Source organism: Taudactylus pleione, unplaced genomic scaffold, assembly GCF_031769625.1.
Source record: "Taudactylus pleione unplaced genomic scaffold, aTauple2 ptg001636l, whole genome shotgun sequence".
In the NCBI taxonomy this organism is placed as follows: Eukaryota; Metazoa; Chordata; class Amphibia; order Anura; family Myobatrachidae; genus Taudactylus; species Taudactylus pleione.
In genome coordinates, this window is record NW_028286033.1 from 86,162 (window position 1) to 212,500 (window position 126,339).

The following is a 126,339-nucleotide window of genomic DNA, read 5'->3' on the forward strand; positions in this document are numbered from 1 at the left end:
CACACAGACAGGACAGGTACACACAGACAGGACAGGTACACAGAGGAATAACAGCACATTGACAGGAGAGGTACACACAGACAGGACAGGTTCACAGAGGAATAACAGCACACAGACAGGACAGGTACACACAGACAGGACAGGTGCACACAGATAGGACAGGTACACAAAGGAATAACAGCACACAGACAGGACAGGTACACACAGGGATAACAGCACACAGACATGACAGGTACACACAGACAGGACAGGTACACAGAGGAATAACAGCACACAGACAGGACAGGTACACACAGACAGGACAGGTACACAGAGGAATAACAGCACACAGATAGGACAGGTACACACAGGAATAACATCACACAGACATGACAGGTACACACAGACAGGACAGGTACACACAGGAATAACAGCACACAGACAGGACAGGTACACACAGACAGGACAGGTACACACAGGAATAACAGGTACACACAGGAATAACAGCACACAGACAGGAGAGGTACACACAGACAGGACAGGTGCACACAGACAGGACAGGTACCTAGAGGAATAACAGCACACAGACAGGACAGGTACACACAGACAGGACAGGTACACAAAGACCGGACAGGTACACAAAGGAATAAACACACAGACAGGACAGGTACACAGAGGAATAACAGCACACAGACAGGAGAGGTACACACAGACAGGACAGATACACACAGGAATAACAGCACACAGACAGGACAGGTACACACAGGAATAACATCACACAAACATGACAGGTACATACAGACAGGACAGGTACACAGAGGAATAACCGCAAACAGACAGGACAGGTACACACAGGAATAACAGCACACCGACAGGACAGGTACACACAGAAATAACAGCACACAGACAGGAGAGGTACACACAGGAATAACAGCAAACAGACAGGACAGGTAAACACAAGAATAACAGCACACAGACAGGAGAGGTAAACACAGACAGGACATGTACACAGGAATAACATTACACAGTCATGACAGGTACACACAGACAGGACAGGTACACACAGACAGGACAGGTACACACAGAAATAACAGCACACAGACAGGACAGGTACACACAGGAATAACAGCACACATACTGGAGAGGTACACACAGGAATAAAAGCACACAGAGGACAGGTACACAGAGGAATAACAGCACACAGACAGGACAGGTACACACAGGAATAACATCACACAGACAGGACAGGTACACACGGGAATAACAGCACACAGACAGGACAGGTACACACAGGAATAACAGCACACAGACAGGACAGGTACACACAGGAATAACATCACACAGACAGGACAGGCACACAGAGGAATAACAGCACACAGACAGGACAGGTACACACAGACAGGACAGGTGCACACAGACAGGACAGGTACACAGAGGAATAACAGCACACAGACAGGACAGGTACACACAGACAGGACAGGTACACAGAGGAATAAAAGCACACAGACAGGAGAGGTACACACAGACAGGACAGGTACACAGAGGAATAACAGCACACAGACAGGAGAGGTACACACAGACAGGACAGGTGCACAGAGACAGGAAAGGTACTCAAAGGAATAACAGCACACAGACAGGACAGGTACACAGAGGAATAACATCACACAGACATAACAGGTACACACAGACAGGACAGGTACACAGAGGAATAACTGCACACAGATAGGACAGGTACACACAGGAATAACATCACACAGACAGGACAGGTACACACAGACAGGACAGGTACACACAGACAGGACAGGTACACACAGGAATAACAGCACACAGACAGGACAGGTACACAGAGGAATAACAGCACACAGACAGGACAGGTACACAGAGGAATAACAGCACACAGACAGGACAGGTACACACAGGAATAACAGCACACAGACATAACAGGTACACACAGCCAGGACAGGTACACACAGACAGGACAAGTACACACAGACAGGACAGGTACACACAGACAGGACAGGTACACACAGGAATAATAGCAAACAGACAGGACAGGTAAACACAGGAATAGCAGCACACAGACAGGAGAGGTACACACAGACAGGACAGGTACACAGAGGAAAAACAGCACACAGATAGGAAAGGTACAAACAGGAATAACAGCACACAGACAGGACAGGTACACACAGGAATAACAGCACACAGACATGACAGGTACAAACAGGAATAACAGCACACAGACAGGACAGGTACACAGAGGAATAACATCACACAGACAGGTCAGGTACACAGAGGATTAACAACACACAGACAGGACAGGTACACACAGGAATAACAACACACAGACATGACAGGTACACACAGGAATAACAGCACACAGACAGGAGGGGTACACACAGGAATAACAGCACACAGACAGGACAGGTACACACAGGAATAACATCACCAGACAGGACAGGTACGCACAGGAATAACAGCACACAGACAGGACAGGTACACACAGGAATAACAGCACACAGACAGGACAGGTATACACAGGACTAACATCACAGAGACATGACAGGTACACACAGGAATAACATCACACAGACATAACAGGTACAAACAGGAATAACAGCACACAGACATGACAACTACACACAGGAATAACATCACACAGACAGGACAGGTACACACAGGAATAATGTCACACAGACAGGACAGGTACACACAGGAATAATATCACACAGACAGGACAGGTACACACAGGAATAACAGCACAGACAGGACAGGTGCACACAGGAATAACATCACACAGACAGGACAGGTACACACAGGGTAACATCACACAGACATGACAGGTACAAACAGGAATAACAACACACAGACAGGACAGGTTCACACAGGAATAACAGCACACAGACAGTACAGGTACACACAGGAATAACATCACACAGACAGGACAGGTGCACACAGACAGGACAGGTACACACAGGAATAACAACACACAGACATGAGAGGTACTCAAAGGAATAACAGCACACAGACAGGACAGGTACACACAGGGATAACAGCACACAGACAGGAGAGGTACACATAGGAATAACAGCACACAGACAGGACAGGTGCACACAGACAGGACAGGTACACAGAGCTATAACAACACACAGACATGACAGGTACACACAGCAATAACAGCACACAGACAGGACAGGTACACACAGGAATAACATCACACAGACATGACAGGTACGCACAGGAATAACCTCACACAGACAGGACAGGTACACACAGGATAACATCACACAGACATGACAGGTACACAAAGAAATAACAGCACACAGACATGACAGGTACAAACAGGAATAACAGCACACAGACATGACAGGTACACACAGGAATAACATCACAAAGACATGACAGGTACACACAGGAATAACATCACACATACAGGACAGGTACACACAGGAATATGATCACAAAGACATGACAACTACACAGGAATAACATCACACAGACAGGATAGGTACACACAGGAATAACATCACACAGACAGGACAGGTACACACAGGAATAACAGCACACAGACAGGACATTTACACAGAGGAATAACATCACACAGACAGGAGAGGTACACACAGGAATAACATCACACAGACAGGAAAGGTAGACCAAATGTCAGACTGGACAGGTACACACAGGAATAATAGCAAACAGACAGGGCAGGTAAACACAGGAATAACAGCACACAGACAGGAGAGGTACACACAGACAGGACAGGTACACAGAGGAAAAACAGCACTCAGATAGGAAAGGTACAAACAGGAATAACAGCACAGAGACAGGAGAGGTACACACAGGAATAACAGCACACAGACAGGACAGGTACACACAGGAATAACAGCACACAGACATGACAGGTACACACAGGAATAACAGCACACAGACAGGAGGGGTACACACAGGAATAACAGCACACAGACAGGACAGGTACACACAGGTATAACATCACACAGACAGGACAGGTACACACAGGAATAACAGCACAGACAGGACAGGTGCACACACAGGAATAACAGCACACAGACAGGACAGGTACACAGAGGAATAACATCACACAGACAGGACAGGTACACACAGGGTAACATCACACAGACATGACAGGTACAAACAGGAATAACAACACACAGACAGGACAGGTTCACACAGGAATAACAGCACACAGACAGTACAGGTACACACAGGAATAACATCACACAGACAGGACAGGTGCACACAGACAGGACAGGTACACACAGGAATAACAACACGCAGACATGACAGGTACTCAAAGGAATAACAGCACACAGACAGGACAGGTACACACAGGGATAACAGCACACAGACAGGATAGGTACACATAGGAATAACAGCACACAGACAGGACAGGTGCACACAGACAGGACAGGTACACAGAGCTATAACAACACACAGACATGACAGGTACACACAGCAATAACAGCACACAGACAGGACAGGTACACACAGGAATAACAGCACACAGACAGAACAGGTACCCACAGGAATAACATCACACAGACATGACAGGTACGCACAGGAATAACCTCACACAGACAGGACAGGTACACACAGGATAACATCACACAGACATGACAGGTACACAAAGAAATAACAGCACACAGACATGACAGGTACAAACAGGAATAACAACACACAGACATGACAGGTACACACAGGAATAACATCACAAAGGCATGACAGGTACACACAGGAAGAACATCACACATACAGGACAGGTACACACAGGAATATGATCACAAAGACATGACAACTACACAGGAATAACATCACACAGACAGGACAGGTACACACAGGAATAACATCACACAGACAGGACAGGTACACACAGGAATAACAGCACACAGACAGGACATTTACACAGAGGAATAACATCACACAGACAGGAGAGGTACACACAGGAATAACATCACACATACATGACAGGTACACACAGGAATAACATCACACAGACAGGAGAGGTACACACAGGAATAACATCACACAGACAGGAAAGGTAGACCAAATGTCAGACTCAGTTATATTCCAAGAGCTAACCCATGGGGCATCACATATTTTTCCGTAGTGATCAAATTAGCCTCCTCAAACCTTGCATAAAATTTGTTAAACTCATCCACCAAGGGAAGTAGTATGATTTACCGCCGGATCCCTGCCCGGCGGCTGGAATCCCGACTCCAGGAGGCCGACAGAGGAGGAAATCCCAATCGTCTAAGGTAAGTATAGACTAACCTATTTATAACCCCCTAACCCTCCTTTATTGTGCCTACCCCTAACCTTCCCCCCCAGTGCCTAACACTAATCCCCCCTCTAAGTGCCTAAACCTAACCCGCCCTTCCCCTCTGCCTAAACCTGTCCCCCAGGGGGGTGCCTAACCCTAACCCTCCCCCTGGCCAAACCCTAACCTCCCGGGGGGGTGCCTAACCCTAAGTCCCCCCCGGGAGCCCTAAACCTAAGCCTCCCCCCTGTGGCTATCCGCAGCGGTGCCCGGCATCCCTTTGATCAGGATACCGGGCGCCGGTCTCACGGCGCCGGTAAAAATTTAGATGCCTGTCATTTAACCCTTGCTGGGATTAAGCAGTTGGGAAGCCGGCTGTCGGGATTAGGTCCACCGGCTTCCTGACTGCATACCCCACCAAGGAACACCCTACCTTATGGTTACCAAAATCAGAGACCTTATAATCGGTAATATGCTTGATCCCCTGCCACAAAGACTGTAATGTGACAGTTAGGAGCTGATTGGTTGGTTCTTTATCTCTATTCAAGGCTTAGAACATAGATCCCATAGTATGGTATATTTTACTTTTGCAGGTCATTGATAATGTGTGCAGGGAAAACTGTTTAGGAAAGGTTGCTTTGTATGAGACACCCAGTGTAGAGTAGCCGAGATGTATTGCAGAATGGTCATAACTTCTAATTGTAAGTTGAAAAAGGCACAGATTGTAACTTTCTGTTCTTGACAGAATGAAGCACTCAGAAAGAGCGATATATGGGACAAGCCATCATCTCTATTGCAAATAAATATCACAGGCAGGCCTCCCCATACACTGATAGAACTGACAAAAACCACAGACATCTAACATTTGGATCAGCTCCCACTAGAAATTCTTTGTTTGCCCTTTGGCATCGGTGGAGCCTGGATAATGTACTGTACATGACCTCAGTTCAGTTGTACAGTATAGAAGAACATATGCTTTGCTGCAAAATGACTGAAGGGGATGACAGGGTAGTACTTTGCCTAATGCACAGAGGAATCTGGTACTTCTCTGCTTGTACCGCCACCCTATTGCCCCTACTCAAACTTTGCCAGGACAACCAGGTGAGTGCATCCATTGTTTAAAAGTTATTTTTACAATGATACATTTAAATACACATTTACAGTGGGCACAATAAAACGTGTGGTGGGTGGGCACAATGAAACGTGTAGTGGGTGGGCACAATAAAATGTGTGGTGGGTGAGCACAATGAAATGTGTGGTGAGTGGGCCCAGCCACATGACATCACAGAGACTATCTCCGTACCTGACTGTGAACACAGCACCTCGGCCTCCTCAGCTTCGCATATGGATCCTTTGGCCAAAACAGAGCCACACTGGGACAGATTTGCCTCATGGCCACCACAGTGCACACTGGGGAAATCTGTCTGGGGTTTTGGCTGCCTACGTAACGCCATCTCCTTCACCTGCGCCATTTCTATAGCTGGGCCACAGCCAAGTTGTTTGCAGAGCACGGCCTCTTCTGCCACACCCCAGTTGTCATTGCACACGGAGCTCTGCGTGGCATTGTGGTACAACGTCACTTTCCCAGAACATACGCTGCCCCTGGTCAACGCCACCTTGGAAATCACTGTATAGAGACACATAGACAGCAGAGAACGCCATTACCATCCAGCATCACTAAAGCTGCATAAATACATTACAGAGATCTGAGAATCTGTGATCCGGGTCCTGGGACAGCGATAGCAGGACAGGTATTGTGGCCATACAAGTACAGTCGTAATAATAATAGGTAATTATATGGCATTTTTATCCATAAGACTCAAAGGGGTATATTTATTAAAGGTCAATTTTAATCGATTTAAAATCAATCAAAATTGATTAACATCGATGTTATGTTTCTGGGGCTAAATCACACATTTACTAATACTTAAAAAACAAACAAAAAAATTGTCTGTTAGCAAATGTTTGATTTAGCCCCAGAAACACAACATTGATGTTAATCAATTTTGATTGATTTTAAATCGATTAAAATTGACCTTTAGTAAATATACCCAAAGTGTTTTACAGTTGCAGGCATTAAGCCATATGACGTAGCCGGCAGCCATCTTGGGCGCCATCCAGTGTTTACATAAATATGTAATACAAAGTACAAGATACCCACAGAGGGCCTGATTCACATACAGCGATCGGAAATTCATGTGAACACCCTCCCATAATCTGAGTCAGCTGCATCTAAGCGGTCGCCCCTACCCCAGCTCTGCGCAGGTGAGTGCAGCCGCCATTGCTGCTATCTGTATCTGCCCCATCCCTGTTCATTGTTCATTTAGCCCCTCAATATCAGGGGTTTTAACTATTGCAGCAATATATGCATATATAAACATTACTTAAGGACTAATACAATTGGAACCTTTTCCTGAGATAACCAGTGCAGTTTCCATTTTATTTATGTGTATTAATATACATTGATTTAGTTGTATTTTATCTCTGATTATGGATTTTGCAAGATCACATGTGTGATTTTTTTTTACTATATGATTAAATGTTATAGATTATTATCAATTTGTGGATTGACTTGTGTATATAATTTATAGCCATCAATCTTTTCGACTGCTTGTGTATATTTCTAATGTGACAAAGATGGGGTAGGCGGGGAGGAAGGAAGATGTAGCAGCAAGTTAGGATGAGAGCTGGAAGTCTATAATGAAGTAGTGGATCTTAAGAGCTCGTTTGAAAGATTGTAGAGAGGTGCAGAGTCTGATGGGGAGAGGGTGGGAGTTCCAAAGGTGGGGAGCAGCATGGCCAAAATCTTGGAGGCGGGAGTGGGAGGAAGTAATCAATTGGCATGACAGGTGGCGTGTACTAAGTGAACGAAGAGGGCGGACAGAAGAGTGAAGGGAGATGAGATCAGAGATGTAAATGGGAGAGGAATGGGTGAGGGCTTTGTAAGTGAGTGTGAGAACCTTGAATATACATCCATATATCCATCCATCTATCCATCCATCTATCTATACATCCATCTATTCATCTATCCATCCATCTAAACATCCATCTACAGTATACATCCATCTATACATCTGTCCATCCATCTATACATCCATCTATCCATCTATACATCCATCCATCTATACAACCATCTATACATCCATCTATACATCCAGCTATCTATCCATCCATCCATCTATACATCCATCTATCCATCCATCTAAACATCCATCTACAGTATACATCCATCTATACATCCATCTATACATCTGTCCATCCATCTATACATCAATCTATCCATCCATCCATCCATCCATCCATCTATACATCCATCCATCTATACAACCATCTATATATCCATCTATCCATTCATCCATCCATCCATCTATCCATCCATCTATAGTATATATCCATCTATCCATCCATCTATACATTCATCTATACATCCATCCATCCATCTATCCATCCATCTATACATCCATCCATCTATACAACCATCCATCTATCCATCCATCTATCCATCCATCTATACAACCATCTATACACCCATCTATACATCCATCTATCCATTTATCTATCCATCCATCTATCCGTCCATCCATCTATACATCCATCTATCCATCCATCCATCTATACATCCATCTATCCATCCATCTATACAGCCATCTATCCATTTATCTATCCATCCATCTATCCATCCATCCATCCATCCATCCATCTATACATCCATCTATCCATCCATCTATCCATCCATCTAGATAACACCAATGGTAAGTAAGCTGATAATTTACTTATCCATGCGTGGTCACTAAATTTACTTATCCATGCGTGGTCACTATAAACACTTGGACATTAAACACAGTCATTTAGAAGCATTGTTAGCGTAATTACACAATGGACCCTGAGCGCTGGCTACACACTAGGATGAGAGATTGGCCACCAAGCCAATCCGCTATCCTATGTGAAGATTAGTAAGTGCATACATACTTACCAATCATCGGTCCAATGCATTGTGGTAATTGGTTGTCTAGCTCAGCCGATGCGATGTCTGTGAATGTTGTTGTTCATAGACATATCACCTGTACATGCTGGCCGACACACACATGATATATTTGCTGTTCAATTGAACAGCCGATATGTCAGCCAGTGTGTAACCAGCATTACTTTGACACTATTACCCTATAACAATAACAGTCAATATTGCACAGTGTATCTTTACACGACATACCTGGGACTTAATATTAGCATGTGTATCAGTCTAGGTTAATAACAGCGTCTGCATTGGCCAGTTGGCTTCCTGGCCTGTGCTCTACTGAAAATGTAAAGTTTTGTAATGCAAAGAACCATCTCGTTATTCTTCCATTGCTCTCTTTGTTCTCCGACATCCATTTTAAAGGGGCATGATCAGTGAAAGTCTCTAATGCCCAGTGATGGACAAAGCTTCTTTTTCGACAGTAGCATAGTTTCTCTCATGTACATTCAACTTTCTGCTTAAATAAATAAGAGTATGCTCTTCACCCTCTTTGTTCTAGGACAGGACTGCTCCTATCCCTACATCAATGCATCAGTCTGTACCACAAATTCCCTGTTAAAGCCAGGTGTCATCAGAACTGGTTGGGTGCACAATGCAACCTTCTACTCCTGAAAAGCCTTTCCTGCTCCAGGATTCCATTTAACCATAACTTTCTGTTTGCCCTTCGTAAGGCCTGTCAGTGGGACTTTCCAAGGGCAAAATTGGGTATATTTCTTCTATAATACCCTGTGATTCTGTTACAAGTTGTGGTCACGACTTGTCTCCCATTAGCATTTTACCTCCTACTGATACTGTTGTTCCAATGCCATCGGTTGCTAGGCGATCTAGATGCCGAAGGAAGCCACGTGTTCATCCTTAACATGGTGTGATTGGTCCCTTCGCCTATTTGGGAACACTTGCCTTTTGCTGCCTCACCAACTACAGCGTTCCTGTAGGTTCTCTTGGCTCAGCTGTATGGTCAGCATTCTGTATCTCCTCGTGGTATCGTATTCTGGTTCTCCAGCTGAATTGCCTTGCCACTGGTTCCCATGCCTCTCCACCAGCTCCCCGGCCTCACCAGCAGCCTCCGTGCTGCCACCAGCTCACCAGCCACTACATCGGCTTTCCAGCTGCAACAGCAGCTTCCATGCTGCCATCGGATCACCAGCCAATGCATCGGCTTCCCAGCCACACCAGCAGCTTCTGTGCTACCATCGGCTCTCAAAACTGCATCACAAGTACACCAACTTGTGTACCGACTTTCAAGCCGCACCATCAGCTCTCAAAGCCGTATCTCAAGTACACCAACCTGTGTACCAGCTCTCAAGCTGCACCATCATCTCTCAGAGCCACATCTCAAGTACACCAACTTGTGTACCAGCTTACAAGCTGCACCATCAGCTCACAAAGGCATATCTCAAATACAGACACAGAAACAGACAAATCTCAGGTGCACAACTCCAAATTATTAATAATATATATAAATGCAATAAAATGTTGCAATCAATAGAGGTTCTTAGCATAATCATGGCCAAGGTTATGGGCCTACCCACCATATCCAGGTAACCTCTTTCAGGTAGGTCCCTAACATACTAGGGTTCAAATCCAGAGTGCAGGACCCCCCAAAACTGGACCAGCTAAGCTGCCCCAGGGCACCGCCATAGTAAGAAAAGTGCAGTATAAAAGAGATAGTTAGGAGCAGCTGCAGCTGCATATAAAGAATGAAAATCAAAAAGTGAAGTACATATATATTAGACACACAGTGAAGGGTTAAAATGTGTTATAATGCGGTGCTCTGAGACAGATCAACCAATACAATCCAGGGGGATTATATACTGTAGTGCAACTTTGGTTCATTTTTGGGGTGTGGGTCCCCCTGGATTGTATTGGTTGATCTGTCTCAGGGCAGCGCATTATAACACATTTTAACCCTTCACTGTGTGTCTAATATATATGTACTTCACTTTTTGATTTTCATTCTTTATATGCAGCTGCAGCTGCTCCTAACTATCTCTTTACACTGCACTTTTCTTACTATGGGGGTGCCCTGGGGCGGCTTAGCTGGTCCAGTTTTGGGGGGTCCTGCACTCTGGATTTGAACCCTAGTATGTTAGGGACCTACCCGAAAGAGGTTACCTGGATATGGTGGGTAGGCCCATAACCTTGGCCATGATTATTCTAAAAACCTCTATTGATTGCAACATTTTATTGCATTTATATATATTATTAATAATTTGGAGTTGTGCACCTGAGATTTGTCTTTCTGTGACAGCAATCAGTCTCATCAGGTAGCACATCCCATCATATATATAGTCAGGTTGTGCAGTCCAGAAATCTTTCCCATATCTCAAATACACCAACTCCTACTATCGGCTATCCTTCCCATCAACTCACTTATTTCTGCTATCGGCTTCCGCTGCACCATCGGTTCCAAAGCCACATCATCTGCTCTCAAAGCTGCACCGCTTGTACACAATTCCTGGTCCCGGCTATTGCCGCATCATCGGCTTCTAAGTCACATCATTGGCTCTCAAAGCCACACCATTTGTACACAAACTTCTGCTACCGGCTCTCACCCACACCATCAACTCCCAAGTCACTTCATTGGCTCATAAGCCACATCATCGCCTCCCAAGCCGAAACACTGACTGTACCTATTCCTGCTGTTCCTCTCACCATCGGATCCCATAGTACTGATGTGCCCAGCTATAACGTGGCATCACAGCGCTATCTCTCTCACCACGCATGGCGCGCCACACACCACGCCATGAGTCGCGCCACAAAGAAAGTTTAGTAGTGAAAAAAGTCATTACGTGTAATACAACATTTTGCCCACCAGGTGTCACTTTTCCTAAACTACATAGCGCATGTGTCTGATTTCATTACGTGTAATACAACATTTTGCCCACCAGGTGTCACTTTTCCTAAACTACATAGCGCATGCGTGTGATTTCATTACGTGTAATACAACATTTTGCCCACCAGGTGTCACTTTTCCTAAACTACAGTAAATAGCGCATGCGTGTGATTTCCCATGTACCATACGGTATGTTCTGTATCACCGGCCGATGATTGTTTGACAGAAGCGGTGATTCGGTACACTATACAGTATTACAGCGTTTTCCACATGCAATCAGGAATGTACGGTATAATAACGCGGTAGAAGAATGTCTAATCCAGTTTGAAATCATTAAGCTCTGTATTATCCACTGACTGTGCGGTTGAAATCATACTGTCTTTGCGCAAATGTAAATACTGTCGGCACTGTCCCAGACTTAGACATTAGACTTTACAAACTACAGACTCTAGTAATGGGTGAAGCGTGTGGCCTAGCGGTCTAATGCCTAGTCTCACTGCTTCTCCCCTCTTCTTGTTCCGTGGGTTCGAGACCTTGAAAATACAGTATGTTTTTTTAATTTATTTTTAAAATCTTCACTTAAAATATTCAGTATTCAATACAGTACATGTGGAGCGCATGTCTGCCCAGTGCTTCGGGAGTCAAACAGCGAAACTAGGATTTTTATTATTGTACATACAGTACCGTACCTTAGAATGCAAACTTGCGTCAATGCCGGCGCTGACATGAACGTGGACATTATAGTGATTTATTATGACCATCAAGTGGCAATGGGCCCTGTTAAAGAGACTGGTTTCTGTATATCAAACTGACTGCGCGTTTAAACCGCACAATTGCGTCAATGTCTGCGCGTGCCCAGTGGTCGGGTTTTAATCACAATGGAATGTGTGCCGCATGTCCAGTGGAGCCAAGCCATACATTAAGTAGCGCTATTTTATGGTGCATGCCCAGTTGTCTGTATTGCCAACAGTACTGTTGAATTTTCACACTAGTGCCATTCTGCACTGTCCGAGACTTACAGTACCGCACAGTATACACAATAGTAAATTCATGACTTCATAAGGTGCTACAGTAGTGGACTAACAGTAGTTTGTAGGGCAGATGCAGAGCGCAAACTTGCGTCAATGAAAATGCTGTCCTAGACTTGGAAACTTTAGTAATTTAATATGTTTAGTAACTGATAATTGACTGTGTACAAGAGAGGGGTCTCTATAGTACAAACTGACTCCGCATTTAAACCGCAAAATTGCGTCAATGTCAGCACAGTTTGCGTTGTGGTAACTTATAGCCAGTTCTGATGGGTTACGGTACAAATAGGATCTCTGGCGCGTGGCCAGTGGCAGGGTTGCAATGCATTGCCAGTGGTGCTGCGCCATAGCCATACCCTTGTAGCGCTATGGCTATGTACTGTACGCCATGGCGTACAGTATGGAATATCATACTGTACAGTAGCGGGTCATGATTCACACACAGTGAAAGTGTGTTATTATTATTACACTGACTGTGTAATAATAATATTAAAAATAAAAAGTGTAACCTTGACTGTCTAATAATAATGAAAAAAAAGTTTAAGCTTCCTGGTTTCGAACCCGGAACCGGGTTGTACAAACATCTGCAATGTAGAAGTTCGATTTCTTACTTCTACGCTACAGACGCCTGAGTACTGTACTTCATCGTATGGTACTGTAGATGTCACATAAAGTACTGTAGAGGACTAGGAGAGACTTGTGAGCAAGGGGTTAGGTGATCTGTCTTGCTTACACTTCTCTCCTTATGTTCGAGACCTTTATAATTTAATTAATTTTTTTAATGTTCTCTATAGTACTGTAGTTCAGTCTTGTTATCCAACCCTTACAAAAATCAATCTATTGTACTGTAGATGTGCCCAGCTACAGTACTGTAGTTTGTTGCTCCATATGGTATGCCATACAGTATACCACATTGCTAGTTGCGCGCTACACTGTGGCGTATTGAGTCTCATAGCACTGCGCATGCCCAGTTGTCTGTATTATAGTAAGTACAATACGGTAGACATTGTAGTGATTCCCTGACTCTAGGAACTACAGTACAGTAGATGCAGTAGTCTAGGGGGCTAATGCCTAGCCCTACTGCATCTACCATTTTCTTGTCCCGCTGGTTCGAGACCTTTAAAGTACATACTGTATACAGTAATTTTATTTTGATTTAAATCTTCACTAATACATTATCCAGAAATTCTGGTATTTCTATGCCACAGTACTTTATGACAAAAAAGTCTAATCTTGACTGTGTAATAATAAAAAATAAAAAGTGTAACCTTTCAAGCTTCGAACCCGCAAAAGGGTTGTACAGGCAGCGTAATGTATTGGTTTGATTATTTACCATTACACTACAGCCGCCTGCAATACCAAGGTTGCACCTGGCTTGAGTGTTTCCTACAATACTGTACATCATCGTATCTCAGGCGCATGCCCAGATCTACTGTATACCCATGTAGCGCTTTTTTTTTTTTTTTTAAAGTCTTCGCTGCTTTTGTTCAGTATTGTTATCCAACCCTTACTAAACTCAGTACATTTTATATATTAGGGGGTAAATGTACTAAGATGGGAGTGCTATTAAGAAGTGATGTTGCCCATAGCAACCAATCTGATTCCAGGTATTACTGTACAGTATCTTCTAGAAGGTGCTACTGTAGATAAATGCTAAGTACAGTAGAATCTGATAGGATGCTATGGGCAACATACAGTACAGTAACTTCTTAATTAGAACTCCCATCTTAGTAAATTTACCCCTACAAGTTTCACTTTTTCCCCCCAATTTTTTTTCTTCCGCCCCCAAAATGAAAGTGAATTTTTAGTGTGTTCTGACTTTTTTTTTTTAAAAAGTTACGCAGTTTACAGTACCTTTAGGGGACGTTGAAGGCTTCCCGCAACATTGCACCCCAATTCACCAAATTTTTCTGCCTGCTATTCATACAGTAGGCGAAACTTTTTCACATACTGTCTTACTGTACATTGCATTGACTTCCCACCTACGGTAGGCAGAAAAGCTTTCAAATTGAATACAGCGATAATTTTACGCCTGGCGAAATGACGTAATCTCCGAAACTTTTTTTAGCCAATCACGTGTTTTTGCTCCAATGGGTGAAAAAGTGCCAACCAATGTGCTCCCAACTGTCATCTCACAGGCGGTGTACGAAAAATGACAGTTGGGAGCTGATTGGCTGGTACCTTATCACTTTTTTATCACTTCTCACTGTCTCCTAACACTGCTTAGTACAGTAAATACACCCCTTGGTGTGAAAAGACGAGAGCGGCTAAAAAAGTAAATAGACCACCCCAAAATTGAAAACGGCCCTCAGTGTATACAGTACTGTATGTCTACTGTACTGTATTCTACTGTAAGTGCCGGGCAGCTGTGAAATCACTGTGATGGGCAACAGGGATACTGTACAGTATACAGTATATGACTGTGGGCGTCAACCCCCATCGGCCGGCGCGCCCCTGGTGAGTGAAATCCTGGCCAATAGGACGATACACCCCTGCATCTGTGTGTTATTGAGTTTTTGTACCTTTTTAATGACAGATGCACGTGTTGGGTCTCAGGCGCACTTAAAGACAGAATTACATACAGTACAAACACCAATTGTATAAATTAATGACAATTTTTATTTAACCTACAGTAACATGCTTTACAGAGGGGGGGGGAACTTCTTTAGCTTTCCACTCCTGTAGTCCTCTACTGTCCCATGCTTCTTTCTTCTGGCACTGGCATGTCCTGGAGTTCCAAGCTGGACACGGACATGACTACTGTACAGTACCTAGGAGGAAAGAGATGACGTGAGAACAGTCCTTCCTCAATGCCGACCGATACGCCCTACTGGACCGAGGACTACACAAAAAGATTAGGCTTTTAAGTTAAAATCATCACTGGCACTTTTGGCCTCAGATGCAGAGTTTCACCTATACCAGGTGCAGACTCTACCATGCATCAGAGTGCAAGGTCCACTGTACGCCCTGAAGAAAGGAGGATAGGCAGAGACAAACAGACAGTAAAAGACAGACACACAGGTTCTCACCGGAGATGCTCTTGTTCTTCATCCTGCTTGATCCCACACACCCTGTACTGTAGGAGAGAGAATCCACTGTGCAGGGCCCTTCCCTGCTCTAACAGTGTCACACTAATCCACTTCTCAACATTAATATACTGTATATGCCCTAACTAACCAGACTAACAATTTTATTAATAACTAATTTGTATTATAATTAAGCCTAGTGGTGAAATACTGTAAGCAGTGCCCCTAGGCCCACAGCCCATAATATAACGATAAAAAAAAAATACATGAAACAAGACAGTATTTGGGTGCCCCAGATGGAGGTGAACACCAGCTGTCTGAATACGATAACAGAGCACTAACATTATCAAAAATGCTTTTCTCACCTTATCCAGAGAGCTCTCTCTCATACAGATCCCACTACTACCGTACTTAGTGTGCAAGGTTGGAGCAGCATCACCAATGTCATAAGTTTGCGATGCAACACTATTTTGTGCTTCAAACGCACAGTCAGCTTTGAACACAGAGCGCTCTCTCACAGACGGAAACCACTCTCAGACACAGTCCAAGGGACATAGCCATAGTGCACAAGGCTGAGACCGTATATGCGTTGTCGCATGTTTGCGTTTTGCGTTTTGGGCGCACAGTTTGTGATGCAGAGCCCTGTCTCACATTCTAGACAGTAGATTCACTAGCAGTTTCTGCAGTTATGAAATCACTATTCTGTGGTGCTAAATTGTACGGCACCGTCAGTTTTGAATAATCAGTATAGGCACAATTATAGCAGCACACTAGTTGTCCTAGCAGACAGGGGATGATGTCCTTGGCAATGGTGACAATTCGTAGCATTTTTCAGGACACTAGGGCAGAGCTGACTGCTTACAGTAAATGGATTAACAAAGCTTCCTTTATTATGGTAATGTGAGGCTCTTGGCTTGCTTTGGGGGAAGGGACCTGATGTACTGTGTATGACTCTCGGCCCACTGGGCATGCGCCAGAAATCCCATCGCAATCCTCCTACTGGGCATGTGCCCGCCAGAGATGGAAATGCAACAGCATACAATACTGTACCGACTGCAGTAATACAGCCAACTGCGCATGCTCAGTGATAGCATAGCGCTACATGGCGTATGGCTTGGCGCCACAGATCCCATTGTACCCCCCTCCATTTCTAATCCATCGCAGATGGCTGACAGCCACCATAGCCACAGTATGAAATCACTATTCATTGAAATACAGAGCCCTCTCTGGGCACTACAGATCCCATTGTAAACCCTCCACTGGGCATGCGCATGAAATCCCATTGCAACCCCTCGAAGCAAACAGACACCACAGCGCAGACATTGACGAAAGTTTTGCACTATTGAAACACACAATCTGTTTGTAATGTCTTACTTTTAAGCAGCCTTTTAAATAACAACACTACAGTATTACAGTACAGTACAACACTACTAAAGTAGTTTCACTATAGTGTCCAGAACAGACAGTGACATAAAAAAAATATACAGTACGGTATATTCTTTTCCAGGGATCGAACCCGGGACCATAATTCTACCAAAGTGATCACCTAACCACTAGCCCACACGACAGCTACAGTGAACCACAGAGAGTGGCCTCATCCTTGTGCACTCCTCCCGCTGCTGTTTTTTAATTAAAAAAAAAAAAATTGTCATACTGTAATGCATCCCATATCAGTGAAAGCTGTGCGTGCATCTAATTATTCTACAGTATCGGTTATACCGTGACAACAACTCCGGCAACTTCTCTACTATTCAGTTACTGCACCGTACCGTATGTACAATACAGTATGTGCAGTGATTTGCATCCTGTTATAAGATGTTACGTATGGTACAGTACTATATACTGTATATGTATATTATGCGACATTAAAAATACAGTATGGGTTGTGCGTACATGAAAATGCTGTGAATGTGATATCCACCCAATTTACTGTAAGTTTAACAGTATGGCATTCTGTACAAGGCATTCAGTACAGTGGAGCACTTGCCACCCAGTGGTTAAGCACTATATTACATGCAATTACAAAAGTGGAGCACTCGCCACCCAGCGGTTAAGCACTGTATTACATGCCGTATCATATCCTTTGTTAAAGAATACCACGGTATTCCACAAGTCCATGGCGCGACTCAGAGGCCTGCACGCCATGCCACAAGTCCATGGCGCGACTCAGGCCATGCCATGAGCAACAAAATAGCTGGGCAGATCTGTACATTCATGTGAACTGCTACTACCCCAGCATACTGTCTGTGGGGCCTTAGAATTCTATCCTTCATCCACTGAAAGGTGGCTGGTAACCCATGTAACCCAAATGGCAACATCTTGTATTGGAACAACCCTTCTGGTGCAGTAAGCTGTCTTTGCTTTGGAATGATCTGTGAATGGCACTTGCCAATACCCTTTGGTTATGTCTAGAGTGGATAAGTACTTTGCTGCTCCCAGTCTTCCAATATGTTCATCCACCCGACGCATTTAGACACATTCATTCAACTTACTGAAATCATTGCAGAAGCGCAAACTCCCATCAGGTTTCTGGATGAGCACAATGGGACTTAACCAATCACTATGTGACTCTTCAATCACACCGTAAGGTGCATACACACGTAACGATTTTGTAACCAACAATTTTCTGTCAGATTTTCCCTTGAAAAAGTGAACGATTTCTGAAGTGTAATGAACGAAAAATGTTCCTTCCGTTAATGAAAATCGTTCTGTTGGACAGTCTGAAATGAACTACAAACTGCATTCTTATAACTGAACAATTTTTTGAACGATAACGACATCATTATAGTTGAAGCGTCAAAAAAATCGTTACGTGTGTACGCACCTTAACTCCAACATTTTTTTAATTCTTTAGACACAGATTCCCCTTGAACTTTTTCGTTTCTATAGAGCTTTAGGTTAACCTTAACGCCTGGGTCAGTGATTATATCATGTTAAATGACTTGTTTTACCCAGTATGTCAGAAAACAAAACTCTATTTCTTACAAGAAATTCTTTAGCCTCCTGCTATTGAATAGTGGAAAGGGTTTTAGCTATTGTTACTTGGGTATTGAACAATTTTATGCAGACCTTCAACAAGCAGTCGACCAAATTCTTGCTAAAGACATCATCTTTATTGCTGGAGATTTCAATGGAAAAGTAAGCGAAGAAGCGAAAAGTGAGCCACTGGTCACTGGAAAATTCGGATTAGGAGAACGGAATGAGGCCGGGGACCGACTGGTCCAGTTCTGTCAAGAAAATCGGCTACTGATCATGAACACGTGGTTTTAACAGCCTATATGCCGCTTAAACACATGGACATCTCCTAACAGTCAACATCGCAATCAGATTTGACTACTTTCTCTGCCAACAACAATGGAAGAGCTCAATACAAGCAGTTAAAGCACTCCCAGGTGTGGATTGAGGCTCTGACTATCAGATACTCATCGCTAAAGTGAAACTCCGGTTCAACACCATCAAAAGGATGCCTACAATGCGATGTTTTGATACCAACAATATTCCAGCACAATATGGAATAGAGGTAAAAAAAGGATTCGAACTGCTGAGTACAACTGGAAAAGACGCAGACAATCTGTGGGAAGAAATGAAAGCAATCATAATGGATGAATCGAAAAAATTTGTTCCGTACAAAGAACCAGCAAAGAAATGGCAATGGTTATCAGATGCGTCAATTGAAATTTCAAGAAAGAGACGAACAGTCAATGGCAATAGTATCGAATTCAAATTGCTAAATGCGGAATTTCAGAGAAAAGCGAGACGAGATAAGGAACGTTACTGGAATGAACAGTGCACAAAATTGGAAGAGTCAAATCAGCAAGGCCACATTCGTGAACTGTTCGCCTTTGTGAAGCAGGCACGTGCACCATTTACGTCATGCAAAGCAGCGACCATCAAAGACCGGAATGGTAAAATCCTACTGAATGAAGACCAAATCAAGCACAGGTGGAAGGAATACACAATGGAATTATATGCAGGCAATCGACCAAATCAGCCCATCGGCCAGGAAAGCCCAAGCGAGTATGAACCAGATGTTCAAGGGGAGGAGGTTTCCTGGGCTTTAAAACAACTACCAAACAGGAAAGCCCCAGGCGTCGATGGTTTACAAGCCAAATTACTCAAGCTGGTACCTGTCTCAACACTAACAGCACTTTGCCAGCAGATATGGAGAATGAACTCATGGCCCAAAGATTGGACTAGATCAGTCTTTGTCCTGGTTCCAAAAAAGGGCGATGCACAGGGATGTGGCAACTATCGGACTATTGCACTCATATCACATGCAAGCAAAATATTGCTGAAGATTATTCAAAGACGCATGGCCTACTTTGTAGAGAAGGAGGTCCCAGACATGCAGGCTGGATTTCGCAGGGGTCGGGGACCAGAGATCAAATTGCAAACCTGCGATGGATTATGGAAAAGACACGAGAGTATCAAAAGGATTTGTACATTTGCTTCATTGACTACAGCAAAGCATTCAATTGCGTTGATCATGACAAGCTATGGAAATATTTACGGCAGATGGGCATTCCGGAGCACCTGGAGAATCTGGTGCGATCACTCTACATGAGTCAAGAAGTCACAGTCAGGACAGCTTTTGGCAAAACGGATTGGTTCAAGATCGGAAAAGGCGTTCGACAAGGCTGTATTCTCTCACCAGCTTTATTCAATCTTTACGCCAAAATGATCATAAGACTATGCAGTTTGGACGAGTCTACAATTGGAGTAAAAATCGGAGGGAGGAACATAAACAATCTACGATATGCCAATGACACGACTCTGCTTGCTGAAAGTAGAAAAGACCTAGAATATCTAGTCAGAAGAGTCAAAGAAGAAAGCGAGAGCATGGGACTGTTCCGCAACATCAAGAAAACAAAGATAATGATTACAGCAAGTGATGATGCAGTCCATATTGCAATCGATAATGAGGAAGTCGAATTGGTACGAGACTTCCTGTTTCTGAGTTCTAAGATTGATCGCAGTGGAGAATCATCTACTGAAATAAAGCGATGAATTGCACTTGGCCGCAATGCTATGCTAGGAATGACGAAGATATGGAAGAGCAACGATATCAGCAGCGCAACAAAAGCACGGTTGGTTAATGCAATTGTTTTTCCAATCTTTATGTATGCATACGAAACCTGGACACTCAAGAAGGCAGATCGCAAGAGAATCAACGCTTTTGAATTGTGGTGCTGGAGGCGAATGCTGCGCATACCATGGACAGCAATGAATATGAACAAGGCAGTCCTAGAGCGGATCAAACCAAAAATCTAATTAGAAGGCAAGATCACCAAACAACGACTCTCGTATTGTGGACATGTCATGCGGGCTAATTCCCTAAAAACAGCGCTAATGCTTGTATTCGTCAGCAGGTCCAGAAGAAGAGGACGCCAAAGAACTTGTTGGCTGGACACAATAAAGGCTGACACGAACATGCCCATAAATGACCTGAAGGAAGCGGTCAGAGAAAGAGAAGTGCGGCGTGTCCGAAATGTCCGAAAGTCGATGTCGACTAAACGGATAATCGTCATCATCACTTGGGTAACAACAGATAGTGAGGGTACTGGAGAGACCTGGGTGGCTGACAGTGCTGCTCTATCCTTCCAAGGTTTTATAGGATTTACAGGGTAGATCTGTTCTAGCTTTCTCTTCCCGGGCTGGTACACTTAATAATTAACCTCCCCCACTTTTTCTAGGATTTCAAAGAGTCCACTTAGCCAAAAATGTGCTTTCTACTATGGTAACCAAAAAAGCACTCTGTCCCCAGGAGCAGAGATGCACAACTGGGCATTGTGATTGTATACCCGCTGCTGTGCCTGTTGGGCCTGTTCCAAGTGATCTCTTACTATCGGCACCACTGCAGCAATTCTTTCCTGCATTTGGGAAACATGCTCAATAACACTTCCATAAGGACTGGACTGCCCCTCCCATGTCTCTTTGGCAATGTGCAGTAATCCCCTTGGGTGTCTCCTGCACAACAAATCAAAAGGTGAAAACCCCATGGAGGATTAGGGAACTTTTCTAATGGGCAGTAATAAATTAGGTAATAAATAATCCCAATATCTTCCATCTTTATCCACCACTTTCTATAACATGTGTTTTAAAGTTTTATTGTACCTCTCCACTAACCCATCGGTCTGGGGGTGATACACATCGGTTCTTAGCTGAGTAATTTTAAACAGGCAGCACAACTCTCATTATTTTGGGGTACCCTGATCAGTCAGTAATTCCCCAGTCTTCTAAAGACATGTACTAGTGCTCTGGCAATGGTCTTTGTTGACATATTGCGCAATGGTATCGCTAACTGGTATCCATTATCATCAAAATATATTAATGGCCCCGGGCAGATTTTATTAGAGGTCCGACCAAATCCATAGCTATTCTCTCAAATTGAACCTCAATAATGGGTAACAGGAGAAGTGGACTCCAATAATGTGGCCTTAGAGCATAATACTGACATTCAGGGCAGGATGCACAATATTCAGATACCCCTATATGGACCCCGGACCAGAAAAATCTCTAAAATTCTCTCAGTGGTTTTATTTACACCTAGGTGACCTGCAGTTATGTGACCATGAGCCAGGTCTAACATCGTTCTTCTACATGCCTTGGGGGCTACCTATTGTTCCACAATATCTTCCTCTTTCTTGGTCACCTGACACAAAAAATCCTGACATACTGCCATGATAACCTATAGTCTGGATCTATGGGGTTTCAATCAATCAATTTTACATCTTCTCTAGCTTTTGGGTCATTTAACTGCTCTTAGGCAAAGATCTCTTTTCTGACCTCCAGATCAGGCAGATTATCAACTGGTTCAACAACATGTTCTATTTGGATATGAGGTACATCATCCGGAGCCCCACAACTGCTCTCATCATTCTCTAGCTCCCCAATTATGCTTGAAAAAGGTAAAAAAAAATTGAGTCGGAAGACACTCGCACTGAATCAGTACTATTTTCAAATGGATCTGGGTTATTTTCCTCTGTAACAAATCGGCTTTCCAGGAAGAAGAGGTTTTGGGATGTGCAGAGCAACCAGTGAGTCCAGGAAAAAGAAACTCAGGCATGTGCAGAGCAACCAGTGGGTCCCAGAAGAAGAGACTTGGGGATGTGCAGTGCAACCAGTGGGTCCAGGAAGAAAAGACTTGGGGATGTACAGAGCAACCAGTGAGTCCAGGAAGAAGAGGCTCATGGATGTGCAGAGCTACCAGTGGGTTCAGGAAGAAGAGGCTCAAGGATAAGCAGAGCGACCAGTGGGTCCAGGAAGAAGAGGCTTGGGTATGTGCGAGTGGCTAGTGGGTCCAGGAAGTAAGAGGCTCAGGGATGTGCAGAGCAACCAGTGGTCCAGGTGGAAGAGGATCAGGGATGTGCAGAGCCAACAGTAAGTCCTGGAAGAAGAGGCTCTGGGATGTGCAGAGTTACCAGTGGGTCCCAGAAGAAGAGGCTCAGGGATGTGCAGAGTGACCAGTGGTTCAGGAACAAGAGGCTCGGGGTTGTGCAGAGTCACCAGTGGTCCAGGAAGAAGAGGCTCAAGGATGTGCAGAGCAACCAGTGGTTCAGGAAGAAGAGGCTCGGGGATGTGCAGAGCGACCACTGGTCCAGGAAGAAGAGACTCAGGGTGTGCAAAGCTACCAGTTGGTCCAGGAAGAAGAGGCTCTGGGATGTGCAGCATTGCCAGTGGGTCCAGGAAGAAGAGGCTTAGGGATGTGCAGAGCAACCAGTGGTCCAGGAAGAAGAGGCTCGGGGATGTGCAGAGCCACCAGTGGGTCCCAGAAGAAGAGGCTCAGGGATGTGCAGAGCAAACAGTGGTTCAGGAAGAAGAGGCTTGGGGATGTGCAAAGTCACCAGTGGTCCAGGAAGAAGAGGCTCAAGGATGTGCAGAGCCACCAGTAGTTTCAGGAAGAAGAGGCTCTGAGATGTGCAGAGCGACCAGTGGTCCAGGAAGAAGAGGCTTAGGGATGTGCAGAGCAACCAGTGGTCCAGGAAGAAGAGGCTCGGGGATGTGCAGAGCCACCAGTGGGTCCCAGAAGAAGAGGCTCAGGGATGTGCAGAGCAAACAGTGGTTCAGGAAGAAGAGGCTCGGGGATGTGCAGAGTCACCAGTGGTCCAGGAAGAAGAGGCTCAAGGATGTGCAGAGCCACCAGTAGTTTCAGGAAGAAAAGGCTCTGGGATGTGCAGAGTGACCAGTGGTCCAGGAAGAAGAGGCTCAGGGATGTGCAGAGCAACCAGTGGTCCAGGAAGAAGAGGCTCAGGGATGTGCACAGCGACTAGTGGGTCCAGGAAGAGGAGGCTTGGGTTTGTGCGAGTGGCCAGTGGGTTCCAAGTAGAAGAGGCTTAAGGATGTGCAGAGCAACCAGTGGTCCAGGAAGAAGAGGCTCAGGGATGTTCAGAGCAACTAGTGGGTCCAGAAAGAAGAGGCTCAGGGATGTGCAAGTGAACAGTGGCTCCAGGAAGAAAAGGCTCGGGGATGTGCAGAGTGACCAGTGGGCCCCAGAAAAAGAGACTCAGGGATGTGCAGAGTTACCAGTGGGTCCTGGAAGAAGAGGCTCGAGGATGTGCAGAGCCACCAGTGGGTTCAGAAAAAAGAGGCTCAGGGATGTGCAGAGTTACCAGTGGTCCAGAAAAAAGAGGCTCAGGGATGTGCAGATCTACCAATATGTTCAGGAAGAAGAGGCTCAGGGATGAGCAGAGCCACCAGTGTGTTCAGGAAGAAGAGGCTCAGGGATGAGCAGAGCCACCAGTGGGTTCAGGAAGAAGAGGTTCAAGGATGAGCAGAGCCACCAGTGGGTTCAGGAAGAAGAGACTCAGGGATGTGCAGATCTACCAGTGGGTTCAGGAAGAAGAGGATCAGAGATGAGCGGAGTCACTGGTAGGTCCCAGAAGAAGAGGCTCAGGGATGTGCAGAGTGACCAGTGGGTCCCAGAGGAGAGGCTCGGGGATGACCAGAAACACCAGTGCATTCAGGAAGAAGAGGCTCAGGGATGTGCAGAGTCACCAGTGGCCCAAGAAGAAGAGACTCAGGGATGTGCAGAGTCACCAGTGGTCCAAGAAGAAGAGGCTCAGGGATGTGCAGAGCTACCAGTGGTTTCAGGAATAAGAGGCTCAGGGAAGTGCAGAGCTACCAGTGGGTTCTGGAAGAAGAGGCTCAGGGATGTGAAAAGCCACCAGTGGGTTCTGCAAGAAGAGGCTCAGGGATGTGAAAAGACACCAGTGGGTCCCAGAAGAAGAGGCTCAGGGATGAACAGAGCCACCGGTGGGTTCAGAAGAAAAGGCTAAGGGATGAGCAGAGCCACCAGTGTGTCCTGGAAGAAGAGGCTCAGAGATGTGCAGAGCTACCAGTGTGTCCTGGAAGAAAAGTCTCAGGGATGTGCAGAGCCACCAATATGTTCAGGAAGAAGAGGCTCGGTGATGAGCAGAGCCACCAGTTTGTTCAGCAGGAAGAGGCTCGGGGATGAGCATAGCCACCAGTGGGTTCAGGAAGAAGAGGCTCAGGGATGTGCAGAGCCACAAGTGGGTTTCATTAAGAAGAGGCTCAGGGATGTGAAAAGCCACCAGTGGGTCCCAGAAGAAGAGGCTCAGGGATGAACAGAGCCACCAGTGGGTTAAGAAGAAGAGGCTCAGGGATGAGCAGAGCCACCAGTGTGTCCTGGAAGAAGAGGCTCAGAGATGTGCAGCGCTACCAGTGGTCCAAGAAGAAGAGGCTCAGGGAAGTGCAGAGCTACCAGTGGGTTCAGGAAGAAGAGGCTCAATGATGTGAAGAGCCACCAGTGGGTCCCAGAAGAAGAGGCTCAGGGATGTGCAGAGTCACCAGTGGTCCAAGAAGAAGAGACTCAGGGATGTGCAGAGTCACCAGTTGTCCAAGAAGAAGAGGCTCAGGGATGTGCAGAGCTACCAGTGGGTTCAGGAAGAAGAGGTTCAAGGATGAGCAGAGCCACCAGTGGGTTCAGGAAGAAGAGACTCAGGGATGTGCAGATCTAACAGTGGGTTCAGGAAGAAGAGGATCAGGGATGAGCGGAGTCACTGGTAGGTCCCAGAAGAAGAGGCTCAGGGATGTGCAGAGTGACCAGTGGGTCCCAGAGGAGAGGCTCGGGGATGACCAGAAACACCAGTGCATTCAGGAAGAAGAGGCTCAGGGATGTGCAGAGTCACCAGTGGCCCAAGAAGAAGAGACTCAGGGATGTGCAGAGTCACCAGTGGTCCAAGAAGAAGAGGCTCAGGGATGTGCAGAGCTATCAGTGGTTTCAGGAATAAGAGGCTCAGAGAAGTGCAGAGCTACCAGTGGGTTCTGGAAGAAGAGGCTCAGGGATGTGAAAAGCCACCAGTGGGTTCTGCATGAAGAGGCTCAGGGATGTGAAAAGCCACCAGTGGGTCCCAGAAGAAGAGGCTCAGGGATGAACAGAGCCACCAGTGGGTTCAGAAGAAGAGGCTAAGGGATGAGCAGAGCCACCAGTGTGTCCTGGAAGAAGAGGCTCAGAGATGTGCAGAGCTACCAGTGTGTCCTGGAAGAAAAGGCTCAGGGATGTGCAGAGCCACCAATATGTTCAGGAAGAAGAGGCTCGGTGATGAGCAGAGCCACCAGTTTGTTCTGCAGGAAGAGGCTCGGGGATGAGCAGAGCCACCAGTGGGTTCAGGAAGAAGAGGCTCAGGGATGTGCAGAGCTACCAGTGGGTTCATGAAGAAGAGGCTCAGGGATGTGAAAAGCCACCAGTGGGTCCCAGAAGAAGAGGCTCAGGGATGAACAGAGCCACCAGTGGGTTAAGAAGAAGAGGCTCAGGGATGAGCAGAGCCACCAGTGTGTCCTGGAAGAAGAGGCTCAGAGATGTGCAGCGCTACCAGTGGTCCAAGAAGAAGAGGCTCAGGGAAGTGCAGAGCTACCAGTGGGTTCAGGAAGAAGAGGCTCAATGATGTGAAGAGCCACCAGTGGGTCCCAGAAGAAGAGGCTCAGGGATGTGCAGAGTCACCAGTGGTCCAAGAAGAAGAGACTCAGGTATGTGCAGAGCTACCAGTGGGTTCAGGAAGAAGAGGCTCAGGGAAGTGCAGAGCTACCAGTGGGTTCAGGAAGAAGACGTTCAAGGATGAGCAGAGCCACCAGTGGGTTCAGAAAGAAGAGTCTCAGGGATGTGCAGATCTACCAGTGGGTTCAGGAAAAAGAGGCTCAGGGATGAGCAGAGTCACTGGTAGGTACCAGAAGAAGAGGCTCAGGGATGTGCAGAGTGACCAGTGGGTCCCAGAAGAGAGGCTCAGGGATGAGCAGAAACACCAGTGCATTCAGGAAGAAGAGGCTCAGGGATGTGCAGAGTCACCAGTGGTCCAAGTAGAAGAGACTCAGGGATGTGCAGAGTCACCAGTGGTCCAAGAAGAAGAGACTCAGAGATGTGCAGAGCTACCAGTGGGTTCAGGAATAAGAGGTTCAGGGAAGTGCAGAGCTACTAGTGGGTTCAGGAAGAAGAGGCTCAGGGATGTGAAAAGCCACCAGTAGGTCCCAGAAGAAGAGGCTCAGGGATGTGCAGAGTCACCAGTGGTCCAAGAAGAAGAGACTCAGGGATGTGCAGGGTCACCAGTTGTCCAAGAAGAAGAGGCTCAGGGATGTGCAGAGCTACCAATGGGTTCAAGAAGAAGGGGCTCAGGGAAGTGCAGAGCTACCAGTGGGTTCAGGAAGAAGTGGTTCTAGGATGAGCAGAGCCACCAGTGGGTTCAGAAAGGAGAGTCTCAGGGATGTGCAGATCTACCAGTGGGTTCAGGAAAAAGAGGCTCAGCGATGACCAGAGTCACTGGTAGGTACCAGAAGAAGAGGCTCAGGGATGTGCAGAGTGACCAGTGGGTCCCAGAAGAGAGGCTCAGGGATGAGCAGAAACACCAGTGCATTCAGGAAGAAGAGGCTCAGGGATGTGCAGAGTCACCAGTGGTCCAAGTAGAAGAGACTCAGGGATGTGCAGAGTCACCAGTGGTCCAAGAAGAAGAGGCTCAGGGATGTGCAGAGCTACCAGTGGGTTCAGGAATAAGAGGTTCAGGGAAGTGCAGAGCTACTAGTGGGTTCAGGAAGAAGAGGCTCAGGGATGTGAAAAGCCACCAGTAGGTCCCAGAAGAAGAGGCTCAGGGATGAACAGAGCCACCAGTGGGTTCAGAAGAAGAGGCTCATGGAGGAGCAGAGCCACCAGTGTGTCCTGGAAGAAGAGGCTCAGAGATGTGCAGAGCTACCAGTGTGTCCTGGAAGAAGAGGCTCAGGGAGGAGCAGAGCCACCAGTGTGTCCTGGAAGAAGAGGCTCAGAGATGTGCAGAGCTACCAGTGTGTCCTGGAAGAAGAGGCTCAGGGATGTGCAGAGCCACCAATATGTTCAGGAAGAAGAGGCTCGGGGATGAGCAGAGCCACCAGTGTGTTCAGGAAGAAGAGGCTCGGGGATGAGCAGAGACACAAGTGGGTTCAGGAAGAAGAGGCTCAGGGATGAACAGAGCCATGAGTGGGTTCAGAAGAAGAGGCTCAGGGATGAGCAGAGCCACCAGTGTGTCCTGGAAGAAGAGGCTCAGAGATGTGCAGAGCTACCAGTGGTCCAAGAAGAAGAGGCTCAGGGATGTACAGACCTACCAGTGGGTTCAGGAAGAAGAGGCTCAGGGAAGTGCAGAGCTACCAGTGGCTTCAGGAAGAAGAGGCTCAGGGATGTGCAGACCTACCAGTGGGTTCAGGAAGAAGAGGCTCAGGGAAGTGCAGAGCTACCAGTGTGTCCTGGAAGAAGAGGCTCAGAGATGTGCAGAGCTACCAGTGTGTCCTGGAAGAAGATGCTCAGGGATGTGTAGAGCCACCAATATGTTCAGGAAGAAGAGGCTCGGGGATGAGCAGAGCCACCAGTGTGTTCAGGAAGAAGAGGCTCGGGGATGAGCAGAGCCACCAGTGGGTTCAGGAAGAAGAGGCTCAGGGATGTGCAGAGCTACCAGTGGGTTCAGGAAGAAGAGGCTCAGGGATGTGAAAAGCCACCAGTGGGTCCCAGAAGAAGAGGCTCAGGGATGAACAGAGCCACCAGTGGGTTCAGGAAGAAGAGGCTCAGGGAAGTGCAGAGCTGCCAGTGGGTTCAGGAAGAAGAGGCTCAATGATGTGAAGAGCCACCAGTGGGTCCCAGAAGAAGAGGCTCAGGGATGAACAGGGCCACCAGTGGGTTCAGGAAGAAGAGGCTCAGTTATGAGCAGAGCCACCAGTGTGTTCTGGAAGACGAGGCTCAGAGATGTGCAGAGCTTCCAGTGGGTCCCAGAAGAAGAGGCTCAGAGATTTGCAGAGCGACCAGTGCGTTCAGGAAAAAGAGGCTCGGGGATGTGCAGAGTCACCAGTGGGTTCAGGAAGAAGAGGCTCAGGGATGTGCAGAGCCACCAGTGGGTCCCAGAAGAAGAGGCTCAGGAATGTGCAGAGTCACCAGTGGTCCAGTAAGAAGAGGCTCAGGGATGTGCAGAGTCACCAGTGGTCCAGGAAGAAGAGGCTCAGGTAAGTGCAGAATCACCAGTGGTCCAGGAAGAAGAGGCTTAGGGATGTGCAGAGTCACCAATGGTCCAGGAAGAAGAGGCTCCGGGATGTGTATAGTCACCAGTGGTCCAGGAAGAAGAGGCTCAGGGATGTGCAGAGCTACCAGTGGGTTCAGGAAGAAGAGGCTCTGGGATGTGCAGAGCAACCATTGGGTGCTTATAGCTACAGGTACTACTCCTGGGATGTTACCATTACCTGTCCCTCTTTCCTACTGTCATGTAATGCCCACATCTCCGGATAGAGGGCCAGCTTGGATCGCAACTGCTAATATGCACACAGTCAGCCGGTTGTTGTGTTCTGAGCATGCGAATGTGCATCACAGTGCGCATGCACAAACCCGCCACTGCGATCAGGACTGTGATCACAGAGACTATACAGACCCATTGCAGAATGATCGACAGGAAGTACAATTTGTGGGCGATGACGGGGGGGTCGGCGTAATGCAGGCATTCAGATTTCATCAGTGAAACAAGCCAAACACACTATGCAGCGCCCCCACTAGTCAACAGGGAACTGCAAACTTGCAAACAAGAAAATTCTAGACACAGGGAACCCATGAGGGACAACTCTCCCCCACACCAGGTGTCTGAATCTGCAAACTACTACAATGAGGGCTACGGCTCACCAGAGATAATAGAGAGTGCACTATTCAAAAGAATTGATTATTTCCCTAGGTTACCTAACAAAGGCTAACAGAGACTGAGAGAATTAAGTGACCTACTAATGGAGCTTCAAGTAGCTAAGTGTGAGGGAGACTTACCAGGACTTGCCTTTCTCAACACAGCCAGAGGCATTAACCCTATAGTGCAAAAGCTACCTTACAATCTGCAGGAGCAACGGGTCATCCTTGGTTCCAAATATAAGCAGCGGCACAATGTGCCATTTCCACCATTCTCTGTGTTTGTGGACTTCGTGCACCAACAAGCTAAGACCAGGAATGATCCTAGTTTTGCCTTTACCCTGATGAGCTCAACCCCTATTCTACCTAACCCCCGCAAAATGTCAGTTGCAGTTCACAAGACTAATGTGCATTATACAGATTCTTCCCACAGGTCTACACATTCTACTCGCTAAGAGAACAGAGATAAAGATCCTGCCAAGCAGTGTCCTCTGCATGTCAAACCGCATCCTCTCCTGAAATGCAGAGCCTTTAGAGAAAAGTCCCTGGAGAACCGCAAATCATTCCTAAGAGAAAATGGCATCTGCTACAAGTGCTGCTCTTCTACAACCCACCTTGCCAAGGATTGTAAGGTTAGTGTTAACTGCATAGAATGTCACAGCACAGAACACAACACAGCTCTACACCCTGGACCTTCCCCATTGACTTTACAACACAGTTATGGTGACACAGAGCATGGCGGGGAGCTCAGTGTGGAGCAAAGAGACACTACTGCAGTCATACCAAAGTGAACTTCACAATGTACTGCAGTCTGCAAATAATCTATTAGTGGCAGATCTTGCTCTAAAATTTGTTTAGTCAGAGTCTACCCCAACGGCCAACCACAGAAGGCTGTCAAACTTTATACAATCCTAGATGACCAAAGCAACAAGTCTGTAGCCAGATCAACCTTCTTTGAGACCTTTAATATCAGAGGACCCAGCACTCTATACTCCTTAAGCACTTGTGCAGGGTGTTTCGAGACAATGGGGAGAAGAACAATCGGCTATCAAGTCGAGTCCATAGACGGAAAGACATGCCTTCCCTTACCCACTATCACTGAATGCAATGAGATCCCTGATAATAGGTCTGAAATCCCTACACCAGATGCAGCTATCCGTCATGCACATTTGAAACATATAGCACATCTGATACCAGAACTGGACCCACTAGCCCAGATAATTCTACTCATTGGGAGAGATATCTTACAAGTCCACAAAGTCAGAAGTCTGATTAATGGTCCACACAATGCTCCTTATGCTCAAAGATTAGACCTAGGATGGGTCATAATAGGAGAAGTATGTTTTGGAAATGTGCATAAACCAGTTACTGTCAACAGCATGCTTACCTGTACTTTAGAAAATGGACATCCTTCTCTATTTCAACCATGTCACAACCACTTCATCATAAAGGAACTACCACACTGCACTGTCATGGACTCTCCTAGTGACAACCACATCTGTGACAGCTACCAACAACATTTGGGGTGCACAGTCTTCCAAAGAACAAAAAGAGATGACCAAGTCGTAATGTCCATAGAGGACAATCTATTCCTGGAAATAATGAAAAAGGGACTAGTCAAAGATAATGCCAACAGTTGGGTTGCACCTCTACCCTTTAAAACACACAGACGGCACCTACCTAACAACACAGAACAAGTACTTAAACGCTTCTCTTCACTAAAACGCAACTTTCACAGGAAACCAGAAATGAAAGATCACTTTTCTTTCATGGACAAAATATTTGAGAATGGTCATGCTGAGATAGCTCCCATTCTTAAAAACACAGACGAATGCTGGTACTTACCAATGTTTGGAGTATGCCACCCAAAGAAACCAGGTCAGATCAGAGTCGTGTTTGATTCCAGTGCCAAGTTCGAAGGCATATCTTTAAATGTTGTTCTCCTGACAGGACCAGACCATAACCATAAACTCCTTGGAGTACTCATACATTTCCGTAAGGAGTCTATTTCCTTCACAGCTGACATTCAACAAATGTTTCATTGCTTCCTCGTGACAGGAAGATTCCTTTGGTTCAGATACAACAACCCCTCTAAAGATATTGCAGAGTACTGCAGGAGGGTACACATCTTTGGTATTAGCCCTTCCCCTGCAGTTGTCATCTATAGACTCAGACGTTCTGCTCAAGAGGGTGAGCTAGAGTATGGTTCTGATGTTAGACATCTTGTGGAAAAAGATTTCTATGTAGATGACTGTTTAAAATCTATGCCAACGGATGAGACAGCAATCAGCCTCCTCAAGAGAGCTCAGGAAATGCTTGCCTGCTCTAATCTCAGGCTTCACAAAATAGCTTCCAACAGCAAAAGAGTCATGGAAGCCTTCCCTTCTCAAGATCATACCAGTGACTTAAGGGATTTAAATTTAGGAACTGATTCTCCACCAGCTCAACGTAGCCTTGGACTCTTATGGGACTTAAAATCTGACTCCATTACCTTCCAAGTGAACAGTGAGGAAAGACCCTACACCCGCAGAGGTGTCTAGTATGTTATAAACAGCTTGTATGACCCCTTAGGATTTGCTGCTCCTGTCACTATCCAAGGTAAAGCCTTGCTCAGAGACCTAACCCACGAGTCATCTGACTGGGACATGCCACTGTCTCCTCAGAAAAGAGATTTGTGGGAGGAGTGGAAAAGTTCTCTGTCCACCTTAACCAACCTTTATATTACACGTTCATATGCTCCTGTGCCTTCTACAGAAGTACAAAACCAGAGACTATATATTTTCTAATCTTCTATCCAAGCAATTGCTGCTGTTGCATATCTTAAAACTGTGGATATTAGAGGACAGTGTCATATTGGGTTTGTCATGGGCAAAGCGAAGTTAGCACCACTTCCAGAGCATACCATACCTAGGCTAGAACTTTGTGCTGCAGTGCTAGCTGTAGAATTAGCTGAGCTCATTTCATCTGAGTTGCCAATTGAACTCTCGGGAACAGAATTCTACACAGACAGTAAAGTAGTGTTAGGATACATCTGCAATGAGACCAGATGATTCCATGTTTATGTCAGCAACTGCGTGCTATGGATCAGGAGGTCCACCAATCCAAAACAGTGGCACTATGTATCTACTGCTCACAATCCTGCAGATCATGCTACAAGAGCCATATCAGCCAGTCTCCTTAAGGACACTTCATGTCTCAGAGGACCCGAGTTCTTGCACAAAACAGATGGGAACAATCCTGTAGGTGACACATTTGAGCTAGTAGACACAGATACAGATGTGGAAATCCGTCCACAAGTGACTACGATCCATACCATGATCTCACATTGTTAACTTGAGCCACACAGATTCCAAAGATTCTCAACTTGGAAATCACTTCTTAGAGCAATTACCTGCCTAAGTCATATAGCCCGTTCATTTAAACGTGCCACATTTCTAAGAGCGACTGAATGTAAAGGTTGGCATCACTTTCAAAATATTTATGCAGCCAAAGAACTACAAATTTGTTCAAACATCAACACTAAAGGTGTGGAGAGATGCCTCAGTGAGCAAAGTTGTACATGGAATTTCAACCTGCCTCATTCATATGGGAGGTACATGGGAAAGGATGATTGGCATCATATGCACAATCCTTGATTCCATATTCCTACAAGTAGGTACTGCAAGACTTACGAGAGTTTAACAACTTTCATGGCTGAAGTCTCAGCTATCGTCAATGCCAGACCTTTGACTTCAATTTCTAATGACCCAGAAGATCCGCTTTTGCTTACTCCTGCTACTCTTCTTACTCAGAAGACCGGGACTATCTATGCTCCTTCCAGAGAGTTCACCAACAAAGACTTATACAAATGACAATGGAGGCAAGTTCAAAGTCTAGCAAACCCCTTTTGGGACAGGTGGAAAAGGCAATATATCTCTACCCTGCAGCCAAGGACCAAGTGGTAAGTTGCCAAACCCAACCTAAAACCTGGTGACATTGTGCTTGTCAGAGATTGCCAGTCACAATGTAATGAGTGGCCTTTAAGTCTCATCACCAAGACGTTCCCAAGCAAGCATGGGAATGTTTGGAGGGTCGAGGTCAAGATCTGTAAGCAAGGAGAGACTAGGGCCCTCATTCAGAGCCGTACGCTCTGAGCAGAGCGCACGCTCTGAATGAGGGCCGCCCTCCATAAAAATGGAGCGTCCTCCTGGATGCTCGTATAGCTGTGGGTCACCACCCACAGCCTATACGAGCATGCAGTTTGATGGCCGCGATGGTCGTGACCATCGCGACCATCGAAACTGCGAGCCGGAGCCTGCGGTTGAGGTTTTCAACCGCAAGCCCCGGAGTGATTTTGGCTCTATCAGAGCCAAAATCACTCCCACTGACATCACTAGTGATGTCAGTGGGCCGGCTTCTGACGGGAGGCGTTCCCGTGGGAACGCCCCCGTCAGGGAGGCACGCCCCCGGCACGCCCACCAAAGGGGGCGTGCTGTCAATCAACATCGACAGCACGCCCCCTTTGATCAGACACAACGAGCGAAGGACTTTCCTTCGCTCGTCGCGTCTGGCGCAGGCGCACGACGGAGCTCCCTCCATCGTGCGCATGCTCAGTGCAGAACATCGACCGCTCGCGAGTGGGTCTGAATCAGGGCCTAAGTTGTTTCTCAGACCAGTGTCTCAACTGTTTTTACTGTTACGTACTTAGAGTTTAAATTTGTGGTATCAGCGATATCAGATGGGGAGTGTCATGCCTTCAGCATAGGGTTTGTTATGTTACATTATTTCATATTAGCAGCCCCACCTAGTGGTCATAACAGTAGCAGTTTAAATCGGACCTATTTTGTCCCTCCTAACATGCCGCAGCAGTCTAGCAATGCATTCTGGGCTAAAGGAGCTGTAAGCAGCCATTTCCTCCACACACATGGTCCCAGTCATCACTTCATATGCTCAACCCGGTATAGCATCCGATGGTGAGTTTCTAAGCTTCAACTGTGCCATCATAGATCTGCTTAGCCAGTTATGTATATTAGCTGTACTATGTCACACTACAGCCTATACTTTGCATACTGTATATTTCATGCTGTTTGCATATTCCCTGTTATGTATATGTTTGCCTTGCATTTCCATGTACATATTGTAATTGCCTTTTTTTGTTTACATTTACAGTTTTACTGTGCACACTCGCTTATACGCACATATCTGTGTACATTCATACAAGTTCCTCTATTGAATAATAAATTCCGTTCTTCAGACCACATCTGACTGGATTATTGGAAGATAGAGTATTGGTTATGCATCTGCTCCAAATTTGTCAGGCACATAGTGAGGGGCAGAACACAGGGAGTATTATAGGGGAGAGATTATGACAGGGGAGTGTCACAGTGCGTCGGACCCCGGCTTCCACTTACCGGATCCGGCAGCACTGGAGTCTGTGGAAGGGCAGCGGGCGGGAAGTCCCCGGCGCCCGCTGCCATGATGTTTCCCCCGGGTCCCCCGCATGCCAGCTTGGATTGCAGGCGGCCATGGCTCTCCTATGAGCGTGCGTGCCACCCTGCAAAAAATATTTAAAGGCACAGGCGTGCCAAAAGTGGAGTGAGATTTGAACTTCCTCAATAGGAGGAAGCCTCTGGCACCAGACAGATGCCAGAGTATAGGCTCCATTCCATACTCCAGCATTCATTGTACTTACCTGTTATCCTGATCCTGACCTTGGCTTGTTGTGACTCCAATTTTGTCTGGCCCCTTGTACTGCTTCTGATATCTGGTTCTGACCTCGGCTGATTCCTGTGACCCATTTACGTCTGCTCCCTGTTACGTCTCATTCGTTTGGTTCTGACCCGGCCTGTCGACTACTTTTATTCTTCTGCACCTGATCTTGTGTCCACCAGTACCTGTATAGGGGAACCTAACCTGAGGGCCGCGACCAGTATGTGGGATGCAGCCAAGCCCATACCTTCTTGTGAGGGTCCCTGGTGAATACTGCCGACACATTAGACTTCATGCCTCAGGTATAGGTCTAGCCAATTCCCTAAATATGGGCCGCATCCACATTCCGTCCGAGAGTTGTGACAGAATACTCTGGCCGAAAACAACATGGATGCTACTGGTAATCCGTCACCACAAGACCTGCTTAAGAACCTACTTCCTAGAGTCGAGAAGCAAGAACAAGACCAGGCTCAGATTTTGCAGTGTTGGCAGACACTGATGCAGCAAGTCAGTGTCACTCAAGCACCTTCGGTACAACCAGGTCCAAATCAGGAGATCCAGTGCTTGATCCAGTTCAAAGTCCAGGCAGCAAGTTTCTCTTCAGACAGAACTAAAGTGGCTTACATAATCTCGCTATTGTCAGTTCAAGTATTGGCTTGGGCCTCTCCATTGTGGGAAAGAGATGATCCGCTTGTCAACAACAGTGCCAAGTTCCTGAGAGCCTTTTGGAAGGTCTTTGACGAACCTGCATGGTTGGCCATCTTGCAACTGAAGCAGGGGAATCAATCTGCGGGACAGTATGCCGTACAGTTCCGAACCCTTGGCAAATCAGGCCACCTCTTCTCTGGCTGTCCAAGTGTCCGGGAAGCAAGAAGGCCTAAATGATCGAGGGGTGGTCAGTTTAGGTGCGTTGAAATACACCCCAAAAAATCAAGTTACTTCCCAGTTTTCCATCAATGTAACCCTGGTCCTGGGAGATTCATGTGAAGAAGTCAAAGCCTTTTTGGATTCAGGTGCCACCGGCAATTTCATCACAGATGACAGAAATCACCATGCAAATAGGGGCTCTTCATCGGGAATCATAACATTCTATATCCTCCCGTCAGCCGAAAGTCCTGTTATCCTGGGTCTTCCTTGGCTTCACAAGCATGCCCCTGTCCTGGACTGGATAGAGCCGCAAATCCTGTCATAGGGTTCTCAGTGCTGAGGGTCTTGTTTATTGTCTGTCAAACCACCTCATCGCATCATTCGGACATCCATTGTCTCATTGGGAGAACAGCTTCCGGCACCATACCAGTCCTTCAGAGATGTGTTCAGCAAAAAGGCTGCTGAGACACTTCCTGCCCATCGTGAGTGGGATTGTGCTATAGATTTATTGCCTGGAAAGGTCTCACCTCGTGGAAGAATTTTTCCCTTCTCACGTCCCGAATCCCAGGCAGCTACTTAATACATTACAGAGAACCTGGAACGTGAATTTATCAGAGAGTCTAAATCTCCTGCTGGAACAGGTATCTTCTTTGTTAAAAAAAAAAAAAAGGATGGGGGTTTGAGACCATGCATCGATTACCGGGGCCTGAATGCAATTACCATCAAGGATCGGTTCCCGCTACCCCTGATTTCTGAACTTTTTGATCGAATTAAGGGGGCAAATATTTTTCACTAAGCTAGATCTTCACGGGGCCTACAATTTAATCAGAGTCCAATCTGGAGAGGAGTGGAAAATGGCCTTTAACACTCGAGATGGCCACTACGAATACTTAGTTATGCCTTTCGGATTAAGCAACGCCCCAGCTGTATTTCAAAAATATATGAATCATATTTTCCGGGATCTGTTGTATAAAATGATAGTGGTGTATTTGGACGAAATCCTAATATTCTCTGAAGATATAGCAAGTCATCATCAACATGTTTGTGAGGTACTTTCTCGTCTCCGAGCTAATCAGCTTTTCTGCAAACTTGAGAAATGCTCTTTTGAACAAAATGAACTGACATTTCTGGGGTACATAATTTCGGGTTCCTGCCTTCGAATGGACCCAGATAAGCTTGCAGCTATTGTCAACTGGTCCTGCCCAGTTGGCAATACAACGCTTCCTGGGCTTTTGCAACTTCTACTGCCAATTCATCAGAAACTACTCTTCCATCGCTGCTCCCATTACTGCTCTTACCAGAAAGGGTCAGGACAATCGCGAATGGTCAACTGAGGTAGAGGAAACCTTTGTCCATTTAAAGCAGCACTTCCTTTCAGCACCCATCCTGAGACAACCTGATTGTGACCAACCATTTTTTCTGGAGGTAGATGCATGGTTGGGGTTGGGGCAGTCCTGTCACAGAGAGACAAAGGAAATAAGTGGTACTCCTGTGGGTTCTTCTCCCGAAAGTTCTCTACATCGGAGAGGAATTATGCTGTCGGTGACAAGGAACTACTTGCCATCAAACTGGCTTTACAAGAATGGCGATACTTGTTAGAAGTAGCCAAATTCCCTGTAACAGTCTACACTGATCATAAGAATTTGACGTACCTCAGGACAGCTCGCTATTTAAATTATCATCAGTCCAGATGGTTGATGTTCTTCGATCGATTTAATCTAGTGATTACTTACTGGCTGGGTAATAAGAACATCAAGGCTGATGCCATGTCTCGAGCATTTAGTTCTGCTGAAATGGAAGGAGGATAAGGCCATCCTAAACACTGCCTGTTTCTTAGCAGCCACCAAGAGAGTCAAGATACCACTAGGGAAAACATTTATAGCCTCAGAACTTCGGGTAAAACTACTTCAGTGGGCGCATTCATCACGTTTCAGCGGGCATGCAGGCATCAAAAAGACCTTGAAACTGATCCTCAGGTGGTACTGGTGGCCGACGATCCATCAGGCTGTAAAGGACTTTGTGGCAGCCTGTCATATTTGTGCTCAGCATAAGATTCCACCACACTCTCCAACGGGTTCCTTGTTGCCACTACCAGTGCCTGATTGCCCTTGGACTCACATTTCCATGGACTTTGTGACTGATCTGCCTTCATGCCAAGGGTTCAACACAAATCTGATGGTGGTGGATAGGTTCTCCAAGGCCGCTCATGTTATTCCTTTGAAAGGTCTACCCTTAGCACCGAAGTTGGCAGAGATTTTTGTAAAAGAAATCTTTAGGTTACACGGGTTTCCTAAGGACATTGTTTCCGACAGAGGGGTACAGTTCCCCTCTAAGTTCTGGAGAGCATTATGCAGGTGCTTTGGCATCAAACTGAGCTTGATTCTTTAGGGTCTGGAAGATGGCAAAAAGGAATTTGTGTAGAGCCTCTTCAAGGTACAAGTGGTTTGCAGATAGGAGAAGGAGGAGGGGTCCAGTGCTAGCTCCTGGTGAGAAAGTCTGGATGTCAACCAAACATTTGAGATTAAGGGTTCCAACAATGAAATTCACTCCCAGATTTATTTTTCCTTTTCAGATCTTACAGGTGATCAATCTAGTGACATATCGTTTGAAACTTCCAAACACGCTAAGAATACCCAATGTGTTTCACGTTTCTCTTCTCGAACCCCTGGTGCTCAATCATTTCTCAACTCATTGCAGCCCTCCTCCTGCGATTCCAGTAGACCATCAAGAAGAATATGAAGAGAAACAGATTATGGGTTCTAGGGTTTCTAGAGGAGCTGTTCAGTTTCTAGTAGATTGGAGGGGCTATGGTCCTGAGGAACATTGCACCTCAGCTTCTTCAGAAATTCCACCAAAAGTTTCCCAACAAACCATTTGTGGGGTGTTCGGTGCCCACCCCTAGAAGGGGGGATAATGTCACAGAGCGCCGAACCCTGGCTTCCACTTACCAGGTCCGGCAGCACTGGACTCTGCGGCGGGCATTGCAGGCAGCTGTGGCTCTCCTAGGAGTGCACGCTGCCCTGCAAATATATTCAAAGGCACAGGCGCGCCAAACATGAAGTCACGTTTGGCATGAGATTTGAACTTCCTCTATAAGAGGAAGCCTCTGGCACCAGCGTATAGGCTCCAATCCATACTCAGCGGAGGGAGCTCCGTCGTGCGCATGCGCCAGACGCGACGAGCGAAGGAAAGTCCTTCGCTCGTTGTGTCTGATCAAAGGGGGTGTGCTGTCGATGTTGATTGACAGCACGCCCCCTTTGGTGGGCATGCCGGGGGCGTGTCTCCCTGACGGGGGCGTTCCCACGGGAACGCCTCCCGTCAGAAGCCAGTCCACTGACATCACTAGTGATGTCAGTGAGAGTGATTTTGGCTCTGATAGAGCCAAAATCACTCCGGAGCTTGCGGTTGAAAACCTCAACCGCAGGCTCCGGCTCGCAGTTTCGATGGTCGCGATGGTCACGACCATCAAAATGCACGCTCGTATAGGCTGTGGGTGGTGACCCACAGCTATACAAGCGTCCAGGAGGACGCTCCATTTTCATGGAGGGCGGCCCTCATTCAGAGCGTGCGCTCTGCTCAGAGCGTACGGCTCTGAATGAGGGCCCTAGTCGGTATTGTTGCTGATGTTGGGGGGGTACAGTATTTACATGGTTGGTATTGTTGCTGATGTTGTGGGGGTACAGTAGTTACATGGTCGGTATTGTTGCTGATGTTGGGGGGGTACAGCAGTTACATGGTCGGTATTGTTGCTGATGTTAGGGGGTAGTTACATAGGCCCTCATTCAGAGCCGCTCGCTAGCGGCAGTACGCTCGTTCCGAGCGATGTTCGCACATCTGCGCATGCGTACGGTTTTTAGTACGCATGCGCGAACCAGTCAGTACGGCCGAAAATCGTTTGTACGCTATATAGCGAGTGCCTGCTATTATGAGTGACAGAATGAGGCGTATGTGGGTGGTAACAGGGGAAGGTGCTTGAAAACGGGGAGTGGAATTCGAACGCAGGCGTGCTTAAAGGTCAAAACGGGCGTTTTAAGGGAGTGCATAATTAATACAGCAGTGTCATCGACCACGTCACTTGGTTTTTTTTAACTCAGAACTGCTCGCAAAATAGCGGTTGAAAAAACCAACCAACCACAAGAATAGCGAGCAGTTCATACGCTGTACGATGTACTCGATTAATCTAATAAATAGCGGACATGACGTATGGTGCGAGCGGCCAGGGGGCGTTTTTATCAAATAAACGAGCGTATGTTTTGCTCGCTCGTTCAGACTTAGAGGTGTGAACAGACTGCAATGTGCGAACAGATCATTTGAATAGCCACCCCTTGTTTTTGAACGAACGACCGCAAATAGCGAACGGCTCTGAATGAGGGCCATAGTCGGTATTGTTGCTGGTGTTGTGGGGTAGTTACATAGTCAGTATTATTGCTGATGTTGGGGCGGTACAGTAGTTACATAGTCGGTATTGTTGCTGGTGTTGGGGGGTAGTTACATAGTCGGTATTGTTGCTGGTGTTGGGGGGTAGTTACATAGTCGGTATTGTTGCTGATGTAGGGGCGGTACAGTAGTTACATAGTTGGTATTGTTGCTGATGTTGGGGGGTACAGTAGTTACATAGTTGGTATTGTTGCTGATGTTGGGGGGTACAGTAGTTACATGGTTGGTATTGTTGCTGATGTTGGGGGAATACAGTAGTTACATAGTTGGTATTGTTGCTGATGTTGGGGGGATACAGTAGTTTCATGGTCGATATTGTTGCTGATGTTGGGGGAGGTACAGTAGTTACATAGTCGGTATTGTTGCTGATGTTGGGGGGATACAGTAATTACATGGTCGGTATTGTTGCTGATGTTGGGGGGGTACAGTAATTACATGGTCGGTATTGTTGCTGATGTTGGGGGGGTACAGTAGTTACATGGTCGGTATTGTTGCTGATGTTGGGGGGGTACAGTAATTACATGGTCGGTATTGTTGCTGATGTTGGGGGGTAGAATTGTTACCTTGTCGGTATTGTTGCTGTGGACATGGTAATGCTGAGGGGTGAATGCCGAGTAGATGAGGGAGGTGCTGGAGAACAATAATGGTTATTATCATTATCTTTCGTATCTACAGCACCATAAACAATACAACTAAGTATTAATATATAGTAACTATAAGAAAATGGTTGGTGTAATAAATGTTGGAAGTGAGGGGAGTGTAGAGAAAGCTGATTCCTGTGACCTACTGATAAGAGTTGGACGCCCTGTAATCCGTCAGGGCTCTTCCTACACTACCTCCCTGCAGTCAGAGGGCCCCAGGAAAGAGGATCTGCAGCAGCTGTGCCAACACTGGCCAGCGGGTCCAGGTGCCAGTGGTGGTACTTGGTCCTTGAAATCAGTGAGTATCTGGTGGCCATTAGCACTAGTAGGATGAGTCAGTAATATGGAACCACAAGATGTGGCTGCGTTAGACCATCCTGTCTCACATGTAACAATAATAAACCTCTCTCCTAACCTCTGTGACTTTCTTACCTGATGAGGAGCAGACAATTCCAGCATGAACACTGTGCAAACATGGCTCCTTACTCCACAGACTGACGCTGCACTCAGACACCTGGGACTCTGCTCCAGAGCAGTGAGCTCTCTCCACTGTCTGCTCCTTAGAATCAGGTCCCATGACATGCTCCTGGATCTTCACCACAGGTCCACAGCCCAACTGTCTGCACACCACTGTAGCTGCCCGAAGGTCAAACTTCCAAAGGCAGACTCTATTCCATGTCTTATTGAGAGACACTTCAACTATCCCATCACAGCCTCCAGAGCCATTCACCAGTCTAACACCGCTGAGTCCTGAGAGACATACAACAAGGAGGCCGTGGTGTTAGACAGATACACTATGAGAGTCACACAACAAGGAGACCATGATGTTAGATGCATTATGAGAGACACACAACAAGGAGACCATGATGTTAGATGCATTATGAGAGATACACAACAAGGAGACCATGATGTTAGATGCATTATGAGAGACACACAACAAGGAGACCAAGATGTTAGATGCATTATGAAAGACACACAACAAGGAGACCATGATGTTAGATGCATTATGAGAGACACACAACAAGGAGACCATGATGTTAGATGCATTATGAGAGACACACAACAAGGAGACCATGATGTTAGATGCATTATGAGAGACACATAACAAGGAGACCATGATGTTAGATGCATTATGAGAGACACACAACAAGGAGACCATGATGTTAGACAGATGCATTTGAGAGATACACAACAAGGAGACCATGATGTTAGATGCATTATGAGAGACACACAACAAGGAGACCATGATGTTAGATGCATTATGAGAGACACACAACAAGGAGACCATGATGTTAGATGCATTATGAGAGACACATAACAAGGAGACCATGATGTTAGATGCATTATGAGAGACACACAACAAGGAGACCATGATGTTAGACAGATGCATTTGAGAGATACACAACAAGGAGACAATGATGTTAAATGCATTATGAGACACATAACAAGGAGACCATGATGTTAGATGCATTATGAGAGATACACAACAAGGAGACCATGATGTTAGATGCATTATGAAACACATAACAAGGAGACCATGATGTTAAATGCATTATGAGACACATAACAAGGAGACCATGATGTTAGATGCATTATGAGAGATACACAACAAGGAGACCATGATGTTAGATGCATTATGAGACACATAACAAGGAGACCATGATGTTAAATGCATTATGAGACACACAACAAGGAGACCATGATGTTAGATGCATTATGAGACACACAACAAGGAGACCATGATGTTAGATGCATTATGAGACACACAACAAGGAGACCATGATGTTAGATGCATTATGAGAGATACACAACAAGGAGACCATGATGTTAAATGCATTATGAGAGACACACAACAAGGAGACCATGATGTTAGATGCATTATGAGAGACACACAACAAGGAGACCATGATGTTAGACATATGCATTATGAGAGATACACAACAAGGCGACCATGATGTTAGATGCATTATGAGAGATACACAACAAGGCGACCATGATGTTAGATGCATTATGAGAGATACACAACAAGGAGACCATGATGTTAGATGCATTATGAGAGATACACAACAAGGAGACCATGATGTTAAATGTATTATGAGAGACACACAACAAGGAGACCATGATGTTAGATGCATTATGAGAGACACACAACAAGGAGACCATGATGTTAGACATATGCATTATGAGAGATACACAACAAGGCGACCATGATGTTAGATGCATTATGAAAGATACACAACAAGGCGACCATGATGTTAGATGCATTATGAGAGATACACAACAAGGAGACCATGGGCCTGATTCAGAGCCGGTCGCTATTTGCGGTCGTTCGTTCAAAAACAAGGGGTGGCTATTCAAATGATCCCTTCGCAAATTGCAGTCTGTTCACACCTCTAAGTCTGAACGAGCGAGCAAAACATACGCTCGTTTATTTGTTAAAAACGCCCCCTGGCCGCTCGCACCATACGTCATGTCCGCTATTTATTAGATTAATCGAGTACATCGACCAGCGTATGAACTGCTCGCTATTCTTGTGGTTGGTTTTTGCTACCACAATCTTGCGAGCAGTTCTGGCTATAAAACAACCCAGTGACGTGGTCAATGACGCTGCTGTATTAATTATGCACACCCATAAAACGCCCGTTTTGACCTTTAAGCACGCCTGCGTTCGGATCTCCACTCCCCATTTTCACGCACCTTCCCCTGTTACCACCCACATACGCCTCATTCTGTCACTCAAAATAGCAGGCATTCGCTATATTGCGAGCACATGAATTTCGGCCACACTGACTGGTTCGCGCATGCGTATAACGATCCCGTACGCATGCGCAGATGTGCGAACATCGCTCGGAACGAGCGTACTGCCGCTAGCGAGTGGCTCTGAATGAGGGCCCATGATGTTAGATGCATTATGAGACACACAACAAGGAGACCATGATGTTAGATGCATTATGAGAGACACACAACAAGGAGACCATGATGTTAGACATATGCATTATGAGAGACATACAACAAGGAGACCATGATGTTAGATACATTATGAGCAACAAGCAACAAGCAACAAGGATACCATGATGATCGATGCATTATGAGAGACACACAACAAGGAGACCATGATGATAGATGCATTATGAGAGACACAACAAGGAGACCATGATGATAGATGCATTATGAAAGTCACGCAACAAGGGGACCATTATGTGAGATGCATTATGAGAGACACATAACAAGGAGACCATGATGTTAGATGCATTATGAGACACACAACAAGGAGACCATGATGTTAGATGCATTATGAGAGACACACAACAAGGAGACGATGATGTTAGATGCATTATGAGAGATACACAACAAGGAGACCATGATGTTAGATGCTTTATGAGAGACACACAACAAGGAGACCATGATGTTAGATGCTTTATGTTATGTTCTGGGTTGTTTGTGGACCCGGGGTGGTAGCAGGAGCAATCACAGAAGCGGGTTTGAATAAAAAACTAGGTTTTTTAATATGTGCTTGAGTAGACATAAACTATGGCAGTAAATAAAAGTCCAGGAATATATAAATGTGCACAAAAGTTCTGTGGTGGGAGCAATGGGTTAATGTCCAGGCCGAAACAATTAGAGCTGTCCAGGTGTGCAGGTAGTGAGACTGAAAATGATCAAGCAGGTATACAGGTAGTGATGCAGGAAATAGAGCCAGGTATGCAGGTAGTGAACTAAGGCAAATGAGCAGGATGTCAGCAGGCTCAGGCACTCAGGTATGGGCAAGGGTGATGGAGGAAGTGGGGTAGTCCAGCGGAAGCTAGGAGCTGACAGGTAGACTGGCAGACAGCGAATTCACAGGAACAGGATAAGCACAGAGAACCCCCTCTCAGCTAGGCTGAGATACACGTTGCACTGGCAATGCAAGGGAGCTCTGAACTCCCTTAAATCCCCAGTCCTCAGCCATGACTGGTCAGAGAGGAGCATGTGACACAACAGGATAGGGCAACTAGGTCACCTGACCAGGGACAAGATGGCGGCGCCCATGCCAGAATGGAATGGAAGCACCCCCAGGCCTAACCAGACCAGAGTGACAGTATGCCCCCACAGAACCACGCATAGCCAATGCTCTTCGCCAGGCACCACCGCCACTGCCAGACACCCCTCGCCATAGCGTCCTCACAGGCATTACCCGTTGACTACCATGCCAAGAGACCCTGGTCGTGACAGTACCCCCCCTTTAAGGGTGGCCTCAGGACACCTTCTAGGATGAGCCAAGTGGATTTTGTTGACAGGACTGGAAACGTGGATATCCTCAGCTTTGGTCCAACAGGAACTGGAAACTGAAAACCCCTCCTGGAGTACGAGACTTGAGGACCCTTCCTGGGGTACTAGATTTGAAATCCCCTCCTGGGGAACAAAACTTGAAACATCCTCTTGAGGTATGGGGCTGAAAACCCCATCCTGGGGCTGGACACTCAGAAATCCCTTAAGGGGCTGAGGCTCTGGAGACCTCTTTTGATGTTGAGACCTTAGAGACATCCTCTGGGGGTGAGGCTTTGGAGTCACCCCTCCTGGGGCTACAAAGGACTTTCCAACAGGCGGTTGTAGTTGTATAGCTGCCAAAACTTTTGCCCCAAGCATGGGTGTATTCCGTAGTGTTTCCAGACCTCTATCAGGGGATAATGACCGTGTCAAGGCGTCGGTCTTCGGAAGACAAGACACTTGACATTCCACACTCCATGACTGAACCTGCATAGTGTTCCAATCAATTCTGGGGTTGTGCTTACACAGCAACGGGTATCCGAGTCTAACTTCATGGGAAGTCTTGGGTATAATGAAGAAACTGATATGTTCAACATGGAGGTCTCCAACACGAACTAAAACAGGTTGAGTTCTCTTAGACACAGTTCTATTACAAAGAGATTTACCATCAATGGAGGTCCAGGAGACAGAATGATCCAAGGTGCTGCAGGGAATTTGTAATTTATCTGCCAACTGAGACGACATGAAATTCCCCGCTGCCCCAGAGTCCAAAAGGGCAGACACAAACACAGGGCTAGAATTAATGTCTAAGGCTATGGACAACACAGAGTCAATATGTTTAGAGGATGGAAGAATTGCTCCTAGCTGAGTGCACCCAGAACTAGCTAGAAACGGGACGCTCCCCGGCTTGCGGGTACAGGAAGCCACCAGGTGACCCGAGTCTCCACAGTATAGACAAAGGTTCTCTTTAAAGCGTCTCTGTCATTCTTCATTAGAGAGACGGGTATGATTTACCTGCATGGGTTCTTCCTCGGAAGGGAGGGAGTGGGACGGGTAGGGGAAGGGAAACGCTTAGCTCTGTGTTTTCATCTTGGCGCTCTCTAAAGCGTATATCAACTTTATTACAAAGGGAAATTAGATCACCAAGACTAGAGGGTAATTCACGAGTCACTAGATCATCCTTTAAACGATCTGATAGACCTTGCCAAAAGGCCAATGTCAAGGCTTCTTCGTTCCACTTGAGTTCAGATGCCAAAGTCTGAAACTGAATGACGTACTGGCTGACAGGACGGGTCCCTTGTTTAAACTTCATAACACTGGAGGAAGCAGAGGAAGTTCTTCCAGGCTCATCGAAAATCCTCCTGAATGTTGCTAGGAACTCTGGGTAATTGTCCAGAAGCGGATCTGAACGCTCCCAGAGCGGAGAAACCCATTCTAGGGTGGAGCCGGATAACAAGGACACAATGTAAGCCACTTTGGTTCTAGGAGCAGGAAAATGAGAGGGTTGCATATTAAAGTGCACATCGTACTGATTGAGAAATCCACGAGACAGTTTTGGAGGACCATCAAACTTATCAGGTGTGGGAAGATGCAAACGAGGAGTAGAAACTGATGAAGAAATCACCGGAGTGGGGACAGGAGTAGCTGCAAGCACACTAGGAGCCATTGAAGTAGCTTGTACAGTATCCAGGCGGCGTGCAATGTCTTGCACAAACTGTGCCACCTGTCGCTGTATAGTCTCCACACTCTCCAAGCGAGTTGCTATGCTCTGAATTAAATCCTGTTGTTTAGTAATCTCTTGCAGGAACCAAGCCACTTGGTGCTGCATAGCCTCCAGGCCTTCCAAACGGCCAGCAATACTTCGGAAAAAATCTGCTCCAGACTCCTGATCCGTGGCCGGATCCATGGGGCCAGTGCAAACTGTTATGTTCTGGGTTGTTTGTGGACCCGGGGTGGTAGCAGGAGCGATCACAGAAGCGGGTTTGAATAAAAAACTAGGTTTTTTAATATGTGCTTGAGTAGACATAAACTATGGCAGTAAATAAAAGTCCAGGAATATATAAATGTGCACAAAAGTTCTGTGGTGGGAGCAATGGGTTAATGTCCAGGTAGAAACAATTAGAGCTGTCCAGGTGTGCAGGTAGTGAGACTGAAAATGATCAAGCAGGTATACAGGTAGTGATGCAGGAAATAGAGCCAGGTATGCAGGTAGTGAACTAAGGCAAATGAGCAGGATGTCAGCAGGCTCAGGCACTCAGGTATGGGCAAGGGTGATGGAAGAAGTGGGGTAGTCCAGCGGAAGCTAGGAGCTGACAGGCAGACTGGCAGACAGCGAATTCACAGGAACAGGATAAGCACAGAGAACCCCCTCTCAGCTAGGCTGAGATACACGTGGCACTGGCAATGCAAGGGAGCTCTGAACTCCCTTAAATCCCCAGTCCTCAGCCATGACTGGTCAGAGAGGAGCATGTGACACAACAGGATAGGGCAACTAGGTCACCTGACTGGGGAAAAGATGCCAGAACGGAATGGAAGCACCCCCAGGCCTAACCAGACCAGAGTGACAGTATTCCCCCACAGAACCACGCACAGCCAATGCTCTTCGCCAGGCACCATCGCCACAGCCAGACGCCCCTCGCCATAGCGTCCTCACAGGCATTACCCGGCAACTACCATGCCGAGAGACCCTGGTCGTGACACTTTATGAGAGATACACAACAAGGAGACCATGATGTTAGATGCATTATGAGAGACACACAACAAGGAGACCATGATGTTAGATGCATTATGAGACACACAACAAGGAGACCATGATGTTAGATGCATTATGAGAGATACACAAGAAGACCATGATGTTAGATGCATTATGAGAGACACACAACAAGGAGACCATGATGTTAGATGCATTATGAGAGATACACAACAAGGAGACCATGATGTTAGATGCATTATGAGAGATACACAACAAGGAGACCATGATGTTAGATGCATTATGAGAGATACACAACAAGGAGACCATGATGTTAGATGCATTATGAGAGATACACAACAAGGAGACCATGATGTTAGATGCATTATGAGACACACAACAAGAAGACCATGATGTTAGATGCATTATGAGAGACACATAACAAGGAGACCATGATGTTAGATGCATTATGAGAGACACAACAAGGAGACCATGATGTTAGATGCATTATGAGAGATACACAACAAGGAGACCATGATGTTAGATGCATTATGAGACACATAACAAGGAGACCATGATGTTAGATGCATTATGAGAGACTCATAACAAGGAGACCATGATGTTAGATGCATTATGAGAGACACAACAAGGAGACCATGATGTTAGATGCATTATGAGAGATACACAACAAGGAGACCATGATGTTAGATGCATTATGAGAGACACACAACAAGGAGACCATGATGTTAGATGCATTATGAGAGACACATAACAAGGAGACCATGATGTTAGACATATGCATTATGAGAGACACACAACAAGGAGATCATGATGGTAGACAGATGCAGCCTGAGAGACACACAACAAGGAGACCGTGATGTTAGTTGCATTATGAGAGATAACAATTCACAAGTAGAGGAAATGCAGGACTCACCAGAAGGTAAGCAGGTGACTCCTACACTGTGCTGAATCTTTGTATGGTCTTGCTCAGCCCATGTTCCCAGTAAACACTGTGAAATATCGCACTCATCTCCAGTACAGAGCGCCTTTTCCAGAACATACCCAGGTGCGGGACCAAAAGCATCTCCTCTCAGTGTCTCCAGGGAAGGTCCACATTTCATCTGTCTGCAGATGACATCAGCAGTATGCCTGTCCCAGTGTTCATCACTCAGCCAGCTCCAGGTTTTATTGTACAAAACTTCCACTCTCCCCTGGCAGAGATCACGGCCACCAACCAGCTGTACCTGCGAAAGAACTGGCCAGGAGAGGAGGAATCAGGACATGCTATGAATGAATGAGGTACCAATGGACCTGTGACCAATATGCTGACTTGCTGGGGAGGAAGGTGATTGGAACTGTCTCACCTGAGGAAGCAGAGCTGTCTGTGAAACACGTCGCATCCACAAAATTAGTGAGACTTTTTACATTTTATTTTATGCTTTCATTTGGCTGTTTCTAATGTTTTGATATATACATTTATAGATATTTTTATAGTTGTACAGTATATTATGCCATTTTATTTGGATTATATTATATACATTATTAAGCACATTACAGTCATGTATGTCCATTATTTTTAATAAAACCATCTGATATCTTTCATTATTACATCTTACACTATCTTACACTGTATGATATTTTCCCTCCAGCAATGCAGCAATGTCAACAAAAATACTTGTATCCTACATAATAATAGAATTTCAGAGGTATTAGTTGCATACATTTGCAAAAATATGATTAAGCGCTGGGCCACGGTCGTCCCTAATATTATGGGGTTCACGTCCGAGGTGCAGCGAACCCAAAAATAATCCAGCCAAGGACCATCCCCAGGGCATCACAAGAAAAGGGAAAAAATGTCGCTCACATTTGCAAATATATGACTAAGCGCCGGGCCAACATTTTTTTCATCATCAATTTGTTTGTCTCTTATTTATGTAATTTTAACTCTCTCATTATATTAACACTTATTGATTTATCTTTACACTTCACTGACACCTTTTTTCCCTTTTTGTGTGATGCTGGCGGGGTAAGTTCGATGGTCGGTATAGTTGCTGTTGTTTGGGGGGTACAGTAGTTACATAGACGGTATGCTGCTGATGTTGGGGGGTTACAGTAGTTACATAGACGGTATACTGCTGATGTTGGGGGGTACAGTAGTTACATGGTCAATATTGTTGCTGATGTTGGGGGGGTATAGTAGTTACATATTCGGTATTGTTGCTGATGTTGGGGGTTAGTTACACAGTCAGTATTATTGCTGATGTTGTGGGGTACAGTAGTTACATAGTTGTATTGTTGCTGATGTTGGGGGGTACAGTAGTTACATGGTCGGTATTGTTGCTGATGTTGGGGGGTACAGTAGTTACATGGTCGGTATTGTTGCTGATGTTGGGGGGGTACAGTAGTTACATGGTCAGTATTGTTGCTGATGCTGGGGGGGTATAGTAGTTACATGGTCGGTATTGTAGCTGATGTTGGGGGGGCACAGTAGTTACATAGACGCTATAGCTGCTGATGTTGGGGGGTATAGTAGTTACATGGTCGGTATTGTTGCTGATGTTGGGGGGGTATAGTAGTTACATGGTCGGTATTGTTGATGATGTTGGGGGGTACAGTAGTTACATGGTCGGTATTGTTGCTGATGTTGGGGGGTTACAATAGTTACATAGATGGTATAGCTGCTGATCGTGGGGAGGTATAGTAGGTACATGGACGGTATTGTTGCTGATGTTGGGGGGGTAGTTACATAGTCAGTATTATTGCTGATGTTGGGGGGTACAGTAGTTACATAGTTGGTATTGTTGCTGATGTTGGGGGGGTACAGTAGTTACATGGTCGGTATTGTTGCTGATTTTGGGGGTTAAAGTAGTTACATAGTCGGTATTCTTGCTGATGTTGGGGAGGTACAGTAGTTACATGGTTGGTATTGTTGCTGATCTTAGGGGCGTACAGTAGTTACATATTTGGTATTGTTGCTGATGTTGGGGGGGTACAGTAGTTACATTGTTGGTATTGTTGCTGATGTTGGGGGGTAGTTAAATGGTCGGTATTGTTGCTGATGTTGGTGGGTAGTTACATGGTCAGTATTGTTGCTGATGCTGGGGGTGCAGTTACATGGTCGGTATTGTTGCTGATGTTGGGGGGGTACAGTAGTTACATAGTCGGTATTGTTGCTGATGTTGGGGGGTAGTTAAATGGTTGGTATTGTTGCTGATGTTGGGGGGTAGTTAAATGGTCGGTATTGTTGCTGATGTTGGTGAGCTACAGTAGTTACATGGTCGGTATTGTTGATGATGTTGTGGTGTAGTTACATTGTTGGTATTATTGCTGATGTTGGGGGGAAGTTACATAGTCGGTATTGTTGCAGATGTTGGGGGGTAGTTACTTTAGTCTGTATTATTGCTGATGTTTGGGGGAAGTTACATAGTCGGTATTGTTGCTCATGTGAGGGATAGTTACATGGTTGGTATTCTTGCTGATGTTGGGGAGGTACAGTAGTTACATAGTCGGTATTGTTGCTGAACTTGGGGGCGTACAGTAGTTACATAGTCGGTATTGTTGCTGATGTTGGGGGGTAGTTACATGGTTGGTATTGTTGCTGATGTTGGGGGTAGTTAAATGGTCGGTATTGTTGCTGATGTTGGGGGGGTACAGTAGTTACATTGTTGGTACTGTTGCTGATGTTGGGGGGGTACAGTAGTTACATAGTCGGTATTGTTGCTGATGTTGGGGGGGTACAGTAATTACATTGTTGGTACTGTTGCTGATGTTGGGGGGGTACAGTAGTTACATAGTCGGTATTGTTGCTGATGTTGGGGGGGTACAGTAATTACATTGTTGGTACTGTTGCTGATGTTGGGGGGGTACAGTAGTTACATAGTCGGTATTGTTGCTGATGTTGGGGGGTAGTTACATGGTTGGTATTGTTGCTGATGGGGGTAGTTAAATGGTCGGTATTGTTGCTGATGTTGGGGAGGTATTTACATAGTCTGTATCGTTACTGATGTTGGGGGGTACAGTAGTTACATGGTTGGTATTGTTGCTGATGTTGGGGAGGTACAGTAGTTACATGGTCGGTATTGTTGCTGATGTTGGGGGAAGTTACATAGTCGGTATTGTTGCTGATGTTGGGGGTAGTTACATAGTCGGTATTGTTGCTGATGTTAGGGATAGTTACATAGGGCCTGATTCAGAGCCGGTCGCTATTTGCGCTCGCTCGTCAAGAAAATAGGGGTGGCTATTCAAATGAACCGTTCGCTGTTTGCGGTCTGTTCACGCCTCTAGGTCTGAACGAGCGAACAAAACTTGCGGTTGATTTTTGGGAAACTACGCCCCCTGGCCGCTCGCATCCTACGTCATGTCCGCTATTTATTAGATTAATCGAGTACATCGAACAGGGTATGAGCTGCTCGCTATTCTTGTGGTTGGTGTTTGCTACCACAATTTTGCGAGCAGTTCTGGCAAAAAAAAAACCCAGTGACGTGGTCAATGACGCTGCTGTTTTAATTATGCACACCCATAAAACGCCCATTTTGACCTTTAAGCACACCTGCGATCGGATCTCCACTCCCCGTTTTCAAGCACCTTCCCCTGTTACCACCCACATACGCCTCATTCTGTCACTCAAAATAGCAGGCATTCGCTATTTTGCGAGCACACGATTTTCGGCCGCACTGACTGGTTCGCACATGCGTATAACGATCCGTACGCATGCGCAGTTGGGCAAACATCGCTCGGAGCGAACGAGCAGCCACTTGCGTCCAGCTCTGAATCAGGCCCATAGTCTGTATTGTTGCTGATGTTGGGGATAATTACATAGTCAGCATTGTTGCTGATGCTGGGGGGAGTATAGTAGTTACATAGTCGGTATTGTTCCTGATGTTGGGGGGTAGTAACATGGTCAGTTTTGCTGCTGATGTTAGGGGGGTAGTTACATTGTCGGTATTGTTGCAAGTTATGGGGGGGTACAGTAGTTACATGGTCGGTATTGCTGCTGATCGTGGGGGGGTATTTACATGGTCGGTATTGTTGCTGATGTTCGGGGGTTAGTTACATGGTCAGCATTGTTGCTGATGTTGGGGGGTAGTTACATGGTCAGTATTGTTGCTGATGTTGGGGGGCAGTTACACGGTCAGTATTGTTGCTGATGTTGGGGGGGTAGTTACATGGTCGGTATTGTTGCTGATGTTGGTGGGGTACAGTAGTTATATAGTCGGTATTGTTGCTGATGTTGGGGGGGGTACAGTAGTTACATATTTGGTATTGTTGCTGATGTTGGTGGGGTAGTTACATGGTTGGTATTGTTGCTGATGTTGGGGGGTAGTTACATGGTCGGTATTGTTGCTAATGTTGGTGGGTAGTTACATGGTCGGTATTATTGCTGATGCTGGGGGGGTAGTTGCATGGTCGGTACTGTTCCTGATGTTGGGGGAGGTACAGTAGTTACATGGAGGGTACAGTATTTACATGGTCGATATTGTTGCTGATGTTGGGGGAGGTACAGTAGTTACATGGGGGGTACAGTATTTACATGGTCGGTATTGTTGCTGATGCTGGGAGGTAGTTACATGGTTGGTATGGTTGCTGATGTTGGGGGGGACAGTATTCACATGGTCGGTATTGTTGCTGATGTTGGGGGGTAGTTACATGGTCAGTATTGTTGCTGATGCTGGGGGTGCAGTTACATGGTCGGTATTGTTGCTGATGTTGGGGAGGTAGTTACATGGTCTGTATTGTTGCTGATATTGGGGGGGTACAGTAGTTACATGGTTGGTATTGTTGCTGATGTTGGGGAGGTACAGTAGTTACATGGTCGGTATTGTTGCTAATGTTGGGGGGTAGTTACATTGTCAGTATTATTGCTGATGTTGGGGGGAAGTTACATAGTCGGTATTGTTGCTAATGTTGGTGGGTAGTTACATAGTCTGTATTATTGCTGATGTTGGGGGGAAGTTACATAGACGGTATTGTTGCTGATGTTGGGGGTAGTTACATAGTCAGCATTGTTGCTGATGCTGGGGGAAGTATTGTAGTTACATAGTCGGTATTGTTGCTGATGTTGGGGGGGTGCAGTAGTTACATAGTCGGTATTGTTGCTGATGTTGGGGGGGTACAGTAATTACATAGTTGGTATTGTTGCTGATGTTGGGGGGGTAGTTACATGGTTGGTATTGTTGCTGATGTTGGGGGGTAGTTACATGGTCGGTATTGTTGCTGATGTTGGTGGGTAGTTACATGGTCGGTATTGTTGCTGATGCTGGGGGGGTAGTTACATGGTCGGCATTATTCCTGATGTTGGGGGAGGTACAGTAGTTACATGGTCGGTATTGTTGCTAATATTGGGGGGGTACAGTATTACATGGTCGGTATTGTTACTAATGTTAGGGGGTAGTTACATGGTCGGTATTCATGCTGATGCTGGGGGGTAGTTAAATGGTCGGTATTGTTGCTGATGTTGGGGGGGACTGTATTTACATGGTTGGTATTGTTGCTGATGTTGGGGGGTAGTTACATGGTCAGTATTGTTGCTGATGCTGGGGGTGCAGTTACATGGTTGGTATTGTTGCTGATGTTGGGGGGGTACAGTAGTTACATGGTTGGTATTGTTGCTGATGTTGGGGAGGTACAGTAGTTACATGGTCGGTATTGTTGCTGATGTTGGTGGGTAGTTACATTGTCGGTATTATTGCTGATGTTGGGGGGAAGTTGTGATGTTCTGGGTTGTTAGTGGACCCGGGGTGGTAGCAGGAGTGATCACAGAAGCAGATTTAAAAATAAAACTAGAATTTTTAATAAGTGCTTGAGTAGACAGATAATGGCAATAAATAAAAGTCCAGGAATATATAATGTGCACAAGAGTTCTGTGGTGGGAGTAAAAGGGTTAATGTCCAAGTAGATACAATTAAAGCTGTCCAGGTGTGCAGGTAGTGAAACTGAAAATAATCAAGCCAGGTTTGTAGTGAGCTGAAAATAAACAAGCCAGGTTTGCAGGTAGTGAACTGAAGCGCAGGATGTCAGCAGGCTCAGGCACTCAGGTATGGGCAAGGGTGATGGAGGAAGCGGGGTAGTCCAGTGGGAACTAGGAGCTGACAGGCAGACTGGCAGACAGCGAATTCACAGGAACCGGTAAGCACAGAGAACTCCCTCTCAGCTAGGCTGAGATACACGTTGCACTGGCAAAGAAGGAAGGCACTGACCCTTCCTAAATACCCCATGCCGTGCTGTTACTGGCCGGAGGGAACATGTGACTCACCAGGATTGGCCAGCCGCATCACATGGCCAGAAGACAAGATGGCGGCGCCCATGCCAAACGGAATGGAGACGCCGCCAGGCCTTACCAGCGCAGAGTGACAACAGGCCCGCACAACAACGCGCGCAGCCAAAGCCCCCCGCCAGACACCAGCTCCGCCACCAGACAGCCCGCGCCACAATGACCTCACAGGTAACACTCGCCTAGCGCCATGCTGAAATACCCTGGCCGTGACAGTACCCCCCCCTTTTGGGGTGGCCTCAGGACACTCACCAGGCTTCTCCGGATGGGCAGAATGGAATCTCCTGATGAGCGTGGGAGCGTGGACATCAGGAGCATCGGTCCAGCAACGTTCCTCTGGACCGTAACCTTTCTAGTCCAGCAAATACTGTAGATGACCTCTGCGTAGAAGAGAGTCCAAGATCTGGGCGACCTCAAACTCAACTCCTCTCTCCGTCTGGACTCGAGGAGAAGCAGGTAGAGCACTATGGAATTTATTCAGGACAAGGGGCTTCAATAAGGAAATATGGAAGGAATTAGGGATTTTTAGGTATGGGGGTAACTGTAGACGATAGGCCACTGGATTAATGACTTCTGTTATGGAGAAGGGACCGATGAAGCATGGTGCAAATTTCATAGAAGGAACCCTCAGACGAACATTCCGGGTGGATAACCAGACCTGGCTTCCAACTTGCATGCGTGGAACTATTCTACGCTTCTTATCGGCCTGGGTCTTATAGCGAGAGGATGCCTTCAACAATCAGACCGTACTTGAGTCCAGATGGCAGCAAAATTCTGCACCGTGTCCTCCACGGCCGGAACATCGAAAACAGGCAGGCTTCGGAATTCGGGAACATGAGGATGAAGGCCATATACAACCTGAAATGGCGTTTGGTTAGTTGACGAGTGGTAGGAAGCATTATGTGCAAACTCAGCCCACGGCAGCAAGGCAGCCCAATTGTCCTGGGAAGATGACATAAAAATTCTTAAGAAAGTCTCTAGATCTTGATTAACTCTCTCGGTGGAGCCGTTGCTTTGCGGATGGTAGGCCGTGGAAAAGTTTAACTTCACTTGAAGAACAGAACACAAAGCCCTCCAGAATTTTGCAGTAAACTGCACACCACGGTCAGAGACAATTTCAGCAGGAAGGCCGTGTAGACGAAATATGTGTTGGACAAACAACTGTGCCAGGTCAGGGGCAGAAGGTAACTTCTTCAACGGTATATAGTGGACCATCTTAGAAAATCGGTCTATTACAACCCAGATAGTGATGAAACCTTGAGAGACTGGCAGGTCTGTGACGAAATCCATGGAGAGATGCGTCCATGGACGTGATGGAGTAGGTAATGGAAGCAATTCCCCAGCTGGAGCTTGTCGTGATGATTTATGCTGGGCACAGGAGGAGCAGGAAGAGATAAACTCCATTATGTCTGCCTTCATAGAAGGCCACCAATAGTGTCTTTTCAGGAACTCCAAGGTCTTCCGAGTGCCTGAGTGCCCTGCGAAGCGAGAGGAATGTGCCCAAGTGAGAAGCTGCTTCCTTAATTCCGGGGCCACAAATGATTTTCCCGTAGGAGGCTGAAGTTGTAATGCGGCGAAAACTCTTGATTCCAAGACAGGGGTATTGCTTTGATTTTCAGATTGATCATCACAGAGGAGAGATCTCGATAGGGCATCAGCCTTCTGATTAAGTGCTCCAGACCGAAAGGTCAGGGTGAACTGAAACCTGGCAAAGAATATTGCCCAGCGGGCCAAACGAGGACTCACACATTGGAGGTTTTTGAGAAATAGGAGATTTCTATGGTCCGTAAATACAGTAAATGGAAACTTGGCGCCTTCTAGCAAATATCTCCATTCTTTCAACGCCAACTTTACAGCTAGTAGTTCTTGCTCACCTATGGCGTAGTTCCTTTCGGCAGGTGAGAATTTTTTAGAAAAGAACCCACACGGATGGACTCGGTTGTCCTCATAACGTTGAGACAAGACTGCTCCCACAGCTTCAGATGATGCATCTACTTCCAACAAAAAAGGCCTGTCCAGATCTGGTTGTCGAAGAACTGGTGCTGAGATGAAGGCCTGTTTTAGAAGATGAAAGGCAGACTCTGCCTCAGGTGACCATTGGGCAGGATTAGCACCTTTGCGGGTCAAGGCTGTAATGGGAGCCAGCAGTGTAGAAAATCCCTTAATGAAGCGTCTATAATAATTGGCGAAGCCCAACAATCTCTGGATGGCCTTCAGTGTCTGAGGTCGGGTCCATTCCAGAATTGCTTGTACCTTCTTGGGGTCCATTTCTAAACTGGAGCCTGATATTACATAGCCGAGAAAAGGTACACTGGGCACTCCAAAGACGCACTTCTCCAGTTTGCAGTAAAGGTGGTTTTCTCTCAAACGGGTCAGGACTTCCTTAACATGTTCTTGATGTTTAGCCACAGAGGGTGAAAAAATCAGTATGTCATCCAGATAGACAACAACCGAAACATATAACAGATCCCGGAAAATCTCATTAACGAAAATTTGAAAGACAGCAGGGGCATTACACAATCCAAAAGGCATTACTAAATACTCGAAATGTCCATCTCTGGTATTAAAAGCGGTCTTCCATTCATCACCAGCTCGGATACGAATGAGGTTGTAAGCCCCTCTTAGATCTAATTTAGAAAAAATGACAGAGCCCTTGACCCTATCAAACAACTCAGTAATCAGGGGAAGAGGGTATCGATTTTTTACAGTAATGTCATTAAGGCCTCGATAATCGATACATGGTCTTAGACCACCGTCCTTCTTGCCAACGAAGAAAAACCCAGCTCCGGCAGGTGAAGCAGAGGGGCGGATGAACCCCTTTGCCAGGTTGTCCCGGATGTACTCGGTCATGGCTTGAGTCTCAGGCAAGGACAGCGGATAGGTACGACCACGAGGTGGCATTTTATCAGGTATCAATTCAATTGGACAGTCCCATTCCCTATGAGGGGGTAAGATATTTGCTTGTTGTTCAGAGAAAACGTCGGCAAACATCTGATATTCCTTGGGAATGGCAGAAGAAACTAATGAAACTGTCTTTCTCACAGGTCGAATTTTTGGAAGACAGGATTTCTGACAGTCCATACCCCATGACAGAATCTGCATAGAACTCCAATCAATCCTGGGATTATGTTTACGTAACCAGGGTAGACCAAGAACAATGTCTTGAGAGGCCTCTGATATCACCAGGAATTTTAAGGACTCAGAATAAAGTGCCCCAATTCGGACCAATACAGGTTGAGTCTCTTTGGTGACTATCCCGTTAGTCAGAGGGCGTCCGTCTATCGAGGTCAGAGAGATAGCATGGTTGAGAGACAAACAAGGTATCTGAAATTTATCAATGAAACTAGACGTTATGAAATTTCCGGCTGCTCCTGAGTCGATTAGAGCAGTAGCAAAGACAGGTTTGGGTTTAGATCCAAGGCTAGGGTAATCGTGAAATCTTTAATTTTTGGAGACGGGTTCATAACTCCTAACTTGATGTCTCCAGGATCAGTTAGGATTTGGCATTTCCCGGTTTACGGGGGCAGGAGATCAGCAGGTGACCGGACTCTCCGCAGTACAGACAGAGGTTCTTTTGCATTCTTCTCTGACGTTCTTCTTTAGAGAGGTGTGTATGATTCACCTGCATAGGCTCCTCTTCAGTAGGGGAAGGAATGGGACGGGTAGAAATGGAGGGGGTAAATGACCTTTGCCGGTCAGTTGTTTTTTTCAGCCTGACGTTCCCTGAAGCGTAGGTCAACTTTGATACACAACGAAATCATGTCGTTCAGATTAGTAGGAAGCTCTCAAGTGACTAGATCATCCTTTAGTCGGTCTGACAACCCATGCCAGAAGGCCGAGGTGAGGGCTTCCTCATTCCATTTGAGCTCTGATGCTAAAATTTTAAATTGCACGGCATATTGACTGACAGGACGGACCCCTTGCCTCAGTGTCACGATGTTTGATGATGCTGATACAGTACGCCCAGGTTCATCGAAAATCCTCCTGAAGGATGACACAAAGCCTGCGTAATTATCCAGCAGCGGATCTGAGCGCTCCCAGAGTGGGGAAGCCCATTCCAAGGCCTGGCCGGATAACAGAGAGACTATATAAGCCACTTTAGTTCTTGCAGTTAGAAAGTTGTCAGGCTGCAGGGTAAAATGTATGTCACACTGATTTAGGAAACCTCGGCAGAGTTTAGGATTGCCGTCAAATTTACTTGGTAAAGGAAGATGTAAGCGGGGAGATGATCTGCCTCCTGTATTCCCAGACGCTAAAGCGGATGTAGATGCTGGTACTTCAGGGGTAGAAAAGGAAGTTTGCAAACTATCCTGTCGCTTGGACATCTCTTGCAGAAATTGAGCCATCTGATGCTGCATGTTTTCCAGATTTTCTAAACGACCAGAAATGCACCTGAACAAATCCACTCCTGACTCCTGATCCGTGACCGGCTCCATGGGGCCAGTGCAAACTGTTATGTTCTGGGTTATTTGTGGACCCGGGGTGGTAGCAGGAGCGATCACTGAAGCAGATTTGTAAATAAAACTAGGATTTTTAATAAGTGCTCGAGTAGACAGATAATGGCAATAAATAAAAGTCCAGGAATATATAATGTGAGAGTTCTGTGGTGGGAGCAAAAGGGTTAATGTCCAAGTAGAAACAATTAGAGCTGTCCAGGTGTGCAGGTAGTGAACTGAAAATAATCAAGCCAGGTTTGCAGGTAGTGAACTGAAGCGCAGGATGTCAGCAGGCTCAGGCACTCAGGTATGGGCAAGGGTGATGGAGGAAGCGGGGTAGTCCAGTGGGAGCTAGGAGCTGACAGGCAGACTGGCAGACAGCGAATTCACAGGAACAGGAAAGCACAGAGAACTCCCTCTCAGCTAGGCTGAGATACACGTTGCACTGGCAAAGAAGGAAGGCACTGACCCTTCCTAAATACCCCATGCCATGCTGTTACTGGCCGGAGGGAACATGTGACTCACCAGGATTGGCCAGCCGCATCACATGGCCAGAAGGCAAGATGGCGGCGCCCATGCCAAACGGAATGGAGACGCCGCCAGGCCTTACCAGCGCAGAGTGATAACAGGCCCGCACAACAACGCTCGCAGCCAAAGCCCCCCGCCAGACACCAGCTCCGCCGCCAGACAGCCCGCGCCACAATGACCTCACAGGTAACACTCGCCTAGCGCCATGCTGAAATACCCTGGCCGTGACAGAAGTTACATAGTCGGTATACATGCTGATGTTGGGGGTAGTTACATAGTCAGCATTGTTGCTGATGCTGGGGAAAGTATAGTAGTTACATAGTCGGTATTGTTGCTGATGTTAGGGGGGTACAGTAGTTACATAGTCTGTATTGTTGCTAATGTTGGGGGGTTACAGTAGTTACATAGTCGGTATTGTAGCTGATGCTGGGGGGGTACAGTAGTTACATAGTCGGTATTGTTGCTGATGTTGGGGGGTTACAGTAGTAACATAGTTGGTATAGTTGCTGATGTTGGGTTTACAGTAGTTACATAGTTGGTATTGCTGCTGATGTTGGGGGGGTACAGTAGTTACATAGTCTGTATTGTTGCTAATGTTGGGGGGTTACAGTAGTTACATAGTCTGTATTGTTGCTAATGTTGGGGGGTTACAGTAGTTACATAGTCGGTATTGTAGCTGATGCTGGGGGAGTACAGTAGTTACATAGTCGGTATTGTAGCTGATGCTGGGGGGGTACAGTAGTTACATAGTCGGTATTGTAGCTGATGCTGGGGGGGTACAGTAGTTACATGGTCGGTATTGTTGCTGATGTTGCGGGGGTACAGTAGTTACATAGTCGGTATTGTTGCTGATGCTGGGGGGGTACAGTAGTTACATAGTCGGTATTGTTGCTGATGCTGGGGGGGTACAGTAGTTACATAGTCGGTATTGTTGCTGATGTTGGGTTTACAGTAGTTACATAGTTGGTATTGTTGCTGATGTTGGGGGGGTAGTTACATGGTCGGTATTGTTGCTGATGTTGGGTTTACAGTAGTTACATAGTTGGTATTGTTGCTGATGTAGGGGGGGTAGTTACATGGTCGGTATTGTTGCTGATGTTGGGGAGGTAGTTACATGGTCGGTCTTGTTGCTGATGTTGGGGGGGTAGTTACATGGTCGGTATTGTTGCTGATGTTGGGGAGGTAGTTACATGGTTGGTATTGTTGCTGATGTTGGGGGGGTAGTTACATGGTCGGTATTGTTGCTGGTGTTGGGGGGTACAGTAGTTACATAGTTGGTATTGCTGCTGATGTTGGGTGGTACAGTATTTACACAGTTGGTATTGTTGCTGATGTTGGGGAGGTAGTTACATGGTCGGTATTGTTGCTGATGTTGGGGGGGTAGTTACATGGTCGGTATTGTTGCTGATGTTGCGGGGGTACAGTAATTACATAGTCGGTATTGTTGCTGATGCTGGGGGGGTACAGTAGTTACATAGTCGGTATTGTTGCTGATGTTGGGGGGTTACAGTAGTTACATAGTCGGTATTGTTGCTGATGTTGCGGGGGTACAGTAGTTACATAGTTGGTATTGCTGCTGATGTTGGGTGGTACAGTATTTACACAGTTGGTATTGTTGCTGATGTTGGGGAGGTAGTTACATGGTCGGTATTGTTGCTGATGTTGGGGGGGTAGTTACATGGTCGGTATTGTTGCTGATGTTGCGGGGGTACAGTAGTTACATAGTCGGTATTGTTGCTGATGTTGCGGGGGTACAGTAGTTACATAGTCGGTATTGTTGCTGATGTTGCGGGGGTACAGTAGTTACATAGTCGGTATTGTTGCTGATGTTGGGGGGTACAGTATTTACATGGTCAGTATTGTTGCTGATGTTGGGGTGTAGTTACATAGTCGGTGTTGTTGCTGATGGTAATGTGGATGGATGAATGTCAATGCTGTAGGAATGTTATTAAAAGCAGTTTACACACGTTAGTATTATAACGTTACATGTAATCCTTTAGCATCATGTTTAAAGTTATAAAACCAACACATTAAAATTACTACCACGTCGGCTTTCTCCTGTCAACACTGACTATTGACAAATCATACCACACCCTAACATTATATCAGAGGAGGAACAGCCAGCGGGGGTCTGTCATCTGTAGTGCTGCTAATGAATGGAGGAGACCACTCTGAGGGGGCTGATTCAGCCGAGGACGCAGGAAGCATTTCCGCAACTAACGATGTTTGGGAATCTGCGCATACGTTGGACCCGTAATGCGCCATGTGCAATACAGGTCTGCCATCACATTTCGGGGTGGGGAGGGGGGCAGGAACGGCCTCTGTTTCCCAAAAAATACTTATTGCCGCCGTGTAGGTGAGGCCAGGATCTTGTCATTGACGGAGATTTCCTGGCTTCTTTTTAGCATCTGCAGTGGCCGGGTGGTGTGACCCCATTGGTCACTTAGCCAGCCAATGGTATCGAAGATAAATCAATGTTCTAGAACGCAACTGGGCTCAGTAATGCTGCTATAGCTCCTCTGTCCTCTGCTGAAACAGACGCTAAGTTCTGGAAGACTCTTTCTGCGGAAAGTCCCTTCTCTGCTGCACCCTGCACACAGGAAGATGATCACACACACGGGCTATTATCCGGCCACGCTACTGGGCCATGGGGGGGATATATACCCAGGCCAGTAGAAAGCAGGTTATTTTTTGAGGGGTGTGGCCTAATCACAGGAGGTGTGGCCATGGCCCATTAGAGAAAATGAATATCCACGCTGGAGGGGGGGGGGGCTGTGAGCTCATCAGCCAGGGGCAGATCCATGGGGGGCACTATAAGTGTGATCACTCCCCTCCGCAGGCTGTGAAGACTCCCCGGCCTCACTGCAGCTCATGTTGGGCTGCGGATACTGATAGAGAGGAGGGAGGAGGTGGGGGCTGTACCTCCAACAAGCTCGGACCCAGGTAATTAGTATCCGCTCCACCCCCCTCTACACCCCTGTCATCAGTACCCAGGCCCGCCACTCCCCCTCCCCCCCACCTGTCAGCGGCAGCAGCTGCAGTAAGTACACGGTGACAACCGCTACCACCGAGCGCAGGAGCAGTCTCCTCTGCCTGCACCAGATAGGAGGGAGGAGAGCGATCACACTGATGGCGACACCCCCTCACCTGCTCCTGGCTTAGGGGACGTGACCACGCCTTCTTACATTAGACCACGCCCACACATCATTACTCAGGGCCGGCCATAATAATGCTCTAGGCCTATGGGGAGCTCAGAGAGAGAGGAGGCTCCTGGCTGTATTATAGAGAGTCAGAAATGATTATCCAGGGTGGAGACTTATTTATTATTCACATTTACTAATATTCTGCCTTATGGAGCATACACACGGTAGTCTAGTGTGTACGCACCATTAGATTTGTCAGATGAACAATTTGAACTATGAACAATTTTTGACTGTATTAAAATGAATGGAATCGTCCAAATCTGACTGCAAACCCATCAGATGTCAGATATCGTTACCTGACCATCGGGAACGCGCATCGTTCATCAGTCAGATATGTCAGATTTTCCTTCAGATATGAACGATTGAACAATTTTTTAAATTGTTATCGTTCAGATCTGAAGAAAAATCTGACCGTGTGTACGCACCATTATCTGACCGTGTGTGTATGCACCATTATCTGACCGTGTGTACGCTCCATTATCTGACTCTGTGTATGCACCATTATCTGACCGTGTGTACGCTCCATTATCTGACCGTGAGAACGCACCATTATCTGACCGTGTGTATGCACCATTATCTGACCGTGTGTACGCTCCATTATCTGACCGTGTGTACGCTCCATTATCTGACCGTGTGTACGCACCATTATCTGACCGTGTGTATGCACCATTATCTGACCGTGTGTACGCACCATTATCTGACCGTGTGTACGCACCATTATCTGCCCGTGTGTACACACCATTATCTGCCCGTGTGTACGCACCATTATCTGACCGTGTGTACGCACCATTATCTGACCGTGTGTACGTACCATTATCTGACCGGGTGTATGCATCATTATCTGACCGTGTGTATGCACCATTATCTGACCGTGTGTATGTACCATTATCTGACCGTGTGTATGCACCATTATCTGACCGTGTGTATGTACCATTATCTGACCGTGTTTACACTCCATTATCTGACCGAGTGTTTGTACCATTATCTGACCGTGTGTATGCACCATTATCTGACCGTGTGTATGCACCATTATCTGACCGTGTGTATGTACCATTATCTGACCGTGTGTATGCACCATTATCTGACTGTGTTTACGCTCCATTATCTGACCGAGTGTATGCACCATTACAGTTGTGTTACTCACGTTCTTTCTTTGCTATGCGCTCCTTGGCCTCCAGGCTGCGGCACACCGATTGTGACAATGCGGCCAGTGCTACCTCCAGGCTGGGGTACTGCAGCACGCTAAACGAGTGGGTCTCTGGCGGGTAGGACGCTACATCATCCAGGTCGTAGTCCTTTTCTGTCCTATAGCCCAGGACAAATATCTCTAGTCCTGCTCTCTTCAGTCTGGGGATTTTGGGTTTGATAAATACATGAGGGTAACCGCCATCCAGCATGAGAATGAGGATATGGGACACGCGCTCCGTGGTGGCTGCCGCCTGCCAGGTCATGGAGTTGATATAACCGATGATATACTTTCCCTGCACGGTATAACGGAGCGCACCCAGGGGCTGATTAGCACGCATGTGCGCCCTCAGTCTGTCTGTGAGGAGACCGTGCAGGTAAATATCTACTTTATTATTAAAGACTTGAAAGTTTTCAGCAAACATTCTGAGCTGTGGAAGTTCTTGTAAATGGCCCATAATATGGAATCGGTCAGAGAATATGGTGATCTGTGCGGAGGTATTTACAGCACCGGAGCATCCTGCAGGGGACAGACACAGTCATAGAGATATACAGTATTATACTGAGAGGGTGTGTGCAGGTCCCTCACCCAGCATGCTCAGCAATACTCCCTCTGCCTGGGGACAGACACAGTCATAGAGATATACAGTATTATACTGAGAGCACGTGTGCAGGTCCCTCACCCAGCATGCTCAGCAATACTCCCTCTGCCTGGGGACAGACACAGCCATAGAGATATACAGTATTATACTGAGAGCACGTGTGCAGGTCCCTCACCCAGCATGCTCAGCAATACTCCCTCTGCCTGGGGACAGACACAGTCATAAAGATATACAGTATTATACTGAGAGGGTGTGTGCAGGTCCCTCACCCAGCATGCTCAGCAATACTCCCTCTGCCTGGGGACAGACACAGTCATAGAGATATACAGTATTATACTGAGAGCACGTGTGCAGGTCCCTCACCCAGCATGCTCAGCAATACTCCCTCTGCCTGGGGACAGACACAGCCATAGAGATATACAGTATTATACTGAGAGCACGTGTGCAGGTCCCTCACCCAGCATGCTCAGCAATCCTCCCTCTGCCCGGGGACAGACACAGCCATAGAGATATACGGTATTATACTGAGAGCACGTGTGCACGTCCCTCACCCAGCATGCTCAGCAATACTCCCTCTGCCTGGGGACAGACACAGTCACAGAGATATACAGTATTATACTGAGAGCACATGTGCAGATCCCTCACCCAGCATGCTCAGCAATACTCCTTCTGCCTGGGGACAGACACAGCCATAGAGATATACAGTATTATACTGAGAGCACGTGTGCAGGTCCCTCACCCAGCATGCTCAGCAATACTCCCTCTGCCTGGGGACAGACACAGTCACAGAGATATACAGTATTATACTGAGAGCACATGTGCAGATCCCTCACCCAGCATGCTCAGCAATACTCCCTCTGCCTGGGGACAGACACAGCCATAGAGATATACGGTATTATACTGAGAGCACATGTGCAGATCCCTCACCCAGCATGCTCAGCAATACTCCCTCTGCCTGGGGACAGACACAGCCATAGAGATATACAGTATTATACTGAGAGCACATGTGCAGATCCCTCACCCAGCATGCTCAGCAATACTCCTTCTGCCTGGGGACAGACACAGCCATAGAGATATACAGTATTATACTGAGAGCACATGTGCAGATCCCTCACCCAGCATGCTCAGCAATACTCCCTCTGCCTGGGGACAGACACAGTCACAGAGATATACAGTATTATACTGAGAGCACATGTGCAGATCCCTCACCCAGCATGCTCAGCAATACTCCCTCTGCCTGGGGACAGACACAGCCATAGAGATATACGGTATTATACTGAGAGCACGTGTGCAGGTCCCTCACCCAGCATGCTCAGCAATACTCCCTCTGCCTGGGGACAGACACAGCCATAGAGATATACGGTATTATACTGAGAGCACGTGTGCAGGTCCCTCACCCAGCATGCTCAGCAATACTCCCTCTGCTTGGGGACAGACACAGTCATAGAGATATACGGTATTATACTGAGAGCACGTGTGCAGGTCCCTCACCCAGCATGCTCAGCAATACTCCCTTTGCCCGGGGACAGACACAGCCATAGAGATATACGGTATTATACTGAGAGCACGTGTGCAGGTCCCTCACCCAGCATGCTCAGCAATACTCCCTTTGCCCGGGGACAGACACAGCCATAGAGATATACAGTAATATACTGAGAGCACGTGTGCAGGTCCCTCACCCAGCATGCTCAGCATTACTCCCTCTGCCTGGGGACAGACACAGCCATAGAGATATACAGTATTATACTGAGAGCACGTGTGCAGGTCCCTCACCCAGCATGCTCAGCATTACTCCCTCTGCCTGGGGACAGACACAGTCATAGAGATATACAGTATAATACTGAGAGCACGTGTGCAGGTCCCTCACCCAGCATGCTCAGCAATCCTCCCTCTGCCTGGGGACAGACACAGTCATAGAGATATACAGTATTATACTGAGAGCACGTGTGCAGGTCCCTCACCCAGCATGCTCAGCAATACTCCCTCTTCCTGGGGACAGACACAGTCATAGAGATATACAGTATTATACTGAGAGCACATGTGCAGATCCCTCACCCAGCATGCTCAGCAATACTCCCTCTGCCTGGGGACAGACACAGTCATAGAGATATACAGTATTATACTGAGAGCACGTGTGCAGGTCCCTCACCCAGCATGCTCAGCAATACTCCCTCTGCCTGGGGACAGACACAGTCATAGAGATATACGGTATTATACTGAGAGCACATGTGCAGATCCCTCACCCAGCATGCTCAGCAATACTCCCTCTGCCTGGGGACAGACACAGTCATAGAGATATACAGTATTATACTGAGAGCACGTGTGCAGGTCCCTCACCCAGCATGCTCAGCAATACTCCCTCTGCCTGGGGACAGACACAGTCACAGAGATATACAGTATTATACTGAGAGCACATGTGCAGGTCCCTCACCCAGCATGCTCAGCATTACTCCCTCTGCCTGGGGACAGACACAGTCACAGAGATATACAGTATTATACTGAGAGCACATGTGCAGATCCCTCACCCAGCATGCTCAGCAATACTCCCTCTGCCTGGGGACAGACACAGTCACAGAGATATACGGTATTATACTGAGAGCACGTGTGCAGGTCCCTCACCCAGCATGCTCAGCATTACTCCCTCTGCCTGGGGACAGACACAGCCATAGAGATATACAGTATTATACTGAGAGCACGTGTGCAGGTCCCTCACCCAGCATGCTCAGCAATACTCCCTCTGCCTGGGGACAGACACAGCCATAGAGATATACAGTATTATACTGAGAGCACATGTGCAGATCCCTCACCCAGCATGCTCAGCAATACTCCCTCTGCCTGGGGACAGACACAGCCATAGAGATATACGGTATTATACTGAGAGCACGTGTGCACGTCCCTCACCCAGCATGCTCAGCAATACTCCCTCTGCCTGGGGACAGACACAGTCATAGAGATATACAGTATAATACTGAGAGCACGTGTGCAGGTCCCTCACCCAGCATGCTCAGCAATACTCCCTTTGCCTGGGGACAGACACAGTCATAGAGATATACGGTATTATACTGAGAGCACGTGTGCAGGTCCCTCACCCAGCTTGCTCAGCAACACTCCCTCTGCCTGGGGACAGACACAGCCATAGAGATATACAGTATTATACTGAGAGCGTGTATGCAGGTCCCTCACCCAGCATGCTCAGCAATACTCCCTCTGCCTGGGGACAGACACAGCCATAGAGATATACGGTATTATACTGAGAGCATGTGTGCAGGTCCCTCACCCAGCATGCTCAGCAATACTCCCTCTGCCTGGGGACAGACACAGTCATAGAGATGTACAGTATTATACTGAGAGCACGTGTGCAGGTCCCTCAACCAGCATGCTCAGCAATACTCCCTCTGCCTGGGGACAGACACAGCCATAGAGATATACAGTATTATACTGAGAGCACGTGTGCAGGTCCCTCACCCAGCATGCTCAGCAATACTCCCTCTGCCTGGGGACAGACACAGTCATAGAGATATACGGTATTATACGGAGAGCATGTGTGCAGGTCCCTCACCCAGCATGCTCAGCAATACTCCCTCTGCCTGGGGACAGACACAGCCATAGAGATATACACTATTATACTGAGAGCACGTGTGCAGGTCCCTCACCCAGCATGCTCAGCAATACTCCCTCTGCCTGGGGACAGACACAGCCATAGAGATATACGGTATTATACTGAGAGCACGTATGCAGGTCCCTCACCCAGCATGCTCAGCAATACTCCCTCTGCCTGGGGACAGACACAGTCATAGAGATATACAGTATTATACTGAGAGCACGTGTGCAGGTCCCTCACCCAGCATGCTCAGCAATACTCCCTCTTCCTGGGGACAGACACAGCCATAGAGATATACAGTATTATACTGAGAGCACGTGTGCAGGTCCCTCACCCAGCATGCTCAGCAATACTCCCTCTGCCTGGGGACAGACACAGCCATAGAGATATACAGTATTATACTGAGAGCACGTGTGCAGGTCCCTCACCCAGCATGCTCAGCAATCCTCCCTCTGCCCGGGGACAGACACAGCCATAGAGATATACGGTATTATACTGAGAGCACGTGTGCAGGTCCCTCACCCAGCATGCTCAGCAATACTCCCTTTGCCCGGGGACAGACACAGCCATAGAGATATATAGTAATATACTGAGAGCACGTGTGCAGGTCCCTCACCCAGCATGCTCAGCATTACTCCCTCTGCCTGGGGACAGACACAGCCATAGAGATATACAGTATTATACTGAGAGCACGTGTGCAGGTCCCTCACCCAGCATGCTCAGCAATCCTCCCTCTGCCCGGGGACAGACACAGCCATAGAGATATACGGTATTATACTGAGAGCACGTGTGCAGGTCCCTCACCCAGCATGCTCAGCAATACTCCCTTTGCCCGGGGACAGACACAGCCATAGAGATATACAGTAATATACTGAGAGCACGTGTGCAGGTCCCTCACCCAGCATGCTCAGCATTACTCCCTCTGCCTGGGGACAGACACAGCCATAGAGATATACGGTATTATACTGAGAGCACGTGTGCAGGTCCCTCACCCAGCATGCTCAGCATTACTCCCTCTGCCTGGGGACAGACACAGTCATAGAGATATACAGTATTATACTGAGAGCACGTGTGCAGGTTCCTCACCCAGCATGCTCAGCAAGACTCCCTCTGCCACCCAGCATGCTCAGCAATTCTCCCTCTGCCCGGGGACAGACACAGCCATAGAGATATACAGTAATATACTGAGAGCACGTGTGCAGGTCCCTCACCCAGCATGCTCAGCAATACTCCCTCTTCCTGGGGACAGACACAGCCATAGAGATATACAGTCTTATACTGAGAGCACGTGTGCAGGTCCCTCACCCAGCATGCTCAGCAATACTCCCTCTGCCTGGGGACAGACACAGTCATAGAGATATACAGTATTATACTGAGAGCACGTGTGCAGGTCCCTCACCCAGTATGCTCAGCAATACTCCCTCTGCCTGGGGACAGACACAGTCACAGAGATATACAGTATTATACTGAGAGCATGTGTGCAGGTCCCTCACCCAGCATGCTCAGCAATACTCCCTCTTCCTGGGGACAGACACAGCCATAGAGTTATACAGTATTATACTGAGAGCACGTGTGCAGGTCCCTCACCCAGCATGCTCAGCAATACTCCCTCTGCCTGGGGACAGACACAGCCATAGAGATATACAGTATTATACTGAGAGCACGTGTGCAGGTCCCTCACCCAGCATGCTCAGCAATACTCCTTCTGCCTGGGGACAGACACAGCCATAGAGATATACAGTATTATACTGAGAGCACGTGTGCAGGTCCCTCACCCAGCATGCTCAGCAATACTCCCTCTGCCTGGGGACAGACACAGTCATAGAGATATACGGTATTATACTGAGAGCACGTGTGCTGGTCCCTCACCCAGCATGCTCAGCAATACTCCCTCTGCCTGGGGACAGACACAGCCATAGAGATATACAGTATTATACTGAGAGCATGTATGCAGGTCTGTCACCCAGCATGCTCAGCAATCCTCCCTCTGCCCGGGGACAGACACATTCATAGAGATATACAGTATTATACTGAGAGCATGTATGCAGGTCTGTCACCCAGCATGCTCAGCAATACTCCCTCTGCCTGGGGACAGACACAGCCATAGAGATATACAGTATTATACTGAGAGCACGTGTGCAGGTCCCTCACCCAGCATGCTCAGCAATACTCCCTCTGCCTGGGGACAGACACAGCCATAGAGATATACAGTATTATACTGAGAGCACGTGTGCAGGTCCCTCGACCAGCATGCTCAGCAATACTCCCTCTGCCTGGGGACAGACACAGTCATAGAGATATACAGTATTATACTGAGAGCACGTGTGCAGGTCCCTCACCCAGCATGCTCAGCAATACTCCCTCTGCCTGGGGACAGACACAGCCATAGAGATATACAGTATTATACTGAGAGCACGTGTGCAGGTCCCTCACCCAGCATGCTCAGCAATACTCCCTCTGCCTGGGGACAGACACAGTCATAGAGATATACAGTATTATACTGAGAGCACGTGTGCAGGTCCCTCACCCAGCATGCTCAGCAATACTCCCTCTGCCTGGGGACAGACACAGCCATAGAGATATACAGTATTATACTGAGAGCACGTGTGCAGGTCCCTCACCCAGCATGCTCAGCAATACTCCCTCTGCCTGGGGACAGACACAGCCATAGAGATATACAGTATTATACTGAGAGCACGTGTGCAGGTCCCTCACCCAGCATGCTCAGCAATACTCCCTCTGCCTGGGGACAGACACAGCCATAGAGATATACAGTATTATACTGAGAGCACGTGTGCAGGTCCCTCACCCAGCATGCTCAGCAATACTCCCTCTGCCTGGGGACAGACACAGTCATAGAGATATACAGTATTACACTGAGAGCACGTGTGCAGGTCCCTCACCCAGCATGCTCAGCAATACTCCCTCTGCTTGGGGACACTCTATAGCCATTCAGCAGCTTTCATGCACAGGTTGAAGGACACATTTCTCAGTAACCAGCCACAGGTGCTATGCATAACCCTATGTCCCATTAAACCTACAGTACCTGTAGGACAGCAGGTACTGCCAGCCAGAGCTTACCTGTAGGACAGCAGGTAGTGCCAGTCAGAGCTTACCTGTAGGACAGCAGGTACTGCCAGTCAGAGCTTACCTGTAGAACAGCAGGTACTGCCAGCCAGAGCTTACCTGTAGCACAGCAGGTAGTGACACCAGGGCTTACCTATAGGACAACAGGTACTGCCAGCCAGGGCATACCTATAGGACAACAGGTACTACCAGCCATAGCTTACCTGTAGGACAGCAGGTACTGCCAGCCAGAGCTTACCTCTAGGACAGCAGGTACTACCAGTCAGAGCTTATCTCTAGGACAGCAGGTACCGCCAGACAGGGCTTATCTCTAGGACAGCAGGTACCGCCAGACAGGGCTTATCTCTAGGACAGCAGGTACCGCCAGACAGGGCTTATCTCTAGGACAGAAGGTACCGCCAGACAGGGCTTATCTCTAGGACAGAAGGTACTGCAGCCAGAGCTTACCTATAAGACAACAGGTACTGCCAGCCAGGGATTCCCACTAAGACAGCAGTTACTGCCAGCCAGGGCTTACCTCTAGGACAAAGTTTATCTGTAAGACAGCAGGTACTGCAGCCATAGCTTACCTTTAGGACACCAGGTGAGTGTTACCCCACTCTCAGCACCTCTAGCACACCAGAAGAGCATACCCCACTCTCAGCACCTCTATGACACCAGGTGAACATACCCCACTTTCAGCACCTCTAGGACACCCTAAGAGCATTCCCCCACTCTCAGCACCTCTAGGACACCAGGCGAGAGTAATCACACACTCAGCGCCTCTAGGACACCAGAAGAACATACCCGCACTCTCAGCACCTCTAGGACACCAGAAGAGCGTACTCACACTCTCAGCACCTCTAGGACATGAGAAGAGTGTACCCCCACTCTCAGCACCTCGAGGACACCAGAAGAGCATACCCCACTCTCGGCACCTCTAGGACACCAGAAGAGCATATCCCCACTCTCAGCACCTTTAGGACACCAGAAGAGCGTATCCCACTCTTAGCACCTCTAGGACACCAGAGGAGCATACCCCACTCACAGCACCTCTAGGACACCAAAAGAACATACCCGCACTCTCAGCACCTCTAGGACACCAGAAGAGTGTACTCACACTCTCAGCACCTCTAGGACACCAGAAGAGTGTACCCCCACTCTCAGCACCTCTAGGACACCAGAAGAGCATACCCCCACTCTCAGCACCTCTTGGACATCAGAAGAGCATACCCCCACTATCAGCACCTCTAGGACACCAGAAGAGCATATCCCACTCTCAGCACCTCTAGGACACCAGAAAAGCATGTCCCCACTCTCATAACCTGTAGGACACCAGAAGAACATACCTGCACTCTCAGCTCCTCTAGGACACCAGAAGAGCGTATCCCACTCTCAGCACCTCTAGGACACCAGAAGAGCATAACCCTCTCACAGCAACTCTAGGACACCAGAAGAACATGCCTGCACTCTCAGCACCTCTAGGACACCAGAAGAGCTTACTCACACTCTCAGCACCTCTAGGACACCAGAAAAGCATGTCCTCACTCTCATAACCTCTAGGACACCAGAAGAACATACCCGCACTCTCAGCTCCTCTAGGACAGCAGATAAGCATACCCCCACTCTCAGCATCTTTAAGACACCAGAAGAGCGTATCCCACTCTCAGCACCTCTAGCACACCAGAAGAGCATACCCCACTCACAGCACCTGTAGAACACCAGAAGAACATACCCTCACTTTCAGCACCTCTAGTACACCAGAAGAGTGTACCCCCACTCTCAACACCTCTAGGACATCAGAAGAGCATACCCCCTCTATCAGCACCTCTAGGACACTAGAAGAGCGTATCCCACTCTCAACACCTCTAGGACACCAGAAAAGCATGTCCCCACTATCATAACCTCTAGGACACCAGAAGAACATACCCGCAGTCTCAGCACCATTAGGACACCAGAAGAGCGTATCCCACTCTCAGCACCTCTAGGGCACCAGAAGAGCATACCCCCTCTCAGCACCTCTAGGACACCAAAAGAACATACCCGCACTCTCAGCACCTCTAGGACACCAGAAGAGCGTACTCACACTCTCAGCACCCCTAGGACACCAGAAGAGTGTACCCCCACTCTCAGCACCTCTAGGACACCAGAAGACTGTACCCCCACTCTCAGCACCTCTAGGACACCAGAAGAGCATACCCAACCCTCAGCACCTCTAGGACACCCCACTCTTAGCATCTCTAGGACACCAATTGAGCATACCCCACTCTCAGCACCTCTAGGACACCAGAAGAGTGTACCCCCACTCTCAGCACCTCTTAGACACCAGAAGAGTGTACCCCCACTCTCAGCACCTCTAGGACAACAGGAAAAGCATGTCCCCACTCTCATAACCTCTAGGACACCAGAAGAGCATACCCCACTCTCAGCACCTCTAGGACACCAGAAGAACATACCCGCACTCTCAGCACCTCTAGGACACCAGAAGAGCGTACTCACACTCTCAGCACCTTTAGGAGTCGAGGAGTGTGTACCCCCACTCTCAGCACCTCTAGGGCACCAGATGAGCATACCCTCACTCTCAGCACCTCTAGGACACCAGGTGAGCATTCCCCCACTCTCAGCACCTCTAGAACACCAAATAGGCATACCCCACTTTCAGCCCTTCTAGGGCACCAGAAGAGCATAACCCCACTCTCAAAACCTCTAGGACACCAGAAGAGCATACCCCACTCTCAGCACCTCTCGGACACCAGAAGAGCATACCCCACTCTCAGCTCCTCTAGGATACCAGAAGAGCGTACCCCGAGTCTCAGCAACTCTAGGACACCAGAAGAGCGTACCCCCACTCTCAGCACCTCTAGGACACCAAATGAGCATACCCCACTCTCAGCCCCTCTAGGGCACCAGAACAGCATAACCCCACTCTCAACACCTCTAGGACACCAGAAGAGAATACCCCACTCTCAGCAGCTCTACAACACCAGAAGAACATACCCGCACTCTCAGCACTTCTAGGACACCAGTATAGCGTACTCACACTGTCATCACCTGTAGGACACCAAAAGAGTGTACCCCCACTCTCAGCACCTCTAGGACACCAGAAGAGCGTACCCCTACTCTCAGCACCTCTAGGACATAAAATGAGCATACCCCACTCTCTGCCCCTCTATTGCACCAGAAGAGCATAACCCCACTCTCAGCACCTCTAGGACACCAACATAGCATACCCCACTCTCAGCACCTCTAGGACACAAGAAGAGCGTACCCCCACTCTCAGCACCTCTTGGACACAAGAAGAGCATGTCCCCACTCTCATAACCTCTAGGACACCAGAAGAACATACCTGAACTCTCAGCACCTCTAGGACACCAGTAGAGCGTACTCACAATCTCAGCACCTGTAGGACACCAGAAGAGTGTACCCCCACTCTCAGCACCACTAGGACACCAGAAGAGCGTTCCCCCACTCTCAGCACCTCTAGGACACCAAATGAGCACACCCCCACTCTCAGCACCTCTAGGACATCAGAAGAGCATGTCCCCACTTTCATAACCTCTAGCACACCAGTTGAACATACCCGCACTCTCAGCTTCTCTAGGACACCAGTTGAGAATACCCCCACTACCAACACCTCTAGGACACCAGAATAGCGTAATCCCACTCTCAGCACCTCTAGGACAACAGAAGAGCGTGCCCCACTCTCAGCACCTCTAGGACACCAGAAGAGCATACCCCACTCTCAGCTCCTCTAGGACACCAGTTGAGCATACCCCCACTATCAACACCTCTAGGACACCAAATTAGCATATCCCACTCTCAGCACCTCTAGGATACCAAATGAGCATACCCCACTCTCTGCACTTCTAGGACACCAGAAGAGCATACCCGCACTCTCAGCACCCCTAGGACACCAGAAGAGCATACCCCACTCTCGGCAACTCTAGGACACCAGAAGAGCATACCCCACTCTCAGCACCTCTCGGACACCAGAAGAGCATACCCCACTCTCAGCAACTCTAGGACACCAGAAGAGCGTACCCCCACTCTCAGCACCTCTAGGACAAAAAATGAGCATACCCCACTCTCAGCCCCTCTAGGGCACCAGAACAGCATAACCCCACTCTCAACACCTCTAGGACACCAGAAGAGAATACCCCACTCTCAGCAGCTCTACAACACCAGAAGAACATACCCGCACTCTCAGCACTTCTAGGACACCAGTATAGCGTACTCACACTGTCATCACCTGTAGGACACCAAAAGAGTGTACCCCCACTCTCAGCACCTCTAGGACACCAGAAGAGCGTACCCCTACTCTCAGCACCTCTAGGACATAAAATGAGCATACCCCACTCTCTGCCCCTCTAGGGCACCAGAAGAGCATAACCCCACTCTCAGCACCTCTAGGACACCAACATAGCATACCCCACTCTCAGCACCTCTAGGACACAAGAAGAGCGTACCCCCACTCTCAGCACCTCTTGGACACCAGAAGAGCATGTCCCCACTCTCATAACCTCTAGGACACCAGAAGAACATACCTGAACTCTCAGCACCTCTACGACATCAGAAGAGTGTACCCCACTCTCAGCACCTCTAGGACACCAGAAGAGCATACCCCACTCTCAGCCCCTCAAATACACCAGAAGAGCGTACCCCCACTCTCAGCACCTCTAGGACACCAGAAGAGCATACCCCACTCTCAGCACCTCTAGGACATAGAAGAGCGTACTCACACTCTCAGCACCTCTAGGACACCAGAAGAGCGTACCCCCACTCTCAGCACCTCTAGGACACCAGGTGAGCATACCCCCACTCTCAGCACCTCTAGAACACCAAAGAGGCATACCCCACTCTCAGCCCCTCTTGGACACCAGAAGAGCATAACCCCACTCTCAACATCTCTATGACACCAGAAGAGAATACCCCACTCTCAGCACCTCTAGAACACCAGAAGAACATAGCCGCACTCTCAGCACTTCTAGGACACCAGTATAGCGTACTCACACTCTCATCACCTGTAGGACACCAAAAGAGAGTACCCCCACTCTCAGCACCTCTAGGACAGCAGAAGAGCGTACCCCTACTCTCAGCACCTCTAGGACACCAAATGAGCATACCCCACTCTCAGCCCCTCTAGGGCACCAGAAGAGCATAACCCCACTCTCAGCACCTCTAGGACACCAGAAGAGCGTACTCACACTCTCAGCATCTCTAGGACACCAGAAGAGCGTACTCACACTCTCAGTACCTGTAGGACACCAGAAGAGTGTACCCCCACTCTCAGCACCTCTAGGATACCAATATAGCATACCCAACTCTCAGCACCTCTAGGACACGAGAAGAGCATACTCCCACTCTCAGCACCTCTTGGACACCAGAAGAGCATGTCCCTACTCTCATAACCTCTAGGACAACAGAAGAACATACCCGAACTCTCAGCACCTCTATGACATCAGAAGAGTGTACCCCCACTCTCAGCACCTCTAGGACACCAGAAGAGCATACCCCACTCTCAGCCCTTCAAATACACCAGAAGAGCATACCCCCACTCTCAGCACCTCTAGGACACCAGAAGAGCATACCCCACTCTCAGCACCTCTAGGACATAGAAGAGCGTACTCACACTCTCAGCACCTCTAGGACACCAGAAGAGCGTACCCCCACTCTCAGCACCTCCATGACACCAGGTGAGCATACCCCCACTCTCAGCACCTCTGGAACACCAAATAAGCATACCCCACTCTCAGCCCCTCTAGGGCACCAGAAGAGCATGACCCCACTCTCAGCCCCTCTAGGACACCAGAAGAGAATACCCCTCTCTCAGCACCTCTAGGACACCAGAAGAACATGCTCACACTCTCAGCACCTCTAGGACACCAGAAGAGCGTATTCACACTCTCAGCACCTCTAGGACACCAGAAGAGCGTAACCCCACTCTCAGCACCTCTAGGACACCAGGTGAGCATACCCCCACTCTCAGCACCTCTAGGACACCAGAAGAGCGTACCCCCAGTCTCAGCAACTCTAGGACACCAGAAGAGTGTACCCCCACTCTCAGCACCTCTAGGACACCAGAAGACCGTACCCAACTCTCAGCAACTCTTGGACACCAGAAGAGCATACCCCCATTCTCAGCACCTCTAGGATACCAGAAGAGCGTACCCGCACTCGTAGCTCCTCTAGGACACCAGGTGAGCGTACCCCAACTCTCAGCACCTCTAGGACATCAGAAGAGCATGTCCCCACTCATAACCGCTAGGACACTAGAAGAACATACCCGCACTCTCAGCTCCTCTAGGATACCAGGTCAGCCTACCCCCACTATCAGCACCTCTAGGACAACAGAAGAGCGTACCCCCACTCTCAGCACCTCTAGGACACCAAATGAGCATATCCCACTCTCAGCACCTCTGGACACCAGGCGAGAGTAATCACACACTCAGCGCCTCTAGGACACCAGAAGAACATACCCGCACTCTCAGCACCTCTAGGACACCAGAAGAGCGTACCCACACTCTCAGCACCTGTAGGACACCAGAAGAGTGTACCCCCACTCTCAACACCTCTAGGACATCAGAAAAGTGTACCCCCCCTCTCTGCACCTCTGGACACCAGGCGAGAGTAATCACACACTCAGCGCCTCTAGGACACCAGAAGAACATACCCGCACTCTCAGCACCTCTAGGACACCAGAAGAGAATACCCCCACTCTCAGCACCGCTAGGACACCAGAACAGCATATCCCCACTCTCATAACCTCTAGGACACCAGAAGAACATACCCGCACTCTCAGCTCCTCTAGGACACCAGATGAGCATACCCCCACTCTCAGCACCTTTAGGACACCAGAAGAGAATACCCCACTCTCAGCACCACTAGGACACCAGAAGAACATACCCACACTCTCAGCACCTCTAGGACACCAAATGAGCATATCCCACTCTCAGCACCTCTAGGATACCAAATGAGCATACCCCACTCTCAGCGCCTCTAGGACACCAGAAGAGCATACCCCACTCTCAGCACCTCTAGGACACCAGAAGAGCATACTCACACTATCAGCACCACTAGGACACGACAAGAGTGTACCCCCACTCTCAGCACCTCTAGGACACCAGGTGAGCATACCCCCACTCTCAGCACCTCTAGGACACCAAATGAGCACACCCCCACTCTCAGCACCTCTAGGACATCAGAAGAGCATGTCCCCACTTTCATAACCTCTAGCACACCAGTTAAACACACCCGCACTCTCAGCTTCTCTAGGACACCAGTTGAGCATACCCCCACTATCAACACCTCTAGGACACCAAATTAGCATATCCCACTCTCAGCACCTCTAGGATACCAAATGAGCATACCCCACTCTCTGCACCTCTAGGACACCATAAGAGCATACCCGCACTCTCAGCACCCCTAGGACACCAGAAGAGCATACCCCACTCTCGGCAACTCTAGGACACCAGAAGAGCATACCCCACTCTCAGCACCTCTCGGACACCAGAAGAGCATACCCCACTCTCAGCAACTCTAGGACACCAGAAGAATGTACCCCCACTCTCAGCACCTCAAGTACACCAGAAGAGCATACCCCACTCTCAGCACCTCTCGAACACCAGAAGAGCATACCCCACTCTCAGCTCCTCTAGGATACCAGAAGAGCGTACCCCGAGTCTCAGCAACTCTAGGACACCAGAAGAGCGTACCCCCACTCTCAGCACCTCTAGGACACCAGAAGAGCGTACCCCCACTCTCAGCAACTCTAGGACACCAGAAGAGCGTACCCCACTCTCAGCAACTCTAGGACACCAGAAGAGCATATCCCCATTCTTAGCACCTCTAGGACACCAGGTGAGCATACCCCCACTCTCAGCACCTCTAGCACACCAGAAGAGCATACCCGCACTTGTAGCTCCTCTAGGATACCTGGTGAGTGTACCCCAACTCTCAGCACCTCTAGGACATCAGAAGAGCATGACCCCACTCTCATATCCTCTAGGACACCAGTTGAGCAAACCCCCACTATCAACACCTCTAGGACAACAGAATAGCGTAATCCCACTCTCATCACCACTAGGACAACAGTAGAGCATACCCCCACTCTCAGCACCTCTAGGACACCAGAAGAGCATACCCCACTCTCAGCTCCTCTAGGACACCAGAAGAGCATGTCCCCACTCTCAAAACCTCTAGGACTCCAGAAGAGTGTACCCCCACTCTCAGCACCTCTAGGACACCAAATGAGCATACCCCACTCTCAGCACCTCTAGGACACCAGAAGAGTATACCCGCGCTCTCACTACCCCTAGGACACCAGAAGAGGATAACCCAATCTCAGCACCACTAGGACACCAGAAGAGCGTACCCACACTCTCAGCTACTCTAGGATACCAGAAGAGCGTACCCCCAGTCTCAGCAACTCTAGGACACCAGAAGAGCGTACCACCACTCTCAGCACCTCTAGGACACCAGAAGAGCGTACCCACACTCTCAGCTACTCTAGGATACCAGAAGAGCGTACCCCCATTCTCAGCACCTCTAGGACACCAGGTGAGCATACCCCCACTCTCAGCATCTCTAGCACACCAGAAGAGCGTACCCCCTCTCTCATCACCTCTAGGATACCAGAAGAGCGTACCCGCACTCGTAGCTCCTCTAGGACACCAGGTGAACGTACCCCAACTCTCAGCACCTCTAGCACATCAGAAGGATATGACCCCACTCTCATATCCTCTAGGACACCAGTTGAGCATACCCCCACTATCAACACCTCTAGGACACCAGAATAGCGTAATCCCACTCTCATCACCTCTAGGACAACAGAAGAGCGTACCCCCACTCTCAGCACCTCTAGGACACCAGAAGAGCATACCCCACTCTCAGCTCCTCTAGGACACCAGAAGAGCATGTCCCCACTCTCATAACCTCTAGGACACCAGAAGAGCGTACCCCCACTCTCAGCTCCTCTAGGACACCAAATGAGCATATCCCACTCTCAGCACCTCTAGGATACCAAATGAGCGTACCCCCACTCTCATCACCTATAGGACACCAGAAGAGCATACCCCACTCTCAGCTCCTCTAGGACACCAGGTGAGCATACCCCACTCTCAGCACCTCTAGTACACCAGAAGAGCATACCCGCACTCTCAGCACCTCTAGGACACCAGAAGAGCATACCCCACTCTCAGCACCTCTAGGACACCAGAAGAGCGTACCCACACTCTCAGCTACTCTAGGACACCAGAAGAGAGTACCCCCAGTCTCAGCAACTCTAGGACACCAGAAGAGCGTACCCCCACTCTCAGCACCTCTAGGACACCAGAAGAGCATACCCGTCTCAGCAACTCTAGGACACCAGTAGAGTGTACCCCCACTCTCAGCATCTCTAGGACACCAGGTGAGCGTACCCCCATTCTCATCACCTCTAGGACACCTGGTGAGCGTACCCCCATTCTCAGCACCTCTAGGACACCAGGTGAGCATACCCCCACTCTCAGCACCTCTAGGACACCAGAAGAGCATACCCCACTCTCAGCACCTCTAGGACACCAGAAGAACATACCTGCACTCTCAGCTCCTCTAGGACACCAGGTGAGCATACACCCACTATCAGCACCTCTAGGACACCAGAAGAGCGTACCCCCTCTCTCAGCACCTCTATGACAACATAAGAGTGTACCCCCACTCTCAGCACCTCTAGGACAACAGAAGAGTGTACCGCCACTCTCAGCTCCTCTAGGACACCAGGTGATCATACCCCCACTATCAGCACCTCTAGGACACCAGAAGAGTTTACCCCCACTCTCAGCACCTCTAGGACACCTGAAGAGCATACCCCACTCTTGGCACCTCTAGGACAACAGAAGAGTGTACCCCCACTCTCAGCACCTCTAGGACAACAGAAGAGCATACCTCACTCTCAGCACCTCTAGGACACCAGGTGAGCAAACCCCCACTCTCAGCACCTCTAGAACACCAAATGAGCATACCCCTCTCTCAGCCCCTCTAGGACACCAGAAAAGAATACCCCTCTCTCAGCCCCTCTAGAGCACCAGAAGAACATACCCGCACTCTCAGCACCTCTAGGACACCAGAAGAGCGTACTCACACTCTCAGCACCTGTAGGACACCAGAAGAGTGTACCCTCACTCTCAGCACCTCTAGGACACCAGAAGAGCGTACCCCCACTCTCAGCACCTCTAGGACACCAGGTGAGCATACCCCCACTATCAGCACCTCTAGGACACCAGAAGAGAATACCCCCACTCTCAGCACCTCTAGGACACCAGAACAGCATATCCCCACTCTCATAACCTCTAGGACACCAGAAGAACATACCCGCACTCTCAGCTCCTCTAGGACACCAGATGAGCATACCCCCACTCTCAGCACCTTTAGGACACCAGAAGAGAATACCCCACTCTCAGCACCACTAGGACACCAGAAGAACATACCCACACTCTCAGCACCTCTAGGACACCAGAAGAGCGTACCCACACTCTCAGCACCTGTAGGACACCAGAAGAGTGTACCCCCACTCTCAACACCTCTAGGACATCAGAAAAGTGTACCCCCCCTCTCTGCACCTCTGGACACCAGGCGAGAGTAATCACACACTCAGCGCCTCTAGGACACCAGAAGAACATACCCGCACTCTCAGCACCTCTAGGACACCAGAAGAGCGTACTCACACTCTCAGCACCTCTAGGACACCAGAAGTGTGTACCCCCACTCTCAGCTCCTCTAGGACACCAGAAGAGCATGTCCCCACTCTCATAACCTCTAGGACACCAGAAGAACATACCCGCACTCTCAGCTCCTCTAGGTCACCAGATGAGCATTCCCCAACTCTCAGCACCTCTAGGACACCAGAAGAGCGTACCCCCACTCTCAGCATCTCTAGGACACCAGAAGAGCATGCCCCACTCTCACCAACTCTAGGACACCAGGTGAGCGTAACCGCACTCTCAGCACCTCTGGGTCCCTAGAGGCCCAAAGTAGAATGCCTCTGCATAGTCACCTGTCATAGGTATTGAGAGCAGGCAGACGGGACCCACCTTTAGCTGCAGCGCAGGAAATGGTGATGAGTAGGAGGATGAGGAATGACATGTTGGATGGATGCACAGTGACTGCAGTAACCAGCTCCGTCTATGCCGCCGTTAGCAGATGGGGCAGAGGTCATGTTTATCAGCTGGTTAATATTAGAATGTTGGGAGATGGCAGAACATTTTTGTTTGTACAGCACAGAGTTGAGCACATGTAACACACCTACACCACACACATGTGCCCCACTGCTCATAAATGACCTTTGTATTATTATTATTATTATCATCCTTTATTTATATGGCACCACAAGTGTTCCGCAGCGCCTTACACAGTACAAATAATTGAACAAGCAACAAGTGACTTTAAATAAATAAGCAACCAGGTGTTAGGTGCCCGAGTGTGGAGTTAATAACAGTACAGTATAAGTAAGGAGAAGCACAAGAGGGCCCTGCTCATGAGAGCCTACATTCTAATGAGGAGGGGCAGACAGACAAGGGTGACACAGATGGGGTAGACGGGAGGAAGAAGCATGTACCTATGGGTTAGAATGAGAGCTGAAAGGCCTGAATGAAGTAGTGGGTCTTGAGTGCCTGTTTGAAGATTTGTAGAGAGGGGGAGAGTTCCAAAGGTGGGGAGCAGCACAGGCAAAGTCTTGGAGACGGGAGTGGGAGGAAGTAATCTTTGGCATGAGAGGCGGCATTTGTTGGACGTAGAGGATGGACAGGAGAGTGAAGGGAGATGAGATCAGAGATGTAAAAGGGAGAGGAGTGTGTGAGGGCTTTGTAAATGAATGTGAGAACCTTGAATTGGGTTCTGAAGGGGAAGGGGAGCCAGTGTAGGGCTTGTAAGAGAGGGGAGGCAGATATACAGCATTTGGAGAGAAAGATGAGCCGAGCAGCAGCATTGAGGACAGATTGGAGAGGAGAGAGGTGGGAGTTGGGGAGGCCAGATAGCAGGAAGTTACAGGAGATGACAGTGAGTGTATGAGGGTTTTAGTAGAATCCTGGGTAAGAAAGGGTCTGATCCTGGAAATATTTTTGAGTTGTCAATGACAGGACTGCGAGAAATTCTGGATATGTGGTTTGAATGAGAGGGAGGAGTCCAGGATAACTCCAAGACAGCGCACTTTGGGGCTAGAGGAGATAGTTGTGCCATCAATAGATAATGAAATTGTGGGAAGTGAGATTACTGTATGTGGGAGGGTGGGAATATGATCATCTCAGTCTTAGACATGTTAAGTGTAAAAAATCACTGGGACATCTAGGACAAGATTGCAGAGAGATAGTTGGAGATACGAGTAAGTAGAGAGGGGGAGAGGTCAGGGGAGGAGAGGTAGATCTGAGTATCATCAGCATAGAGATGATATTGGAGCCCAAAAGAGCTGATAAGCTCAACTAAAGAGGACATATAGAGGGAAAATAGGAGAGGTCCAAGAACAGAACCTTGGGGAACACCTATTGTAAGAGGCTGTGAGGAGTCATGAGAGGAGACAGAGAAGGATCGGTCATAGAGGTAGGAGGACAGCCAGGAGAGGGCAGTGTCATGTAGAGTGGGAGTGAAGAATTTGCAGCAGGAGAGGGTGGTCCACAGTGTCAAAAGCAGCAGAAAGGTCAAGGAGAATGAGCAGAGACTAGTGGTCTTTGGATTTGGCAGCAAGGAGGTCATTGCTGACTTTCGTGAGGGCAGTTTCTGTGGAGTGGAGAGAACGGAAGCCAGATTGAAGTGAGTCAAGGAGGGAGTGGGAGGAAAGAAAGGTGGTAAGGTGTTTGTAAACAATACACTCAAGGAGCTTGGAAGCAAAAGGGAGGAGAGAGATGGGTCGGTAGTTGGAGAGGGAGTTAGGATCAAGGGTAGGTTTTTTAAGAATGGGGGAGACAAGAGCATGTTTGAAAGCAGAAGGGACAGTGCCTGATAGGGAGAGATTGAGGTGGGCAAGATAGGAACAGGCAGAGGGAGAAAGGTACCTGAGAAGACGGGTATGGATAGGGTAAATGGGGGAAGTGGAAGTGGGGGAAGACTGGATAATTGCTATGACTCTCTCTCCAGATACAGGGGAGAAGGATGTCAGAGTTGGTAAGATGGATTTGGAGGGGTGGTCTGGGAAATAAGGGGGTGGGGTGCTGAGGATCTGGTGGGATATGATGTCCTGACATATGGAGTCAATTTTAGATTTAAAGTAGGTGGCAAAGTCAGAAGCAGAGAGCGAAGAGGGGAGGTGAGGAGGGGGTGGGCAGAGGAGGGAGTTGAAAGTGGAAAAGAGATGCCAGGGGTCAGGGGTTTGAGAACTGGGAGGAGATGAGATGCTTGAAATATGACTGTTTAGAGAGGGAAAGGGCAGCACTGTAGGATGACAGCATACATTTAAAACGGAGAAAATCTGCCTTAGAGCGTGATCTTCTCCACTGACACTCGGCGGTTCGTGAACACTTTTGCAGGTATCTGGTGCATTTGGAATGTCAGGGTTGAGGAGTAGATCTGCGAGTGTGAGTAGTGATTGCCGGAGCAACAGAGGGCCTGATTCAGAGCCGGACGCTATTTGCGCTCGCTCGTTCAGAAAAAGGGGCTGGATATTTAAAGAGAGTGTTCGCTCTTTGTGGTCTGTTGACGCCTCTATGTCTGAACGAGCGAACGAAACATGCGCTCGCTATTTTTTTAAAAACGCCCCCTGGCCGCTCGCATCCCACGTCATCTCCGCTATTTATTTGATTAATCAAGTACATCGAAAGGCGTATGAACTGCTCACAGTGCTTGTGGTTGGATTTTCCTACCGCAATCATGCGAGAAGTTCAGGCTAAGAAACAACCAAGTGACGTGGTAGATGACGCTGCTTTGTTAATTATGCACACCCTTAAAACGCCCGTTTTGACCGTTTGGCATGCCTGTGTTCGGATCTCCACTCCCCGTTTTCAAGCACCTTCCCCTGTTACCACCCACAAACGCTTCATTCTGTCAATCAAATTAGCATGCAATCGCTATTTAGCGAGCACACAATTTCCGACCGCAATGACTGGTTCGCGCATGCGTATTACAACCCATACGCATGCGCAGTTGTGCGAACATCGCTCGGAGCGAACAAGCGGACGCTTACGAGCGGCTCTGAATCAGGCCCAGAGTCCAGAGCAGAAGTAAGGGAGGCATTGTATAGGGAAGCAGCTTGTTCAGGGCAGGAGATAGAGGGCCTGACTCAGAGCCGGACGCTCTGACCACAGCATTCGCTCTGAATCAGGGCCCTCCTACATGGAAATGGATATGTGTCAACATGTGACGATTTGAAAATGGTAAGGATATGAGGCTCTAGGTATAGGGAAGAGCCATGAAGTAATGAGGCTGGAGATGTAGGGAGGAACGGTGAGGTAATAAGGCTGGAGATGTAGGGAAGAATGGTGACGGAATGAGGCTCGAGGTGTAGGGAAGTATGGTGAGGTAATGAGGCTATATATTTAGGGAGGAACAGTGAGGTAATGAGGCTGGAGATGTAGGAAAGAGCGGTGAGGTAATGAGGCTGGAGATGTAGGAAAGAGCGGAGAGGTAATGAGGCTGGAGATGTAGGAAAGAGCGGTGAGGTAATGAGGCTGGAGGTGTAGGGAGGAGTAGAGAGGTAATGAGGCTGGAGATGTAGGGAGGAGTAGAGAGGTAATAAGGCTGGAGATGTAGGGAGGAGCAGTGAGGTAATGAGGCTGGAGGTGTAGGGAGGAGTAGAGAGGTAATGAGGCTGGAGATGTAGGGAGGAGTAGAGAGGTAATGAGGCTGGAGATGTAGGGAGGAGCAGTGAGGTAATGAGGCTGGAGATGTAGGGAGGAGCAGTGAGGTAATGAGGCTGGAGATGTAGGGAGGAGCAGTGAGGTAATGAGGTTGGAGATGTAGGGAGGAGCAGTGAGGTCATGAGGTTGGAGATGTAGGGAGGAGCGGTGAGGTAATGAGGCTGGAGATGTAGGGAGGAGTAGAGAGGTAATGAGACTGGAGATGTAGGAAGGAGCGGTGAGGTAATGAGGCTGGAGATGTAGGAAGGAGCAGTGAGGTAATGAGGCTGGAGATGTAGGGAGGAGCAGTGAGGTAATGAGGCTGGAGATGTAGGGAGGAGCAGTGAGGTAATGAGGTTGGAGATGTAGGGAGGAGCGGTGAGGTAATGAGGTTGGAGATGTAGGGAGGAGCGGTGAGGTAATGAGGCTGGAGATGTAGGGAGGAGTAGAGTGGTAATGAGGCTGGAGATGTAGGGAGGAGCGGTGAGGTAATGAGGATGGAGATGTAGGGAAGAATGGTGAGGGAATGACGCTCGAGGTATAGGGAAGTATGGTGAGGTAATGAGGCTATATATTTAGGGAGGAACAGTGAGGTAATGAGGCTGGAGATGTAGGAAAGAGAGGTGAGGTAATGAGGCTGGAGATGTAGGAAAGAGCGGAGAGGTAATGAGGCTGGAGATGTAGGAAAAAGCGGTGAGGTAATGAGGCTGGAGGTGTAGGGAGGAGTAGAGAGGTAATGAGGCTGGAGGTGTAGGGAGGAGTAGAGAGGTAATGAGGCTGGAGATGAAGGGAGGAGTAGAGAGGTAATGAGGCTGGAGATGTAGGGAGGAGCAGTGAGGTAATGAGGCTGGAGATGTAGGGAGGAGCAGTGAGGTAATGAGGCTGGAGATGTAGGGAGGAGCAGTGAGGTAATGAGGTTGGAGATGTAGGGAGGAGCAGTGAGGTAATGAGGTTGGAGATGTAGGGAGGAGCGGTGAGGTAATGAGGCTGGAGATGTAGGGAGGAGTAGAGAGGTAATGAGACTGGAGATGTAGGAAGGAGCAGTGAGGTAATGAGGCTGGAGATGTAGGAAGGAGCGGTAAGGTAATGAGGCTGGAGATGTACGGAGGAGCAGTGAGGTAATGAGGCTTGAGATGTAGGGAGGAGCAGTGAGGTAATGAGGTAGGAGATGTAGGGAGGAGCGGTGAGGTAATGAGGTTGGAGATGTAGGGAGGAGCGGTGAGGTAATGAGGCTGGAGATGTAGGGAGGAGTAGAGTGGTAATGAGGCTGGAGATGTAGGGAGGAGCAGTGAGGTAATGAGGCTGGAGATGTAGGAAGGAGCAGTGAGGTAATGAGGCTGGAGATGAAGGGAGGAGCAGTGAGGTTATGAGGCTGGAGATGTAGGGAAGAGCAGTGAGGTAATGAGGCTGTAGATGTAGGGAGGAGCAGTGAGGTAATGAGGCTGGAGATGTAGGGAGGAGCAGTGAGGTAATGAGGCTGGAGATGTAGGGAGGAGCAGTGAGGTAATGAGGCTGGAGATGTAGGGAGGAGCAGTGAGGTAATGAGGATGGAGATGTAGGGAGGAGCAGTGAGGTAATGAGGTTGGAGATGTAGGGAGGAGCAGTGAGGTAATGAGGCTGGAGATGTAGGGAGGAGAAGTGAGGTAATGAGGCTGGAGATGTAGGGAGGAACAGTGAGGTAATGATGCTGGAGATGTAGGAAAGAGCTGTGAGGTAATGAGGCTGGAGATGTAGGGAGGAGTAGAGAGGTAATGAGGCTGGAGATGTAGGGAGGAGCAGTGAGGTAATGAGGCTGGAGATGTAGGGAGGAGCAGTGAGGTAATGAAACTGGAGATGTAGGAAGGAGCAGTGAGGTAATGAGGTTGGAGATGTAGGGAAGAGCAGTGAGTTAATGAGGCTGGAGATGTAGGGAGGAGCAGTGAGTTAATGAGGCTGGAGATGTAGGGAGGAGCAGTGAGGTAATGAGGCTGGAGATGTAGGGAGGAGCAGTGGTAAGGTATTAAGGCTGGAGATGTAGGGAGGAGCAGGGAGGTTATGAGGCTGGAGATGTAGGGAAGAGCAGTGAGGTAATGAGGCTGGAGATGTAGGAGGGAGCAGTGAGGTAATGAGGCTGGAGATGTAGGGAGGAGCAGTGAGGTAATGAGGCTGGAGATGTAGGAAGGAGCAGTGGTGAGGTAATAAGGCTGGAGATGTAGGGAAGAGCAGTGAGGTAATGAGGCTGGAGATGTAGGGAGGAGCAGTGAGATAATGAGGCTGGAGATGTAGGGAGGAGCAGTGGTGAGGTAATAAGGCTGGAGATGTAGGGAAGAGCAGTGAGGTAATAAGGCTGGAGATGCAGGGAAGAGCAGTGAGGTAATGAGGCTGGAGATGTAGGGAGGAGCGGTGAGGTAATGATGCTGGAGATGTAGAGAGGAGCAGTGAGGTAATGAGGCTGGAGATGTAGGGAAGAGCAGTGAGGAAATGAGGCTGGAGATGTAGGGAAGAGCAGTGAGGTAATGAGGCTGGAGATGTACGGTGGATTGGTGAGATAATGAGGCTGGAGATGTAGGGATGAGTAGTGAGTTAATGAGCCTGGAGATGTAGGAAGGAGCAGTGAGGTAATGAGGCTGAAGATGTAAGGATGAGTAGAGAGGTAATGAGGCTGGAGATGTAGGGAGGAGCGGTGAGGAGATGAGGCTGTAGATGTATGGAGCAGCAGTGAGGTAATGAGGCTGGAGATGTGGGGAGGAGTAGATAGGTAATGAGGCCGGAGATGTAGGGAGGATCGGTGAGGTAATGAGGATGGAGATGTAGGGAAGAATGGTGAGGGAATGAGGCAGGAGATGTAGGGAGGATCGGTGAGGTAGTAAGGCTGGAGATGTAGGGAAGAATGGTGAGGGAATGAGGCTCGAGGTGTAGGGAAGGATGGTGAGGTAATGAGGCTGTAGATTTAGGGAGGAGCCATAAAGTAATGAGGCTGGAGATGTAGGGAACATCGGTGAAGTAATGAGGCTGGAGGTGTAGGGAGGATCGTTGAGGTAATGAGGCTGGAGATGTAAGGAAGAATGGTGAGGTGATGAGGCTGGAGATGTAGGGAGGAGCTGTGAGGTTATGAGGCTGGAGATGTAGGGAGGAGCGGTGAGCAGATGAGGCTGTAGATGTATGGAGGAGCAGGGAGGTAATAAGGCTGGAGATGTAGGGAGGAGCAGTGAGTTAATGAGGCTGGAAATGTAGGGAGGAGCAGTGGTGAGGTAATAAGGCTGGAGATGTAGGGAGGAGCAGAGAGGCAATGAGGCTGGTGATGTAGGAAGGAGCGGTGAGGAGATGAGGCTGTAGATGTATGGAGGAGCAGTGAGGTAATGAGGCTAGAGATGTAAGGAGGAGCAGTGGTGAGGTAATAAGGCTGGAGATGTAGGGAGGAGCAGAGAGGCAATGAGGTTGGAGATGTAGGAAGGAGCAGTGAGGAGATGAGGCTGTAGATGTATGGAGGAGCAGTGAGGTAATGAGGCTGAAGATGTAGGGAGGAGCAGAGAGGTAATGAGGCTGGAGATGTAGGGAGGTTCGGTGAGGTAATGAGGATGGAGATGTAGGGAAGAATGGTGAGGGAATGAGGCTGGAGGTGTAGGGAACAGCCATAAAAGTAATGAACCTGGATGTATAGGGAGGAGCAGTGAGGTAATGAGCCTGCAGATATAGGAAGGTGCATTGAGGTAATGAGGCTGGAGATGTAGGAAAGAGCAGTGAGGTAATAAGGCTGGAGATGTAGGGAGGAGCAGGGAGGTAATAAGGCTGGAGATGTAGGGAGGAGCAGTGGTGAGGTAATGAGGCTGGAGATGTAGGGAGGAGGAGTGAGGTAATGAGGCTGGAGATGTAGGGAGGAGCAGGGAGGTAATGAGTCTGGAGATGTAGGGAGGAGCAGTCAGGTAATGAGGCTGGAGATGTAGGGAGGAGTGGTGATGAAATCAGCCCTTGGATAGATGTTACCCTCTGTACCTGAGAGGTTAGTATTACTCGATCAGGACGATCATCCACGTATCCTTCAGCACGCCAGAACACCTGACTGTTCCAGAGAGCCTCTGTTTATCTGTCTGCACTTGACCGTGTGGAGTCCCGGGTCCTGTATATCTCCGGGGATGCCCGGAATCCACTACCATGATATACACGTCAGCTCAGATCGTGGACTCACCTGTTGAACGTGTGACTATGTGGGGAGAGCTCTCTGGCCATAACAGTGGCTACCATCAGACGGCTAAACCCGGACATTTGTATTCTTACCCTGCAACCGTGAGTTACTAGCCCAATCACGAGGCTGTTTTTCCAAGGGACTATTTTACTGTCGGTTATCCAGACGGCCTTGTGGCTATTGTGCAATAGCACTATTGACATTTGTTTCGATTCCTTGCAAAGGATACATTGTTACTACGCTATAGCAACTGTAACTGTTTATTCAGCTACAGGTGGAGACGTTATATTTATATATTTTCTCCTCCAAGGAACTACATTACCAGATATTGGACAGCTATACATAGTGTCATGTCACTTAGCCAATATTAGATATATCTGCAGATTTAGGATATTCGTTGGGGTTCATTGTATATTTATTTGTATATTTATTTGTGTTGCAATTATTGCTACTTGTAATTCATATATATGTGCCATTTGTATATCAAATATTAAATATTGTCATTATTTCCTAGCAGTGCAAGTCCAGTGTGTGTTTTTTGGTTGGTATTGTTTCTGTTACGGAACTTTCACAGTAGGTTTCATCTGGACTTGCAGCGCAGGGGAAATTAGTATTTATTTATTTGTTCCCTTTTTTGGGGGGAGTCATTAGTTAAGCACCGTGTTTTATATTAGTTTTCTTGATGATGAAATGAGGCTGGAGATGAAGGGAGGAGCGGTGAGGTAATGAGGCTGGAGATGTAGGGAGGAGCAGTGAGGTAATGAGGCTGGAGATGTAGGAAAGAGCGGTGAGGTAATGAGGCTGGAGATGTAGGGAGGAGCGGTGAGGTAATGAGGCTGGAGATGTAGGGAGGAGCAGTGAGGTAATGAGACTGGAGATGTAGGAAGGAGCAGTGAGGTAATGAGGCTGGAGATGTAGGGAGGAGCAGTGAGGTAATGAGGCTGGAGATGTAGGGAGGAGCAGTGAGGTAATGAGGCTGGAGATGTAGGAAGGAGCAGTGAGGTAATGAGGCTGGAGATGTAGGGAGGAGCAGTGAGGTAATGAGGCTGGAGATGTAGGAAGGATTAGTGAGGTAATGAGGCTGGAGAAGTAGGGAGGAGCAGTGAGGTAATGAGGCTAGAGATGTAGGGAGGAGCAGTGAGGTAATGAGGCTGGAGATGTAGGGAGCAGCAGTGAGGTAATGAGGCTGGAGATATAGGGAGGAGCAGTGAGGTAAAAAGGCTGGAGATGTAGGAAAGAGCGGAGAGTTAATGAGGCTGGAGATCTAGGGAGGAGCAGGGAGGTAATAAGGCTAGAGATGTAGGGAGGAGCAGGGAGGTAATGAGGCTGGAGATGTAGGGAAGAGCAGTGAGGTAATGAGGCTGGAGATGTAGAGAGGAGCAGTGAGTTAATAAGGCTGGAGATGTATGGAGGAGCAGTGGTGAGATAGTAAGGCTGGAGATGTAGGGAGGAGCAGGGAGGAAATGAGGCTGGAGATGTAGGAAGGAGCGGTGAGGTAATGAGGCTGGAGATGTAGGGATGAGCAGAGAGGTAATAAGGCTGGAGATGTAGGGAGGAGAGGTGAGGTTATGAGGCTGTAGATGTATGGAGGAGCAGTGATGTAATGAGGCTGGAGATGTAGGAAGGAGCAGTGAGGTAATGAGGCTGGAGATGTACGGAGGAGCAATGAGGTATTGAGGCTGGAGATGTAGGGAGGAGCAGTGAGGTAATGAGGCTGGAGATGTAGGGAAGAGCAGTGAGGTAATGAGGCTGGAGATGTAGGGAGGAGCAGTGAGGTAATGAGGCTGGAGATGTAGGGAGGAGCAGTGAGGTAATGAGGCTGGAGATGCAGGGAGGAGCAGTGAGGTAATGAGGCTGGAGATGTAGGGAGGAGCAGTGAGGTAATGAGGCTGGAGATGTAGGGAGGAGCAGTGAGGTAATGAGGTTGGAGATGTAGGGAGGAGTAGTGAGGTAATGAGGCTAGAGATGTAGGGAGGAGCAGTGAAGTAATGAGGCTGGAGATGTAGGAAGGAGCGGTGAAGTGATGAGGCTGGAGATGTAAGGGGGAGCGGTGAGTTAATGAGGCTGGAGATGTAGGGAGGAGCAGTGAGTTAATGAGGCTGGAGATGTAGGGAGGAGCAGTAAGGTAATGAGGCTGGAGATGTAGGAAGGAGCGGTGAGGTAATGAGGCTGGAGATGTAGGGGGGAACAGTGAGGTAATAAGTCTGGAGATGTAGGGAGGAGCAGGGAGGTAATGAGCCTGGAGATGTAGGGAGGAGCAGTGGTGAGGTAATAAGGCTGGAGATGTGGGGAGGAGCAGGGAGGTAATGAGGCTGGAGATGTAGGAAAGAGTGGTGAGGTAATGAGGCTGGAGATGTAGGGAGGAGTAGAGAGGTAATGAGGCTGGAGATGTAGGGAGTAGTGGTGAGGAGATGAGGCTGTAGATGTATGGAGGAGCATTGAGGTAATGAGGCTGGAGATGTAGGGAGGAGCAGGGAGGTAATGAGGCTGGAGATGGAGGGCGGAGCAGTGAGTTAATGAGGATGGAGATGTAGGGAAGAATGGTGAGGGAATGAGGCTGGAGATGTAGGAAGGAGCAGTGAGGTAATGAGGCTGGAGATGTAGGGAAGAGCAGTGAGGTAATGAGGCTGGAGATGTAGGGAGGAGCAGTGAGTTAATGAGGCTCGGGATGTAGGGAGGAGCAGTGGTGAGGTAATGATGCATTTAGATGTAGGTAGAGCAGGGAGGTAATGAGGCTGGAAATGTAGGAAGGAGCAGTGAGGTAATGAGGCTGGAGATGTAGGGTGGAGTAGAGAGATAATGAGGCTGGAGATGTAGGGAGGAGCAGGCAGGTAATAAGGCTGGAGATGTAGGGAGGAGCAGTGAGTTAATGAGGCTGGAGATGTAGGGAGGAGCAGTGGTGAGGTAATAAGGCTGGAGATCTAGGGAGGAGCAGTGAGGTAATGAGGCTGGAGATGTAGGAAGGAGTGGTGAGGTAATGAGGCTGGAGATGTAGGGAGGAGTAGAGAGGTAATGAGGCTGGAGATGTATGGAGGAGCAGTGAGTTAATGATGCTGGAGATGTAGGGAGGAGCAGAGAGGTAATGAGGCTGGAGATGTAGGGAGGAGCAGTTAGTTAATAAGGCTGGAGATGTAGGGAGGAGCAGTGGTGAGATAGTAAGGCTGGAGATGTAGGGAGGAGCAGGGAGGTAATGAGGCTGGAGATGTAGGAAGGAGCGGTGATGTAATGAGGCTGGAGATGTAGGGATGAGCAGAGAGGTAATAAGGCTGGAAATGTAGAGTGGTGAGGAGATGAGGCTGTAGATGTATGGAGGAGCAGTGAGGTAATGAGGCAGGAGATGTAGGGAGGAGTAGAGAGGTAATGCGGCTGGAGATGTATGGAGGAGCAGTGAGGTAATGAGGCTGGAGATGTAGGGAGCAGTGGAGAGGTTATGAGGCTGGAGATGTAGGGAGGAGCAGGGAGGAAATGAGGCTGGAGATGTATGGAGGAGCAGAGAGGTAATGAGGCTGGAGATGTAGGGAGGAGCAGTGAGGAGTTGAGGCTGTAGATGTATGGAGGAGCAGTGAGGTAAGGAGGCTGGAGATGCAGGAAGGAGCAGTGAGGTAATGAGGCTGGAGATGTAGGAAGGAGCAGTGAGGTAATGAGGCTGGAGATGTAGGGAGCAGTGCTGAGGTTATGAGGCTGGAGATGTAGGGAGGATTAGAGAGGTTATGAGCCTGGAGATGTAGGGTGGAGTGGTGAGGTAATGAGGTTGGAGATGTAGGGAGGAGCAGTGAGGAGATGAGGCTGTAGATGTATGGATGAGTAGTGAGGTAATGAGGCTGAAGATGTAGGAAGGAGCAGTGAGGTAATGAGGTTGGAGATGTAGGGAGAAGCGGTGAGGTAATGAGGCTGGAGATGTGGGGAGGAGCGGTGAGATAATGAGGTTGGAGATGTAGGGAGGAGCAGTGAGGTAATGAGGCTGGAGGTGTAGGGAGGATCGGTGAGGTGATGAGGCTGGAGATGTAAGGTAGAATGGTGAGGTAATGAGGCTGGAGATGTAGGGAGGAGCAGTGAGGTAATGAGGCTGTAGATGAATGGAGGAGTAGTGAGGTAATAAGGCTGGAGATGTAGGGAGGAGCAGTGAGTTAATGAGACTGGAGATGTAGGGAGGAGCAAAGAGATGTAGGGAGGAGCAGTGGTGAGGTAATAAGGCTGGAGATGTATGGAGGAGCAGAGAGGCAATGAGGCTGGAGATGTAGGAAGGAGCGGTGAGGTAATGAGGCTGGAGATGTAGGGATGAGTAGAGAGGTAATGAGGCTGGAGATGTAGGGAGGAGCGGTGAGGAGATGAGGCTGTAGATGTATGGAGGAGCAGTGATGTAATGAGGCTGGAGATGTAGGGAGGAGCAGAGAGGTAATGAGGCTGGAGATGTAGGGAGGAGTAGAGAGGTAATGAGGCTGGAGATGTAGCGAGGGTCGGTGAGGTAATGAGGATGGAGATGTAGGGAAGAATGGTGAGGGAATGAGGCTGTAGGTGTAGGGAAGAATGGTGAGGTAATGAGGCTGTAGATTTAGGGAGGAGCCATAAAGGTAATGAGCCTGGATGTATAGGGAGGAGCAGTGAGGTAATGAGCCTGCAGATGTAGGAAGGTGCATTGAGGTAATGAGGCTGGAGATGTAGGAAGGAGCAGTGAGGTAATAAGGCTGGAGATGTAGGGAGGAGCAGGGAGGTAATACGGCTGGAGATGTAGGGAGGAGCAGTCGTGAAGTAATTAGGCTGGAGATGTAGGGAGGAGCAGTGAGGAGTTGAGGCTGTAGATGTATGGATGAGTAGTGAGGTAATGAGGCTAAAGATGTAGGAAGGAGCAGTGAGGTAATGAGGTTGGAGATGTAGGGAGAAGCGGTGATGTAATGAGGCTGGAGATGTAGGAAGGAGCCGTGAGGTAATGAGGATGGAGTTGTAGGAAGGAGCAGTGAGGTAATGAGGCTGGAGATGTAGGGAGGAGCGCTGAGGTTATGAGGCTGGAGATGATGTAGGGAGAAGCGCTGAGGTAATGAGGCTGGAGATGTAGGGAGGAGTGGTGAGATAATGAGGCTGGAGATGTAGGGGTGAGCGGTGAGGTATTGACGCTGGAGATGTATGGAGGAGTAGAGAGGTAATGAGGCTGGAGATGTAGAGAAGAACGGTGAGGGAATGAGGCTGGTGTCGAAGCTGGATTATTGGCTGAGACAAGATCAGTTTAAAATTGAATCGCAGCAACACCATCTTGTGACTGGCCGCAAGACACCATCTTGGAAATGAGATCGCAAGATGCCATTTTGTGAATGGGAGCCTAAGCGCTATTTTAGATAAACTCACACTTTAGTACATGTGGCGATCTTACTATTAGCATCATGCGAATACATCTGTGACCATCGCCATAAGTTACGGCGATTCACCCAAAGCCCATTTCATGACTTTACGTAGTTTTGGTGCACTGGATAAAGTGTATATTATTATAATTCCCCTAAAGGATATATTTCAGAAATGGCTTTACAGTATGTCAAAATTGGATTGCATTAGCTAAACAGAGCAAATGGCCACGTGACAACTAGCCTGTGTAGACAAGCTTCCTGGATATAACGTCTGCTCTCACTCCAGGTGGCCCTGCTCGAATACACACCTTACATTAGCAGGCTTCCTGCAATAAAATACCTTCAAAGCCAAGAGTGTTATCTTAGGTTTTGGGTCTGGTAGCTGTGCTAATTTGCATTTACACAAGAGCCTGGGAGAACAAAGGACTTTACTTTTGAGCCTGGGAAGGGTGGAGGCTGCTGAGAGAGGGGGGCGTGTGGAACTATAAGGCTCAGCATTCCACACTGCTAGGTGTCCACTTAGTTTAAGTGAGATTTAAGTGCACCATTTCTCATACACACATTAATATGCACAATTGCGCTGGTAACTAATCGCATATTAGCGAATGCATAAGATCCTATATGAAAACGCTGTTCATTAGCTTTATGCGCACTTATCTGCTCCAAGTTAACTAGCGTCTTTATATCAAACCCCACATACTTGCACATTACATATTCACATAAAAGGTTTAATAAGCTTAAAGTATAAGATTTAAGTTTGTTCATTCTTTGAAATAAAGATTATTTGGTAACTAAGGTTTTATACATGCTAAGTAAGCCGTGATTGGTATTGTACTGATGCGTACTCTTTCAACAGTATTCCAGTATTCTCGGTGTGGAGATCGCATCATGCATTCTCAACTTATGCACCGCAGAGACTTCAAGCAACAAAATGTATATAATATGACCAACTGTTAGGATGTTGCATGGGGCGGGAGGGCAGAGACCCCCAGTTGTTGGAGGCTGGGTTGTGTCTATTTGAATCAGCCTGTTAAATGCTCTGTAACAGATGCATCCCCCTTGAGGACCAATGGCATCAGCAACAAACTTCTCTATTGTATTGTCTATTTCTGGGGGGTATAAATATGTGTGCTCCAACACTGGGTCTTGGTCTTCTTGCTGAATGCTGACTGACGAGGGGTTTCTTGCTGATGCCTAAAATCTGGACCAGAGAGCGCTGCGAATGTATAATTGTACTTGGGTCTGTATAATCTCTTTGCGCTAAGATTATATGAGGATCATAGCGTGTAACTGATGTACTTTTACTTGAATAATACTTTGTGCTTTGGAACCACAGATTCTAGGTCTTTATTTACTGTATGACTGCGTACGCAAAATAGCGTCATCCTTAGAGGTTTATAGGTAGGATATTAGAAGGTATAGGCAGGGGTATATAGAGGTTCTAATTCAGTATCGTTACTGGAGATGTAGGGAGGAGTAGAAAGGTAATGAGGCTGGAGATGTAGAGAAGAATGGTGAGGGAATGAGGCTGGAGGTGTAGGGAAGAATGGTGAGGTAATGAGGCTGTAGATTTAGGGAGGAGCCATAACGTAATGAGGCTGGAGATGTAGGGAAGATCAGTGAGGTAATGATGCTGGAGGTGTAGGGAAGAAAGGTGAGGGAATGAGGCTGTAGGTGTAGGAAGGAGCAGTGAGGTAATAAGGCTGGAGGTGTAGGGAGGATCGGTGAGGTAATGAGGCTGGAGATGTATGGAAGAATGGTGAGTGAATGAGGCTGGAGGTGTAGGGAGGAGTAGAGAGGTAATGAGGCTGGAGATGTAGCGAGGATCGGTGAGGTAAGGAGGCTGTAGATGTAGGGAAGAATGGTGAGGGAATGAGGCTGGAGATGTAGGGAAGAATGATGAGGTAATGAGGCTGTAGATTTAGGGAGGAGCCATAAAGGTAATGAGCCTGGAGGTGTAGGGAGGAGCAGTGAGGTAATGAGCCTGGAAATGTAGGAAGGAGCAGTGAGGTAATGAGGCTGGAGATGTAGGGAGGAGCAGTGAAGTAATGAGGCTGGAGATGTAGGGAGAAGTAGTGAGTGAATGAGGCTGGATATGTAGGGAGGAGCAGTGAGGTAATGAGGCTGGAGATGTAGGGAGGAGTAGAGAGGTAATGAGGCTGGAGATGTAGTGAGGATCGGTGAGGTAAGGAGGCTGTAGATGTAGGGAAGAATGGTGAGGGAATGAGGCTGGAGGTGTAGGGAAGAATGATGAGGTAATGAGGCTGTAGATTTAGGGAGGAGCCATAAAGGTAATGAGCCTGGAGGTGTAGGGAGGAGCAGTGAGGTAATGAGCCTGGAAATGTAAGAAGGAGCAGTGAGGTAATGAGACTGGAGATGTAGGGAGGAGCAGTGAGGTAATGAGGCTGGAGATGTAGGGAGAAGTAGTGAGTGAATGAGGCTGGAGATGTAGGGAGGAGCAGTGAGGTAATGAGGCTGGAGATGTAGGGAGGAGCAGGGAGGTAATGAGGCTGGAGTATGGAGGAGTGGTGAGGAAATGAGGCTGGAGATGTAGGGAGGAGCAGTGAGGTAATGAGGCTGGAGATGTAGGGAGCAGCAGTGAGGTAATGAGGCTGCAGATGTAGGGCGGAGCAGGGAGGTAATGAGGCAGTAGATGTATGGAGGAGCAGTGAAGAAATGAGGCTGGAGGTGTAGGGAGAAGCAGTGAGGTAATGAGGCTGAGATTTAGGTAGGAGTGGTGAGGTAATGAGGCTGGAGATGTAGGAAGGAGCAGTGAGGTAATGAGGCTGGAGATGTAGGGAGAAGCGGTGAGGTAATGAGGCTGGAGGTGTAGGGAGGAGTAGAGAGGTAATGAGGCTGGAGTTGTAGGGAGGAGTAGAGAGGTAATGAGGCTGGAGATGTAGGAAGGAGCAGTGAGTTAATGAGGCTGGAGATGTAGGAAGGAGCAGTGAAGTAATGAGGCTGGAGATAAATGGGGAGTGTAACCCCCTATTTTTCCTCAGCACACTTAATTATACCTGCAACAATATATGAAGACTATATGGTAATAGAAATTCAGATATATTAGTTGCATGCATTTTCAAATACATGGGAGGCTGCTAGGCCACATCACGGCTTCTCTGTCACTAGCAGTCCCTAACACTAAGGGGTTCACATCTGGGGTGCAGTGCACCCCAAAAAAACGTCCAGCCCAGGACCCCCCCAGGGCATGACACGAAAAATACAAATAGAGTGACAGTGCAGTGTAAAGTATAGATGTGTGCGAGTAGTTAAAAAGGGGTTAAAATATATGTGAAAAAGTTACATTAATAAAAAACAAACATAAAAGGTGATGTGAAAAGTAACTATGTATTAAGTGGTGATGCCCTGAGGAGGATCAGCCAGAGTAGACTCTTTTTCAACACTTATCTGAAGATTTTTTTTATGAATAATTGAGCCAACTTGGGAGCTGACAGAAGACCGTTGATGGGTATGAAGTGAGCCATCTTGGAGAACCGGTCAACTACCACCCAGATGGTGTTGAACTTGTTTGAGGTCAGTAATGAAGTCAATCGACAGATGTGACAACAGTTGATGTGGAACAATAGAGGTAGTAACTGCCCAGCTGGAGACTGTCGAGTCACTTTATGCTGGGAGCACTTGTTACAAGAGGGAAAGAAGTCTTGGACGTCTTTTCTGAGAGAGGGCCTCCAGTAAGACCTGGAAATGAACTTGAGGGTATTTTGTATGCCTGCATGACCTGCAAAGCTGGAAGCTTGGGCCCAATGTAGCAGTTTCTTGCGTAATGTGGGCTTGACAAGAGTTTTCCCAACAGGTGTCCGCCCTCATTCAGAGCGACCGCTTGTATCTAATGTTCTGTTTTAAGATATAAGAGTGTTTTGTGGTCTATGACAATGGAAATGGGATGCACAGATAAAAGATAGCGCCACTCCTCCAAGGCTAAATTAATGGTAAAAAGTTATTGATCTCCAATAGAGTAATAAATATATATCAGTTTTAGCGCTGATTGTTGAAGAGTTCTGGCATGTAAAATACTCAAATACTCTACAATACTTATATTTTATATATTCCTAAAAAAAATCACAATAAAATGGCATAAAAAAACATTCCGACGAAAAGAAAATATAACGTTTCTTATGTCTATACTCCAGGGGTCTATAAATTGGTCCCCTGTAATGGCTATTAGTGTAACGGTCCCCTGTAATGGCTATCAGTGTGACGTCCCCTGTAATGGCTATCAAGGGTGACGGTCCCCTGTAATGGCTATCAGTGTGACGGTCCCCTGTAATGGCTATCAGTGTGACGTCCCCTGTAATGGCTATCAAGGGTGACGGTCCCCTGTAATGGCTATCAGTGTGACGGTCCCTGTAATGGCTATCAGTGTGACGCTCTCCTGTAATGGCTATCAGTGTGACGGTCCCCTGTAGTGGCTATCAGTGTGACGGTCCCCTGTAATGGCTATCAGTGTGACGGTCCCCTGTAATGGCTAATAGTGTGACGCTCCCCTGTAATGACTATAAGGGTGACGGTCCCCTGTAATGGCTATCAGTGTGACGGTCCACCCTGTAATGGCTATCAGTGTGACGGTCCCGTGTAATGGCTATCAGTGTGACGGTCCCCTGTAATGGCTAATAGTGTGACGCTCCCCTGTAATGACTATAAGGGTGACAGTCCCCTGTAATGGCTATCAGTGTGACGGTCCCCTGTAATGGCTATCAGTGTGACGGTCCCCCCTGTAATGGCTATCAGTGTGACGGTCCCCCCTGTAATGGCTATCAGTGTGACGCTCCCCTGTAATGGCTATCAGGGTGACGGTCCCCTGTAATGGCTATCAGGGTGACGGTCCCTGTAATGGCTATCAGTGTGACGGTCCCCCCTGTAATGGCTATCAGTGTGACGCTCCCCTGTAATGGCTATCAGTGTGACGCTCCCCTGTAATGGCTATCAGTGTGACGCTCCCTTGTAATGGCTATCAGTGTGACGGTCCCCTGTAATGGCTATCAGTGTGACGGTCCCCTGTAATGGCTATCTGTGTGACGGTCCCCTGTAATGGCTACCTGTGTGACTGTCCCCTTTAATGGCTATCAGTGTGACTGTCCCCTTTAATGGCTATCTGTGTGACGCTCCCCTGTAATGGCTATCAGTGTGACGGTCCCCTGTAATGGCTATCAGTGTGACGGTCCACCCTGTAATGGCTATCAGTGTGACTGTCCCCTGTAATGGCTATCAGTGTGACGGTCCCCCCTGTAATGGCTATCAGTGTGACGCTCCCCTGTAATGGCTATCAGTGTGACGCTCCCCTGTAATGGCTATCAGTGTGACGGTCCCCTGTAATGACTATCAGTGTGACGTCCCCTGTAATGGCTATCAGTGTGACGTCCCCTGTAATGGCTATCAGTGTGACGTCCCCTGTAATGGCTATCAGTGTGACGGTCCCCTGTAATGGCTATCAGGGTATTGGTCCCCTGTAATGGCTATCAGGGTGACGGTCCCCTGTAATGGCTATCAGGGTGACGGTCCCCTGTAATGGCTATCAGGGTGACGGTCCCCTGTAATGGCTATCAGGGTGACGGTCCCCTGTAATGGCTATCAGGGTGACGGTCCCCTGTAATGGCTATCAGTGTGACGGTCCCTGTAATGGCTATCAGTGTGACGTCCCCTGTAATGGCTATCAGTGTGACGGTCCCCTGTAATGGCTATCAGGGTGACGGTCCCCTGTAATGGCTATCAGTGTGACGGTCCCCTGTAATGGCTATCAGTGTGACGGTCCCCCCTGTAATGGCTATCTGTGTGATGGTCCCCTGTAATGGCTATCAGTGTGACGGTCCCCTGTAATGGCTATCAGTGTGACGGTCCCCTGTAATGGCTATCAGGGTGACGGTCCCCTGTAATGGCTATCAGGGTTACTGTCCCCTGTAATGGCTATCAGGGTGACTGTCCCCTGTAATGGCTATCAGTGTGACGGTCCCTGTAATGGCTATCAGTGTGACGTCCCCTGTAATGGCTATCAGTGTGACGGTCCCCTGTAATGGCTATCAGTGTGACGGTCCCCCCTGTAATGGCTATCAGTGTGACGGTCCCCTGTAATGGCTATCAGGGTGACGGTCCCCTGTAATGGCTATCTGTGTGACGGTCCCCTGTAATGGCTATCAGGGTGACGGTCCCCTGTAATGGCTATCAGGGTGACGGTCCCCTGTAATGGCTATCAGTGTGACGGTCCCCTGTAATGGCTATCAGTGTGACGTCCCCTGTAATGGCTATCAGTGTGACGCTCCCCTGTAATGGCTATCAGTGTGACGTCCCCTGTAATGGCTATCAGTGTGACGCTCCCCTGTAATGGCTATCAGTGTGACGCTCCCCTGTAATGGCTATCAGTGTGACGCTCCCCTGTAATGGCTATCAGTGTGACGGTCCCCTGTAATGGCTATCAGTGTGACGCTCCCCTGTACTGGCTATCAGTGTGATGGTCTCCTGTAATGTAATCAGTGTGATGGTCCCCTGTAATGGCTATTAGTGTGACGGTCCCCTGTAATGGCAATTAGGGTGACGGTCCCCTGTAATGGCTATCTGTGTGACGGTCCCCTGTAATGGCTATCAGGGTGACGGTCCCCAGTAATGGCTATCAGGGTGACGATCCCCTGTAATGGCTATCAGGGTGACGGTCCCTGTAATGGCTATCAGTGTGACGGTCCCCTGTAATGGCTATCAGGGTGACGGTCCCCTGTAATGGCTATCAGTGTGACGCTCCCCTGTAATGGCTATCAGTGTGACGGTCCCCTGTAATGGCTATCAGTGTGACGTCCCCTGTAATGGCTATCAGTGTGACGTCCCCTGTAATGGCTATCAGTGTGACGGTCCCCTGTAATGGCTATCAGTGTGACGCTCTCCTGTAATGGCTATCAGTGTGACGGTCTCCTGTAATGTAATTAGTGTGACGGTCCCCTGTAATGGCTATCAGTGTGACGGTCCCCTGTAATGGCTATCAGTGTGACGGTCCCCTGTAATGGCTATCAGAGTGACGGTCCCCTGTAATGGCTATCAGTGTGACGGTCCCCTGTAATGGCTATCAGTGTGACGCTCTCCTGTAATGGCTATCAGTGTGACGGTCTCCTGTAATGTAATTAGTGTGACGGTCCCCTGTAATGGCTATCAGTGTGATGCTCCCCTGTACTGGCTATCAGTGTGACGGTCTCCTGTAATGGCTATCAGTGTGACGGTCTCCTGTAATGGCTATCAGTGTGACGGTCCCCTGTAATGGCTATCAGAGTGACGGTCCCCTGTAATGGCTATCAGTGTGACGGTCCCCTGTAATGGCTATCAGTGTGACGGTCCCCTGTAATGGCTATTAGTGAGTGTAATCAATATTGTATCCAAGTAGATCTGTAAGTAGCAAAATTCCAAAGTCCTGTTATTGCTGGCCCGGTTATCAGGATCTCCTGGGCTAAATTCACCTTAGTGCCTTGAACCTGTGTAAGATCATTAGCACAGGTGCATATAATGCTGTGCCATTTAGCTGTGTACTCGCAGTGTGGTATGCCGCGTCCCCAGACAATGAGCGGCTATAGCAGGGGTGGCAAACCCGCGTCTCTCGAGCCGCATGAGGCTCTTATGAGCTTCTAAGGCGGCTCCCAGGCTCGCGGCTCGGCAGACCACCATTATTACTGAGAATATTGGTCTCTGATCTCTCTGGAGGCCAGCGTTCCCATTAATGCAGTGTGCGGGTGATGTCATGATGTCACCCACGACGTGAGGAGCCTGCCCATCTGCTGGATCCAGTTAGATCCAGCAGGTGGCAGAAGCAGCAGCAGCGACGGCGGGACTCAGGAGCCCTGACGGCATGTACCGATGCCAGCATGAAGGTAAGTTTCTCCATAGGGGTGTGGGCAGGGAGGGTAGCTAGTGTTGGGGTCACTTCCTTAGGGAACACAGCTAAAAGGGTCAATGCAGAAGGGGCACAGCTAGAGTGGGCATAGCTTAATGGGCACAGCTCCAAGGGGGCATTGCATAAGGGCCACAACTAATGGGGGCATAGCTTAATGGGCACAGCTCCAAGGGGGCATTGCATAAGGGCCACAACTACAGTGGGCATTGCATAATGGCAGGGGCTGGCTGGCAACTTTTAGCCTGGGGGCAAATGCATGCAGGCGGCCCTGGCAGAGGAGTAGCATGTAGCCAGGGTGTCCGAAGAACGTGCGTGCTACGGCGCCCCCCCTCCTCAAGTGAGCCAGGGAGGAGGCGGGTCCATATGGGATTAATGTAAAGTGAAAATAAAGATTAGGGACAGCCCCATCGTGGTGCCCATATGCAGTGCCCCCCTGTGCCCCAGGAGAGGACCCCCTTATGCAGGCCTCCAGTAGTGCTCCCAGTAGTGATCCCCCTATGCAGTGCCCCTTATACAGTGCCCCCAGTACTGGTGCCCCCAGTAGTAAACCCGTTATATAGTGCCCCCAGTAGTGGTGCCCCCTATGCAGTGCTCCCTATATAGTTCCCCAAGTAGCAGTCCACACCCCATGCAGTGCCCCCAATAGTGGTAACCCTTATGCAGTGCCCCTTAAATAGTGGCCCCAGTTGTAATCTCCCCCCTATGCAGTACCCCCGGTATTGCCCTTTTTATAGAGCCCCCAGCAGTGGTCCCTCGATGCAGAGCCCCTAGTAGTAGTCCCCTCCCCCCTATGCAGTGCCCCTAGTAGTTGTCCCCTCCCCTTGTAGTGCCCATAGTAGTAGAAGTCCCCCCCTGTAGTAGTAGTCCCCCCCCTTGTAGTGCCCCCAGCAGTAGACCCCCAGTTGTAGTCCCCCCCTTGAAGTGCCCCCAGTTATAATCCCCAGTAGTGGTCCCCCCTTGTAGTGCCCTCCCCTGTAGCGCCCCTAGTAGTGATCTCCCCCTTGTAGTACCCCCAGGAGTAGTCCCTCCCTCTTGTAGTACCCCCAGTAGTGGTTCCCCCTTTGTAGTGCCCCCAGTAGTGGTTCCCCCCTTGTAGTGCCCCCAGTAGTGGTTCCCCCTTTGTAGTGCAACCAGTAGTCCCCCCCTTGTAGTGCCCCCAGTAGTAGTAGTCCCCCCCCTTGTAGTGCCCCCAGTAGTGGTTCCCCCTTTGTAGTGCCCCCAGTAGTCCCCCCCTTGTAGTGCCCCCAGTAGTGGTTCCCCCTTTGTAGTGCCCCCAGTAGTCCCCCCCTTGTAGTGCCCGCAGTAGTGGTTCCCCCTTTGTAGTACCCCCAGTAGTGGTTCCCCCTTTGTAGTACCCCCAGTAGTGGTTCCCCCATTGTAGTGCCCCCAGTAGTGGTTCCCCCTTTGTAGTGCAACCAGTAGTCCCCCCCTTGTAGTGCCCCCAGTAGTAGTAGTCCCCCCCTTGTAGTGCCCCCAGTAGTGGTTCCCCCTTTGTAGTGCCCCCAGTAGTCCCCCCCTTGTAGTGCCCGCAGTAGTGGTTCCCCCTTTGTAGTGCCCCCAGTAGTCCACCCCCTTGTAGTGCCCCCAGTAGTAGTAGTCCCCCCTTGCAGTGCCCCCAGTAGTGGTCTCCCCCTTGTAGTGCCAGCCTCACCTCCCCAGTAGACACAGGTAGTCAAAAAAAAACCCACATACCTGAATCCCCGCTCCCGCCGTCGCCATCCGCTCCTCCTTCCCGGGCCGGGCTGCTCTGCATTATAGGAGAGACATCATATGACATCATGACGCCTCTCCCATTGCCCATTGCGGGAGCCAGAAGATGGAGCGGCTCCAGCAGTGGGCGCAGCAGCAGCCAATGAGAGTCTGACAGACTCTCATTGGCTGCCACTCACAATAAACACACAGCTGCCGGTGCCGGCGGCTGTGTGTGTGTCACTTGTGTAGCGCTGACCGAACTCCGTCCGGTCAGCGCTACACATGCGGTGCAGTGTGTCACAGTGACACAGACTGCCTGCGGCCCGCATGACGCTGCGGCCCAGGGGGCACATGGCACCCTGCCCCCCGGCCCAGCCTGTCACTGCATAATGGGCACATCTACAGGTGCATTGCATAATGGCCACAATTACAGAGGGCATTGCATAATGGGCACAGTTACAGGGGCATTGCATAATGGCCACAACTATTGGGGCAGGCTTGCCTACCCTCCCAATTTGTCCGGGAGCCTCCTGAATATATAGAATAGTGTAGATTAGATTAGGCCGAAAGGCATGACCAAATACTCATAATGTCTCGACAGAGTATTAAATTTCGTCTTCCATTCGTCACCTTCTTTAATAGTGTAGAATAGCATAAGACCAGGGAGCTGGAAGTCTCGACCTTAGCTTGAATGCCACGGATGTGGTGAGGCTGGATACAAAATGACAAATATAGCCAGGATACAGACAAGGCAGTCTAAGACACTTAAACTTCCCATCGTCTGAGGATTGACCTGCGTGTGAATCAGTGACAATAACATACTTAATTGAAATAAAGACACGGAGACTTGTATTTGGCAGAATTTGTTAGCTATTTATTTAAAAACATATAATGAATTAGTTACTATATTAATTAAATTAATTTAAATATGGTGGCAAAGAAAGAACGGCTAACAACAGCCCAAGCCTAACACTATAAACACTCCAACCACAACACAATACGCTCAAGCCTTCTATCTTGACTACCCACCCGGTAAGGTGATGATGCTGCCCCCGGCAGGGTGGTCCAGCAGACTTTATGAGTCAACGAAGGTGAGCAAAACAATGAGTAAACAAATATTCACAGTGCTAATAGGTAACCTGCCGTTCTTTGCCGCCTAAAATAGCCAACGAAACAATCACCAAACCCAAATCAAAAAGAGCCCATAAAAATAAACTTTAGGGAGGGAGGGTGGGAAGACAGGAACAAAAGAGGCTGACTCCGCCTCCAACAATCTCTAATATCCCTGCTATAACCTACAACCCTAAAAACCCATTGGCCCTAATTATCACATGATTCCTCACACTGGTCTGCCCCCAGCCTAGGAAGTTTAACCCTCTCCACTCCTATAAAGTCATTTCGTTTATCTAAACTTCCCATCGTCTGAGGATTGACCTGCGTGTGAATCAGTGACAATAACATACTTAATTGAAATAAAGACACGGAGACTTGTATTTGGCAGAATTTGTTAGCTATTTATTTAAAAACATATAATGAATTAGTTACTATATTAATTAAATTAATTTAAATATGGTGGCAAAGAAAGAACGGCTAACAACAGCCCAAGCGCCCAAGCCTAACACTATAAACACTCCAACCACAACACAATACGCTCAAGCCTTCTATCTTGACTACCCACCCGGTAAGGTGATGATGCTGCCCCCGGCAGGGTGGTCCAGCAGACTTTATGAGTCAACGAAGGTGAGCAAAACAATGAGTAAACAAATATTCACAGTGCTAATAGGTAACCTGCCGTTCTTTCCCGCCAAAAGCAAGGTTCTGCCAAAAGAAACCTTGCACCGCCACCATAGAACTAACGCACAGAAACCACAACCTCAAACAGATCCTCAAGAAAAATAAACATACCTTCCTCCGCTAAATGAACCCCGTCAGACCGAAAAAGGTAAGTATACCGAAATTTTATCCTAGGATGTCTGACCACTGCCCCACCATTTTCCAACACAAATTTTGAAACCGTAAAGTTCACTTTCTTCCGGGCTTCATCAATGGCTCTGCCGTCAACCACACCACGCCAACACAATCTAGGGACCATGAAAGACCAAACTATTGTGCAAGCTGGCCATGCCATTATAATCTGACCCAAATCCTCCACCACCGCATGCCTTAAATCCAGAGATGTCCTCTTGCCCAAATCATTCCCGCCTAGATGAATAACCACGACTCTCGGTAAGCCATACCGCTGAACCTGCTGCAAGAGTTTAGGCTTAAGGCTCTCCCACAACATACCTCTGACCCCTATCCATCTAACTCCACTAGCCCCCGGAAACAACGGCGCGTCCTGCGCCTGCATGAACCTAGCCGCCCAAAAAACAAATGAATGGCCAATTATCCATACAGTACAATCATCAAAAGCCATTCCTATAATGAGGGAAAAACAAAGAAAACATTAAAGTTATTGTAAAATTTTAGCATATTTAATCATGTATATCTAACGGGGAACATATTACTGAGGATCTGCCAAAAAGAAAAAATTTTGATTTGAATCTTTAAAGATCAACAAGCTTCTGTGCCAATTTGAAGCAACATGAAGACATAAGAGGATAAGTTAAAATAAAAAAGAAGGGGGGGGGGGGGAGAGCGGGGGGGGGGGGGGGGTTGGGAGAGATATCGGATAACACAAGTGAACTCGACCAGAGAGAAAGCGTAAAACCTGCTGAGGGACATATAATTGTAATTATAAACCAAATAGCCGAATTAAATCCGTCAGATCAGGTAAAAAAATCGTCAAAACTCTCCAGACTCCCACTGAAATCAATGGCGAGTAGCTAGTCCCCGAGTAGGAAAGACAGGGGAAAACAAACAAGACCAGGACCAATGACATTTCGTAAAACATAACAAACCATATGTAACGTGCATGCACAACATTAACCTCAATGATTCGGTCGAATGTAACGCTTATAACTGGCTGATTTCCATCGGCCCAGAGCTTGAATCTGTGACTCTGGAAATCCCGCAGCAGCGGCGGAAGTGGCAGCACCAATTCGAAACGAATGCGTGCCGAACTCCCCTGGTGAGAGGCCCACGCTGCAAAGACATCGCCGCAGCATCCAACTAAACTGAAATTTTGTCAGCGGAAGCCCATCGCCATGCATCAGCCATGAGCCCTCCGCTGAGGGTCTGACAGATGCATAACGAGTGGCCAAGCCGACCGGACAAATTCGACAATCCGCCGAGGGGACCAATGTTATCCAGCGACCCCTGCCTAACTGATCGGTCTTAGAACGACGCAATCTGCACAGCAAGGACCTCTCACCCACCTTCACATCCGAACGCAGCATAGTTGAATCCCTCCACTTGGAGGGAGCAACCAATTCCGACACCCGGAAAGCACCATGAAAAGCCATGGAAAAAGCTAACTTAAACAAAAGCGTTTCGAAACCGGAGGCCGCCACGTCCGCAACCGCTCCTAGAATGGACGGTAACAGATAAATGTCTATAGGCCGTCTTTTATCGGGGTTAACCGGCTCAGCGCGCGCCCAACCTTTCAAGGCCTTTGTGATGACAAAACTCCTTGTAAGGTCAGGGATTCCCTTCAATTTGGAGAAAAACGAAATACCTGCCAGGTACCGTGAAACTACCGCTCTCGATTTGCCAGATACATACAGCTGCCAAATAAAAGCAAGCATCAATTGATGCTGACCCTTACCTCCAAGGCCTTGGCTACGGGAAAAAACTTCCCATTCTTCCCAAGACCGACGGTAAGCCTTGAGGGTCTTGGTGCAATGGACAGCTCCGCTAACCCCTCCAGTCCGGCTTGATAACCTGCCAAACATAAGAGGGGCACAGCACACCATCAGTCTCTGCATCAGGAGCCAATGTACGGAACCGACCCCATTGACATCTGGACAGCGCATCGGCAATCCCGTTGTCAACTCCGGGTACGTGTTGAGCTCGAAACAGCACATTATGGCGCAAACAGGCAAGCACCAGCTGCGCTAGCACACGCAAAACCAGCAACGACTTTGCTCGCTGCCCGTTTACCGCATGCACCACGCCCAGATTGTCACATCTGAACAGAATGCTGCGATTGCAGATGCGCTCGCCCCAGACCTCCAAGGCGACCATTATTGGGAACAGTTCTAAGAGCAGCATATCTCTTGTCAAACCTGCACGAATCCACTCCTCTGGCCAAGTTGCGACGCACCAGGATCCCCTCAGGTAGCAACCGAACCCCGAAGATCCTGCTGCATCGGTGAAAAGCTGCAAATCGACATTGCCCACCAGAGGGGATAACCATATCCTGATCCCATTAAAATCTGCCAAAAAGGAAACCCAAACTTCCAGGTCTCTCTTTATTTCTGACGATAAACGGATCAAATGGTGAGGTTTGGAAACCCCCGCTGTGGCCCTCTCTAGCTTTCTGCAAAATACCCTCCCCATCGGTATAACTCTACAGGCAAAGTTCATACAACCCAACAGTGATTGGGCCTGCCTGAGCGAAATTTTGCGCGCAACCAAACACTCTGAAATGGAATCTCGCAATTTGTCAATTTTATCGCGCGGCAGCCGACAGGATCCAGCCAAGGTATCAATCTCGATACCTAAAAATGACAAACACGAGAGGGGTCCCTCTGTCTTTTCGTCTGCCACAGGTACTCCAAAATGAAAAAACAGCGCTCTCATGGAACCAAGTAACTCGTTACAACGCTCTGACCCAGCGGGCCCCACGCAGAGGAAGTCATCGAGATAGTGCGCTATCCCATGACCCCCACAAGAAAACTCTACGCACCAATGAAGGAAAGTGCTAAATTTTTCAAAGTATGCGCAGGAAATCGAACACCCCATAGGCAAGCACTTGTCTATGAAGTATTCCCCCCCAATGCGAAAACCCATGAACCTAAACGATTCGGGGTGCAAAGGAAGCAAACGAAAAGCTGACTCCACATCCATCTTAGCCATGAGGGCCCCGCGTCCATATGCCCTAACGATACTGAGAGCATCATCAAAAGACTGATACCTCACTGAACAGAATTCAGGAGGTATAGCGTCATTACGGAGGACCCCAATGGATAAGACAGATGCTGGATCAGCCAAAATTTTCCTGGAGTTTTCTTAGGCACCACCCCCACTGGGGAAAGAATCAGATTCCCCATTGGAGGATGCGCAAATGGACCCACCATACGTCCTAACTGAACCTCTTTCTCGACTTTTAACTGAAGAACGTCAGGAAAAAGTCGAGCTGATTGTAAATTTCTCGGGGAACCGACTCGAACTTCCCCTATAACTGGTAAACGAAAACCCAACTTGAACCCGAAAAACAAAAACTTAGCGTCCTGCCTATTAGGGTACCACCCTAGCCACCTGGACATAGCATCCAAACGGATAGGGGTTGGTGCCCTATTTAGCGCCTGCGCTACCTCCCGCTTTGGGAATAGCTCCTCCTCCCGACTTGGATCCCTGTTGGGCTGACAACCTGAAACAATTAGAGGCGGGGTGCAATCCGTTGCAACGCAAGCAAAGGTGTCGAAAACGGCACCGTTGGCCCTGGGAACAGGAGGCATTATTAAAGGCAAAACATTTACCTTTAAAAGGTGTCTGCGCAGAAAGCCGACCGGGGCCCGTCTGTCGACGCCCCGGGGAGGGATCAGAACTCGGGCGCCACGCCCCAGACCCCCCCTTATGAGTATCCCCGCCTACCCGAGAATCCTCCACTCCACCTTTTGGTGGTTGCGTGACGTCAAGCCACACTTCCACGTCCTTGCACCCAAAATCTAAGCGCTTGGATCCGTCCTGCTTGCGCCTAAATTCCTCATCATATGTTCTCCAGGCGCTGCCCCTGGATTTACGCTGCATCCCATGAATCAGGTGGATATACCTTATTACGTTCAGGTGCTCCCCTGGGCGATCTTTCAAGTAGCATGCTGCGAATACGCAAAACCCAGCAAGCCAGTTATCATAGGAACGAAAAGCTTCCAACCCCACCCCGCCTTTAAGCTTAGCTGCCTTGAAATCTTTTTTGGCTTGCTCAGTTAAAATGAACATGTCCACATAATCGCCCTTCCTGATTTTTTTCTTGCAACAATCGCGCAGACCCCGCAATACTGCTGTATTGTCGCAATGCACCACACCTGGTTGATGCTGACGCTTCTTGGACTTCTGCGCGCTACTACTCTGACGCTGCTGCTTAGCCCGCTTATCCCGCCTATCCGCCTCCTTGCGCGCATATTTAGCAGCTCTCTTCCGCGCCTTTTTCGCGCTGCTGACAGAAGAAGCCAGAGAAGAAGAGGTCGACGACAAGTCAGAGACAGAGGAAGAAGAGGAGGCAGAGTCAGCAACATCATCATCTTCTGAGATCTCACCTGACGATCCGGACTGCTCCCTCCCGGACACGACCGATGATGAAGCCTCCTCGACGCTGAAATCCTGTTCCATAGCTTCGCCCTCAGCAGTATCTGAAACAGACGATGAAGCCGCCCCCTGGGCCGAAACCCTGGGCACGGTCGACACAGCAGGAGAAGACACAGCAGCACTAGCCCCAGACGCCTCTGGTCTTGCCAACTGAGCCGCAGCGGAGCCCATAGCCTTGCAAGCCTGCATGAACTGATCTACCGCTGGCCCTAGAGTAGCAGAAATTGAACGCTGCCTCTGATCCACCCTTTCACTATCTGCTTGGCTAGGAGCCAATGCCGCAACCATGGGAGCAAAAGCAGATGTCATTGATGACATCATGGCCGCAAAAGCTGCAGGGTCAAAGGACTGACTTGCACCCCCACTAGGGACCTGAGTATCCACATAGCCAGAAGCTGCTGCCCCAGACATGGCCCTGTCTGCTGATTGCTGACTAGCCTGCCAATCATCCTCCATCAGCTCTCCCTGTCCTAAAATGGCTGCCTCCCTGACTGACAAAGCCCCTAATGTGCTGCCAGGGCTGTCCATCTCCCCCACCTCGACATTCCCCACTTCATTAACTGTGGGGGAGTCCCCCCTGCCCCTCCGGGCACTAACAGGGCTATTAGCAGCCCTCCTTGCGGTGCGCGTGTGCGCCTGTGACCTTTGAACCCGCGGGGGGCGAGCGCTCACCGCCCTAATCGCGGCAGCTCTGCCCTCCCGCGGGCACACTAACTGCCTCTCGCGGCTGCTCAGAGCAGCCGCGCCTTCCCCCCGCCGGCGGCTGTGTCCAGCCGCCCTGACAGCACCTGCTTGACGGCCGCGGGTAAGCGCGGCCGCGCCCGGCCGCCCATGACGCCGCGGGGCTGCGCGACTCGCGCTAGCCCCTTCAGCTCCCTCTTGAGAGGCAGGAGCCTCCCCAGAACTCCCTGGGCCTTCTTCCTGTGCCCGGTAACGGGCGGGGATCCGCGATGAGCGGTGCGGGCGGGGCATGCTACCAATTTGGGGGGGGTCACAGTCCTTATAAGGGTTAGGAGGATTGTTAGAAAATGCAGAGCGCAAAGGTGGGGGAGGGCAGAGAGAGAGAGGGATAGATGAAGAAGGTGAAGAACAAAGATAAGAAGAGGAAAGAAAAACAGAAGGATGGCTATGAAGAAAATATAACAGAGCTCAGGTAAGAGCACTTACCCACTCCAAGACAGGAACAAAAGAGGCTGACTCCGCCTCCAACAATCTCTAATATCCCTGCTATAACCTACAACCCTAAAAACCCATTGGCCCTAATTATCACATGATTCCTCACACTGGTCTGCTCCCAGCCTAGGAAGTTTAACCCTCTCCACTCCTATAAAGTCATTTCGTTTATCAAATGGCAGGATACTGGCAGACAGACCCTGCGGCCAGAGGCTAGAGTGTGATGGTAACAAGCCGCCCTCCCCTTGACGAGTGGTTAAAGAAGCCCTAGAACCGGGTTTGTCTGGAAATTCCCTGGAGAAGGCTTTTCTAAGTCCCAGAGCATTCAGAAACTTTTCAGGATCCCAAGGTCTTTCTTCCAGACCATAACCCTTCCAATAAACCAGAAACTGTAAGTGTCCCAGCACAAACTTGGAATCCAAGATCTTTTTAAAGACATACTCCTGTGGACCCTAAACATCCACAGGAGAAGGCCTTCTAGAGTGTTTGACTCAAAATCTTCTGGAGAATACTGCCGCTTTACCAGGGAACACTGGAAGCTGTTATTAATCTTGAGGGTCCTCGGCATTCTGAGCCAGAATGCTACTGGGTTCATTTGAGCAATGATCCAAAATGGAAAAATGTACTTAGGCCCTGATTCAGACCCGGTTGCTCTGACAGAGCGCTCGCTCTGAATCAGGGCCGGTCTTTTTTTTTTTAGAACAGCCTCCTGGCCACTCGCATAGCTGTGGGTGACCACCCACAGCTATAGCGAGCGGCCAGGAAGATGGTCGCGATGGTCAAGACCATCGCGACCATCGGGCTTGCGACGAGACCCTTGTGGTAGGGTCTCGTTGCTGCAAGCCCCAGAGAGCTTGCGGCTCAAACAGAGCCGAAAGCTCTCCCACTGACATCACTTGTGATGTCAGTGGGGCCGCCCCCAGATGGTAGGCGTTCTCATGGGAACGCCTCCGTCTGGGCGGCCACCCCCCTGGCCCGCCCACCAAAGGGGGCGTGCTGTCACTCAACATCGATGGCACGCCCCCTTTGGTGCGAGACCCAGAGCGTCGGCTTGCCTGTCGCTATCTGGGTCTCGTGCATGCGCACGACGGAGCCGGCTCCGTCGTGCGCATGCACTCTGGGCCACCATCGACCCGGTTGCGAGCGCTCAGCGCTTGTGACCGGGTCTGAATCAGGCCCTTAGTGCCCAGCTTTTGGGAAGGTCGGCGTAACTTAATGTTTTTGGTGGAAAGCCAAACTGAATCATCAACCTTCAACTTACAAGGCTTCTGGTGCCTTGTTCTGAACCTTGCTCCAGACAGACTTAAGCCGGGAGACAGACAGGAAAGATCCACCACAAAGTCCATTGCAATATGCGACCACGGTTTGGAAGGTACCGGAAGAGTAAGAAGATGTCCAGCAGGAGCGATATGGTGAACTTTATTCCTTGCACAGATGTCACAATCCAGCATGAATTCTCAAACATTTTAAGTTATGGATGGCCACCAGACAGATCAGGACAATAACTCAAGAGTCTTGGAGAACCCCTGGATGTCCAGAGGCCCTGTTGGAATGGAAGTCCATGATAACTGCTCCTCTGAACTTCTCAAGCACGAACAAAAGACCAGAAGGTTTACCTGGGGGGACCTGAGATTGATAAGATTAAGGACCTCATTCAGAGGCGGTCGTTAGATGCAAGCGGTCGCCCTGAATGAGGGCGGCCGCTTGCATCTTGTAGTGCCGCTTCTTGGTCGATCGCTAAGCTGTTACCACCCACAGCTCTAGCGACCGACCACGGTGATGGTCGCGATGGTTAAGACCATTGCGACCATTGGGGCTTGTGACGAGACCCTAAGGTTGGGTCTCAGCACTCGCAAGCCCCAGGGAGCTTCCTGCTCTGATCGAGCAGGAAGCTCCCCACTGACATCACTGCTGATGTCAGTGGAGCCACCACCAAACGGCAAGTGTTCCTTCGGGAACGCCTCCATTTGGCCGGCCATGCCCCCTGCCCACCTCCCAAACGGGGCGAGCTGTCACTCACCATCAACAGTTCGCCCCCTTTGGTGCGAGACCCCTAGCCACAGAGCGCCCGTCGCTAGCCGGGTCTCGCGCATGCACACGTCGGAGCCGGCTCCGACGTGCACATGCCCAGTGGGGGAACATCGACCCGGTTGCGAGCACTCAGCACTTGCGACCGGGTCTGAAAGACCCCCTAAATCTGTTCTGCCAGGGTTTTTGTCAGACCAGCCAGAAAGCGTGTGCTGGGAATGATGGGATCATTAGAGGACACTGGCTGTTGAAATGTAAGAAAGCTTTGGGACAGGGCATCTGCTTTCATATTCTTGGTTCCTGGTCTGAAACAGATGGTGTAATTAAAGGGAGTGAAAAGAGAGCCCAACGAGCCTGTTGCAAACTGAGTGTTTTTGCTCCCTTGATGTAAGAGAACTTTTTGTGGTCTGTGTAGATCATGATCTGATATTTGTCCCCTTCCAGCCAATGCCTCCAATCCTTGAAAGCCCATTTGATGGGCAGCAGTTCACAATTGCCCACGTCATAGTTCTTTTCTGCTGGGGAAAACTTCAGAGAAAAGTAATTTGTTGTCCTAGTGATCTCTCTGAGACAATATGGCCGCCACTCCAACCTCAGAGGCGGATTTAGACTTCATGGGGCCCTAAGCAAAACACCGATTTGGGGCCCCCTTCCTCAAACAATCCAGAACACCATATTTTTGTTCTTGCTTTATTCCCCTTAATTATTTGTCATTTTTTCCTCCTTATATTTAACTTTTTGAAACATTAGAGTTGCTGTGAAAAAATGCTCATACTCTGGGCCGTGATTCCAAAAAGTCTGGGAACTGCCCTATAGGTAACATCTGAATTCTGCCTGCAGGGACAGAGGGCCCAAATCAGAGATGGACGGAATTACAGAGACGCACACAAATGGCAGCGCAATTCCGTCTATCTCAGGTGCAAATGCAGCATGACGTGTCTGTCAGAAACATCCCAGCGCTGCGACCAAGGATACAGCACGGGATCACCATAGCAACGTCCGGACTCGCAGATGCACTGCTCATGTGCAGTACACGTCCTCCACATGTGCAGTCCTTTAACAATTAGAGATGTGCACTAACCATGGGGTTATAATGCCGCCTACTACTACCAGAGGAAGGCTGAGCTGCAGCAAAAGGCAACATCGCCCCAGCAGACTCTCATATTTGCAGCATACTGTACATATATGTATATATCTCTATATATAATATATATATATACCACAGACATGATTTGGCTACAATACGTACAACTCTGAATGGCCAGCAGATTTGTGAGCTCGGCTATGGAGCATGCACAGCGGGAAACTCCCATTGGAGGAATGTGCAGCGCAACTGAGACGCAGGCGCAAACTAAAAACATTGTGTCCGTTTTCGTGCAGCAGCGACACTGCGTCCACCTCTGAATTAGGCCCAAAATGTTATTCTCTGTTCAATGTAAATAGAAGTATTGTGATATTGGCTCTTGCCACAAAGGTATAGGGCGGTAACTAGGACGTACGGCTGGTGCCACCGCACAGAGCGCGGGATACTCTGAGGGAGGAAATGGCCGCTGCAGCCCCACCTCTTACCAGGGAAGTCCAGGACCAGAGCATTGTGTCCCTCCTGGAGAGGGTCATGTTGGGAGGTATGCATTTTCTGCCCCCAGTCACACATCACTCTCCTACCCTGCATGACAAGCACTGGCAGCCCGCCGGCACCTGGCAGCATCTCGCAGCGCAGATGAGCTCTGGGCTTTTGAATTGACGAGAGGAGACTGACCTCTGCGAGACAAAGCTCCACGCTCTGGTCACCGCTCGGATATCTAATCTCCAGCCCTATAAGGTAACGCGAAGCCCCAGAGTGAATCGCATTCCGAGACTTGGTGCATATAAGAAATGCGGCCAAACCCTCACACCCTATAACTGCCCCCAGCAGGACTAATAATAATAATCAAACCCCCCCCTCCCTCCCGCAACCCCCCCCTCCCCAGAAATTTCTTAAACAACAGGACTACTAATAATAATGAATCCACCCCCCGTGCGCTCCCCCCATCCCCATGGGTGGATGTTGGCGAGCTCTATTGCTCCAGACAGTAAGCACAGCATGGTAGGTCCTCACCTTTCTGTGTTCTCCTCGGCTCCTCTCTCCCTGTGTTAGTGCGTGTACATGCACTCAGTGCAGGAGAGGGCTGACTGAACAGAGTGGTCCTCGAGTGGGGCTGGCTCCCGGTGGCAGTAGCTGTCCAGAATGTGCATAGACAGCCTGCTGGAGCCTGGCAGCCAGCAAAATACTCTCTGCCCCGCTCCATTATGCATCCCGTCGGCGGCCGCAGCTGGGCCCCCTGGGACCTGCAGGGCCCTAAGTGTGCACCTGTGTTGCCTAGTGGTAAATCCGCCTCTGCTCAGAGGCATCCACTTCCACAATAAAGGGCATCTGCGGATTATGGTGACAAAGAACTGGAGCAACAGTAAAGGATTTCTTCAGGTCCTCGAAGGCCCGGACAGCCAAAGGCGACAGGGTGACTGTAACAGCGCCTTTCTTGGTTAATTCCACTGTGGGGACCACATAGGTGGAGAAGGATTTAATGAAACTCCGGTAGTAGCTGGCGAATCCAAGGAATTGTTGAATGGCTTTAAGAGTTGATGGACGGATCCAGTTCGACATTGCCTGCACTTTACTGGATCCATAGAGAAGCCTTTGTGGGTGATGATCTATCCCAGAAAAGAGACCTTGACAACCTTGAATTCGCACTTTTCAAGCTTTGCGTAGAGATGGTTTTTGCTAAGCTTTTTGTTGCATCTGTTTGACATAGTGACGATGCTGATCCAGGGACACGGAGTAGATCAGAATGTTATCCTGGTAAACGACTGCAAACTTTCCCAGAAAGTCTCGGAGGGTGTCATTAATTAAGTCCTGGAATATGGCTGGAGCATTGGGAAGGCGGAAAGGCATGACCAAATACTCATAATGTCTCAGAGTATTAAATTCCGCCTTCCATTTTCACCTTCTTTAATGCAAATTAGGTTGTATGCTCCCCGGAGATCGATTTTTGAGAAGATAGTTGCTTCTCTCAGTTGGTCGAACAAAACTAAGATTAGTGGCAAAGGATAAGAATTTTTAATAGTGACCTTGTTTAACCCCCTGTAGTCAATGCAAGGTCTCAGTGATCCATCTTTCTTCTCGACAAAAAAAAAATATCCAGCTCCCACTGGACACTTGGAAGGACGGATAAAGCCTTTATCAAGGCTCTCCTGAATATATTCATCCATCGCTTGGCTTTCCAGGTTGGATAAGGCATAAAGTTTTCCTTTTGGGAGCTTGGCCCCAGGGGCAAGATCAATCGCACAGTCATATGACCAATGAGAAAGGAGCGAATCAGCTTTTTTATTGGAGAACACATCCAAAAATGTGTGATATGGCTGTGCCAATTCCAGGCGAGCTGATTGCAGAGGAGATTGCACTGCCTGGATAGGAAGAGCTGCATTCAGAACCCCAGTGGATGACCTCGCCAGATCTCCAGTCCAGAACTAGGTGTTGTGGATCCTGAGCCATGGCAGACTAAGGACAACTGGGGCAATGGAGGAGAAGAAAATAAATACTTTCCCGAATGCAGAGCGCCAACTGAGAGATGGATGGGCAATGTCTGCAGTGATACCCGGCAATTAGATAGAGAGCTTCCATCAAGCCCACAGATGGAGATCGGGCTACATAAGTCATCAGGAGGAACTTCCAAGGTCTTAAATAAGGAGATATCTATGATTTTTCCAGCTGCTCCACTATCGAGTTAGGCCGTAGTTGGGAGAGTTTTTCCAAGAAGATAGATTAGGATTGGAATTAAGATTGAATTCTTTTGCAGACACTTTGGATAGGCCCAGATGGCGTTCTCCCTCTGCATCTAGGCCTCATCTTTTCCCAACTTTACTGGGAAGGAACTGGCAGAATTACCCATGCCGCCACAATAGAGACATAGACCCAGGTTCCGCCACCTAAATTTCTCTTCTGCATATAAGCGAAAAGCCGTAATCTGCATGGGCTCATCCTGTTCCACAAAAGAGTTGGCAGCTACGGAATAATGGGGGTAAGGTTGGTAGCTCCTTTTCCATCCTCCATTCCCTGATGCAACGGTCTGTCCAGATAGCAAGCTGCATAGCCCATCTAGAGTGTAAGGCATAGAATTGCTCTGAAAGGCCGAGACGAAACTGGCTGCAGAGAGCACGGTCATCCCAACCACTGTTGTTGGTCCACCTGCAAAATTCAGAGCAGTAGTCTTCAGTGGATTTACACCCTTGCTTAAGTGTCAGAAGGTGGGTTTTGGCCGACGCCGCTCTATCAGGGTCATCATAGAGCAAGCTTGAGGGCCTAAAAAATGCCTAAACTGACTGCAGGACTGAATGGTCAGATGGCGTGCCAAAAGCCCAGCTCTGGGGGTCTCCTTGGAGAAGGGAGATGACAATTCCCACGCGCTGAACTTCAGAACCAGAGGACATTGGTCTGAGACGGAAGAACAGCTTGCAGCTCTCCCGGAAATTTCCGAATGGTTTTACGCAGAGCCGGAACTATTCATTTTGGTGCCCTGTAAAAAGATGAACGGAAATATACCCAGCGCTGAATAAGCTGGAGGATAAAGTATTAACGCAGATGTACAGAGAAAAAGTGATTGTCAACCTCTCTAAAAAAACAAAAACAACCATAGACTGCGCCCTAATACTTATGTTGGGACATTAGAATTACACAAGTCAGGTGATAAGCATGAAAACATTAATAAAATCAATAAAAAAAATATAAAAAAACAATAAAGAACAAAGAATTGAATATATATCAATTATTGACACAGATTTATATTATAATGAACGGTTATGCATATAAAATATATATAAAAATAACCAACAATAAAAGACTCTCAGTATGAAAATGAATATACATCAGTCAGTCGCAAAGAGACAAAATGTTACTATTGCCAGTAACTATTCCAGGTTGTGGTCATTTGTAACCAAAAGATAGATACTAATAAAATGAAGTCTCTCAGTAGTATCTTTCTGACAACGGATATATACCAGTTCTTTTTTAGTTATTATATATGGCAACAACTGACCCGTCACGGTGAAGTCGTAGAGTGTGGTAAGTATATCCTTTAATGGTAAACCAAAAGACACCGTTAATGCCCCCACAAATGTAACTACTGCTAATTACTATGCCGTGTATGTGCATATCAAACCGCAGGATCTTCTCGGTAAACGATCACTGGCAGCCCGTGGTTGCGCTGTACCTTTGAGGTGACCAGGACGCTGCAGGGGAGAATGGTCTGACAAGCCGTGCCACCGCGAGGTGCAGGTGGCTCCCGTCTCTAGATGGTCGACGGCGGCGTGGGTGATGTAACAGATAGTGGCCCACAATCAGTCACCGCGTGTGCCGGTGGTCGCCTAACCATGTACAGTAGAAGTTTGCGGCAGGAGTATAAGAGCGGTTTTACCGGTTTCCTGAATAATGGTCAGTAATAGCCGAATGCAGAGCGAATCTCCGGTGTTCTTGTAGGAGAGCAGCAACGCGTTTCGCCTACACCTGTCGCCTTTTTCAAGCTGGAATGTTCCCCTATATCCAGTGAACAGTTTAAATAACACCAGGACGGGACTCATAGGTCAGTTGATTTATCTGATTTAACCATTGTAATATTCATCTGAGGATCTCTTACACAGTCTCAGTTATCCTGATGAGAGGATCTAAGCCGTATTAGGCAAAGAGTATCTCATAAGCATATTGTTCTACAATGAAATACAGTGTCGGACTGGGGCATGAAGGGCCCACCGGGGGAAGGCAGTGGTAGGGGCCCATGCTTAAAGGGAGTGGCCAGCCTCCAGTGGGGTGCGGCCAGCTACCTCAGATGCTTGGCTAACTATTATATAGGACATAGCCTGCAGGCAACATGGATACTACAGTATATGGTCTGTTTATCCATGTTCCTGCTCTACCGGGTAACTGACCATGTAATAGAGTAACAAAGTATAATTCAAGTGCACTGGTTGAAACCTGACATTAGAAGAGGGGGTGGGGCCCTCAGGCAGTGGGGCCCACCGGGGATTTCCCCTGTACCCCCGTGGGCCAGTCCAAGCCTGAGGAAATATGAAAAAAACTGTTCATTTATATACCGCATTTGTTTTATAAAGGTATAATAAAATAATAAGCAGTATATATATATATAAATAAAGCTATTTTAGCCTAATGTCCCAACAAAAAATATGACGTAACATTAGCGAGGAATTACCAATACTAGTCATGAAATACTTGGAATGGGGTTTGCAAGAAGTCAGTAACAGCAACATTACATAAATATGATATCAATAATTATGAGAGGATTAAGGGGCGATTCAGACCCAGACGCAAAGCAGCGCACTTTCGCAGGCGACAGGGGCCCGGTATGCAAATTCCACGATCGCACGACAAGGCTTAAGGACTCCCTCTATGTCTTAGAGAGCGACGGCAGAGCGAACGCACGCCGGTATAAAGACGCCCACTTCTCTTTCTTAGCACACGTCACCTCCAGGAAGTGTCTGATTAATCAGTAACATCGGGAGCCATCCGAGCTGCTCACAGCCCTTGTGGTGAGCCCTACCCCGCCACAAGCACTGCGATCACTGCAGGCTGAAATACGACCAGGTGACGTGTACAATGACGCTTCCATGCTAATTATGCACACCCATAAAACGCAGTTTTGACGCCCAGACACGCCTGCGTTCCCAGCACCACTCTCCCGTTCACAAGCGCCTTCCCCTGTTACCACCCACAAACGGCGCTGTCACTCAAAGTAGCATCCAGTCTGTGTACTACAAACGCACAATTCCCGAGCGCAGTGAGTGTCTCACACATGCGCATATTGATGCTTACGCATGTGCAGACGGGTGACTGTCGGCCATAGCGTGCGTTCGTGGGTTAGCGTCCAGGTCTGAATCAGGTCCTAATTACATAAATACCTATTTGACTCATTATAGGCTTACTAATCTCAAGATCACCACCTGGATGGAAAGATAACAAATATAACTAAAACAGATGTTAGACAAAAATTGTATTTAGCTTTGTTATTATATATAGGGGGGATAGATGATATACGGAGGGTTTTTTCCACGCTTCCTATTCATTGATTGTGAATTCTATACACCCAGCTTTATACTACTACCCCCCCCCTGTTTTGGAGGGGTGCAGTTACAGTGTGCAGTAGGGATAGTTGCAGGGTGTGGGGCTTTCAGGTGCAGGGGGGGTCAGTTACATTGTACAGGTGGTGTACTTGAAGGGTGCATAGGTGGCAGTTACAGGGTGCAGAAGTGGCAGGTGCAGGGGTGCAGTAGGTATAGTTGCAGGGGGTGGCAGGTGCAGGGGGGTCAGTTACACTGTACAGGTGGTGTACTTACAGGGTGCAGAGGTGGCAGTTGGAGGGGTGCAGTTACAGTAGGGATAGTTGCAGGGTGTGATGGTGTCATTTGCAGGAGGGTCAGTTACACTGTACAGGCAGTGTACTTACAGGGTGCAGAGGTGGCAGTTGGAGGGGTGCAGTTACAGTGTGCAGTATGGATAGTTGCAGGGTGTGGGGGTGTCATTTGCAGGGGCGGTCAGTTACACTGTACAGGTGGTGTACTTACAGGGTGCTGATATGGCAGTTGGAGGGGTGCAGTTACAGTGTGCAGTAGGGATAGTTGCAGGGTGTGGGGGTGTCATTTGCAGGGGGGTCAGTTACACTGTACAGGTGGTGTACTTACAGGGTGCAGATGTGGCAGTTGGAGGGATGCAGTTACAGTGTGCAATATGGATAGTTGCAGGGTGTGAGAGTGTCAGGTGCAGGGGGGTCAGTTACACTATACAGGTGGTGTACTTACAGGGTGCTGAGGTGGCAGTTGGAGGGATGCAGTTACAGTGTGCAGTATGGATAGTTGCAGGGTGTGGGGGTGTCATTTGCAGGGGGGTCAGTTACACTGTACAGGTGGTGTACTTACAGGGTGCAGATGTGGCAGTTGGAGGGATGCAGTTACAGTGTGCAATATGGATAGTTGCAGGGTGTGAGAGTGTCAGGTGCAGGGGGGTCAGTTACACTATACAGGTGGTGTACTTACAGGGTGCTGAGGTGGCAGTTGGAGGGATGCAGTTACAGTGTGCAGTATGGATAGTTGCAGGGTGTGGTGGTGTCATTTGCAGGGGTGGTCAGTTACACTGTACAGGTGGTGTACTTACAGGGTGCAGAGATGGCAGTTGGAGGGGTGCAGTTACAGTGTGCAGTAGGGATAGTTGCAGGGTGTGGGGGTGTCATTTGCAGTGGGGTCAGTTACACTGTACAGGTGGTGTACTTACAGGGTGCAGATGTGGCAGTTGGAGGGATGCAGTTACAGTGTGCAATATGGATAGTTGCAGGGTGTGAGAATGTCAGGTGCAGGGCGGTCAGTTACACTATACAGGTGGTGTACTTACAGGGTGCTGAGGTGGCAGTTGGAGGGATGCAGTTACAGTGTGCAGTATGGATAGTTGCAGGGTGTGGGGGTGTCATTTGCAGGGGCGGTCAGTTACACTGTACAGGTGGTGTACTTACAGGGTGCAGAGATGGCAGTTGGAGGGGTGCAGTTACAGTGTGCAGTAGGGATAGTTGCAGGGTGTGAGAGTGTCAGGTGCAGGGGGGTCAGTTACACTCTACAGGTGGTGTACTTACGGGTGCAGAGGTGGCAGTTGGAAGGGTGCAGTTACAGTGTGCAATAGGGATAGTTGCAGGGTGTGGGGGTGTCAGTTGCAGGGGAGTCAGTTACACTCTACAGGTGGTGTACTTACAGGGTGCAGAGGTGGTAGTTGGAAGGGTGCAGTTACAGAGTGCAGTAGGGTTATGCGGCCCATACACGGTGCAACATTTTTGTGCACGATGTGGACAATTTTGGTCAATCATAACAATCAATTGTGCACATCGTGTGTTGATTCTGTGTGTGTCCCCGTCGTCATATACTGGATCATAGATCGCACTGCAAAACCGTAAGATTGCGATCTATTTTGTACAATGCATGCATCATATCGTATGATCGTAGCGATCAAACATCCAGTATTTAACCACATCGTATGGAGAATTTCAAGTGTGTGGGGGTTTCAGTGGGTGGTGGTTTCAGGTGCAGGGGCTTCAGTTACACTGTACAGGTGGTATACTTATAGGGTGCAGAGGTGGCAGTTGCAGTGGGGCAGTTATACTGTACAGGTAGTGTACTTACAGGGTGCAGAGGTGGCAGTTACAAGGTGCACAGGTGGCAGTTACAGGGGTGCAATTACAGGAGTCAGAGGAGGCAGTTGCAGGGGTGCAGTTAAAGGGTGCAGAGGTGGCAGTTGTAGTGGTGCAGATACAGGGTGCAGTAGGGATAGTTGCATGGTGTGGGAGTGTCAGGTGCAGGAGGTTCAGCTACACTGTACAGGTGGTGTACTTACTGGGTGCATAGGTGGCAGTTGTAGGGGTGGCATATACAGGGTGCAGAGGTGCAGGGGCAGAACTATGGGAGACAATGGAGGCATCTGCTGCCACAACATATTCAACCCACTTAGGGCTGTAACTATGTACCCGGAGTGTACCGTCATGGCCCTTCACGGCACCTGAGAAGCCACCGTACACTAGAGGAGAGCTCCATATCAGACCATCGGCTGCTGCCTTTGTCTATCTATAGCCTGTCTGCATGCGAATTGCTACATTACAGTGTCAGCGGCTGTGACAGGGGGGGGCACCAAATTATAACTTGCCTCCGGGCGTCTGGGGTGAACTTACGCCACTGCAGAGGTGGCAGGTGCAGTTACAGTGTGCAGTAGGGATAGTTGCAGGCTGTGGGGGTGTCTGATGCAGGGGGGTCAGTTACAATGTACAGGTGGTGTACTTACAGGGTGCAGAGGTGGCAGTTACAGTGTGCAGTAGGGATAGTTGCAGGGTGTGGGGGTGGCATTTGCAGGGGGGTCAGCTACACTGTACAGATGGTGTACTTACAGGGTGCAGAGGTGGCAATTACAGTGTGCAGTAGGGTTAGTTGCAGGGTGTGGGGGCGGCAGGTGCAGGGGGTTCTGTTACACTGTACAGGTGGTGTACATACAGGGTGCAGAGGTGGCAGTTGGACGGGTGCAGTTACAGTGTGCAGTAGGGTTAGTTGCA

The 126,339-nt window shown here is 48.5% G+C and overlaps 1 protein-coding gene and 1 pseudogene across 1 annotated transcript; one reads left to right on the forward strand and one right to left on the reverse strand.

The window, feature by feature from the left end:
* Positions 1 to 6,554: 6,554 nt before the first annotated feature.
* LOC148442048 (CD5 antigen-like) lies at positions 6,555 to 72,628 on the reverse strand (the record flags this gene model as incomplete). Its single annotated transcript, XM_088464321.1, has 5 exons — positions 72,580 to 72,628; positions 65,433 to 65,993; positions 49,786 to 50,106; positions 42,347 to 42,664; positions 6,555 to 6,878 (listed from the first exon to the last, which is right to left on the reverse strand). Coding segments are annotated over exons 1-5 (1,573 nt in total), but the record flags the coding sequence as incomplete, so codon positions are not given.
* Positions 72,629 to 72,640: 12 nt separating this feature from the next.
* LOC148442049 (uncharacterized) lies at positions 72,641 to 116,827 on the forward strand (annotated as a pseudogene).
* The last annotated feature ends 9,512 nt before the right edge of the window (positions 116,828 to 126,339 follow it).